Genomic DNA, 144179 nt, shown 5'->3' with positions numbered 1-144179 from the left:
TGGGTATCAATCTGAGGAGTGTTTTTTTTCACAGGTAACACACAGCATTCCTATTTCAGACTGACTGATGCCCAACAGAGAGCTGCAATTTTCTCACCCAGAGTGAAATGCTTTGTATAAATACATCTGGCCTTGCAATTTGCACAGGGCAACTCCTATTGTTTTCATATAAAATTCTTTCATCTACTATTTTAGTATAGGCATTAATCCCTTTCATGTCCCTGTTAAAACAATGGATAATGAAATTTCACATCAACACAACTGACTTCAAGGCCACAGAGAAACTTCTGGTCTCTGTGCTGTGAGCCGGACTGAATCGGGTCCCTCTGCAGGATCGGATCGGGTCTCTGTGCTGTGAGCCGGACCGGATCGGGCCTCTGTGCTGTGAGCCGGACCGGATCGGGTCACTGAGCTACAAGCCGGACCGGATTGTGTCTCTGTGCTGTGAGCCGGACCGGATTGGGCCTCTGTGCTGTGAGCTGGACTGGATTGGGCCTCTGTGCTGTGAGCTGGACCGGATCGGGTCTCTGTGCTGTGAGCCGGACCGGATTGGGCCTCTGTGCTGTGAGCTGGACCGGATTGGGCCTCTGAGCTACAAGCCAGACCGGATCGGGCCTCTGTGCTGTGAGCCGGACCAAATTGGGCCTCTGTGCTACAAGCCGGACCGGATCGGGCCTCTGTGCTGCAAGCTGGACCGGAACAGGCCTCTGTGCTACAAGCCAGACCGGAACAGGCCTCTGTGCTACAAGCCGGACCGGAACAGGCCTCTGTGCTACAAGCCGGACCGGATCGGGCCTCTGTGCTACAAGCCGGACCAGATCGGGCCTCTGTGCTACAAGCCGGACCGGATCGGGCCTCAGGTGCTACAAGCCAGACCGGATCGGGCCTCTGTGCTACAAGCCGGACCGGATCGGGCCTCTGTGCTACAAGCCGGACTGGATCGGGCCTCAGGTGCTACAAGCCGGACCGGATCGGGTCTCTGTGCTACAAGCCAGACCGGATTGGGTCTCTGTGCTACAAGCCAGACTGGATCGGGCCTCAGGTGATACAAGCCGGACTGGATCGGGCCTCTGTGCTATGAGCCGGACTGGATCGGGCCTCCGTTCTGTGAGCCGGACTGGATTGGGCCTCTGTGCTGTGAGCCGGACTGGATCGGGCCTCTGTGCTGTGAGCCGGACCGGATCGGGCCTCTGTGCTGTGAGCCGGACCGGATCGGGCCTCAGGTGCTACAAGCCGGACTGGATCGGGCCTCAGGTGCTACAAGCTGGACCGGATCAGGCCTCTGTGCTACAAGCCAGACTGGATCGGGCCTCTGTGCTGTGAGCCAGACCGGATCAGGTCTCTGTGATACGAGCCGGACCGGATCGGACCTCTGTGCTACAAGCCGGACCGGATCGGGTCTCTGTGCTACAAGCAGGACCGGATCGGGTCTCTGTGCTACAAGCAGGACCGGATTGGGCCTCTGTGCTGTGAGCCGGACCGGATCGGGTCTCTGTGCTACAAGCCGGACCGGATCGGGAATCTGTGCTGTGAACCAGACCGGATCGGGTCTCTGTGCTGCGATCCAGACTAGATCGGGCCTCTGTGCTGTGAAATCTATTTTATTTCCAAACATGAACTTATCCTTTCTTTACTGGTAGAAACAAAAAGCCTATTTTGCAGTGAAACCTTTGGATAAAATCAGTGATATTATGCTTCAAACGGGAGCCTGCCATTGTTCAATTTACCCTATTATTGTATTGTTCACAATCGCTTTTTGTTGTAGTGTGGCCTTGTTGCCTGTTTGTAATCAAGTTGATCTGCAGACAACTTTCTAAGTGGAAACATTAGGTTTATTTACAATTCAGCCAGCAGCAACTACACGCATGCTTTCAACTCCATATCTATCTCTACAGTGACTGTGGAGGTAGTCTGCGCTGTTAATGCATTGGTTTACACAGATCAGGTGATCTTACAACACTATTCTTAAAGGTACAGTCCAACATTTAACAAAACCATAATTACTACATTCCTCCTCCTTTAACTTTGCTGTATTTTTGTACTTACAAATATATTTATCTCATGACATTATAATATTTACATGAAATTTACAAGTTCAGTCTTTCAGGTGGTTACCTGATTCATGTTGAATGTTATAGCTCCACGACTTCAGATTCTTTCTCAGGAACCACATTCTCTGGAACTGCATGAACATCAGGTACCTTGGTGGGCGCTTACAGTTCAGTGTCTTCCACTCTGATAGACACATCAGACATGTCGGTCCTTGGTTGAGCATCTTCAACAGGAAACACTGGTTCAGTAATGGTTACAGGTGGAACCATATCTTGTTGTGGTATCTCTCTTTTTCTTAAATGTTCACATGCTTACAGGTGATCCAGCCTTCCACTTCCACACGGTATGATAGTGGTCCAGTCACTGAACTTACTTTACCCGGCAACCACTTCGGTCCTCCACCAAAACTCTTCACATATTCTGCTTCTCCAACAGTAAATTGTCTCTCATAACTATGCATGTGTAGCCTTTTGGTTTCCTTGACTCTTCTCCACCTTCCCCTCAAAATTTGGAAATATTAACCTTGTCCTAAGATGGTGTCTCATCAACAATTCTACAGGTTTTGCTCCTGTCGTCGTGTTGGGTGGGGGGAGGGTTGTTCTGTAGTGAAAATGAAAGTGTACAAGCTTGGTCTCCAATGAATCACCCATTAACTTCTTCATATTTGTCTACAGCATCTAGAATTCTTTCCAGATAAGGCCTTGGAAATAACTTGTACCGTTTTGAGTTTATCTTCAGCATCATCATCCAGAGAGCCATTGTGAGGGACTGGAATAATGTTAAAGTAGGCACAGTTCGATAATTTGTTTATTGCCTCCTCCGAGTGTTTATAGGTGCTACCAGCCACCATTTTATTGTCCTTTCGGAAACTGCTTCCTTTTTGTCTTCTTCTTTCTACCACTGAGTTTAGTCTCATCCTTCATTTTGACTTCACTGTCGGCCAGACTTCTCTCAGGTGAAATTTCAGCTCATCTTAGTTCAGTAGCTGAGTCTCCCAAAACTTCATTATCTGCTCACCTCTTGGAAAGCTCTCTGATTTTTGTTTTCAAAGCCTCTTTGACTTCATTTAGCTGAATCTTCAGCTGTTCTGTCTCTTTTTTGTATCTGTTGGCTGCCTCCTGGAAACTTGAACATCGGTCTGTCTTCTTTGCCAACTGGTTCTTCAGTTTGTTCAGAGAGGTGCTGAAGTCTTTCTGTTTCTCTTCGTACTGTTCCAGAGGCACAAACTTTGACCTGAGGGAATCTTGTCCTGTGTGAAGGTTCTTCAACAGGTTTTCCTTTTCCTTGTGAAGATTACTCACTTCATCTTGAACTCATTCAGAAGGGTCTCCTTGAGTTTCTTCTGCTGGTTCTTCTGTGTTTTTGTTTGAGATAGACTGCATTTCTTCAGGTTGTTGAGTCCTTACACACTCCTTTTTCATCCTGTTGCAGTCCTTGAACTCTCCAGGCTCTTTCTGCCATACTTTGCCTTGTTCCTTCTTCAAGATATGAACTCTTCCACCTTCCTTTTGAAATCTCACCGACCAATCAAGGTTGATTTCCCTTAACCAGTTTCGCTCTGGAAGACTTTGTCCACTGTCTCTCAGTGCCATCACTGGTAGCTGTGCTGATTGGTTTCTATAATGGACAGTTACTCTGCTGATACCTTTTACTTGGGTTTCTTCGCCTGTGTACATTTTCAACTTGGCAGATGTTTGTTCCAAATTTAATTGATGTTCACCATTATTTATATATCTGAAACTGCGTTCTCCAATTACAGTAGTGGAAGCTCCCTTGTCTACTTCCATTTTTAGTGGTTTACCATTCACTTGTACCGTAACAAATATTGGCTCTGTCTTCCAAGCTTTCCTGTTAAACAATGAACAGATGTCAGAATAGATGTTGCTTCAGGCTCTTCTACACTGTAGATTTCATTCGGCTTCTTCTGCTTGCAAGCCTGTTTAAATCTCTCTTTGTACTGTTTCATTATATGTCCACTACTGTGACAAAAGTAACATTCTACTTTTTTAAACTGCCAATTGCAAAAAGACTGATTGTTTCCATATCGATTAAAGTTGTTCTTCCATTTAATTGCTAAATTATTTCTTCTTATTCTTCCCTCTTTACAACCAAATCTCACTTTTACCTGTCACTTTTGGCTGACTGTTCCCATCCAATTTGGAGTACGGGACCATTTTGTTCCCCTTGTATTGCTTGTGAATCTTTCACAGCACTTTCCATGGCCAGCGCTATTTCTAGCGTCTTCTTAAAATCCAGATTCACTTCAGCCAGCAATCTTCTCTAAATAGTGTCTCCTTTCGCACCACACACTAAACAATCTCTGAGCGTGTCATTTAGAGTCTCACAGTACTCACAATGTTCGCAATTAGTTGCTTCAAATTTGCCACATAGCTAGCAATTGTCTCACCCAGGGCTCTATTTCACAAATTGAATCAGAACATTTGCGTCACGGCTGAGGGCTTGGGTTGAAATTGTCCCTTCACAAGGTCCACCAATTCTCTGAAATTCTTCAAATCTGGGGCTGTCAAACTTCAAATCAAACTGTAGGTCTTGCTCACCACAAGTACTCAAGAGGATCACTCACCTCTTCTCTTGCCCCGTGATTTCATTCGCTTGAAAGAAGTACGCGAGGCACTCTATATACTGAGACCTATCATCTGTGACTGGCTCAAAGGGATTGATTGTACCAAATTGTGGCATTTTGGGTGAGTATATCTTCTGTTATTTTACAAGGACATTAATAATTACAAATGCTGGGTGAGGTACAGTACAGATTCTGATTTGTCTTGATTTATCCTGATTTATCCTCATCACCAATTTGTTGTACTGTGGCCTTGTTGCCTAATAGAGTTGATCTGCAGGCAACTTTCTAAGTGGAAACTTTAGGTTTATTTACAATACAGCCAGCAGCAACTACTCGTCCGCTTTCAACTCCATTTCTATCTCTGCACTGACTGTGGAGGTAGCTCACGCTGCTAATGCATTGGTTTACACAGATCATGTGATCTTACATCCACTGGACTATCCTTAAAGGTACAATCCAACATTTAACAAAACCGTAATTACACAATTTTCTTTTCAAATGTTTTTATACTGGTTTACTCCCCCACCCCCCACCAACTTTTATCTGTAAAACACAAACATAGTTTACAAGTATTATATTGGCCATCAGATAATGCTGGATCATTTTTTGCATAGCTACATTTCTGTGGGCTTTAATGAAACTAAGAGTTCACATTACATCCAACCTCGTTATAATGGATGAGCACACAATGACCAAAAAAAAAGTAATCAAGATGATAACCAAGGCTAGTCCAAATTGTTCCTTCATGGATTTTTGTGTGTGTGCAGGACACAAAAGCTGTAACTTATATTTGGGGATGGTCTAAACCTTTCAATGCTCTTTAAACAAAGCACATGAATCTGGAATATATTTTCAATTAAAAGAAAGAATTTATATTGCACTTTTCATGACCTTAGGATGTCCCAAATATAGCCAAGAAACTACTTTTATGAGGTGCAGACACTGTTGTAATTTGGGAAACGTGCTAGACAAATTGTGCACAGTAGGATTCCACAAACAGCAATGAAATAAATGACCCAATTACCTATTTTTTGGTGCTGGTTGAGAGATTACGATTAGATGAGACACTGGGTAAGTGCTGACTGTCAAGGCTGTCAAGCATCCTCGGGTGACTTCTGTCTATGCAGTCACACCACAGTGAGAGTTACTGGTGTCTGCACAGTAACATTTGAGGGAAGGCAATGACATAGTGGTATTGTCACTGGACTAGTAAGCCAGAGACCCAGGGTATTGCTCTGGGGACCTGGGTTCAAATCCTGTCTTGGCTAGTGGTTAGTGGTGGAATTTGAATTCAATGAAAGGATCTGGAATTGCAAGTCAAATGATGACCATGAAACCATTGTTGTAAAAACCCACCTGGCTCACTAATTCCCTTTAGGGAAGGAAATCTGCTGTTCTCAACTGGCATGCATGTGACTCCAGACCACAGTGGCTGACTCTTAAAAGGCCTAGCAAGCCACTCAGTTGTATCAAACCGCTGCGTCTCAGAAAAGAACAAAACCGACCAACCACCTGACATCAACCTAGGCACTGGAAATGATGATGGTAAACAAGAGAGAATCTAACTATCACCCTTTGATGTTCAATGGCATTACCATCACTGAATCCCCCAGTATCAACATCCTGGGGGTTACCATTGACCAGAAGCTGAACTGAACTAGCCATATAAACACTGTGGCTACAAGAGCAGGTCGGAGGCTAGGAATTCAATGACAAGTAACTTCCTGACTCCCCAAAGCTTGTCCACTACATACAAAGCACAAGTCAGGAGTGTGATAGAATACTCCCCACTTGCCTGGATGAGTGCAGCTTCAACAACACTCAAGAAGCTTGCCATCATTCAGGACAAAGCCGCCCACTTGATTGGCACCACATCCACAAACATTCACTCCCTCCACCACCAACAAACAGTGGCAGCAGTGTGTACCATCTGCAAGATGCACTGCAGGAATTTGCCAAGGGTCCTTAGATAGCACCTTCCAAACCCACACCACTACCATCTAGAAGGACAAGGGCAGTAGATAGATGGGAGCAGCACCACCTGCAAGTTCCCCTCCAAGCCACACACCATCCTGACTTGGAAATATATCGCCGTTCCTTCACTGTCGCTGGGTCAAAATCCTGGAACTCCCTTCCCAATAGCACTGTAGGTGTCTTACCCAATTGGTCTGTAGAAGTTTAAGAGGGGGACTCACCACCTCCCTCTCAAAGGCAACTACTGATGGGCAATAAATGCTGGCCCAGCAAGTGAAGCCCACATCCCATGAATGAATAAAACAAAACCCAGTGAGAGAGTGATTGTTGTCTGTACAGTCACACCCCAGTCAGGGAGAATAGCTGGTGCCTGTACAGTTACATCCCAGTGAAGAATTCAACAACCTCAGGAGAAGAATGAAGGAAACCAGAGAAAAGACAGGGCACAATAATTGCATTTTGAAGTTTATTAAAGCAATGTTATCAAATATAATGCAGTAATTAGCAAAGGAGCAATAAGCTATACACAGCTGCCAGCCCCTTTGAATTGGGACTTAGAGTTTGTAGTAATTATAGTTTGGGTAAACGTGGGGCTGTAGCTTTAAGAATAATCCTGTACTGTAAGATCACATGATCTGTGTAAACCAATGAGTTAGCAATACAGGGAACCTCTAGGAGAGAGTTCTTCTTTAGTTATGGAGTTAGATGCACACGTGTAGCTGCTGCTGCTGTCTTGTAAATAAAGTTAAACATGTCCACCAAGAAATTTTGCCTGAAAAATCAACTCTATAACAGAGCTTTGACAGCAAGTCTTCTGAGGAGGCAGCTTTTCTAACATCTTGGACATTTGAGCCTGAAATGGCAAAGGGGAACATGCATAATACAGTAAAAATTCCTGATAACAAATATTGAATTGAAAAAAATTCAAACTTTAATTCCTTTGAATTTAACAGCATTTTTTTCTGCAATTCTCTTTTTGTCCATTCTTGCTCACCTGCGCAGTCTCATGTCTTCCTTTCTAGTCCCTTACTATCCCTGAATTCTATTCACCTTCCCTCAGCATCAGTCTTTATGCAGTTGCTAACTCCTGTTCACCTACCTACCTTTAGCTATCTGCTTTGTGAAGCTGCACAGTTCCAGACAGGGCAGTGTGTTTACTAATGCTGTGAGACTTTGAACTATGAAAACATCCTTCATTAATGCATGATGAGCAGTAATGCAACATGACGATTGGTGAATAAAATGCACCAAATTACCCATCTATGTCAGAGGATTACAATTATACAAAAGGCCCCAGGTTATTTCTGTGCTGAGTTAGCTGACCTCTGATGGGGGTGGCATTTAGAGCAAAACATCTCTGGCTTTGGGGGTAAAAAAAAAATTGGACAAACCTCTCCCTCCTGATCATTAGCTGGTGACATCTGAAGGGAAAGGCAGAGAATGTGAATGCTATTTGAGGATAGGATTGGGGTCGACTGTTATGCCTTCCATGGTCAAAGAGCATGCCAACATTCATTGGCCAAGTTTACACATGGGTGGCCACATGGCCAAGTTGCCAGCCAACGTCCCTGGGCACATGGCCCCAGAAAAATCATCCCACCTTCAGGGAATTAATGAAGCAACAATGAAAGACGTGGGACAACAAGTGAAGAGTAAAATGTGACATGAGACTATCTGACATGGCACCTTGCCTTCTGTAAAGCAATGCACCCTGTTATGTATCTAGGTATTTGCTTTATCTGACCTTGTAGGATGATGCAGTTTACCTGCGTGAACATTTGTAACGTGTTCTGCAGGAACAAACTGTGGGGCACCTTGACTCAATACTCCAGAGCTAATTTATGCACAGTTGCACATGAATAAATGGAACATAATTTCGGTGGTGGTGAGCCGCAGCCTAGAATCAGGTTTATAAACTAACACAGCCCCTTCCCTTTTTATTAGGTGGTGTAAGAACAGAATGTAATTGTAGTAAGGACAAATGTTTTAACATTAAACCTGGAGGTTGTGGAGAACATAAAATGCCCATGAACGTTTTTAATGGGATGGAAACCAGCAAGCCTCAGGGCTTTCCTATGGCTTTGTGCATGTGCTCTGTAAAGCCTGGTTGACTAATTAACTTTGCAGTTGAGCTATGGTAAGCATACAAGCAACTACCTTGTCTGGGAGAAACTCCATTGACTCAGACATACTGAATGTAAGGTTACCTTTAGTATTCGATACAGTGGTGCTAGTTGCAATGTAAAATTTGTATATGCATCAGATGGTCTGCTCTCTGCTTCTTCTTACTGACAGCTAGTCACTTGAATCAACAAAACTCCAATTTCCTCAATATTGCTGAACCATGTCTCTACCAGATTGCATTCATCACATATGCCTCACTTTGCTACATGACATTTTCAGGCTCCGATTTCAAGAATGAATACATTTCATTCCCCCTCGCCAAAGAGAAATGGGCAGAGTGAAAGGGCAGCTTCGCTAGGATTGCAAGCTTCCCCATGGTGCAGGGACACACATCACCTCCACGATAGAATATGTACATTCTGACAAGTACTGCAACCAGAGGGGGTTCCAGTCCCTCAATGTCAGGCTGGTGTGTGATCATATGGTGTGTATCCTGCAGGCCAATAGCCCATACCCTGGCAGCAGTCATGATGCCTTCATTCTGCAGCAGTCCACTGTACTACCCACTTGGCTTCCCACTGCTCTGTTTCGCCATGTTGTTTCAGTGCCACTCATTAGATTCACGTGCTCCCATATCTTTCACAAGACCTCAACACCAATGTGATCACCCTAGAGCTTTCTCACTTGATGAAAACATGGAACTCAGCTTACATCTCAAATAACGGACATATTTGATTATGCGGCACATCCCATTCCCACTGCACACACATAACCAAGCAAACAAGAGGATGGCTATTGGTAACAAGAGATATCCACTGACCACATGGCTGATGAATCCAGTGCGCAGCCCATACATATGTGGACAGCATGTACAGGAAAATCTTGGTTATGCGGCACGCACTGGGAATAGAATGTGCCGGATAATCAAATATGTCCGTTATTTGAGATGTAAGCTGAGTTCCATGTTTTCATCAAGTGAGAAAGCTCTAAGGTGATCACATGGGCATTGAGATCTTGTGAGAGGTATGGGAGCATGTGAATAAAATGACTGGCACTGAGAGAACATGGTGAAACAGAGCAGTGGGAAGCCAAGTCCAGAGCAAGGACAGATCTCCAATAACTATTACCAGTCAGTTTGACATCCCCAATCAAAAGACAGACCCAACCACAGAATTCTGATTAATGAAGAATTCGGGTTGGTAGAGGGCCAGACATCAGAAGTTTTACTGTACATAATGAAAGCCATGTCATTGAGCAGACCGCTGGAATGTGTAAACAATCCTTCCGCTGCCTGGGCCGCTCTGAAAGAGCCCTGCGCTACTCACCAGAGCAAGTGTCGCAATTTGTCGTGTTCTGCTGACCTGCATGATTCTGCCATCACTAAGGAACAGACTCTGCCAGCAGCAACTGAGGAAAAGGAGGCAGAAGAAGTGGGGGAAGGGGGAGAAGGGATGAGGCAACCACTGCATCCACTTTCTGGCCAGGATCTCAGTGATGAAACCATCCAACCGAGCTACCAGTGAACTGTTCATTCAACACCTGTCACAAGCCTGATCTTGGGTTGAGTTTTCCATGCCCGCTGTTGTGGGGTGTGTTTGACGGTGTGAGCGGACAATATGGCGGGAGGGCCGAAAACTGGTTTCACAACATTGTGAAACCAGTTTGCAATTGTCCGCTCTGCCTGTCAATGACGGGCTGCGTATCCTGCCATTGGATGTCGGGAACCTCATTGTAATACATCTACATATCATTATAAGCTCAGGTTGCCAGAAACATCCCCCCACCATGCTGGACCATCCGAGCACATCGGCGTTCACAACAGTGTATGTTATGCATGCACTTGGTGGGCTGAACTTCAAGGGGAGCTCGGAGGTGAGTGCATGATAAGGTTGCGCAGCACACGCCAGCGTTGCCCTGTTGGACTTCAAGGTTGAACTGACTTTGTTGGGGGCAAGGGCTACACTCCGGTCAAGGCGACTTGTGGGGGGCAAAGGCTGCACTGCAGACGCAGCCTAAGGGGGGGAGGGGGGGAGGGGGGGGCGGAGGGCAAGGGCTGCACCTGCTGTTGAGGCACATTGGTGGGGGGGTGGGGGGCGGAATAAGGGCTGCCCTGCGGTTGATGGCGGAGCACAAGTATGTGTGGTGTGGGGGAAGAGGGGAACAGCCACACATTAGAGAAACCTTGTATAAAGTGACCATTCCTAAGCAGCTGAAACAGGTCAGACACAGCCACATTGACATGTGTGGAGTCGGGTCTCTAGCTGATCTGCCCACTCAAGCAATGCAGAGGCATGAAATTGCCACCAAATGCTCCTGCACTTTTCACCCCTCGGGCACAGACTGCAAACTAATGAGCCTTTTAGTGGACTGCAGAACAGTTGGACGGCTGGGCACATTGTACAATCTCCTTGTTAAAGCTGGCCGTGGAGCAGTCACTGATGGAGGTGCTCACAGCCCGTTGCAATGTCAGCATCCCAGTTTGGACCAGTCTCCCCTATAGTTCAAGCTAAAACTGCAGCCTTGCAGTGCGGGTTAGGAGAATGCCTGTGCCTGAGCTGAGAGCACAGCATGCAGTCCAATGGGCAAAGCTGCTGCCAATTGGTCAGGTGGAGTGGGGCTGAGGTGGGTGGGGTTTTGGGCAGCCATGCAGCACATTAATGTCTGGCCATCCAAGTGGTGGCCAACACTCTCTGGGTTGCGTTGAGGGGCCTTCAGACTTAACCAAGAGTGGTTCTTAGTACACCCAAGCTAACCTACATGCCTCTCTCTTTCACCCTGCAGGAGGAGTACATCAGGAGCACGAAGCCTGGTGACCTAGCTGTATACCTTGTGGTGGACAGAGAGTGGAGACGAAGGAGTAGAGAGTGACAGAGGCCCCTGGTTGCACAGAAGTAGGAGTAGTACCCTCAGAGAGCAGTGACAGCTGGGGCTCCCACACATGCTGCTAAAGAGCCACAGTGAGCCTTTGCTAGTCAGCACTTAGCTAGACCCAGGGTCTATAGACATCACCTTTCATTCCTGCAGGTGGCTGAGAACCAGTGTTGTCGAAAACTGCACATGTCTAGGGAACTGGTTGGTCACATCTGCCAGCTGTTGCAGGATTTGGCAACATCCTTAGAAAATGGCAATTCAGAATTATTTACTTCAACAGAGACATTAGGTTTGTCTATTCTTTGTCAATCTGGCACCTCAGAGGTTGAATTTTTGACTTTGATTCCAGGTGCATTAACTGATTGTTGGAGGGTTTCTCAACTTCTAAAATGATCCATTGTTTTCTAACAATCCTGTTTTTCACTTTGACTTGATAAGATAAAGGTCCTGTTTCAGAGACGATTGAACCAGGGACCCATCTCAGTCCAGTTGCAAAATTTCGTACAAAAACTCTCTCCCACAATAAACTCTTGACCTTTACTGTGAACATCATGATTCACTTTCTGAATGCTCCGGTTTCTCTCTACCTTCCTCTCTAAATTAGGGAATACTCGACTCAAACTCATATGAAGTTGGCGCTTCCTTAAGAATTCTAAAGGTGTTAAACCAGTGGTCACATGAGATGTGAAAGCTGAACAGGAATCTTGAAAATTCCTTCTAATAGCTCCTTCATGCTTGCTTTAAAGGTTTGTACTGCTCGCTCCGCCGAGCCATCAAACGAGGGATGGTAAAATGCTGGTCTGATGTGCTTATCCCATTTAGGTTCACGAAGCTTTGGAATTCAGTGCTAGTGAAAGCCGTACCATTGTCCGACACAATACTTCAGGAAAACCATGAACACTGAAACTCTGGTACAGTCTTTCAATGGTTGCAGACGAAGCGGGTGATCTCAATTCAAACACGTCCATCCATTTGGAATGTGCATCGATAATCATGAGACATGGTACCATGATACCTAGAAATGGACCCGCACAGTCTATATGTAGTCTAACCCAGGATTGACCAGGCCACCCACACAGATGCAGTGGAGCTGAGCATCTTCTGCTGTTGCTGGTACTGGAGACAGTTTTTCACCATTTTTTCTATATCACTGTCTATATCTGGCCACTAGATATAACTTCATGCGTGTATCTTGATTTTTGAAATTCCAGGATGCTCACTATGATGTTCTTCTAATAATGATTCTCTTCCTTGCACAAGGATTATGACTCTTGCTCCGCATAATAAGACACCAGTTTGCCAACTCAGTTCAGATCTACTTACAAAGAACGGTTTCAATTCTTCAGGAACTTGTGTATTTGATCATCGTTGTAAGACTTCCTCACAGACTCTTGCTAAAATTGGATCCCAATTCATTCAATTCTTTATCTGTCTGGCACAGACTGGTGAGGAGTCCAGGAAATTTAATACAAGTACTTCCTCTTGAGGTACTGGAACATGTGTAATACTGTCTGGCAAAGGGAGACAGCTAAGGGTGTCTGCATTTGCTATATGCACACCCAGATGGTGCATAAATGTGTACTCGTATGCTGGCAAAGTTAAAGCCCATCTTTGAATTGTAATAGAAGATATTGGTGGGATTGCCTTATCCTCACTAAACAGCCCTAACAGTGGTTTGTGATCTGGTGAAGTGTCAACCATGTAAATATTGATGGAACTTTTTTAGTCCCTCTTTTTCAATTTGCTTGGCCACAGAAAGGGTTCTGGATACATATCCTATTGGCCTTTCAGATTTTGCTTTTTCTTCTTGTGTTTGCCATAGAGCTTTGTCTCATCCTTCATTTTGATTTCACAGTCGGAAAAGTTTCTCTCTGGTGAGATCTTAACTTGGTTCATTTTGGGGGTTGGTTGAGTTACAAACTCACATCTTGGAAAGTTCCATGACTTTTCCTCCTAATGCATCTTTTGCCACAATCAACTGATTCCTCAGTTCTTCTGTCTCTCTTGGTTCAGAGCGTCACTGTATTCATTTAGCCTCTTTTCATGATTTTCGCTTCTTCTATCTCATTCCAAAAGACGCCATCTTATTCCCTCGTCAACTCAGGGTTTCTTCTTGTCCTGACCTGAAAAATTTCTGACCAATTTAGTTTGATTTCCTTCTTTCAATCACAGCCCAAAAGGCTAGGCCCTTCTCCAGTTACAACAATTATTGGAAGTTATTGAACTGTCTGTTGCCTGTATGATACGGGTACAGAGGTGATGCCTTTCACCTGTATCGTTTCTCCTGTATATGTTTTTAACCGTGCAGTGGTTTTCTCCAAACTCAATGGCTGGTACCTTCTCCAAGCCATTTAGAGATGTGTTCTCCCACCGTTGTGGTTGATGTTCCTGTGTCTACCTCCATGAACAGAGACTTTCCATTTATTTAAACTGTAACAGTGATTGGTTCAGTTTTCCTGGCCTTCAGATTGTAGGGAATAAACATCAGCCTCAGTAACTTCAAGCTCTTTTATATTGTGCGCTTCATTGAACTTGACCTGCTGTCTGAATGGCTGCCTTGATCGAGTCCTGCACTGTTTAACAACATGCCCTTTTTAGCGGCAGTGATGGCATTCTGCCTCTTTAAATCTATAGGCTTCGGGTGCATGACTTACCCCACAATGGTAACACTTTAACTTCTCATTACTGGTTGCTGGTGAGCTGCTTCCAACATTTCTTTTTGTTTTTCTAGCGGTAGGGACTGTGTCCCGCTTCACTGTAGCCTCCCTGATCTCCATGCCACGCTCGGTGGCAGGTTTCCACCCTACCTGCAAAATGGGGCCATGTTGTACACTCTGCAGAGCCTGCAAATCCCTCTCAGCAATCTCCATTGCGAACGCTAGCTCTATGGTGCGCTTCAGGTATATCTCAACTTCTGCAAACAAATGGTGCTGAATGGCTTCGTCGTTTATGTCACAAACCAAATAATCTCGCAACATGTCGTTTAAAGTGTCACTGAAGTCACAGTGCTCCTTTAACTGTTTTAACTTTGTGATGTACTTTGCAATCGACTCACTGGGGACCCTTATCAAGAGTTAAACTTGAACTTGAACTTCACACGATCATCAAGGGTTTAGGCTGAAAATGTCCTTTCACAAGGTTGACTAGCTCAGTGAAGGATCTGGAATTTGGCACATTCGGAGCCGTCAAGCTATGGATTGGGTTACAGGTTTTGTTCCTGCAAACACTTAGGAGAATTGCCTTCTGTTTCTCCTCTGTCGTTATTCCGTTGGCTACAAAGCAGAAACCTATTCACTCATTGTATTGACTCTAGTCCTCGACGGGTGAGTCGTATGGGTCAATTCTGCCAAAGTGAGGCATTACTGGTCAGTATACTTCTTTCCTTTCTTTCCTTAAAATATCGGAAGACTCACAGTCATGAGGCAAGGTTCTGCATCGGCGTGATTTATCCTCGTCACCGGTTGTAATAAACTCAGAGAGTGCAAGACAGGTTTCTTGTAAGAAACAGTGAACTTTACTAACAGACTTCAGAGGAGGCTACATGTTTGTCACGAGACCAGGCTAAAAGCTCCACCCCTAAGATTCCCCACACCCAGGGCTGATTGGTCTATACAGTCACATGATCCCATAGCAATAAGAAATGGTTTAACTTACAATCATTACACTTTTTCCCCACTCTGGCTACAGGCCAATCTTGCACAGTGGCTCAATATTTTCAGGTCCCGGCTCTGAGCTACTCTAAAGTGTGCACAGTGTCAGTATCTGAACTAGTGGCTACAAGTCTGAGATCAAGCAATGGTGCTTCTTCATCATTAGGGTCTTCCTGCTCTCCCACCTCCTTCCCTTCCTGTTCAGGTTGCAGTTCTTGGGTATCTGAAAGAAGATGGGCACAAGAGTAGGATTCTGGTGAGCGATGATAGTTGGGGGAGGAAACTGCACAGACACCATCTCCAGCTTGTAAATCAGAAGAGATAGTGAGATGAGTAGAAAGTGTGATGTTAGAAGGAGGGTTACGTATGAGGATATCTTCATCTTTGATGGTCTCAGTCCTGCTGCTGACCATGGCCTCAATCATGGCCGCTCCAGTGATGGCGAGCACCATCTCCTCCATGTGGGGTTTGGACATGCAAGTGTGCCTCTCTTCTTACTTGTTGCCTCCTGCTGCCTCTGGCACCACCTTGTTCTGCAAGAGAGGGGGACGTATGTCAGTGAATGCAGCGCAATGTCTTTGGCTGATGTAGTTGTCATGGTTGAGGGACTGGCAGTGTGTGCAAGCTGTGAAATGTGCCTCATAGGCTTGTAGCACTGCTAAGCGTGTGAGGTAAAACTATGAATGTTAAGAAAGAGTCCTGACTGATAGAGATTTTTGGCAGGTGAGTGATGGGGCTGTGGTACATTGAACAGTGTGTGAGGCTGATGGTGCAGTTGGTGGGATATGCTTTTGACAATACATTTAATTGACCACTGTGATTCAGTTCCTTGTAGCACTGCATCCAGGTCCTCAGGGCTAGACTTCTGGCATTGACAGTCACAGCTATCTGTTCCCACTGCCCTCAGGGAGTTTACCTGAAGGGCCTCCTAGTCCCCATTGGAAAGGTAACATCTATACCCCTTGCACCTCTTCAATCAAGGCCTCGAATGCAACATTGAAAAATCTTGGAGTCTGCTCTCTGCCATATTGCACCACAATTTGATGTTCTACTTGCTCACATTCTTTTCTACAACCAGTTCCAGCACCTGCTCCAGTCGAAAAGCCCCTCTCCTTTAAGTCGTGAAGGCTAGTTTTCACTCATGTTCAATTCCCATGGTTTTGTATCCCTTGCTAAAGGTGTGCAACCACTAAGTTTAGTGCTGGAGGCAAGCTATAATTATTTAAATGAAGAGACAGCACAAGGGCCTGTGTGTTACCTGCAATGGAAACAATTGACATCAGTTAATCACTCATTGCGATCCCTGTGCCTGTTTGTTGGGCCTCACCAAGTTTTGCGACCAAACTGTTTTAGTGGTGTTGATCAACGGATAGTTATTGGCCAGGACATCGGGGAAAACTCCCCTGCTGTTCTTCAAAACAGTGCCATGGGATCTTTTACATCCACCTGGGAGAGGAGAGGGGACCATGGTTTAATATCTCATCCAAAAGACAGCACTGCCGACAGTGCAGCACTCCCCCAGTGCTTCACTGGAGTTCAGCGAGATATTTGTGCTCATGTCACTGGAGTGGGTTTCGCACCGTTTGGTGCTTTTGGTGCTCACCAACTGAGACACAGCTAACACAGTTAACATACCTAACAGGGCTAAGGTGTTCCATTACTGGGGGAAAATAAGCTTTGCAGCATAATTTTTCAAACATTTCTGGAGAGTGTATGACTTTGCTCATCAATGTCATGAGGAATCAAACATGGCACCACTTTGGGCCCAGGGAATAGAGAGACTCATCCAGTAAGTGACAGCAGTTAGTGTCACTCTTGTCTCTGGGGCAGGCAGTTATAGGTTTGAGCTCCATTTCCAGATAAAATCCAGTGTAGTACTGGTGTTGGAGCTGCCATCCTTCAAATGGGTTTTAAAATCAGACTCCTTTCTCCACATCAAACCTGAAATGATTCATGTTATTATTGGATGAATAGCGAGCACTCTGAATGCCATAGCTACCATTGCACCATCAAACAGTAATACGAAAGAACACATTCCCATTCACCATCAGAAGTTGCTGATGGAGATTGATTGCTGCATTTGCCTATATAATAGACGCTCGTAAATAATTCTGTACACTATGAACAAATGGCCCAGACTCTCTTTATATAAGATCTTCACAACCAGGGTACACACGAGAATATCTTCCCGGCAACCTATACTGGATTTAGACTCAGGTCCCAGAAATAAAAGAATAATTTATTCACTCATTGCCCATTCAGACTTCCCCAACTCAGCTCTCTTCAGTTACAGTTAAGCTTTCCCAAGAGAGCATTATTGATTTGGTTTCCTCAGTGTTCACAGTTGCATATAATTTTCCACCCAGGGTTTAACTCTGTTTAGATATAACTACAGTGACTCCATTGCTTATCTTTGATATGGAAATTTAAGTAGCTTGAAAATTCTACTCATGGAACCTTGGAACGTAGGATCAGGAATAGGCCATTCGGCCCCTCAAACCTACTCCGCTATTTAACTACATCATGGCTGATCTTCTACCTCAAAACCATCTTCTCACACTAACCCCGTATCCCTTAATGTCTATTGGCCTCTGCTTTAAATATACTCAATGGCTGAGCCTTCACAACGTTCTGGGGTAGAGAATTCCAAAGATTCACCACACTCTGAGTGAAGAAATTCCTCCTCATCTCAGTCTTAACTAGCCTAACTCTTATTCTGAGACTGTGCTCCCTGGTTCTCAACCCCACAACCAGGGGAGACATCCTTCCTGTATCCTCCCTGCCAAGCCCTGTAAATATTTTGTACGTTTCAATGAGATCACCGCTCATTCTTCTAAACTAGAGAATATAGGCCCAATCTCCTCAACCTTTCCTCATAGGACAATCCCGCCATTCCCAGGATTAGTCTGGTGAATTCTAGTTGCACTCCCTCTATGTCCTTCCTTAGGCAAGGAGATCAAAACTGCACAAAATACACTAGGTGTGGTCTCACCAATCTATACAACTGCAGCAAGACTTTCTTATTCCTGTAATCAAATCCCTTGCAATAAGGGCTAACATACCAATCCCCTTCCTAATTGCTTGTTGCACCAGGTCACTTTAAACTGCACATTAACTGCCTCATCTTTGGCTCTCCAGTTGCCATGTAACATCTTCAACTGTTGATTTGTTAAACTACATCACCACTTTGATGCCCTTGGCCCCAATAAAATCTTCACTCTTATATCCTGGCTGTTTCCTCAACTGACCAAAGCAGGGGACACACACTTGATCATCTATTGCACACAACCGGCTTAGCTCAATAGCTAGATCTAGCTGCATCACATCAAGTTCAACTTGCATTAGTTATCCCTGCCATACTATGCGCTACTGTAGCATCTTCCTGGAGAACATACCTAGCCCATATTTTCTTTTCTCCACTATCAATTGCCTTCTAAAATCCCTCTTTCCTTCACCCACACTGATAACAATGTATAAGGAGCTTTTGTCGCAAGGTGGAGGCTCCTTTCTGGCTGTTTCTCCTGCTTCCTTCTTTCCTCTTGCCAAACCATTCCTGAGGTTCCCCCTACCCAACACTGAACTTATCTCTTTCTGATTCCTTTTTTGCCACCAACCTCCACCCCATGCCTTTTCTGAGTTCATCTTGCCCATGAAGCCCAACTCCTGACCCCTCAGTTAATTCTGATTGATTAATTCTGATGAAAGGTTGTCCTGACCTGAAATGTCAACCCTGTTCCTCTCTTCACAGATGCTACCTGACCTGCTGAGTATTTCCAGCATTTCTTGTTTTTATTTTAGATTTCCAGCATCCATAGTATTTTGCATTTGTGCCCTCATCCCTCAATTCCATTCTTACTGAAATACTGATCACCCAACTTGCATTCCATATTAGCTAACATTGTAAATGGTTCCTTCCCTGCAGACTTTATACCTTTTCTTTTGAAAACCACTATCTCTACCCCTCCACATATGTCTATGGCTTTCTAGTGAGATGTTAAACCGAGGCCTTGTGTGCCCTCATAGGTGGACATAAAAGATCACTATTTTTCAGGCGAGTTATCCCTGTTGTCCTGGTCAATATTTATCCTTCTATCAATGACACAAAAGCAGATTATCTGGTCATTCCGGCAGTGCCATTTATGAGACCTTCCTGTGTACAAATTGACTGCCGCTATTTCTACATTACCACAGTCACTACACTTCAAAAGAACCTCACTGTGAAGCATTTTGGGACATCCTGAGGTCGTGAAAGGCACTACATAATTGTGAGCCTTTGGTCCTTGCAAGCTGCCACCTTATGTCCAACTTTCCCTTCAAGTCTTTGAACAGGCAGTCATCAGTCAGATTCATGCCAATTTTAGCTCAATTATTTATTGAAGGTGCAGGCTGGGAAGTTCTCAGGTCTGAGTCCGCATCCCTCCCACCTGCTGGTCTGGTGTTCAGTTGGGGTGAGGATAGGGAGCACTGCAAACTGGCCTCAGCGTGGATGGGGAGGGGCAAAATTATCTAGGACCTCACGCTTCTCATCATGATCGAGTGGCTCTTACCTCGAGTATGGGCTTCAAGTAACACATAAGGCAGAACTTTACAGCCCTGTCATGGTGGGGTGGGGCTGGAAAATGCGGTGAGCCGTTCAAGAGTCCATTGACTTCAGCAGGACAGAAGATCCCACCAGTGGGAGGGACCATAAAAATCCACCCATGGGTTCAGCTGTGACAGCTTGCTGGTACTCACACAGATATCACACAATACAGAATGGTCAACTGCACAAGGCTTTGATATCCACTGCCACTGACTTGGTTTAAATTGCATTCTCTAGAGAGGAAGGCAAAGAAAAACTTGGTCCTGAGAAACACAAAAAAAGGTGACAGATTTTGCATAAAAGGACCATGACTAGCACCATTGTACCTCAATTTGAGCCTGTAACCTGAAGAGGAAGTTCACTCAGCAACTAACGTGCAACTCCCATGGGTTGAATCACGTTGCACATTCTAAATGGAAAGAGCAAACAGCTGGTGAAAGTGGCCGTCCACTGGGAAAAAAGATTGCAGAAAATTATCATTTTTTGCGTTTATGGTGTTATATGAACGTGAGAGACATTTTCAATCTAGGCCGGTGTTTATCCAGCTCCCCCAGCCTTTCCATCTCCTGCCCTGCTTTCAAAAGCCATCTCAGAAACCTTCTCTTTGACCCTGCCTTTGCTTCCCCACTTTGGCCCTTCCCCTTTCTCTTGCTCCACGCGCTATCCACTTTTCATGTAAATCCTTATGAAACCCGTTTGCCTTGTGGGAACTTTCTCTACTAAAATTTACATCTGTCTGGCCTTATCCCACAATGGGAATTGTTCAGTGCAACAAAAAAACAAAAGAAAATGCTCAATTTTAACAGAGGTGAACTTAATGGCAAATTCACAAAAGCTCCAAAATCTTAACTTTGAAATTCCAGCTGCCTCGGGGAGCAGATTTCTTGTTTTTTTTCAAGGGGGCTGAAAGATTTGAAATCTGTTTTCTCTGAGAACTCATGAACCGCAAAAAGGGTTAACCTGCAATTTTTTGAGAAGCACAATTGACACCAATCCTTCCTCAAATACACCCCCAGAAACAACCGGGCAACTGGTGTTTTTCACATTCCAATATCCTTGTGATAGAGCTGGGAAAGTGAACATGATCAAAGTGCTTTGGCAGGCCTGCTTTCCTTCTGCATTGATTAGGCGGGCGCCTGTTGCTTTCGAGTGCATCTAGCTGCAATGGGTAATGGATGAGTGAATGCTAATGAAAACTACCCAGAGCAGCTCCCCACAGATAAGGTTTCCTATTAGACTGACCCATTAGTGAATGGCTGATTCTGTAAAATACTGATATGAAAGGAACAAATGGCTTAGTTTCCCAGCGCCCACACCAACCCTGCCACCCCCCACAAACCAAATTACAGTAGCAATTCTTCATCTCCTCTTTTCAGAAAAATACATTTAGCCAAGCTTTATGATAGCGTACTTCAGTCTCTTGAGGAAATATTATTACTAAAAGCAAAAAAATGTGCTTTGTGAAACAATTCTGGGGCAGTCTCACAACCGGTAAGTAATGAGTTTAATTCTTGGAGCTTCCTGTCCCTTGAGTTTACTTAGCTCAGTCAACTGACTATGACTTGGCTAGGCTTACTTGGAGGAAATCTCTATGTGGGGCATGAGGTTAAGAGGAAAGAATAGCATGGTACACACTACCCTCTAGTTGGGCCTACTGTTGCATGGGCAAAGAAAAATAGCACTAATGTCAGAGAGGGAGAGACAGGTTATTAGCATGGACTGAGGATCTCTCAACTGGTGATTAATATCTGATAGTGAGTAGTCACATTTATGTATTGCTTTTAACATAGTTAACTATCCAAAGGCACTTCACAGGAGCATTATCAAACAAAAATTTGGCACAAATAGACAGGTGATGGGGTACAATGGATCAGCGTTCACGTCACGCCCCCGGTCAGTACCCAGGAGTTCCTGGGGAAGAAAATGATCCTACCAGTAGACTGAATTCCAAGAGAAAATTAGAAGACGCTGAAGAGCCCCCTTGCAGAATCCCAGTCTCCCCCACCAACATCCCCACCCCCCCCCACCCCCCACCCCCCCTCCAGAGTCGACAGTCTCAATGCTGAGCAGCCCTCTGGATTTGTGGCTATAGGGCATGCTCTCTGAATCTTACAACTTAATGTTGAGGGTCTATTGGCCACCGAGCGAAACCTCATTAGATGCCTTGCCAGCCAATACTCCATCGACATCATTTGCCCACAAGAGATCCATTTTGGAACTGAAGAAACAGGCCACTATTACATCACAGGCTTTGACCTACTCTGCTACTCCCCTCATGTTAAACACAGCCGCGCCACCTATGTTCGGTCTGACATTGCTGATGTAGCCACATTGTCATCAACCACGTTCTGTGACACAATTCGAGTCAGCAGTTTCCATATAGCAAATGTATACAAGCCTCCAAGTGCCAGCTGGGAACAGCAAAATCTGCCAAGACTGCCTCACCCAGCCACCTACAAGGGAGACTTCAACAGCCACCACACTGACTGGGGCTACTCAGTACCAAACAATGATGGTAAACAACTCCTAGAGTGGGCCTCCAGAAGTGACCTCACCTTGATACAAGGCCCCAAGCAACAGGGAATGTTCCATTCATCTCGAAGGGGCCAGGAACACTCATGTGGCCTTTGCTGGCTCAGTTCCCTTGATGGCCACCCCCAACCAGCACAGCGCCCAGTCCTGGATGACTTCCCACATTGTCAACACAAGCCATTGCTCATCCATATTGCACTTTGGGTTCCAGTCATCAACAGTGCAAGGAACACACGATGGAACTTTCGTAAAGCTGATTGGCAAAAACACAGCGAGACCTTGGGCCGCATCATAGCTGACCATAACATCCCTGTGAAAGATATGTATAAGTGATATTGTGGTGCCATTCACATAGCCATCCCTTGTGGCTACTGACCCATCTACGTCCCATGCCTTGATACAGACTGTGCAGCACTCCTAAAGGAATATGAATCATCTGGCGACGCCAACATGGCAGACTGCCTCATCTAGCCTCTAAATGCTGTTCGCCACACCAGATGGGAGGAAACGACAGCAGGACTCAGTTTTACTCATTGCAGTTGCCAGTGCTGGTGCAGCCCAAAAATCACTGGTATTAAATCGCCCATCAGTCAGTCACCCCAAACCAAGTTGCTCACCATCTGCTCAATGTAGCAAGGGCACTGTTGGTTAAGAAAACGAAACGCACCATCTGTAACGAACTGAAAGAACAACGCCAGCAACATGCAAAGCATGGCAGTCCTGATCCCTTCAAGATCACAGAACTGGAGTCAGCATTAAGGGACTGGAAATGTGGCAAAGTAGCGGGATATGACAACATTGCACCAGAATTCCTGAAACAACTCGGCCCCCGTGCTCGTGCCTGGCTGACTCAGTGCTACTTAAGAATCATCAGCTCAAACCCACTAATGAAGGTGAGGCGTATGGCAAGAATTATTTCCAAACCAAAACCTGGAAAAGATCTCACATTGACGATCAGCTATCGACTGATTACATTACTTTCTGTGTGCTTTAAGATCTTTGAGCATCTTATCCTGCAACGTATATCTCAGGAATTAGAGAACATCATGTTGATACTCAATTGAATGCTACAATGTGCATTATAACTGGAACCCTCCACTCAACGCCCCTCCCCTGGCTTTGTGCCCTCACAAACATCACACCTCCCCCACACATCCGTGGACTGACGTAAACCCACAAGCTGGCTGAACACATCCTTGATGCACCACACTTACTCCTCCACAATGATGTGTGCAGTCCACCTACTGCCTGCCTTCCATCTCGGCACCCCATATGGAGTAATCTCCCTGAGCAAGGTCTATCAGCAGACATTTTCTGGACCAAGGAATGGGAAACACGGGAAGTCATTAATAAGTTGTTGTGACAAACCCCATCTGTTGCACGGCAGCCTTTGATCAACCACGGTGGGAGTGGCCCTTGCTAAACAGATTCAGGGCAAGTCAGGGCTCTTGTGCGTACAAACATACCAAGATGGAGCAGGAGCAGGCCATTCAGCCCCTCGAGCCTTCTCCACCATTTAATAAGATCATGGTTGATCTGATAGTAACCTCAAATCTGCATCCCGCCTACCCCTAATAGCCCATCACCCCCTTGCTTTCCAGGAATCTATCCACCTCTGCCTTAGGTTCTGCTTCCACCAGGAAGAGAGTTCCAAAGACTCACGACCATCTGAGAGAAGCAATTTCTCCTCATCTCTGTTTTAAATGAGCGGCCTCTTATTTTTAAACACTGACCCCTAGTTCTAGATTCTCCCACAAGAGGAAACGTCCTCTCCACATCTGCCCTGTCAAGACTCCTCGGGATCTTATGTGTTTCAATCAAGTTGCCCCTTACTCTATACAGTAAGGCCAGAATTTTCTGTCCCCATTGGCGTCGGGCGTCATGGTGGGTGTGGGCAGGCAATATGGTGAGAGGGCCAAAAATCGGTTTCATGCCATCGTGAAACCAATGTGCAATTGACCGCTCGGACCATCAATGGCGAACCACCATTTCCCACCGCCGTACATTGGGAACGTTATTTTAATACATCTGCTTGTAATTATAAACTCTGCTCGCTGGAATCATCCACCCCCGGGCACACCGGTGTGATTCAATATGTTTCACAATAGCATTTCAAAGGCGTGCACCTGGTGAGCTGAACTTTGAGGGGAACTCGAAGGTTAGCACTCACTACTAATGTTGTGCAGCGCTCACAAGGGTCACCCATTCAACTTCAAGGCGAGGGCACAGGCAAGTCGTTTTTTCCCAGCTGGCTGACAGTGTGGTGCTGGGGCAAGTGCTGCACTGCAGTTGTGGGGAGAGGGTGTTGTCGGGGTGCAAGGCAGCATGGTCTGCTGGTAGTGCACAAGCACTTGCGGTGGGGTTGGTGGGGGGAGGAGTATGCAGTCATGCATGAGGGAAACCTTGTATCGAGTGAGCATTCTTCCACAGCTGAGACAGTTCAGGTGCAGCCACATTGACATACTTGGAGTTGGGTGTCTAGCTTATCTACCTACCCAAGCAATGCAGAGGCATGAAAGTGCCACCAAATGCTCCTGAACTTTTCACCCCTCAGGCACAGACTGAAAACTAATGAGCACTTTAGTGGACTGCAGAACAGTTGGACAACTGGGCACTTTGTACAATCTCCTTGCTAAAGCTGACCATGGAGCAGTCACTGGTGGAGGCGCTCACAGCCCCTTGCAATGTCAGCATCCCGGTTTGGACCAGTCTTCCCCATGGTTCAAGCTAACAGTGCAGCCTTGCAGTGTGGGTTAGGAGAATGCCTGTGCCTGAGCTGAGAGCATAGCATGCAGTCCAAGGGGCAAAGCAGCTGCCAATCAGTCAAGTGAGTGGGGCAGAGGTGGGTGGGGTTTTGGGCAGCCATGCTGTGCACTAAACCGAACCAAGTGGTGTCCAGCACTCTCCAACATGTGTTAAGGGGCCAGCCAACTTAGCCAATATAGGTTCTTAGTACACCCAAGCTAACCCATGCATCTTTCATCCTGCAGGAGGAGTACATCAGGAGCTTGGGGCCCGGTGACCTATTGTACATCTCATGGCTTACAGGGTGTGGAGACGACAGAGGCAACTGGCTGGGCAGAGGAGGGAGCAGAGCCCTCAAGAAGAAGGAGCGGCTGGAGCTCCTGCGCATGCCCTGCTGAAGAGCCAAAGTGAGCCATCGCCTGGCTAGACCCAAGGTCTACAGAAGGCACTTGTCATTAATGCAGATGATCAAGAACCAGTGTCACCGAAGACAGTGAATGTCCAGGGAACCGGTCGGTCACAGCAGCCACCTGTTCCAGGGTTTGGTGCCATGAGGACATGGAGGACATCCACTGCCATTGGCCATGAAAGTGACCATAGTTTTTATGCCAGTGGCTTCTTTCAGGGCTCCACAGGTGACCTCTGCAGGATCTCGCAAGCCTCCACCGACAAATGCACCCAAGAGGTCACAGACGCCATATTCGTGAAGGCACACAACTTTGTGCATTTTGCCAGGGATCAGGAAAGCCAGCAAGCAAGAGCACTGGGATTTGTACAGATCGTGGGCCTCCACAGGTGCTGGGTGCCATTGACTGCACTCATGTGGCACTTAGATTTCCATGGCAACAAGCAGTCAACTACGTCAACCGCAAGTGCTTCCACTTGCTGCATGTTGAGCTGGTGTCCAACCACCACAAGCACATCCCATAGGTCTGTGCATGATTCACAGGCAGTGTCCATGACTCCTACATTCTCAGCAAGTCTCAGATCCCTGACATCTTCCAGGGTCCACAGAGGCTGCAGGGTTGGCTCCTCGGGGACAATGACTACCTGCAGAGGATGTAGCTGATGAGACCCATGCGGTGGCCTCGGAGTGCAGCAGAGAGACGGTTTCACAAGGCTCATGCTGCAACTCGCACTTTGGTGGAGCAAACCATTGGAATGTTGAAAATGAGGTTCCAGTGCCTGGGCTGGTCTGATGGGGAGCCTGCAGTACAGTCCATAGAGGGTATCATGCTTCATTGTCACCTGCTGCACCCTTCACAACCTGGTGCTGCAACAGGGGGAGGAGATAGCTGAGGGGGAGATGGAGGAGCTGCATGTTTCCTCTGATGAGGTGGACATCAATGGGAATGAGGGTGATGAACTCCAAGAAGGTGAGGATGACAGCGATGATGTCATCACATTGTCCAGAAACGGCAGGCGTGCTCGGGAGGCCCTCATAGCTGCTAGGTTCATGGAGGATGATGTCGACATGCAGTGAAGAGACTCCATAAATCCTCACATTGCATCTGTGAGTGTTTGATTCCTGTCTTGCTGATAGCAGCTCACTTGCTCTCTGTGAACAATGTCATATCATGGAGACGTAGCAGGGAAACTTTAACTTCTCCTGATCCTATGGCATCCTTCATGAGCTGAACCTTTCAGGACCACACAGTCACCAGACACAGATGCTGATGAGATGGTGGGGGACCGTTGCACCTTAAATGTGCTTAAGGCACGCAGAGAAAATGAAGGAACTCTGTGCCGCTGGCCCAGGACACTCTATTAGCAATGATAAGCCCTACTGAGGTGCAGGCATGACTGATGTGTCCAGTGACAGTGAAGGCGCACCATCAGTGTGCTGGGAAGGTTGCACAAAGCACAGGGAATAGGCCCTGGACTGAGACACTTGCCTTTATCTTCTGCAGGAACCAGGTTTTCACATCTGAATGATATGAACACTGCTCATCATAACAAGGAGCCATAGGCAAGGAGACATCCTTGGGAATTTATTTACAATAGTGAGCATTATGTACAAGTAATTACCACCCATGCCCAGGCTGTCTAACTTCATCTTCTTCACCCTCTTAATCCTGCCACTATGTCTTGGTGCTCCCCCGACATCCACAGTGAAGGTGGAAGCAGCCTGCTGACTGCTATGCCCTGTCCGTGATGACCTTGATGGGCGTTCTCTGGAGGGCCGAGCCTTGGTGGGCCCCAACCTGCCTTCGGGGTCCTGCTGTGTGGCAGTGGCACCCTCCTTGGCCTGTGGAGCTTGAGCTGCTGGGGTCACAGGAAGAGGTGAGTCAGGAGGGATGGTCACTCCCAGAGTCAGCTGGGTGGATTGTCCCGGGGTGTGCGCCTGCTGATCCTTCTCCCTATGGGCCCTTGGCTGACTCCTTGAGGAGATGGGGTAGCTGGAGTGAGTTCGAGCTTCCCACACCCCTCTCGCGTACACACTGTTGGAGGCCAACTATGGAATCAGCAATGGAGTTCAGCCCGGGCAGCAGTGCAGGAGTGACATCCTGGACTAAGGTCTCCATAGCAGCCACCATCCTACCAGTGTTGACCTCGGTGCATTGGCATGCCGGTGCTATCACCTCAGACTGAAGGCAGATGGGCTCTTCCATTGTGCCTTGCAATCTGAGGAGTACAGCAGACATCCTTTCCTGATGTTCCCGAGTTTGCCTTTGCAGCTCCAGAAACCGAGACATGACCGAGTCCAGAGGTTCCTCATCTTACTTGGACTCCGCAGATTTCTGGCCTCCAGCAGCCCTCCAAGTCCCGGAAACCTGGGAAGGGTAGGCCCTGTCGCCACCTGGTGTGGAACCAACAGTGCTATGTTCTCACTAGACTGTGACCCTGAGGCTACCATGGAACTAGGTCCCACCGAGGTGTGTGTCTCTGTGCTGGTGGAGGGTGTGGGTGAGCACTGTGATGGGTCTTCAATGACAGTGTTATCAGATTCCTCTTCTGATGTGTCTTCAGGGCTTGAGTCAAGGACCTGGGTCATGGACTCCCTCGGCTGCTTCCCAAATGTGCCTGAAAAAGCAAGGAGAGGTAATTAGTACACGGCAGGGGGCTGCAAAACAGGGCACATCTCTCACAGCATGGTTGTCAGATGGATGTTGCACTGCTGGATCCTCACTTGGAAAAGCACTTCACCGTCAGAATAGGACCGATCCAGATCATCATCAGCCAGCTGGATGACACAGTTTTCAAAGTCTGTAAGGACCTTGATGTCAGGCATTCCTCCACCAGCCTGTGACCTCTCCTTTTTGTTATGTGCCAGCTTGTCCTGCATGAATACAGATGGAGAGAGTCTAAGCCAGGCCAGATAGCAAGGATGCCTGGCAAGTGTGTGGGTGGTGAGTGGTGCCATAGACACGATGAGGACATGATCTGCAGGCCAAATGAAGGTGTGAGCGAGAGTGAATGGTGATGTCCCTTGAACTGGCAGTGAGTGAGATCCCTGTGGATGTGTGATGGGTTTGTGAGTTGAGAGTGATGAGAGGAGCCACTTACCCTGGCGGAACGGGGGAAGTCATTCATCCTCTTTTGGCACTGGTCGGCTGTCCTCTTTTGCAGGGCGTTGGCGCTGACCACCACTGCCACCGCCTCCTGTGCTGGATTGGTGACCTTGCTTGCTGGTTTTCCCCCAGATTGGGGATAGCGGACACCGCGGTGGGTCTCCATAGCGTCCAATTGGCACTCGAGGGAGGCTTTGCTAAATTTGGGGGAAACATGTTTCCTCATTTTGGCAGCCATCAGTTCCCAGCAGCTTCCTATCCCTTGAAGAGTGCTAACCCTGTGCAGCAGCAGCCTTTAAGTATGGCCTGAAGGACTGAAGTGATGGTGGGGCAGGTGAATCAGAGGACACATTGCCAGTGACCCGGCATGTTTCCCAGGAATGAATTATTAATGAGGCGTGACATGCCAGGAATGGGATGATATGGCATGAAATGCTGCCATTGTGGCCGGCAGGTTAAAAACATCCTTTTGCATGCCCACTATCACACTTCCTGCAAATGATTCCTCCCTACATGGCAGACTAATCGCCTTAAATTCAGCTAATGAGGAGGTGATCACTTAGTTCCGGGGATTTGCATTCACTAAATTAAATAATAAATAGTTAGGTGACATGAAGTTTAGTCAAAGAGTGATGCTTTACATGGAAACACAGAAATATTGGCCTGAATTTTGCACTCATTGGGCCTGAGAGTGGATGGGAAACCATCCCATGACCGCAATCGGCTTCCGAAATGCACCATGGGAAAGGCTCGGCACTGGCGGTGGGGATGGGAAGAGGGTGGGTGCCTACATCACCGTGGGTGCTGGTGAGCCCTTCCCACTGAGCTCCCTGAAGGCAGACGCTGTCTCAGGGAGCTTCAGACCTCCAAATAATAAAAGAAAGCACAAAAATGCTGCAAAAAAAGCCCATGCTGCACAATCAAGCACCTGAAAGCTTACCTCATTAAAAAACAATCCCCAGGTATTTCTTTTTATTTTAAATCCTAACAGGGATTTCATCCCGCTCTTGGATGAGGCTTCATCAAAGATGTAAAGCCCGCCTGGCCGATTGTCCCTCCCGCTAACTGTAAGGTTGGACGGGCCACAAAAAATCACCAACAGTTGGGCCACTAATGAGCTTAATTGCCCATTTAATTGTTGGTGGGAGCTCTTGAGACTTTTGCACGTGCACGCCGGGTGAAATATCACGCGAGTGCACGATGACATCGGGATGCTCGCCAGACGTCATCTCGTATGATTTTACACCTGTTCAGGGCAGGTGACTGCCCACGGGGCGTAAAATTCTGTCCAAGAAAAGATTATGGCTCAGAAGGAAGTCATTTGGCCATATCCATGCAGGCAGAAAAAGGCTAAATCAGCCATTTCCACCTCGCAGCTCTTGGCCCATAGCCTTGCAGGGTAGGGCACCTCAAGAACATAAGAACATAAGAACTAGGAGCAGGAGTAGGCAATTCAGCCCCTCGAGCCTGCCCCGCCATTCATTACGATCATGGCTGATCTCATTTCGGCCTCAGCTCCAATATCCCGCCCTCTCCCCATAACCGTTCATCCCATTACTAACTAAAAATCTGTCTACCTCCTCCTTAAATTTATTCAGCGTCCCGGCATCCAGTGCACTCTGAGGTAGTGAATTCCATAGATTCACGACCCTTTGAGAAAAGTAATTCCTCCTCATCTCTCAAGTGCATATTGAAGTGTTTTTTTTAATCTATTGAGGGTTTTGGGCTCTACCACCCTTTTAGTCAGTGAGTTCTAGACACCACCATGTTCTGGGTGAAAAAATTGTGCCTCATCTACCCCATGATTCTTCTACCAATTACTTTAAACCTAAGCTCCCTGGTTAATGACCACCCTGCTAACAGATCGGACATTCCTATCCACCCTATCTAGGCCCCTCATTATTTTATACACCTCCATTAAATTTCCGATCAGCCTCCTCGGATCCAAAGAGAAAAACCCCAGCCTAGCCAATCTTCTCTCACCTCAAAATTCTCCATTCCTAGTATCATCCCCATAAATCTCCTCTGTGCCTTCTCTTTCGCATCCTTCCTGTAATATGGTAAGGTGACCATTACTCCAGCTGTGGCCTTGGTAATATTCTACACAGTTATAGTGTAAACTCCATGGACAGAATTTTTCTCTTGTTGGGCGGGCGCATGCCCGACTTGAACGAGAGTAAATTAGCGCGCGATGATGTCGGGCGAGCATTCCGATGTCATCGCGCATTCTCGCAACAGTTCGCTCGGTGGGCAAGTGTGAGAGGTAGCAGCACTCCCACCAACAGTTAAGAGGCCTATTAAGGCCCTTAACCAATTCATTAAATCGGCTTTTTCGCTGCCCGCCCAACCATTCGGTTGGCGGGGTGGGCGAAAAGGCCAAGCGGCCTTTGGATTTTTTATGAAGCCTCATCCACAGGTGGGATGAGGTTTCCAACAGGGATTAAAAATAAATTTAAAATGTTTAAATCTCATTCATAACATGTCCCTGCTCATGTGAGAGTGTCACATGAGAGGACACGTTCACCTTATTTTTTAAATCTTTATCTGTAATGTTATAAATTTTCAGCTCCCTGGGGCAGCTCTGTGCAATTCACACTAGCTGGCCATTAATTGGTCAGCCAGCGTGGAATCGTATTTGGGGCCCAATGGCAGGCGGCAGTCAGTTTCACAACAACCTCTGGGCCCGCTCGATGGGCCCGCCTGATGAGGTAAAAATCCTGCCCCATGCTTTTTTCCTCTATGTTTCACCCAATAAAGGATAGTATCCTATACACTTCTTAATCACCTTGTCTAACTGTCCTGCTACCTTCAAGATGTGTGGAGTTCAAGGTCCCTCGGACCTTCCATATTTCTCAAAATTCTACCATTTATTGTGTGTTCCTTTGCCTTGCTTGTCCTCTCCAAATCCAATGTAGGTTTTGGGAGGAAATCCCAGAACATTAGGGCTTAGGCAGCTGAAGGCATATCCGCCAATGGTGGAACGATGGGAATTGGGGATGTGCATGAGACCAGCATTGGCGTGCGTAGAGCTATCAGAGGGTCTTAAAGCTGGAGAAGGTTCACAAAATGTGTTTCAGGTATCAGTACAAGGTAGTATAGTTCAATAGCCATGAACTGGGAAAAGTCACCAGGGGATTTTAGATGGGAAAGTAGACTGTGAGAAAGGTGCAAAGAGGCTGCAATAAGAATTAGACTGATTAAATAAGTGGCCAAGAAAGTGGCATTTGGAATATTATTTGGAGAAATGTGAAGATGTCCACTTTGGTAGGAAAGATAGAAAATCAGAATATTTGATAAATGGCGGAAGACTGAGGAATATTCGGAAGGATCTCCTTCTCCACAAATCATTTGAAGTTAGCTTGCAGGTACAACAAGCAATTAGGAAAGCAAATGGTATGTTAGCTTTTATTGCAAAGGGCTTGTAGTACATGAGTAAAGAAGTCTTACTGCAATTGTATAAGGCCTGGAAGAGACCATCTGGAGTACTATGTATGTTTTGGTCTCCTTACCTAAGGAAAGCAATACTAGCCTAAAGGGAGTGCAATGAAGGTTCACTGGACTGATCCCTGGTTGTCCTGTGAAGAGCAATTGAGTACACTAGACCCACATTACCTACAGTTTAGAAAAATGAGACATATTGAAACCTATACAAGCCTTAAGGGTATTTAAAACAGCATTGATATTGGGAGGATGGGGAGTCTAGAACTAGGGGTCACAGTCTCAGAATAAGGGACAATCCATTTTGGATTGAGAGCTGTGAACTTTTGGATTTCTTTGCTGCAAAGAACTGTGGATGCTCATTTGTTGAGTCTATTCAAGTCAGAGATTGACAAATGTTTTGATACTTCAAGGATCAAGGGAGATAAGGATAGTGAAAGAAAGTGTAACTGAGGTAAAGGGTCAACAACGATCTTATTAAATCACAGGGCAGGAGCTAGGGGCTGCTCTGATTTCTTATATTCTTACATTCCTGACCAGTATTCAGTGCCACATGCCAGAAAGTGCATGTGTGTGTGTGGAATTCAGGTGAAAACAGGGTTAAATAATGTGTTGATATTTCTGTCCATCTGCATTCATAAAGAATGGCCTCCTGGATTATGTCACTGGCTATACTTCAAGTGTACTTCAACATGTACCATGCCTTTGGGGGAAGAGAGAGGAAAGCATAATTGAGAGAGATTAAAGGAAAGCCTTCTTGTGTGGAAGGTGCCTTCTCAATGTGTTTTTTTCCCATCTTTTAGGCTTCTTTACTCCCATGTCATCCACTGAGTGGTCAAGATCCTCATTTTAATGCTGCTATGTAGTCAGTTGGCATTAATTGGTTTACAAATTACATTATCGTGTCTTCCAGAAACTAACAAGGAGCTGAGCTCCCCTTTTCCTTTTCTCCCTTGTTTCATGAAGACATTGATTCATGCTTGGTTCAATGGGCAGCTGCCTCAGCTTCAATGGCACAGCAGTGCTTTAAGAAGCGAGTACACTTTGCAAATATGAATGTATTTTTAGGTAGCTGTACAAACCATTTCCCTTTCAAATGTTTTTCATTAAAACGTTTAGTGCCTTCTGGAATGCACTTCTAATAGACATATTTATTTTCTGTTCTCTACTGTTTGACATCCGAATATACTGCACTGGGCTAGACAGAAAACCACAGTAATGGTAAAGTAAATCATGTGCATTGTGGGAACATACTGTTGGAGAAATGTTTTGCTCATTTTTTGATGCACCAAACTTGCAGTAAGAGCAATTACTCACCACATACTGCATCTCCAGACATCAAATGCATCAATTACTCACCACATACTGCATCTCCAGACATCAAATGCATCAATTACTCACCACATACTGCATCTCCAGACATCAAATGCATCAATTACTCACCACATACTGCATCTCCAGACATCAAATGCATCAATTACTCACCACATACTGCATCTCCAGACATCAAATGCATCAATTACTCACCACATACTGCATCTCCAGACATCAAATGCATCAATTACTCACCACATACTGCATCTCCAGACATCAAATGCATCAATTACTCACCACATACTGCATCTCCAGACATCAAATGCATCAATTACTCACCACATACTGCATCTCCAGACATCAAATGCATCAATTACTCACCACATACTGCATCTCCAGACATCAAATGCATCAATTACTCACCACATACTGCATCTCCAGACATCAAATGCATCAATTACTCACCACATACTGCATCTCCAGACATCAAATGCATCAATTACTCACCACATACTGCATCTCCAGACATCAAATGCATCAATTACTCACCACATACTGCATCTCCAGACATCAAATGCATCAATTACTCACCACATACTGCATCTCCAGACATCAAATGCATCAATTACTCACCACATACTGCATCTCCAGACATCAAATGCATCAATTACTCACCACAATACTGCATCTCCAGACATCAAATGCATCAATTACTCACCACAATACTGCATCTCCAGACATCAAATGCATCAATTACTCACCACATACTGCATCTCCAGACATCAAATGCATCAATTACTCACCACATACTGCATCTCCAGACATCAAATGCATCAATTACTCACCACAATACTGCATCTCCAGACATCAAATGCATCAATTACTCACCACATACTGCATCTCCAGACATCAAATGCATCAATTACTCACCACATACTGCATCTCCAGACATCAAATGCATCAATTACTCACCACATACTGCATCTCCAGACATCAAATGCATCAATTACTCACCACATACTGCATCTCCAGACATCAAATGCATCAATTACTCACCACATACTGCATCTCCAGACATCAAATGCATCAATTACTCACCACATACTGCATCTCCAGACATCAAATGCATCAATTACTCACCACATACTGCATCTCCAGACATCAAATGCATCAATTACTCACCACATACTGCATCTCCAGACATCAAATGCATCAATTACTCACCACATACTGCATCTCCAGACATCAAATGCATCAATTACTCACCACATACTGCATCTCCAGACATCAAATGCATCAATTACTCACCACATACTGCATCTCCAGACATCAAATGCATCAATTACTCACCACATACTGCATCTCCAGACATCAAATGCATCAATTACTCACCACATACTGCATCTCCAGACATCAAATGCATCAATTACTCACCACAATACTGCATCTCCAGACATCAAATGCATCAATTACTCACCACATACTGCATCTCCAGACATCAAATGCATCAATTACTCACCACATACTGCATCTCCAGACATCAAATGCATCAATTACTCACCACATACTGCATCTCCAGACATCAAATGCATCAATTACTCACCACATACTGCATCTCCAGACATCAAATGCATCAATTACTCACCACATACTGCATCTCCAGACATCAAATGCATCAATTACTCACCACATACTGCATCTCCAGACATCAAATGCATCAATTACTCACCACATACTGCATCTCCAGACATCAAATGCATCAATTACTCACCACATACTGCATCTCCAGACATCAAATGCATCAATTACTCACCACATACTGCATCTCCAGACATCAAATGCATCAATTACTCACCACATACTGCATCTCCAGACATCAAATGCATCAATTACTCACCACATACTGCATCTCCAGACATCAAATGCATCAATTACTCACCACATACTGCATCTCCAGACATCAAATGCATCAATTACTCACCACATACTGCATCTCCAGACATCAAATGCATCAATTACTCACCACATACTGCATCTCCAGACATCAAATGCATCAATTACTCACCACATACTGCATCTCCAGACATCAAATGCATCAATTACTCACCACATACTGCATCTCCAGACATCAAATGCATCAATTACTCACCACATACTGCATCTCCAGACATCAAATGCATCAATTACTCACCACATACTGCATCTCCAGACATCAAATGCATGCAAGCGTTTCTTATGGATGCTCAATCCTCTGGAAGCTTTGAGCTCCAAATGACATCAGAATATCTAGTCGAACTTCAACATGGTGGGGCAATAAACTGAGATTCAGTGTGCAGTTAGTATTGCTATCAAAAGATTGTCTCCCACTAGGTTAATAGACATGTTGAGGAACTGCTCAGGAACAGGGGCCATGGCTGGAGTAGGCACGTTATCTCCTAACGTGATGCCACATAAATTTTATTTAGTTTCTTCTGCTTAAACAATGATAAGAGTGCCAGAAAACTATCAGAACCAGCACACAATCAGACTTGACTGAGCCAGTTGTGGAAGAGAAGAACATAAGAAATAGGAGCAGGAGTAGACCATATAATCCCTCAGGCCTATTCTGGCATTTAGTAAAATTATGGCTGATCTTCTGCCTCAAATTTACTTTACCACCCTAATCCCATGTCCCTTAATTCCCAAGAAAATGACTTGGGAGATTGGGCGAGGCTGCAGTATTCTCTGACTCTGCTGTCCATTTATAGGAAATGTGATGTTTTTTCCCACTCTGGTAAAAATGCTATCTGTCACCTGTTTGATACATCTGTACATTGCAGATTGTTTGACGTCTGTGTGTGGCACCCTAGGCTGAGTTTTATGCTGTCATTCATTAACTGACACTGGTGAAGCTCTCTCTATGGCAAAATCAGTTTCCAGTGTAGGCCATTACTATCTCTTAAATGAGTGTCTACAAAGACACAGCTCCTGGCATAAATCAAAGTAAATACATTGCTGCTTTTCTAGCCAGATTCTATGGTAATGGTAGCTATTGTCCATTTGCCCCTATTATCACCAGCATGGCATCCTTCCTTTGCTTCTCCCTTTCTCCCTCCAAATAGCAAATCTGAAGATATTCCCATAGGACTCTCATGATGGAAATTTGAATTGAAGGAACTGAAAAAAGTACACAAATTCTTGGCACAATATCTATCAAAATGAAGGTCTGTCAAAACCAAACATCCAAAAATAATCATCAACTGCAATGAATAATGAACTGCAGATTCAAATACTGCAGTGAAAACAATCTGGAGTCTCACTTTAAATGCTGACTTCCTGTCAGCATGAGACATTCATATAAATGGCTGAGATGAATGCAGAGTTTACTCCTAGCATGAATCCTGCAAAATATATTTATACTGGAGTATAATATTTTAATTAAGCACTCATCTGTTGTTTGTGAAAGCTTACCTTCTCCACGTCCTGCTGGACTGGGGGCTCCTTCAATCATGGGTGGTGACTGCCCGACTCTAGGAAGCCCCCTACCCACTGCATATATGCTACCAGTGTAAAACACACAAAAATGCCTCTATTGTTTCATCCCAAGTTATGTCTGAGCCTCCAGCAGTTAAACATGGGCTGTTTGGTGTGCACACCCAAATCATCCTTGTATACATGACCAAAAAGTAGGTTTTCCAAAAAGTGTTCTTAACCCCCCTCAAAATAAAAGTTCTTTATCAATGAGTGCCTTTGACCACACCATTTTTCAAGTGCGTACTAAGATAATGAGCATTAGCCAGTCATTTGACTCTCCTTTGATTTAATAGAACTGTTCTCTGAGTTAAGCATGTCACTGACAGCAGCTTAATGACTCTCTTAGTAAATTCCTGGCTCAAAGCATCTTCAAGTTTAGGGGGGTGCAATTAAAGTGACAGTATCGAGAGAGTACACAAACAGATTTACATGGCTTAAAAAGGAGGTAGTTCTTTGATTATTAATATCTTTTCCTTCTTATCAGATTATTCTTTACATTATTAAAGTACCTTAAATTCTGCTTAGAAACTGCTGTGGCATGAAGATGTATTATCTCACCCAGTCATTCACTTGCTCACATTCGACAATTAATAAAAGATTTGATGGACCAAAGGCTCAGAAGATAAATGTGCCATGTGTTATGGTATTAAATGATGGAGAAGTGACCTTATAGAAAGTTACACATAATACTATGGAGCTTTTTGAGAGCTAAGTCTGAAACATTACAAGAGAGTGTAGGATTAAAGTTGTAAAAGGCAAATTTAGGATTGATGTTAGGAAACTCTTCACAGAAAAACTGACCAATACAAGAAATGGACTTGTGATTAGGATTGTGGAGACAATAATCCTGGGACTCCTTAAAAGAGTGGTTGCTAGGGTGGGAAGGAAATTCTATGGTCTTTCGCTTCTTTCCTTGGCTAAGATCAGTCAAATAACTTTTCTTGTAGAATTGTGTGGGCAGTATTTAATGGAGGCAGTGGCTACTGGCTGGAGAGCTACTTCACCTACTTTAGGGAAGGCCCGCTGAATTACGTGCCACTCGGACACTTGGCAGGCCAGCGACGGGCCTTCCCTAGCATCAGGGAACCCCTTGGCGGAGGTCCTGTCTGCTGAGGGCTGCTGGCCAATCAGAGGCTAGGAGCTGTACTGAGTGGCAGTGCCACCGGGGAGGCTGTGGCTGCCAATGTTACAGCACTCGCAAGAGGCCTAGGATTGTGGATGGATCTAAGAACACAGGTGAGCGATGTAAGGAGGGTATTCATGGAGTGGGGGGTCACAGGGTAGTGGGGGGAGGGGTGTTGGCAGCAAGGACAGGAATGGCTCTTAGTGCCCGCCACCACCCCCCTCCCCTTCCTAAGGCTGGGTCCCTAGAACAAGGGACTTCACGCCTCCACCCCGGTCTTCCCACTAGACCCTGCAAACAAAGACAACAGAGTTTGCTTGCTGTGCTCCCCGCATGGCATGCCACCCCTGCCCGCCACAGGGTTAATACCAGTGGCAACAGGACAAAGCCCTAAAGTAGGCATCAATTGCCCCTGCCAACAAACACTCCAGGGGCGGTGGGCGGGGAGGGGTGGGGGGGGGTTTGTGGTGGCGTTAAGTTCAGCAGGACTGAAATTTGTCACTGCCAGTTGTGGAAAAGGGATTAATAGTGAACATTTTACACGTTTTACAGCATGCCCAGTGAAGCCAGTGGAAAGAAGATCAGACATGGTGTAAAGTAATCAGCCCATTTGGAGCTACGGGAATATTACAAGACAAAAACAAGCTATTTAATCCATCAAGTATTCTCCACAATCTAATTTACCCTTTATTATTCCTTGTTCTCAATTAGCTATCTAATTTTCTCCTAAAATAATTCACAGAATCACAGGATTGTTACAACGCAGAAGGAGGCCATTCAGCTCATCATGTCCACGCCAGCCCTACAAATGAGAAATTCACTTATTGCCACTCTCCCACCTTCTCCCCAGTGCACTTCCACCTGCGATCGAGCCCCGAATACAATTTCTCACTGACTGGCCAATTAACAGCCAGCCAGTGTGAAATGCACACTGAGAACGCCTCAGCACTGCCAAGGGGGGAGGGAAGAGGGTGAGCGCCGACGAAAGTGAGGGTGCGGGTGGACGCTTCTGGCGAGCTCCATGAAGGCAGACAGCTGCTGCGGGTCTGCCTCAGAGAGCTGCAGACATGGGCAGATTAAACGGCAAGAAGAAAATGCACCAAATTGTGTCTATGCAGTACAGTTAAGCACCGGATAGCTGAACTCAAAAAACATCAGTCCCCTGACATCTTTTTTTATTACATTTCACTCCGGCCATTTCATCCCGCCCTTGGATGAGGTTTCGTTAAAAATCGCACGGGCAAAGCAAATCGTGGACAATAGGTTTCATGGCTTTAATTGGCCCCTTAATTGTCAGCGGGTGTGGCTCTGACTCCCCGGTGTGCCCGCCGACCTCAATATTGCCCACGTGCGTGATTTCGTGCAATTTCATGTGTGTTTGGGGCAGGCATGTGCCTGCCTGATCAATGTAAAATTCTGACCCTGGTCTTGATTAATCTGTTAAACTGGAATAATCTATCAATGGGCAGGCTATCTAACCCTTCAATTGTTTTATACGTTTCTATCATGTCGCCACAAAGTCTGTGCTGCTCTAAAGCAAATAAACCAACGTCCTTCAGCTTATCTAATTATCAGCTCTACATTTATTTTTCCCTTGTTTATATTGATGATTTCCTTTCCTAGTATCTTGTTTCATTTTAAAATGATATTCAGCGTTTATCTTACCTAAGCAATTTAACATTTTCTATACTTTATCTTGCTCTCTATCTCCATTTAATTGCATTTCCACCAGGCCACAGAGACTCAGCCTGTAGGACTTTCCTTGTAGATTATCTCCCTTATGCTTGGAATTATTCTTGCCTTTCTCTGCATCTTCTTTAATGCTTGCCTATCCCTTTAGTGGTGTGGCAACCAGAGTTGTACACAGTATTCGGAATGTGGTCTGACAAGTGTAATGTCAACATTTACATCACCTCAGCCATTTGTTTGTGAATTTAATTGCCTCATCACATTATCTATACATTGCCAAAGATGGCTCCACATACCTTTGGGCCCTTCTATTACACCTAGGTCCTACTTTAAGGCACTATGTGACAATTCATATGTTTGCATTATAATTGCAGAATGCTGCACATTATTTCATCCTGTATGTAACACTTTGCAATTATCATTACTAAATTTAAGCTGTCAGTTGTATAATGATCAAAATCTATCTGTAAATTACCAGCTGGATCTTTGGGTTTTTGCTGTAGCACAAACTTTGGTGTCTTCTACACAATCTTATAATTGATTTCAAAATCCAAGCTATTTGTGTCATTCCAAACCATTAAAAGGTTCAAGAAGCAAACCATAGCATAGTGCCCAGTCTGACCAGCTACCTCACTCCCACTTCATTTTCTTACTTTTTAATCAACTTCTCAGCCAAGATCTGGATTCCTATGATTATCACTTTGATTATAAGCCTTTCATGCAGCACCAAAGCAAAAGACCTTCTGGAAATCAAAGTAAATTATTAATATACAATTCCACTATTTACTTTATCATAATGTCCACAAAGAAGTCAAGGAAATTTTCCCCTTTGAAAACCATATTAATTATTTCTAATAAGGCTTTCACTTCAATGGCAAGCCTCCAATTCATCCCTCAGTCCCACCTTTTCGTTCTTTTTATTCTCATTACCATGTCCTTTTGCCTTGCACCATCATCCCTTCTGTTATGTAATCCCTCCTGCCTTCCACCCTGTCATAGACCTTCCCTCTTGTTCTTCTCACACCGCCCCCAACCCCCACATTCCCAGTTTCCGGAATTGCTTAAAACCAGTTACACATCAAACTTTTTCCAGTTTTTACAGAAGGTCATTAACCTGAAACGTTGGGCAGTATTTAGTGCACTAGCCCCCCACCCAGGAGTAGGCTGGGAGGTGGGAGGTGGTGGGGTGGACGCTTAACTGAATGGGAAGGCACTGGGTGGTGACCCTGTCACCTTCCTGACACCCTCCCAATTAAGTCCGGGAAGGGGAGGGTCAAGGTCAACCTTCTACCCCCGTCCCCCAAGCCATTTGGGGCCTTTAAATGACCAATTAATGACCTCTACAGTGGCTCATCACACCGCCACTGGTGCTTTATCAGTGGCTGGGTCATCTACGCAACATGGTAGGTATCCTGCAGTCTTTGGGGTGGGAGTGGGGGGATAAGGCCCCCTGCTCATACACCCTGTGCCCAACTGCCAGTGGCAAGGGACTCTCCTTTGGCAAGACACACCTGCCTTCCAACCTAACGCCCCCCCCCACCCCCCCCCCCCCCACCTCCACTCAAACTGAGCCCTTTCTCCCCCACCCTCTCACCAGCAGGCCTGGCTGAAGGCCCCCGGTGAGGCCATCCCACTTAGCTGTACTCTGGGGCCTCCATAGCCACTCCTCATCCTGGGGCTCCTTCAGTCCCAGCAATGGCGGCCGCGCCGGGTGGCGTTCCAGGTACTGAACAACTGCTGGTCTCTGATTGGCCAGCAGCTCTTGGCGGTGAGATCTTTGCCCTGTGGGCCTTGGGGACCCCGGTGGCAGGCAGGTATGTGCCTGATTGGGATTTACTCCCGGAAATGGTGTTGGCATGGGGCCACCAAAATGGTCATTAAATTCAGCCCGTTAACTCTGTTTCCCTCTCTGTAGATGCTACCTGTTCTGCTGAATATTTCCTACATTTTCTGTTTTTATTTCAGATTTTCAATGGAATAAAAATCGCAAAATTGTTACATTGCAGAAGGAAGCCACCTGGCCTATCGTGTCTGCAACTGCAGAATGTTTTTTTAAATCTTAGAATGGTTTTCATTGCTTGGTATATTTAGGTTCAAGGATACTCAACTGTCACTTTAGCCCACTGCATCTGAGTCAGTATTTGGGTGATTCAAGAACCAGTCCAGAGACTTTAGGCAGCAATACATTTTTAGAGGCACAGTCCTTTGGATGAGACATTAAACCGAGGATACACTTCTGTTTTTTGATGAGGTAATGAGACCCTATGGCACTGTTCGAAGAAAAGAAGGGTAGCTCTCCCAGTGTCCTGGCCAGCATTTATTTCTCAATTAACATCTCCAAAAACAGATTAACTTGTCATTTATCTCTTTGACGTTTGAGGAACATTGCTGTTAGTTAATCGATTGCTGTGTTCAATGACAAAATAATGCTGACTGCATATCAAAAGCAATGGATTGGCTGTGAAATTCTATGGGCAGAATTATCCCCCCCCAATGGGGGGGGGAAACGTTTAGGAGTGGGTGTGGAGGCATGCCTCCGATCGGCGCCCCCAATCGGGGGCGTGCCACCATTTCATATGGGCGGGCCAATTAAGGCCTGCCCAGCATGATGTCCGCAAGGAAGCGCTATGAGCTCCCTGTGCAGGCGGTGGGGGGATTTCCTGAGCCGAGAGTGCGCTCTTTTGCGCATGTGCATGATAGAATGCACTGATCTCCCTGAAGCTAAGTGCTGCCGCAGGGAGATCAGCTCCTGTGTGAAAAAATTTTAAAAACAGAACAGATAAATTCCCCTGACATGTCCCCTCATGTGACACTGCCACGTGAGTTGGGACACGTCCATCACTTTCGTTGAAACTTTTAGTAAAAATTTTAAAACCTACATGAAACCTCATCCCGCCCGTGGTTGGGGGTTTCATGCTTTTTCCAATGCCCGCCAGGGCTCCTGGCCTGCCCGCCAACCTTAAGGTTGGGCGGGCAGGTTCATTAATCACTTTAACTACTTTGTCAATGGCCTCAGTTGACCATTGGCAGATCGGCGGGCACACAGCTGATCCTGCTGAGCCCTGCCAACCTGAAAATTGAAATGAGGCTGGGTGACGTTGAGAGTTCCGCCCGATGTCATCCAGCATCATTTTACGCATCAGCGAGCGGGCCCCAGTACCCCACCGCTCGCTGACCGGGAAATCATGGCCGATGGAATGTTTTGTAGATGTATAAAGCTCTATATAAATGGAAGTTTCTCTCATCTGCTTCCGATCCTGTGGGTGCCAAGCCCAATGATATCTCTCCTGAGGTTAGCCCTATAAACCCGTTTCCTCCACTTCCTTCACATTAATATATAAATTCCAATAGGCCCAGGGATAGCTTTATCGTCAGTCCATTTAGCTAGTCTAATGTCTCTGCCAGACTGATCTCAAAATATCTGACAGACCCCCAGAACACCCGTACAACAAATTAGGGCTACTTTTTTTTCCAGTGAATACATTCCAGCAAATAATTGTTTTGTATTTTGACTATTTTCTGCTCTCTTCAACCTCTGCTCCACTTTGTGCACTAATTTCTTGGCTGACAACTGCCTTGATAGTGGAAGATGTTTTATTATTCCTGATTTCTTGAGCTACTCTCTAGGGCTCTTTTTGCACCTCTAATATATCTTTTAAGCTCTTTTTGCATATCCCTGTACTCCTCCCAAAGTTTCCTACTCCTTTTTCCCTGTAGAATTTGTATATTCAATTTTTAAAACTTCCTCATTAGGGATTGCTTGCTTAGCTTGTATTTATTTATCTCTGTTATATATTAACCCTACACCTTCGGTTTCCTTTTCTTTTCCTCAGCTGAGGCATCATTTAGTGGCACTGTTCAGTCAATCTCTTTTGCATTTCCCTGATACAGTTTTGTCTAGGTCCTTACTGATCTCCCCCTTATCTCCACATTATGCTCACTGGTTTCCAAATGTTCTGCTTCTAAATTATCAATGCTGTTCTGATTGCCTCTACTAGAACTGATTCAGATGCAAGTTAACCCTAGTTGAGTTCCTAATGCGCTGGGTCAAAGAACAATTGATGACTTCTGGTTCTGATTCCCTATTAACTTTGGACAGTCCCATCTTATGTTGGATTGATTGAAATCACCCATGATAATCATATTATTGCCACTACATACCCTTCTTATTTCATTGTAGGAAATGTTATCTTCATCTTTATCCTTCCCTGGGGGTCTGTAACAGATCCCTATTGCTCACTCAATCCTCCGCATGCTTCTTAATTCAAGCCAGATTATTTCATTTTGTGACTTTCCTGAGGACATCAATTCAGCTTCCTTTATTTCCAAATGATCCTGAACAAATGAAGTTACCCTCCATCCTTTCCTTCCATTCCCATCCTTCCTGAACATCCTGTGTCGACCAATATCAAATTCACTACTGTCTTCTGGGGTAAGACAGCTTTTAATAATCATAATTTAATCATAATTTCCTGCCACTAAGCATGCTCTCACTTGAGCATCTTATTTTGAATGTTTCTAGCATTCAGCTCCATGGGGGTGGAAATGGTTCACATAGCCCCACTTATATAGGAACTAATGACTTATGAGTTGGCCGTTCAGCCCTTCAAGCCTGCTCTGCTATTCATGGCTGATCTGGTTGTGGTCTCGACTCTTGCTTCTTGCTTCAGTGATATAGAAAACATAGAAAACATAGGAGCAGGAGTAGTCCATTTGGCCCTTCGAGCCTGCTCTGCCATTCATTATGATCATGGCTGATCATCCAATTCAATAGCCTGCTCCCGCTTTCTCCCCACATCCTTTGATCCCTTTTGCCCCAAGAGCTATATCTAACTCTTTCTTGAAAACATACAATGTTTTGGCCTCAACTACTTTCTGTGGTAGTGAATTCCACAGGCTCACCACTCTCTAGGTGAAGAAATTTCTCCTCATCTCAGTCCTAAATGGTCTACCCCATATCCTCAGACCTTTGGTTCCAGACCCCCCACCATTGGGAACATCCTTCCTGCATCTATCCTGTCTAGTCCTGTTAGAATTTTATCGGTTTCTATGAAATCCCCCCTTATTCTTCTGAACTCCAGCGAATATAATCCTAACCGACTCAATCTCTCCTCATATGTCAGTCCCGCCATCCCAGGAATCAGTCTGGTAAACCTTTGCTGCACTCCCTCTATAGCAAGAACATCCTTCCTCAGATAAGGAGACCAAAACTGCACACAATATTCCAGATGTGGTCTCACCAAGGCCCTATATCAATAGAGAACACCATGCAAACGAGCAGATATCAGCCCCTGGCGCTGCATGCCTAGGGGAATTGCATAACACTGCATTTATATTGTAATATATATTAATATATTGTTTTACATTTTTCTTGTTATGTTTAGATTTGTTTAATGTTCATTAAACCTGATTTAATGTTACTGCAACTTTCCTCGATCTCCCTCCCATCTCTATTTCTGCATTGTTAAGATTGGAACATAGGAATTACACAATAAAACAAAGTCCCTGTCATTTGTCTTCTCCTGGCAGTCACATGATACAATCATAATGGAGTTGTTGACTAACTAGCAATCAATCTCTATCAATTAGTCTAGAGCAGATGCAGACATGACATGAGGAAAACCCCTGTGGTTGGAGAGCTTTGGGAATTTCCAAACTAATGTGTTCCTTGCAAACATGCTACATTTGTCATATGTCAGTGTTCCAATTATTTATTTACTGTATCCCACAATGTATTCTTCTGGAAGAAATCTGTCTGTTCCTTGCTAAAAATATCTCATATCCCCTCCCTTTTTATATATTTTTGAACCGAGATTTATTCCTCTATATTTAGAGCCAGACTCTCAGATGCTGCCTGTCTAAGTATGGGACCATGCAGAATTCATCTGATCCTCCCCCCACAAAAAAATTCCAACCGTTCATTGAACCACCTTGTTTTTCTCTGCACCAATTGATGAGCCACTCATCATACTCCCATCATCCTAGATTGGAAGTACTCACCTGTACAAAAAGCCAGAAATTTGGCAAGAATCACAACTTTAGAGCTTTCACCATTCAATTGTAACTATATCCCACTCCTCTCCTGATTGCAGAAAGCAAGGATAAAATCAGAGAATTGTATTTCCGATGCCTCACGCAATGGGAGCTCAGTCAGAGGGAGAGCTAAAACAGTACAATACCATGGAAGAGAAAATCGGCGGGGGGGTGGGTGGGGGGGGGGGGGGGGGGGGGGGGGGGCGCATAAAATGTGTTTCCAGATGTAAAACAAAAGTCGATTCATGATCCCTCATTTTGTGCTCCTGCCCAAGACCAATTTCATCCCTCACCACTGCTTCATGGCTTTCTGTCACTTCATCTAAATAGGCATACTTCATGTACGAACCTTGGACTGTGTCAGGAGACTGATTGGGAGGAGCATCACCGCTAAGCCCATTTCTCCCCTCATCTGAAGTTCAAACATGTGTATACTTGTCACGAGGTCACAATTACAAGGAGGTCCCTAAAAAAATCTCTCTGCTTACCTTAGTAATGTTGAGTCCAGTTATGCTATCTTTGCCATCAGCCTGGCAGAGACCAGCTAACACAAAACAGAGCACCAATCAAAGCTGGGATCTTCTGGGTCTATGTGACTCTGTTTCACATTAGATGGTGCATTTACTAACTGGGTCATCAAGGCAATGTGGGAGTTGGATATACATGGACTCAGTACAAATCATGCTAATCTTCTTATCCAGCATTGTAAGGCATGCGAGTTATGCAGGAAATGCTAAAACACTCAGGGCTTCAAAGTGAGAATGATTCTGGTGCATAAAAAATGTAACCTCGTTATATTTGTAGTGAAATAACACTGCTCCACTCTGTCCTTAGAGGGCTAATGCATCTCTACTTGATTTCCTGTTATTTTTCTGACAACATGCCTGATATCATAGGTGATTTATATTCAGTGCTTGTTTGCTTATTACACGGAATTAATAACATTGGGATTAATTTTGCGAATAATAATGAGGCCCAAGGGCTTGCTTCATCTCCGTTAATATAAGACTTTCTTTCTAACTGTACAGTCTTACAGCTCAGGGCTGCAAACAAGCAACATACATTCATCAGTTATGACATTTTCACTTCAGGCAATAAAAAATACATCAAATACATAGATTCTCCAAGAAAAAAAACTCTTCAATTATATTCATTCTAACTATATAACCTTCCTGTCATGATATTTTATCTGTCAGAAATATCCATTAAAGAATGAGTATGCACATAATATATCAATGCTTTGTATTATGCAGCAGATAAAACTATATAATTAATAAAGGCACTCTTAATAAATCACTGGCTGTTCCATTAATGGTGTCCAATTTATGAACAAACTTAAAATAACAAGAGTATCTTGGATTGATTGTGTTTTCAAATATCCAAAGTTGGATAAGATAGGGTTAGACTGGGACTGTATCCTGAGTTCTGATGCTTGTTTTGCTGCTGATGAAAACACTTTGAAAATGTTTTTTTTTAAATTCATTCATGGGATGTGGGCTTCACTAGCTGGGCCAGCATTTATTGCTCATCCCTAGTTGCCCTTGAGAAGGTAGTTGTGAGCTGCCTTCTTGAACCGCTGCAGTCCATGTGGTATTAGCACACCCACAGTGCTGTTAGGAAGGGAGTTCCAGGGTTTTGACCCAGTGACAGTGAAAGAATGGCGTTATATTTTCAAGTCAGGATGGTGTGTGTCTTGGAGGGGACTTCCAGGTGCTGGTGTTAATACTCAACATCCCCTCATCCTAACATAGATGGAAAATAATACTCTTCTGTTCATAAAAAATGTATACCCACACTCTGGTATCTATGTTTAAAATTTCCAGGTTAAATGCCTCCTACAATAAACTGGTCATGAGGAACCCCAGATTGGCTAGGAAGAACATACAATTTTGGATTAAGAGCATCAAAATTTTGGAGTGCATTAAGAAATTTCAGGGCTAGATTGAACAGTGTAGCCCCCATATTTTAGACGCTATACATCCTAATAAGACTTTAAAATGGGGTCCAACGTATACGGATATACACCCAACACGAAGTGTATAGATTCCATCATGGTACACAGGTTCACATCTCATGGTAACCAGCAACATATGGAGCAGCAAGCTGATGATATATGTATATATATATATATATATATATATATATATATATAACTATATCAGCATGTTGCATTGACACCAATGCTGCCATTTTCAATTTCCCGACTCCAGTCAATGGCCAGTTTTCACCTCACACAGCTAAACACAATGTTAAATGGAAGGGAGCTCCCCCACAAATGATATCTAAAGGGGATCATGAGTCACTTACAGGTTAGTTGCTGCCTTAGTTTTTGTAGCTGCTTTGGTGCAATTGTAATCTTTTTGGAACTATTCTGAGCTGTATTCTATAGAGAGTGGCATAGTTGCTCTGGGAGTAGTTTTCGGTCATTTAAAATCTTGTGCTGAAACAAGTTGCTTTCAAACTTGGCTGGCCTGGAAGGACTTTATCCGGAAACTGGATGACTAGAAGAATGAAGAGACACCATGCAGAGCAGGAGGAGCTTCTAGAAGAGGAGAGTTGGTCAGGGGCTGGTGGGGTTTGCTGGTTGGTGGAGAAAACCACTCAACAGGAAATCATATCCACAGAAAGACTTCAATCTTCTTACCTCCATTTCAGTGAGGACCACTGCATGACACTTCTTGCCTTTACAAAGGAGGTTGTGACAGCCTCAAGGCAGGGGCAATTACAGCATTACCTATGGCTGTTATGAGTGAATAGTTGCCTTTGTGGGTGAGCTAGCTGTGAATTTTGGTTCTCAGGCTTATAACTGTGCTAAGCATAAGAGTGAGGTTAAGCATATGAATTGAAGTGTGGAGGGTGATTGATAGAGATTTTTGATAGATGAGTGGTGGTATGTAGTGAATTGAGCAGAGGGTGCAGCTAGTGATGCAGTTGGTATGACAAGTCACTTTGAAGGTGAACTCACACACCCTGGCAACTTATGTGGGAGTGTTAAACTTATCCCTGCACTGCATCCACATTCTTGGAGCTTCAACCCTGGTATTGATCTCTGCCACTACTTCCTCCCATTGTCTCCTGAATATATAGAGTCATAGGGTCATTGATGTCTACAGCACAGAAGAATGGCCCTTCAGCCCAACGAGTCTGCACCAATCAAACAAGTGCCTAACTATTCTAATCTCATTTTCCAGCACTAGGCCCATAGCCTTGTCTGCCATGGCATTACAAGTGCACATCCAAATACTTCTTAAACATTGAGGGTTTCTGCCTCTACCACCCTTTCAGGCAGTGAGTTCCAGATTCCCACCACCCTCTGGGTGAAAATTTTTTTCCTCACATCCCCTCTAAACCCCCTGCCCCTTACCTTAAATCTATGCCCCCTGGTTATTGATCCCTCCACCAAGGGGGAAAGTTCCTTCCTGTCTACCCTATCTATGCCCCTCATAATTTTATATACCTCAATCATGTCCCCCCTCAATCTCCTCAAACATTCACTTTTCAAAGGACACCCATCGCTTCTTGCTGCCACAGTGTACCTCCCCTTTAAGAGCTGCAGGCTACCTTTAAGTAGTATGAGCCACTTGTGATTATAAGGCTCCCCCCTCGCTGATGCGTGCAGCCATTGGGTGTGGCGATGGGTGTGGGTTAATTGTATACCATGATCCACACACCCATATTTGGGGTTTAATCCAAATTAACCCCAAAATCTGCTGCCAGCTCGGAAAATGAAGGATGCGCCACAATCTTCCATCCATTCCAAACAATTAATGGAAAATCCTAAAGCCTTTCAGTATTAAATTGTTCACTGTCAGGTTGTTGTGTCCTGTGTGGTTGGGTAAATGTGGTTTGGATTAGAAAGAAACACCATCAGAACAAACCTTGATGAACTTGTCTAGGGTATCATTACCTGGAGTCAATCTTGTCCCATTGTTAACAGAACTGCAGAGTGTAGGAGGGGAGGGGAACTTTCATTTTGGAACAAATCAATCCTACTTATTCATTTGGTGAGCTGGACATCTGCCTACATGCAGAAACCCATCCTGCGAAATCTGCATGAGTAGGACCATTACTCTTAGCTTCATTGCTGCGTATCCATTCCCTTCCAGCATAAAAAGATGCCCCATTTGAAATGCTACAGTTGAGCTGGTCCATCCCTATATGGGAAAGGGGAACTTAATTGGTTTCCATTCCTGATTTGCTCACAGCTGGCCAATATCGATCCCTCAACTAATATCACTAATCATATTGCCTGTCATTGTCTTGTTGTTGTTTGTGGGAGCTTGTTGTGTGTAAATCAGCTGCCACATTTCCTACATTACAACCAAGACTACACTTCAAAAGTGCTTAATTTGCTTTAGGACATCCTGAGGTCATGAAAGGTGCTAAATAGAAGTCATTCTTTTACTCTTTACAGTAATGAATGCAACTGCACCATTTAAATATTTTCTGTATATTGGATTTAGAGGAATGTTGGTGCTGCAGCTAAACTTACTGGGTTTGCTAAGACCAGTTGGTAATTGGGATGACCTATTTTTTTTCTCAGAGACCTGTGCGCTGCTTACTAATGGCAGTGGCACCTCACTAATCCTAACATAGAAGCTGCCAAAAGTTGCAATGCTCCACAAGCTGGTCTTTATACAGTGTTGTGAAAGTACCCATTGACCCCCTGCCATTCACGACAAATTGTTTGTTTTGAAACACCTCCAATTTTGAGTCTTAACAAGGTGACTGGCACTGGTGATAGACCAGTGATTTTCCAAATGGAATATTTAAATATATTTTTGTTGTTGTGTCAATTATCGCAAACAGTGCTGGTCTAGTGCTGTGGATTCCTGACCATTGGGAACTGGATCGAGAGGCTAATGCTTACCTCATTCACAAATGGAGACACTGTCAAAGATGCAGATCTTCATTCAATCCGTTTTCATGAATGTAGGTAGAATTAAACCTTTGAGGTATTCCTTCAATGACCAAAGGTCCCGAGGGGATTGGTGGGGTGGGGGGAGGGGGGAGAGGTGGAGAGGGGGGGGTGGGTGTGGCAGGGGACAGGTAGTGGGGGATGGTTCTTGTGGTGATGCTTTGGCATCTAAAGAGTTAAGTGCTTTAAAGGCTAGTTGAAATCCATTGGAGATATACTGCTAAATGTACAGCACTAAACTAAGCAGATCTGAAGAGTCATTTTCAGCCTGTGCTGCTTTTGTTGATTGGAGTTGAGGCTGAGGCATCCCTGAGCTGGATAGGAGAAACGCCTGTTGGATATTCAGTGACTCTAAATGGAAAATTGTGGTGCATTTGAATTTTGGGTGAGGTTGAAATTAGGCTAAGAAATCCAAAAGCAAATGTCCTGTGGAAATAGCCATTTGGGTGAAGTGCCTAAGAATTGCTGGTGCATGTGGAACCTCTTGCAGTAAAGTAGGTTCAATCAAGAGAAGGGGATAAATTAGAAGGTGGAAACAAGCTTGAAAGTCTCTGTATCAGCTCCAAAATCAACTTGGAGACTTTTTCTAAATAAACCTGCAGGAGAGATGTCACAGTCGTTGAAAGTCTAATGTGAGCATTCTCGTGGAGCAGACAGTTCATCAGCATCCACCGTACTGGCTGCTGCTGGCATAAATAGGCCAAATCAAATTAAATCGCTCACAGATTGAAACAGTGTGTTCATTATAAATAATAGCAGATACAAGGAATGACAGCAAGCCTGTAATTGGATCTCAGGGTTCACATTACAGTTGTGAACCACTTAAGCTTCCCTGTTACAGTGTGATATTTGAACCCCTCAATTAGACTTTTGCAATGTTACCTTTCAGTGTTCTTTTTATCATTAGGGAGAAGTCAAAGGCCATATTTCCAAATGAGAGCACTTTGTGTGCAGCAAGAGAGTGTTGCTTGCTGATTCACCAGTTTTTGTCTCTCACAACTGATGCTATATACATAGATTTCAGTACAAATAATAGATCAGCATATACATTAGATGGTGCTGTTGTAGGAATCTAAGTTAGATGCTCCAACAAAGCAATTCACCTTGACACATTCTTAAATTAAGCATTGTTCTTTCCAAAATTCAGCTTGACTTAATCAAATCACTTGGTGTAGCATGAACAATAAACCTTCATTGAAACAATGTATGCATTATGAATTTGAGATGAATCCAAAAGGTAACAATACCTTACAGGTGACCTGGTCTCTTAACATTTGTTCCAGACACCTTGCGATCTACATTCTTCTGGATTCTGGAACAGGTCTCATGTTATTTTCTCTACTGTTGCGTCTATGCTTGTTGGGGTATGGATCATCTAAGCTTGATCATCATTTTATTGATGATGGTAAGATAAGACATTCTGTCTTGTGTTCCACAGATGATGATTTTCTGAATACCCATCCACCTCCTGAGGGAACTTCAGAGGATTGATACAGCTTGTCCTCTTATCACTGCTTGTCCTCTGACCTCTGCTTGTCCTCTGACCTCTGCTTGCTTCCACTTTTTCTCATGAGACATTAACAACTTGTGCCTTCCTCCAAGGTGAAAGAACTTTGCTCACCCTTACATCTGTGATTAATCTCTCAAATTCTTCACTCACTTTTGATTGCTGATACAGAGATGGAGTTCTTCTGTACATTTGCACTGAGCTGTTAAATTGCCCTTGTGTGTTTGAAGCTCTTTGATTATAGCTGAAATTAATGTCAGCTTGACTCCTTTGGTAGCACTCTAGCCTCTGATTCAGCAGTCTGTGGATTCAAAGCCCCTTTCCAGGACTTGACATAATCTCAACTGGCACCTCAGTGCAGTTCTGAAAGTGATACATTATCAGAGGTGCTTCTTTTTTTGGCTGAGGCCCTAAACCAAAGTCTTAATTACCTGGTGCAATTGGTGTAAAAGATCCCAAGGCACTATTTGAAGAAGAGCAGGAGAGTTCCCCTGACCAACATTCTTCCCTCAATGAATATCACCAAACAAAAAGTAGGTTTGATGCCCAATTAGGCTCATTTACTGTTTGTGGGGTCTTACCATACACAAGTTGACTACAGCATTTGGCATCACAGATGATCCTCATTCTGTTCTCATCTGACATTGACACTGCCATATCTAGCAGAGTTCACTGGTCAGCAATCAGGAGCATGGCCCGAGTTGGTACAACCCTAGTTAAAGGATGCTGAGTGCTGTTGCAATGAATCAACAGCTGCCAAGCCTGAAGTCAGCCAACAGTCCAGACAGGGGAAGAAACTTTGGTTTCTCCTGCTCCCTATTCCTCATCACCACATGACACAATGGAACATCAGGGGAGTTATTCCTCTTTTAACTGAGGATTTCCATTTTGGCAAGTCTTGTAAAATATTGGTCAAGGCCGCCTCAGGTTCTACTTCTACAGAATTCTACTGAGGTAATTTATAAATAAATATATGTTTAATCAGTAACTAACAGCACTGCTATGATCGGCTCATCTGCTTCAAGAAATATTCAAAGCTTCCACACAGCACTATCTCTTTGCTCCCCAGATTTTCTAGTCTCCGGATTGTCAGAGACCGGACGTACAACCGGAGCTGCACATCAGGACCCCGTGGAAGAACTGATGTGCTGACCTCCAAGAGAATTACCCAGGAAGTTTGAACTTCCAAAAGGCAACTCCCCTGGTCCCCGGATCCCTCTGATAAAGTCTCCAGCTCTAAGTTAGAGTCGGAGACTATGGACAGTTCCAAGACACCTACCTGAATAGTTACCCAGGAAATGTTAGACAGAAAAATTCTAGTCTAATTCCTGGGTAACTACAGAACTGAGCCCCCAGTCACTTGCACTGACCCCCTGACACCTGCCTTGACCCTCTGGCTACCCAACCAACCCGCCCCCCACCAACTATCAGTCTTCCAAACTGCTCCAACTATCTGCTCAAACCCCCAAACTGCCCATGAGTCCCCAACAATTCCCCAGATCTGACCACCCCACCCCCGGCCAGACCTGACCATCCCCCACCACCCAACTACCCCCTTACCCAACCTGACTAGCCCCCAACCTGACGACCCTTCCTGACCTGACTATCTTTTGACCCACCTGTCACCTCACCCACCTACCACCTACCCAATTACCCACTTAGCTCACCCACTTACCCACCCTACCCATTCACTCATTCATCCACTCACCCTTTCATCTATTCATTAACATTCACACTGGAGGTTTAAACTTACCTTACTTCGCGGGAGTGATATCAGACAAAAATTTGACATCAGGACATGTGGCAACGTTGGAACTGGTGACCAAAAGCTTGGTCAAAGGGAGAGAGATTAGAAGGAGTGGGGTGGGGCCAGGTGTTGGGGTCAGGATGGTGGAGAGAAAGGTGGAAAGAAATTTCAGAACACTACCGCCTAGTAAGCTGAAAATATGGCTGTAATTTTGGGGCAATGGAAATTGTGCATGCTCAAGAGGCCAGATTTGAAGGAACAAAGTAATCTCTCAAAGGGTGGTAGGGCTGGAGGGCGTTACAGAGATAGCGAGGGCTAGATCCTTGGAGGACTTTGAACACAAGGAGGAGAATTTAAAATTGGGCCAGGAGGCAATGTAGCTATTAAAATACTCCTCTTCTTGGATAATTTCTTGCTAAACATATTTTAAACAAATTTTTCACAATTCTAAAAAAAAGTAGTAATTTGACAACTTTTCCAAAGTATTTGAGACAGAAACAGCCAGCAGGGTCGAGGCCCTGACAAGGGCTTCTAGCAATTTTCCCCACAGATGTCAGTGGCAGCTTTTAGCACATCGTGAAGTGGAGTCCGTGAAACAATATAAAAATTAATGTTAGTTGATACACCGCAGGCTCAGCAGGTAAATATAATGCGTGATGTGGGACGCCAGGAAGCTCCAAAGTTCATTTCCTTCATCTGCACTGAGTTAAGGTGAGGCGGTTAACTTGCTGAGATTCTAGTTAGCACTTTGTATTGAATGTACCTGACATTAACACCAACCCCACAGTAATCCCAGACTAGAAAAAGGTAAATTTATCTCTGGCCCTGCTGTTGATCATTGAACCTGCTGGGAAATGCCCAAATGCATGAGTATCAGATGGGGATGGGGTCACTGTGGTTGTGAGACCTCTCTACCATCAATCACATTTGCTGTCTGGTTCCACAGCTGAAGGATGGGCACTTAGGGCTAGTGCAGGATGAATAATACACAAGGAGCCTCCCAGAAAAGAGATATTGGAAGAGTGCAGCATAAAACTCCTACTGACTGATAATTTAACTGAATTCTCCCATAATTAAAAGTGATGATTGGATATCTTAGATGAGTTTTCTAAGAAAATATCTCCTACCTTGATATCTAATGGAAATTCTGAAGCTTAAGTTAAAATAACTGCGTCTTCCAATCACTTCTTAGATGGACAGTTATTTCCCTTAAGACTCTGTCTTGAGCTTTTAACCAGCTCTGTGAATTTTCTACTGACTTGTGTTTGTATTAATACTGTAAAAGACATGTAAAACGAAGATCTTTTGGGAATAACTCATAGACATGCACTTTGTGTTTTACCCCCCTTTTTTCTGAAGGTTTTCATACAAAGTTTTCCCTTTTCAATGAGGGTAGTCTCCTGAAGAAGCTCCTGCTTCAAAGCATTCGTCTCAAGTCTATAAAATTTAAACAGATTTTTAGGCTTGCTGCTAATGCAACATGACAACAAAGGGCCTGATTTCCCTCAGTGAATGAATAGCAGAAAGGGGGATTCCCCATGAACATTGCACCTTGGAAGTTAGTGTAATGAAGTAAAATCCAGTGTCAACTATTTCTGAGCTCCATCGAACCAAAGTTTAGGTTCATGGGTATGAAAATCCTGCAACACCTTCCAAGTTCCATCAATAGATCAGCTGGCCTCAGCACACAGGTCTCATTTACCGGTAGCTCCCTCCAAGCATTCCCATCGTTGTACAAACAGGCCCTTCTTACCAGATGAAAAGCAGGGCTTCAAAGAACTGCTTGTATACAACAAGGGCAGGCCCTTTGGGACTAATGCACATTCTGCAGCTATTTTCAATATGCACGTTGAAGGGCTATCCAGCAATAAAATGCATTTTGAAGGAGACAGGCCTCTGACTAAATGTGAAAACTGATTTGCAGAATGGAACTCAGAAATATTTACGATTAGGTGTCACAAAAATTGTAAAATATGTATTTTTTTGGTTGGCATAAAAATAGTGACGTCTGTACAGTACAAGCCAGGCAGTATAGTCTTTCTTGGCTCAATGAACTACCAAAGCTAGGCTGTAATTTAAAATGAGGAGAAATAAGCATATAATTTACACAAACAACAGTTCCCACAAGGCATTCTACACAGTTTCCTAAATAATTGAAAGATAAACTGTCCTGGTTTCTATCAGGTATGTGCAAAAATCATTTTGTTAGTGTTTCAGGCTGAATGTTATAATACAGAGTTATAAGAATTGCCTGAAATAAAACAAGGAACCTCTTCATTCACATTATTCCTGATTGAAATGTAAAGGCAAATTATAATCCATCTTAATTTGGAAAACCACAGCAATTTGCTTCTTTAACAATGCTGTTAAATTACTCATAATTTAAGATAAAAATTACTGTTGAGATCTTGTGCTGAAGCCTGCTCATCTATTGATGGAACTTGGAAGGTGTTGCAGGATTTTCACAGCCATGAACCTAAACTCTGGTTCAATGGAGCTCAGAAATAGTTGACACTGGATTTCACTTCACTAAACTAACTTCCAAGGTGCAATGTTCATGGGGAATCCCCCTTTCTGCTGTTCGTTCACTGAGGGAAATCAGGCCCTTTGTTGTCATGTTGCATCAGCAACAAGCCTAAAAATCTGTTTAAATTTTATAAACTTGAGATGAATGCTTTGAAGCAGAAGCTTTTCCAGACTACCCTCATTGAAAAGGGCAAACTTTGTATGAAAACCTTCAGAAAAAAGGGGGTAAAACATAAGTGCATGTCTATGAGTTATTCCCAAAAGATCTTCGTTTTACATGTCTTTTATAGATATAATACAAACACAAATCAATGTATTTTCAGTCGAGAATTTGTGTAATAAACTTTACCAGGCTTATACACTGTTTTTTATAGTGGAGAAAATTCAGACTGACACATAGATAAAAGGCAATTATGCAGTTTAAAAAAATGTCTCTACTTAGATTGCCTTCACTAATCAAATTATCTCCCTCTACATGGTTCAGTTTTTACTTCTCTCTGTTTACATCAAGTGGTTCATAAAAAGCTATTGGGGAGAGACCAATGCACACACTGCTTGCCAAAGTTACACAGGTCAAAAGTCAAAGGTTGGAGCTTAGCCAGTTCAATGTCAGGAAATTGCATTGTGAAGTTGATAATTGAAGCCTTTGTAAAAATGGCAATAAGTATGAGGCAAGTTTACAATCAAAAATTAGAACTACTCTGGTAACTGCAACTGTTTTCGGCCTCTGCTGTGTGACTGCATTGCTGATGCTCCTACTATTTCATAAATTCTAGACCATGAGAATTTTCTGCAGCAACAGAGAGCTCAGTCTTCAGATCTCTTATTCATAAATCGCCTCAATCCCTCCTCTTTCCAGAACAGCATCTAATTATCTCTTTGTACAGACACTTCAAAAGTGTTTCCTTGTACCTTGTTCCAGAGCCCATTAGGTGATTTTACACTAAACTCTTCTTCTTGCCCCTTAAAACCCAGAAGTATAAATCTTGCTCCTATGTTTGGCAGAGTGTGAACTTCCTTCCAAAAAAGTAAATGCATGTAGAATCTGGACTGGTGAGCACAGAAGTAGAACTTCAACCTTTTCATTTTTAAACTTGTCCACCCAGTATGTGAACTCTTCCACATAGTTAGCAATTTGTCTGGGTCTGGTTTGTCAATTCCCTTCAGTACTGTGAAAATTTCAGTTACATCAGCTTGAAACCTTCTCATTTCTAAAGAAAACAAGCTCAACTTCCTTAACTTTTCCTCATAGCTTAAAAATTCTGATACTCAGAATCATCTTTGTGGATTGTCTCTGTATCCTGCTGTGGGAAATAATATGCTTCCTGTGATTAAGTGGCCAGAACTTCACACAATACTCCAACTGGAGCCTAACCAATGTCCCCCTACAGCTACAATGAAGCCCCTTTTGAATTGTAATCCATTCCTTCAATGATGATCCAGCCAACAAAAGAGAGGATTTCATCCCATCAGTTTGAGATATACTGAAGCCTAGCTCCCAGAAATGAAAGATGGTTGGGTATAAATTGTTAACAGCTCTTTTTGCACTCTCGATGATTTTCTTTTCCAATTCAATGCATTAACTAGTTATGTGAAGACAAACTAACATAATTTACACACACACACCCACACCCTCATCCACGTCCACAAACTGCACAGACACCCATCACACAGGTCCATCACCACCCTCCTCCTCTCACACATGCACCACCGTCCACACAACACCTCCCCCCACCACAAACACACACACATGGATAGACACATCCATTTCTACTCACACACACACACACACACACACACACACACACACACATTAACACAGTCCAACAAATCAGGCACATACACAATAGACAGACACACCATTCTCTCACTTCCATTCAAATGTTTTTGGAGCACAATCTCAATAGAACGTTGTGAAAATGTTGTCACATTCCATCTTCATTTGTCGTACATTCCTTAAATTGAATGAGCTGTGCATTTTAATCATGGCCTAACTAAGGTTGTTTTTTAAAAAGTGAAGCATATTTTCTTAAGCTGATTTCATTTTTGGCAACATTTTAAAAAAAAATACACTCTTGTCCTGTTGCTGAACTAACTGTATATTAGGAAAGCTGGCAGAAATAGGAATTAGAAATGGCTGGTAATATTAGGAATATTGTGAATAATAAAGAAATCATGCAAATAAGACTTCTGTTCAGACGAGGCTGAGAGTTAAATGCTTCAAATGTTAGCAATATTAATAATGTGTGTAGCTCCTCTAAAAATAATACATTGTGCCTCATTATTATCTTAAAATAGCAGGGTTTTTCTTGAAAAGAAACACTTCAGGTTGAATAATAGATGTCCAGCCTTAAATTACAGAGATGCATTGAGTTCTAAGTGGGTTTAGGGCAGCTTCTATGTGAGGAGAACAACCTCAACCACTCACATCCATAAAAAAGCCAAATGTACCTGGGGATCCAATGTCTGTGAGCATAATTCACCTCCTCAGCACCTTGTAATGTATTTGATCCAAGTGTTTGATGAGTGTTATTGCACATTCAGCCTTAGTAGAAGATGCCTTCACACATGGGATGCTGGCCAACCAGCATCTTCAGCGTGTCGCCTCCAGTAGAAAATGATCTGCAACTGTTTGAACTCATGGCAGCAATCTCTAAAAGCTGCACAGGGCCAGCAAAAAGTGTTAATGGCTTCAAATATTGATAGAAACAGTGTTGGAATACTAATAATGAGCTTAGCTTGGATTGGACCAGGGATTAATGAAAGGCAGGTTAACCTGAAGGACAAGATCATTCATGAGTGCTATAATCAGTCTGCAGACTTCATTTCCTGAGTAGGATACATGTGCACATCCATTATTAATGAGCATTTTTACTCTTGACTCTCCAACTCCCTCCCGCGTGCCCCACTCTTGTTTGCTTAGAAACAAGGTTGGGTTGCCCACTATCATGACTCATGACTTGGCTACACAAGTGTATGGACAGTGAAGGGGGTGTATGATATTATGTGACTCCTGGCAGCAGAATGCAACAATACAGCACAGTATGAAATGTACCCAAATACAGTTGATAGAGTTTCCAAACAGGGTTTAGAGCAAAGTTTACTCATTATAATACCTTTTTTTGTATATATTCCAGATGTATATTAGATGTAGACTTTGACATCCTGGATGACGTCATGATTTAATTTCCTTCGTTTAATTTCCTTCTATTGACGTCACCTGGCACATGACTGTCAGCCCCTGCTTTACCACAGATGTGATGCTCACAAGGAACTAAGAAAATGACACCTCAGGAATGATAACACCAAACACGATTTATAATTTCCTCAACTCCTGTCAGCCTCGTTTGATCACTGCTACTAATGAGGGGAGATGTTTTCATCCACCATCAGGAGAGCCGCAATATGCTAAGGAACAGAAAGACAGTTTCCGACAAGAACATTCTCCACTGCCTTTGGATGCGAGACCATGCGTGGAACATAGTGACGGTTAGATTTAGTGACATAACGGAAAATGTCCAGCATTTGTTTTAAATGTTGACAGAAACAAGCAAGGGATTTTGCAATTAATTCCAAGGTTCCAATGATATTCATAAACCATTTGAGTTCCAGGCTCACGGTTTCTGATTCCAGTTCCGTCCGTTGGAGGTTACTGCTCCCTGCCATCCATAATTTAATCAGTTTAGTCGATGCAAATACTACAGTGTGCCGGACGTATTATCAGAAACAAGCAAAGGTGCCCATTAAGAGCCATTATGAGTTCACATTGTTACAGTGAGAATGATAAAAGGCATCGTACTGTTTGAAATTGGCTGTGACGAATCACAGAGAGCAGGTGACCAGGACAGTGCTCCGGCTCTGGGATTCCGATGTCATAAGCAATGATCACCATGCTCTGCGTTTTACACCCAGGGACCTGGAGGGGAATTTTAACGTGGCTAGGGGCGTAGGTTTGGGTGTGGATAGGGGATAAAATCCTGGGAAAATGCGAGTGCGCCGGAAGCCGGATCGAACTCGCTGACTGCCACATCTCACTGGGCTGAGGAATCCCCACCCAGAGACAGCTGGTCAATCTCAGTGTGTTCATTGCTCAATTGGAGCCATATCTTTGTGGGATTTTCAATTCACTTTTGAGTTTCCTGGACTTCTTGGAAGTCATTGATGAAAATAAGTTGAGAACACAGAGGCAATTGAGGGCGATGAGGGTGTGGTTGGGAAATATGCCAAAAGTTACAGATACCTCACAGTTGCAGTTCTACCTGTTTCTGTGGCTGTGGCTTGTTAGTTCGCATTACTTGTGTAGAGTGTTTTCTTTACACACTTTGTGGAGGTGAAACCTAGGCTTTAGGGGTTTGGAGACACACTTTGGGAGTTTGGAGTCTGATTTGCACAATGGAGCTCTGATCTACCACATTCAGTGTCTCGGTACGGTAACCAAGTCAAATACCATGCGTTGATGGGAGAACTTGAACAATGCTGAAAAGAGGGGCATGTTGCTGAAGCTTTTCGTCTTGTATTCATCAGGACCACTGCAAGAATGTCAAATTTCAGATGATCACAGCAATTTATACCACAAGAGAAAAGGGGTGCTAATTGGTTGGTGAGTTAACTCCAAGTCGACCATACCGTCTATGGCTAAAGACATCATCACATAATTATGTTTCACTCACTGGTGATATGGGTGAGCGTTTTATACCATGTGACTGTTTAATTTGTCACCAGGTAGACCAATTTCCAATGGCCAAGCTCGCCAAGGCTCCACTGATGTCCAATTCCTGTTCTTCAGCATTTATTATCTGAGATATGGTGGGGTAGGAGGTGAGAGTGACTGCCTTTGACATCAAGGCAGCGCTTGACTGAGCATGGCATCAAGGAGTCAAAATTGAAGTCCATAGGAATCAGGGGGAAAAGTCTGCACTGGTTGGAGTCATACCTAGCACAAAGAAAGATGGTTGTGGTTGTTGGAGGTCAATCATTTCAGTCCCAGGTCATCAGTGGAGTTCCACAGGGTAGTGTCCTAGGCCCAACCATCTTCAGCTGAATTATCATTGACCTTCTTTCCATCATAAGTTTAGAAGTGGGGATGTTGGCTGATGATTGCACAATGTTCAGTACCATTAGCAACTCCTCAGATGCTGAAACAGTCTGTTTCCACGTGCAGCAAGACCTGGATAATATTTAGGCTTGGACTGAAAAGTGGCAAGTAACACTTGTGTCACACAAATGCCAGGCAATGACCAAGAAAGAGTGTAGCCATCACTGAATCCCCCACCATCAAGACCCTGGGGGTTACCATTTATCAGAAACTGAACTGGACCAGCTACATAAATACTGTGGCTACAAGAGCAGGTCGGAGACTGGGAACTCTCAGACTCCTCAAAATTTGTCCACCATCTAAAACAACAAGTCAAGAGTGCAAAGGAATACTCTCCACTTGCCTGGAGATTTGACACCATCCAGCCTGCTTGACTGGCACCACATCCAACAACTTAAATATTCACTCCATCCACCACTGATATACAGTGGCAGCTGTGTGTACTACCTACAAGATCCACTGACCAAGGCTTCTTCGACAGCTTCTCCCAAACCCATGACCTCTACCACATAGAAGGCCAAGGACAGCAAATGCATGGGAATACCACTACCTGCAGGTTCCCCTCCAAGCCACACAGCATCCTGACTTGGAACTTTATATCACCATTCCTTCACTGTTGCTGGATCAAAATCCTGGAACTCCCTCACTAACAACATTGCGGGTGTACTTTCACCTGACAGACTGCAGCAATTCAAAAACGTGGCTTGCCACCACCTTCTCAAGGGCAATTAGAGATGGGTAACAAATATTGGTTTTGCCAGCGATGCCCACATTGCATGAAAGAATAAGGAAAAGATGGTTGGAGGACCACTCTAGGGCCACTTGTGATTCTTTGTCTCTTCCTTGTGTTCTGTGCTCTTTTCTGCAAGGAGGAAGAGACCAATAAGTTGAAAAATGACATCCGCTGACAGCTGGATGGAGAGTATTTGTTGTGGGAAGGGACGGCACATTATAGAAGGATGAGGATGAGTGTCAGTGGTGGATGGACAGTTGGGGAGGTGAAGATGTGCATGCAGGGTAAGTTGATGGGAAGAGAGGTGTGACCCCCATGCTGACCTCTTATGACCCCAGCCAGCTTCTTCCCAGCAGCACATCATCCAGGGAATTGTCACTGAAGTGGGACAGGATCTTTGACCTCCTACCTCTCATGACGAGACTTGTTGCTTTAAATAGTGGAGTTGAAATCATGTCTTACAGGTCATCATCACACCCACTGACACTAATTGGTCAGGAATCCCAGAAATTACATGGTCATGGAGTGTTTGTACTTAAAAGCATTTCACATACTTTCAGGTTTCCCATGCATTATTGCTGCCAACACGTTTGAACATTAAAATCCAGGCCCCGAGTCATTTGCTTTCTTCTCATTTTCTGTCCTGAACACATCATTGAATACAACACATGGCGCAACAGCTTCTAACAACTCCTCTTAAACCTCACCCTGAAATGCTTCTTCATACCTGAGTCGAGAAAGTGAAGATCACCTGGCTTTTTGATAGTGCAATGCTTCATAGTTGAGTCTAATACCGTCCTCAAGTCCCCATTAGCCTGTATCCTAGCAAGAATTACTAGCTGGTAATTAAGAACAAAAGTCCCTCCCTTTCCACCACCCTCACCCCACACAACCTGTCTGTGCAGGGGTTGGGATTATTTGTATCAAGTCATTTCAGAATAAATTTCAGGAAAACTGAGTAACTACATACAGTGCTGTTACCATTCTCTAGAGTTTTATTCTTTAGCCTTTTTTCTAAACTAAGAATCTCCTGTAAGAGCTGGCAAGTGTCATATGATGAATTAACTGCTGTCGACATTGTAACAAGGTTTGTCACAGTGATGATGCGAAACCTGCCTTGTGGAACTGTCACATGACATCGTTTATTTTAGGCATTAATAAGCAGGACAACTACTTCAAAACAGGGATGCAACAGCTTAACTGCATCTGGGATTGTTTTGGTGCCCAAAGGGTTTACATTCGCGCCATTTGATACCATTTCCTGTCTGCTGCTCTGTGATTTTACAGTCTAATTTTTCTAATTCTAAACACAAGTGAATGCTGCCAGTGGGGTGGGATGTTTTCCTCACCCCATCCAAATGCACATTTCCCATGATACTTTGCCTATTATGGACACTCTTACCCCTTGATACTGATAGCCATTGTGATACATGGTCCTTTCAACCTAAGTGCGCAGTCAATAAACACTGCCCTCTTCTTGCTTGATACTATCTGTTGAAGCTTAACTCACCACCCTCAAAACTGCCTGCAGTTCTTACAGAGCCTAAATGGTCCTGACCTCTTGAAAATCTAGAGCTCGGAGTGTTGCCTTGCAGTTAACGTGTTATTCCCATCCAAATTACCTTCCTAAGGCAGGCAATTAGACATTTCCATTTCTGCATCAGACAGTCTTGTTTTGGCGACTCTATTACACCTTTACCCTTAATTTTCACAATGTCAATTAATACAAGGCAATCCCCCTTATCATCTTTTATCTCATGACCCTTTCACTTGCCTATGCTCCATTCTAGCTCTGGATACAGCATCTTAGATTCATTAGGACCAAAGATTTCTTCAGGTTTTTTTTAGGTCATGTGTCCCAAAGTCTCCCTTATAAATATTGTTTAACACTGGGTATTCATCAATGTTGTATAAGCACAGTTGACAGTCTCTCTAATTACTGTATGTCCTTGTCTTTGAGCTGTTACAATTCCGAAATGGCTTCTTCTCAACACCAAAATGTGTGCACAGGTACTTTAAAGATTCAGCCTTGATTTAAGCCCCACCCATCAAACCACTGACTCCCATACTTTGGGAAGATTTAAAATATCAGGGTCGAACAGCCAACCTCACTCTTGGTGAATGGTAATATGTACTAAGAAACCTTTGGCCTCACCAGCCCCGATCTCTCACTCTATTCCACCACTCCCAATTGCTGACCTGAGTCATATCCCCCTGGCCATTGATATCTGGCTGCTAATTTCTGTTGCCACCTGCCAGCCAAGCTGTCCAATTATCCAGATGTCAGGCAGAAGTCTGCCTTATACTGTAGCTCCAATCTGGGGGCTTTGTGTTTGTTGCCACAGATATTTTGATGCAATATTAAGGGGATATAAAACTAGTTCACCCACTTGTACGCCAATCTTTTATTTATCCATGTTGTCTTACCATGCTCCCTTTCTGTTGGTATGTAATTCCCACAGATACCCTCCTGCACCTTGCCTGAATGGTGGTTATTTAGCACCTTGGCAGGCTTTTCTTAGACAATACAACCAAAGTCTTCCTATAAAGAAAAAATAAAGGCTTGATTTATGGAGAGTTTTTCACTGGACGTCTTAAAGTGCTCACAGCCAATCAAGTACTTTTGCAGTGTAGGCACTGTCGTAATGTAGGAAAATATAGCCATTGTCATTGGATAGCAATAAAGAGATAGAACCTGACTCTAACTAAGGAATGTGCAGAGCAATCAGTTTCTGTAGTAATTATGGTTTGATTTAATGTGTAATGTACCTTTAAGAATAATACGTGTTAGGAAAGATCACATGACCTGTAGGAACCAATAGGTCAATAGCGTGGGCTACCTCAGTAGTATAGAGATGGAGTTGGAGTTGAAAACACAATTGTAGTTGCTGCTGAGTATATTGTAAATAAACTTAATGTTTCCCCTGAAAAAATGTCTGCAGATCAACTCGATTACTAATCGTACAACTCAGCCACCCTTACAACAATGACCTACTATTGACTTGGTTGATATGACCTAACCAGGCACTGACTGGGGAGTTTTATTGGCATCTTCATGATTGCTATGGGCTACTTGTTTACTGAATACATTTACTGAATCATGGGGTTCAAGTGGGTGAAAAGATCCTTCTGTCTTCAACCAATTCAGTTGTTTTGCTATCTGTTTAAATATGACTCACCTCGTCCACGTATCCAGCATTGACAGTAATTCCCAGTGCTTATACTATCATAGCTTCATCCAAATGCCTTATTAGCTGATGGGATCTGAAGCTTTGCTAAAATCAACGTGGAATAATAAATAGAAAATTCTGGTACTCTTGAGAACTTAAAGATAAGCTTTGGGGCTTGGAATGTGCTCCGAATTTGTTCCTTAGTCTTGAAACCAAGCCTCTACTTCAGATGGTAGTTGATTCTTTTACAACATGACACAGTGAGGGGAATCCAGGACAATTTATGTAATTGACTTTTCTCTTAACCAGTATAATTAATTACTTGCCTGTAATCGGGAAGCAACTACTTGTGTTTCCCAGAATTAAGAACTTGGGATATTTCGCACATCCTGTCCGACCAACCCTGGCTGCGTTTCAGGACTAAGGAATAAATTTGGAGCACAGGTCCAGGCCAAAGCTTTGTCCAAGAAAAGCCTGCCAGGGTTTGAAATACCTATCACTCAAGCAAGGTGCCTTGTGGGATCACATGCCAACAGAAGGAAGAGAAGACAGCAAGATGACAAGGATAAATAAAAAACTGATGTACAATTGGGCGAACTAGTTTTATAACTCATTAATATTACACTCAGCAATAACATGAGTCTGATTAACCATCCCCTCAGTACAATTTCTTTGCTGTTGTCTTTATTCTCATCTCACACAATGCCTGGCTTTTGTTTCTGATTGATAAGTCCTTTCAAATCGTTGAAGATCTTTTTAATTTGACAGAATTTTACTTGTTTCAGCACTCCTTGTATTTTCTTCTGCTTTCCTTTCAGATCAATGACTGGCGAAGGCCACTCAGCCCATCTAGATTGAAACATACATGCAGTCCTCACATCACCTCATTTAATTGCTTCATTGCTCCCAGGATTCACAAAATTTCTGGTTACATGATAAACATAGAAAATAGGAGCAGGAGTAGGCCATTCGGCCCTTCGAGCCTGCTCTGCCATTCATCATGATCATGGCTGATCATCCAACTCAATAGCCTGCTCCCGCTTTCTCCCCATATCCTTTGATTCCTTTCGCCCCAATAGCTATATCAAACTCCTTGAAAACATACAATGTTTTCAACTACTTTCTGTGATAGCGAATTCCACAGGCTCACCACTCTCTGGGTGAAGAAATTTCTCCTCACCTCAGTCCTAAATGGTCTACCTCGTATCCTCAGACTGTGACCCCTGGTTCTGGACTCCCCCACCATCAGGAACATCCTTCCTGCATCTACCCTGTCTAGTCCTGTTAGAATTTTATGGTTTCTATGAGATCCCCTCTCATTCTTCTGAACTCCAGTGAATATAATCCTAACCGACTCAATTTCTCCTCATATGTCAGTCCCGCCATCCCAGGAATCAGTCTGGTAAACCTTTGCTGCACTCCCTCTATAGCAAGAACATCCTTTCTCAGATAAGGAGACCAAAACTGCACACAATATTCCAGGTGTGGTCTCACCAAGGCCCTGTATAATTGCAGCAAGACATCCCTGTTCCTGTACTCGAATCCTCTGGCTATAAAGGCCAACATACCATTTGCCTTCTTTACCGCCTGCTGCACCTGCATGCTTACCTTCAACGACTGATGTATGAGGACACCCAGGTCTTGTTGCAAATTCTCCTCTCTCAATTTATAGCCATTCAGATAATAATCTGCCTTCCTGTTTTTGCCACCAAAGTGGATAACCTCACATTTATCCACTTATACTGTATCTGCCATGCATTTGCCCACTCACTCGGCTTGTCCAAAACACACTGAAGCATCTCTGTACCCTCCTAACAGCTCACCCTCCCACCCAGCCTTGTGTCATCTGCAAATTTGGAGATATTACATTTAGTTCCCTCATCTAAATTATTAATATAAACTGTGAATAGCTGGGGTCCCAGCACCAATCCCTGCAGTACCCCACTAGTCACTGCCTGCCATTCGGACAAAGACCCGTTTATTCCTACTCTTTGTTTCCTGTCTTCTAACCAGTTTTCTATCCATCTCAATACACTACTCCCAATCCCTTGCGCTTTAATTTTACACGCTAATCTCTTATGTGGGACTTTTTCGCAAGCCTTCTGAAAGTCCAAATAAACCACATCCACTGGCTCCCACTCATCAACTCTACTAGTTACACTCTCGAAAAATTCCAGTAGATTTGTCAAGCATGATTTCCCTTTCGTAAATCCATACTGACTCTGTCCGATTCTGCCACTGTTTTCCAGGTGCTCAGCTATTAAATCTTTTATAATGGACTTGAGAATTTTCCCCACTACCAACGTCAGGCTGACTGGTCTATAATTCCCTGTTTTCTCTCTACCTCCCTTTTTAAATAGCGGGGGTTGCATTAGCCACCCTCCAATTTACAGGAACTGTTTCAGTCTATAGAATCTCGGAAGTTGACTACCAATGCATCCACTATTTCTAGGGCCACTTCCTTCCTGAAGTACTCTGGGATGTAGTTGGTTGCACATTACACACAAACCTTTGCTTTTCTTCATGTGATTGCACTCACTTCATTCTCCAAGATGCTATCTTTATTCTCTGTTTAGTTTCTCAGTTCGGGTAGCTAGAGATGTACCAATATTTGCTTTTCCTTCTGCTTTGAATTTAATTTTCTACCTTTCACAATACACATTGATCCTGGCCACACTTTTCCCTGCAGACCCGTGCATTATGATTCGCCCTCATTCCTGCCATCCTCTCCAGGTCGCTCAAAGGGGGTGAAATTCATCTTGGCAGCAGTGTGAAATGGGCAACTAGAGCATTGACATTGAAAAGAACTTTGGGCAGAGGGTAACGTGCTGCTGATGCCTTATTTTCCACCCCCTCACCCTACTGCCCACCCAAATGGTTTCTGCAGTCTTCTGCAATTCTACTGAGTATTTTCACTTTAAACGAATTTAATCCCAGATATTTCAATGCCCAACCATTGTGCCCCAAGCTCATAAAATCCACTTTCCTTTCAGCAAATGACTACACTGTGTGCTGAAGCTCCATAAGGTCTGCTTTGCAATTTACAGCTTGATAAGTCACGTTGCTTTAGTCACCAGTGCAAAATAAACTGCACTTGTTAGTATCAATTAAATGGCTCATTGCCAATTGTTAGGCTATTTAATTCAAATTATTACACCTTGATGCTATAAACAGTAGAAGGTAGCGTGTGATCAGAAATTGTAGGAACACATTGGTTGCCAGATGAAAAAGACCAAGGTCCATCCAGTTTGCCTGCTACCATCTTGGTTGTCACGCCGCATGATACAACAACAATAGGGTTGTCAATTAATCATAGCAATTAAGTTTGATCAATCAGTCTACAGAAGACCCAGACATGAAGTGAGGAAAATCCTCAGAGAGCTTTGGGATTCATAGGCCCAAAGTTACCTGTTCCTCCAAAGTATGCTGCACTTGGCATATGTCATAGGTCAACTTATGCATCCTAAAAGGTTATTCTCTGAACCTATCCCTAAATTTGCATTTGAATGAATCAATACTATCTGCTTCCACCGTCTCCCTAGGGAACGTTTCATAGATCTATTAGTCACTGATGTAATGTTTCCATAGATTAGCTTCAAATTTACCTCCTCCAACTGTAGGTGGTATCCTCTCATCTTCTCATATTCTTGTTCTGGACAAGATAAAACAGGTTGTCATGGTTTATATTATCGAATCTCCTCTAGAACCCTAAGACCAGTAATCATATCACCTGCTGGCCTCTCTATTCCAGTTAGAGTATCCCACTTTTCATCACCCAATCCCACCAGCCTGTCAATCATTCTGGTTGCATTCCTGTTTTCTTTCTATGTTGTGGTGACCAGAACTGCATGCAGCACTCTAAGTGTAGTGATCATCATTAATTTGGTCATGAACCCTGAAATTGCTTCAGCAGTTCCACAAAGTTCAGGATGCAGTTATCTCTTGGAGATATGTTAAACATGCATATGTGCCTGTTTTCCACGCAATAAGTGTATTACGACCAAGTATAAAAGCTAATTATCACTCGCGCATGACTCAGACCTCATCTTAACTTCATAGACTCTTTAACCCTGCAGTGCTCACTGAGTTTCTAGTCCCAGTGAGTGGAATCTGGACACTTGTCCACAGAAACAATGAAAATCAGATCGGTCCTCTCATATGTTACCTTGTGGGTCCAGAAGAAGCGATAGACCATCAGTGTAAGCTGTTAGTCAGGAAGTGTGTGCTCTATTGGCAATGGGGTAACCAGCAAAGGGAGAAAGTGGAGGAGGAGGAGGAGAAGGAGGGAAATCCTCCTATTGAGGATGCACAATCTTAGAAGTGAGGACAGCTCTTCTGTGGATAACAGAAATAATTTGAAAGGGCTGTTATTTTTGTACAGTATGGATATACTGAGTAACATTCAGACTAGCCTGTGAGTCACTCGGATACAAGTAGAGGAATTTATGAATTGAGTACTTAAAGCTCTCGCTTAAAGAATTTCAAAATGGTGGTTGGCCGCTATTGAAGCTTTAGCGCATGATAAACATTCCGCACATTCTGAACCATCTCCATTATAACTCAGTTTAATGGTATTAAAGAAACCAATCATCAGTCACATGTTGTTGTAGAAACACTATCTGTAATGGAGAACAGTACAACACCATAACCACATTTCCCACATTTAAAAGTCAGCTGTCTCACACCAGATGTCAGTTACTAGTGTCGGTTCCAGGATTTTTTTTTACATGGAAACATCCTGCTGCAATTTCAGCAAGATAAAAAAAACTGGGAATAGGCACAGTCCAAGCCAATTCAGTGATACAAATACCGACTGCATTTGATGAGGGGAAATAGAAAATGTTTTTGAGTCTGCATAGAGAAGGAATGCTGCATTACTAAGTACTCTAATGGCAATTAGCTATAATAAGCAGACATCTCTGCTGTGGGGGATCAGGACTGGGTTAAGTATTAAGACCGGGGTTGTCCAGTAATTGGGAATATTACTGTTCTAGTCTGCAATAGCTAGCTTGAATGTTTTGCAGTCACTCATGGGCAAGAAAGGCTGACCAGCATTTGAGAGAAATTGTGGCATTTGAGGTAGAGCGGGGCAACAGAATTACAATTGCAAGGCTGATTTATCAATCATTTTGCTTTCAGTGCCACTGATGAAGTTTGTCCACTTCTGGCCCCTTGCACATCCCTGATTTTAATCCGTTATTGATGGCCATGCCTTCAGCTGCCTGGACCTTTGCTCTGGAATTCCTTTCCTAAATCTCTCTAGCTCACTAGCCATCTGTCCTCCTTTTGGACACTCCTTAAAATCTAGCTCCTTGATCACACCCTCTTCTCAGGTGGCTCAATGTCAAACCTTTGCTTAACAATCCTTTTTTGTGAATTGCGTTCAGGCGTTTTACCACATTCATGAAATGGAAGTTGTTTTTGTTGTTTACCTCCTCATATTATTTTTCTCCCTTTATGTTCAATGTGTGTTCTGAGACTCCAGACTGACTGTGTGGTAAATGGGAGTGGAGCAGGTTACCGATATAAAACACCAACCCTAAAACTGGTACACAAATGAGCTTAGTGGAAGCTGAAAATTCATGAGTATGGATACAGCTCAGTGCCCAAAATTCCCTTTTAACTAATGGAGCTTTCCAACAGGCTTTATCAGAGGAACACATTGTATTTTGCCCCAGACACATTACTCCAGTTTTGATATTTAATCATTCTAAAGAAATAATAAACTCTCTAGAGGGTAGACTGTAAAGTTATTTCAAATTATTGCCTATAAATAGACTTGCTGTTATTCAGGTTTATTAAAATATTCCTCAAAGCAGTTTTCCTGGATGGTTTGCCTCCTTTCAAGAAGGCAAGTATGAACTTTCCATAGGGCTGAGGCGGAATCATCCCAGATTTGCACTAAGTGTGGTAGTGGGCGGGAAAGAGGATGTTTAACCCACCGGCCGCAATGGCGGCTTTTCACACTGTATCGTCCCCTTCCCGCCTCATTAATTATGCAGCCACAGGAAACAAACTGTCTTGCTAGTGGGCGGCCTCCAATTTGTCCGTCACATCGTTACCTTGTTGCTTCCTCATGCAGGGCACCATGTTTAAACTGCAGCTGCACGCACACTTTTCAATGCTTGCAGCCCTGTAAGCTCTGGTGAAGACATGGCCCCAAAAGCCAAGAAGAGTGCAGCACCCACCACCACCCCCCCCCGCCAACCGATTCAGTGATACATCCCTGGGATGCATTCTGGACACCTTGGAGGCCCCCACCACAATGCTCTCTACCTCTGCTCTGGCCACAGGAGGCCCATCAGTGTTACCACTCTGGCTTGGGAGGCAGTGGCAGAGGTGGTCAGTGCCAACACTGCACAGAAGAGGTCAGCCATCCTGTGCAGAAAACCAATGAATGATCTCATCTGCGCTGCCAGGGTAAGGCAGCCATCTCATCACTCTAAACTCACACACTCACAAGCCCATCACACATCCACTGGTACCTCACTCACTGACTGTTCAAGGGACATCACCACTCACCCTCACACCTCCATCTGGTCTCATCTCTGGAGACTGCCTCCTCAGCCCTCACCATTTTGAGGCCACTTGCACAAATCAACATGTGCCCCTGTGCACACCCTGGGATACCCCCCTTCTCCAGTATAGCCCTCACCCTACAGCCTCTTCCCTTTCCTGAGGCCACTTCTGCTCCTTCCCCAAGCAACCCCTAGCCCTGCAGCCATTGGAAGCCTTACAGGTGGTCCAGTAGGTAGAGACCTGCCCCTGAGCTCCCCTAAAAGTGATGTGGTGCTGCCTGATAAGCCTGGCGCTGATGACTGCAAGTGCTGTCTGAAGCAAGGCAGGCAAACAAACCTCCAAGTCCTGGGTGAAGAGCTGCTCACCAGGTGCATGTCGCTCATGTAGAGTTGTGAAACACATCGGTGTGCAATCATGCCAATGTGCCTGGAATAGCGTGAGGGATGATTCCGGTGAGCAGAGCTTATAGTTAGATGCAAATGTATTTAACTGATGTTCCCGATGTCCGGTAGTGGGAACCGCAGCCGGCCATTGACTGGCAGAGCGGGCGATCACAATCAGGTTTCAAGGTGGCATAAAACCAATTTTTGGCCTTTCCTCCATATTGTCTGCTCATGCTCACCATGACACCTGACGCCAATGGCAGCAGAAAATTCCAGCCAAATTGTCTACCAACTATTCAGCTACATGTGACATCACCATTGAATCTGATATAATCTTCACCAAACATCCATATGTACTTAATTTCAGCAGGCTTGCTGATAACAATTTTCGCTGGACTAGTAATTCAGAGAGCCAGGGTAAAGCCCTGGGGACCGGGGTTTGAATCCCACCACAGCAGATGGTGGAATTTGAATTCTGGAATTAAAAGTCCAATGATGACCATGAAACCATTGTCGATTGTTGTTAAAAACCCATCTGGTTCACTAATGTCTTTTTGGGAAAGGAATCTGCTGTCATTACCTGGTCTGGCCTACATGTGACTCCAGACCCACAGCAATGTGGTTGTCTCTTAAATGCCCTCTGAAAGGGCCTAGCAAGCCACTCAGTTGAATCAAACTGCTATGAAGTCTATAAGGAATGAAACTGGAGGGACCTCCTGACATCAGCTTATGCACTGGAAATGACAATGCCAATGTCAGCTCTGTTGACCCTGCAAAGCGCTCCTTCCTAACATGTGGGGGCTTCTGCCAAAATTGGGAGAGCTGTCTCACAGACGAGTCAAGCAACAGCCTGACATCATCATCCCGACAGAATCATACCTTGCAGATCATGTCCCAGACACCACCATCACCATCCCTGGGTATGCCCTGTCCCAAGGGCAGGATAGACACAGCAGAGGTGGCAGCACAGTGGTATACAGTCAGGAGGGAGTTGTCCTGGGAGCTCTCATCAATGACTCCAGACCCCATGAAGTCTCAAGACATCATGTCAAACATGGGCAAAGAAACCTCACCCTTTCAGCCGATGAATCAGTGTTCTCCCATGTTGAACACCACTGGTGGCAATGATGCAGAATGTACTCTGGGTGGGGGACTTCAATATCCATCACCAAGTGTGGATCGGTAGCCCCACTACTGACCGAGCTGGCTGAATCCTAAAAGACATAGTTGCTGCGGCAGGTAGTGAGGGAACCAACAAGAGGGAAAAACAAACTTGACTTCATCCTCACCATCCTGCCTGCTGCAGATGCAAATATCCATGACAGCACTGGCAGGAGCGACCACCACACAGTCCTTGTGGAGACAAAGTTCCAGCTTCAAATTGAAGATGCCCTTCATCATGTTGTGTGGCACTACTACCATGCTAAATGGGTAGATTTCAACCAGATCTAGCACCTCAAGACTGGGCATCCATGAGGTGCTGTGGGCCATCAGCAGCAGCAGAATTGTACTCGAACACAATCTGTAACCTCATGGTCCAGCATATCCCCCACTCTACCATTACCACAAAACCATGGGATCAATCCTCATTCAATGAAGAGTGCAGGAGGGCATGCCAGGATTAGTACTTGGCATACCTAAAAATGAGGTGACAACCTGGTGAAGCTACAACTCATGACTACTTGCATGCCAACCAGCATAAGCAGCATGCTAAGTGGTCCCACAACCAACAGATCAGATCTAAGCTCTGCAGTCCTGCCACATCTAGTCGTGAATGATGGTGGACAATTAAATAACTCATTGGAAGAGGAGGCTCCATAAGTATCCCCATTCTCAATGATAGGGAAGCCCAGCACTTAAGTGCAGAAGATAAGGCTGAAGCATTCGCAACAATCTTCAGCCAGAAGTGCTAAGTGGATGATCCATCTTGGCCTTCTCCGGAGGTCCCCAGCATCACAGATGCCAGTCTTCAGCCAATTTGATTCACTCCACGTGATATCAAGAAACAGCTGAAGGCACTGGATACTGCAAAGGCTATGGGCCCTGACAACGTTCTGGCAACAGTACTAAAAACTTGAACTCCAGAATTGCTGCACCCTTAGCCAAGCTGTTCCAGTACAGCTACAACGCTGAAATGCATCCGGCAATGTGGAAAATTGCCCAGATATGTCCGATCCACAAAAAACAGGACAAATCCAACCAGGCCAATTACTGCCTCATCAGTCTATTCTCGGTCATCTGTAAAGTAATGGAGGGAGTCATCAACAGTGCTATCATGGGCACTTGCTTCACAATAACCTGCTCACTGATGCCCAGTTTCCGCCAGGAACACTCAGCTCCTGACCTCATTTCAGCCTTGGTCCAAATATAGCCAAAAGAGTTAAACTCCAGAATTGAGGTGAGAGTGACTGTGCTTGACATCAAGGCAGCATTTGACCGAGTGTGGCATCAGGGAGCCTCAGCAAAACTGGAGTCAATGGGAATCAGGGGGAAAACTCTCCGCTGGTTGGAGTCATACCTAACACAAAGGAAGATGGTTGTGGTTGTTGGAGGTCAGTCATCTCAGCTCCAGGACATCACTGCAGGAGTTCTTCAGGGTAGTGTCCTAGGTCCAACCATCTTCAGCTGCTTCATCAATGACCTTCCTTCCATCATAAGGTCAGAACTGGGAATTTTTGATGATGATTGCGCAATGTTCAGTACCATTTGCGTCTCCTCAGATACTGAAGTAGTCCATATCTAAATGCAGCAAGATCTGGACAATATCCAGGCTTGGGCTGACAAGTGGCAAGTAACATTCATGCCAGACAAGTGCCAGGCAATGACCATCTCCAACAAGAGATAAGCTAACCTTTGCCCCTTGTCACTCAATGGCATTACTATTGATGAATCCCTCACTATCAGCATGCTGGGAGTTACCATTGACCAGAACCTGAACTGGACTAGCCATATAAATACTGTGGCTACAAGACCATATCAGAGGCTAAGAGTTCTGCGTCAAGTTACTCACCCCCTGACTCCCCAAAGCCTGTCCACCATCTACGAGGCACAAGTCAGGAGTGTGATAGAATACTCTCCACTTCCCTGGATGAGTGCAGTTCCTACAACACTCAAGAAGCTTGACACCATCCAGGAGAAAACAGTCCACTTGATTGGCAACCCTTCCACAAACATTCACTCTCTCCACCACTGACACACAGTAGCAGCAGTGTGTAGCATCTACAAGAAGCACTGCAGGAACTCACCAAGTCTCCTTAGACAGCACCTTCCAAACCCATGAATGCTACCATCTAGAAGGACAAGGGCAGCAGGTAGATGGGAACACAACCACCTGCAAGTTCCCCTCCAAGCCACTCACCATCATGACTGGGAAATATATTGCCGTTCCTTCTCTGTCGCTGGGTCAAAATCCTGGAACTCCCTTCCTAACAGCACTATGGATGTACCTACAACACATGGGCTGCAGCGGTTCAAAAAGGCAGCTCACCACCACCTTCTCAAGGGCAATTAGGGATGAGCAATAAATGCTGGTCCTGCCAGCGATGTACAGATCCCATGAATGAATAATAAAAATAAAATTGGACATTTATTTACTTTTCCTTAATGAGGATGTATTAGCCCATTTGCTGAACTGGTGGGCAATAGGCCAAAGCTGGAATCTCTCTGGTCTACTTGGCTCAATTTCTGACTGACTTTGCTCATAGAACGATTAGGGGCAGAGGCTAATACTCAGAGCAAAATTGTGAGCAAATAAAACTGATTGCCCATTTGCTTCCCTCCACCACTCCACCCACCACACTCCCCACCCCCCAACCCCTGCCTTTTCCACATCCCTCCAATCCCACCCACTCTCTTCTCAGGCAGACCGGTGCACACGCTTACTGTCCACAGGCTGAGTTTGGATCGGCTGAAGACTAAGAATAGGGCACATAACTTTCTCTGTCAGAATGGTCCATGTGTAACACCTACAGAACCAGAAAGCGCTGAAAGGGAGAAAACATGACACCCTCAACAGTGAAGAGCAAAAAAATCTGGAAAAAGGACTCTGAGGAATGAAAAGTGTTGAATAGAAATATAAATATACAAAGGAGACACAAAACAAAGCATAGAAAAGTTTTCACTAAAGGGCCAGTGAGTAAAGGAACCTCATTTTGAATCTGTAAGGTGACAATGCTTTGTGCCTGGTTAAGTCTATTGGTTGTTGTTTCCTTAGTGTAGATTAGTTTGGGAATTTGTTAAGAAGTTATGATAGTGGTAATTTGTAGCCACGTGTATGTATTTAATACCTTGTTGTAAATTCATAAATGTCTCATTTAGTTTGATGTAAAAGCCTCTCGAGAACTGGTGGTCTTATTCCTGGATTTAGAGCTGCAACTCAAAACATACCAATTGAAATTATAAGTTATGACAGTTGTTTAACGTTTCCCTCTGGAATTTTAAATAACTCAGCCTTTAAAAACTGCTCTGTCACAACAATTGGTCCTGAGCCATGGTCACCGGAAAGGTATAATTTAGATTGCTGCTCTATTTCAATGCGATCTCCTAGACCAGTTCCAATCATCTGAGAGTCAGAGAGAAATTTTCCAGATTTCTTTTCTCCTTATTGTCCCTGCTTTCTGCCTACCCCACCTCTTTTATCTGCCTTTCCTTGGAGATCACATACTTGTGGGAAGTTGAAGATGTAGACAGTGTCAAGTCTTAATGCTCCAGGCATCATGTCTGTGGAACAGACTTGTTGGACCAGCTTGTCCTTTCCCGCTCATCATTTTCACATACGTTTGCTGAACTTCACAGAAACATTAGGGGACACTACGATTGGATTTAGTATTCCTTGGCTCAAGAATGGAAAGATGAGCTGATGGTCCCACTGGTCATTCCTGTTCAATCAATCAAGGGTACTTGTGTGGACTTTGCATGTGATGCTCCACATGGTTGGATAGCCTGCTTATGCTCACTGTCTAAGATTCATACACGACAATATGACTATTAAATGGAGGGCTGCTGAATTCCATGCAAATGTACCAGCTCACCATCTTGAGGTTAAGGGGAGAATGGTCAAACAAAATAAGTTGAAGGACCTTTTGTGACCTTGGACCAAACCTTCAGGTTTCTATTTTTATACTTATAGTATTATGTCTCATGAGTATATAGCGTAAGATGGGTGAAGGAAATCTCAAAATACAGGTGAAAGGCTGAGTATATCAAATTAACACAGGAAGCGCTTATCTAGTTGCATTTCATTTGGCCTCTTTATTGACATCTAGGGTATTATAAGAAAGTTGCAATGTGAGTTAATTTAAGAACATTGAAGCATGTAGAAAATATTCTGTTTTCATACAAACATTGTAAAACGTATGGAAATGTTACATGATTGATGTGTACTTACTCCGAATGGTAAAGTACTTGATTCATTTGAATTGACTACATGTACCTATATTCACAAGGCAAGCTGATTAAATAGTTAACTTTTTGTGGATGTGCTCCAGGATGTACGCAGAATATGTTATGCCCCAAGAATAGGGTGGGTACACTCTTATGGTCAAAACATTCCCTTCCAGAACACTTAGGCAATAAGACTTGGCTCATTAGCAGGTAGCTGCTGCCAGAGGTGCATCAGTGCACAGAGCGAGTTGCATAACAGATATACAATGGGCCACTGGGTTAAGAAGAATTTATTCCACAAGAAAATATGGTAATCTGGTCATGGTCATGACAGGGGAACTCTCTTCAGACATCAGTTGTATTTTATGTTCAATTTTTGATTAAAGCAGTTAAAAATCTACCTCTTCTGTTTAGCAGCGAACCTTTCAATTTGTTTACACCTGCATGGAAGTGGACCCAGAGGTTTTGTAATCATTGAGACATCTTCCTGCGGCACACCGGGCCATGCTTGTAGCATGAATTATTATGAATAGCAGAGGCTAATTAACTTTGTGACCATTTTTCCTGATTTACTCTGTGTGAATAATGGTGAACTTTATTGAACCATGTTGCTGAAGCATCTCGCAGTGATCTGATGACAGCTGGATGTCTTATGATATTCATCATTAGCCTGAAACAGCAATCCGGAGGAAAAGAATGTAGGTCTGCTGGTTGCTCCTTGCTTTATCCAAGGAGTACATTTGCTTCATTCCATTGCCATTTTTTCCCTCTCCTGTGTATGTGATTGATGCTGGGGATAAGATTGAAGAAAGGGAATGCTTTGTATCTTACACAGGGCAAATATCAAGCAAGTGCACAATGGCAGAGGCCAGGCCATTTGTTCCTCTCACACTACCCCCCTGCCTTGACTGAGTACAATTTTGTTGCAGCCTGATGCAATGGATTTTTGTAGCTTTCTTGTCCATTTAGCTGGCAAGATGCAAAACTGGCAAGTTTAACATTAAACGTGAAGAATATTCTGCATTTTGGGTTCATGTTTGTCATAAAGCAGATGGTTCTTGCCAAGCCTTGCTTCTTAGACTCTGGCTATATCACTTGTTGGAAATTCAAGCAGCTGTGAAATTGGTTCAACTCCACATTCCAATGTGTAACATGATCACTATGAGTTGTTCTTGAAAGTGGAACAAAGGGAACCGGAGTCCCTCACTGGTTTGTGTTTGATTTGCTTTGAAGTTGGTTTCAGCATATCTGCAAACCAGTTCCTGTCCAGGTTGAAAACTGAAGGAAATAAGTCAGAAAAAATGCACACCCAGAAATGACAGCTGGAGCTACAGAGCCATGTTATCTCCTCACTCTGGAAACATGGGCAAACATCTTACCTTATCATCCACCTCTCAGTAAGTCCTTCACATTTTGGCAACTTTGCAACTTCTTAAACTATTGCATTTTTGGATGAATTAACTTGTTGACAGGAAACAACTGGAAAAAGTTTACACTGCACATTGGCAATCTGCTTTGACATCACCGTAAGTTTGAGTAGTGCCCTTCTACTCCAAATGTGTAGCTAGATTAATTGCCACAATTTGGCCAAACCTGTTCTACCCATCAATGCTTTCTCATGCACTCTCTTACCTTTCCTAATTTCCTTTTTAAGTTGCCTCCTGCACTTGTTATACTCTTCTAGGGACTCTGTCATATTGAGCCCTTGGTACCTTTATGGGAACATATTTGCCCTGTACTCTTGCTATTTCCTCCTTGAATGGCTCTGACACAGTTTTATCTGCAAGTAGCTGCTTCCAGTCCACTTGGGCCAAACTGTATCGCATCATAGTAAAATTAGCCTTTCCTCAGTTTAGAACTTTTATCCCCAGCCCAACCTTATCCTTTTCCATAACTATCCTAAATCCAACTGAGTTATGGTCACTATCTCCAAAATGCTTCCCTACTGATATGCCTTCGACCTGCCCAGACTCCTTTCCGAATATTACGTCCAGAACTGCCCCCTCCCTTGTTAGGCTTTCTATGTGCTGGCTAAAAAAGTTCTCCTGGATTCAACTTAAGAATTTTGCTTCCTCCCTACCTTGCACACTAAAACTATTCCCGTTATTATTTGAGTAGTTAAAATCCCTTACTATTACTACCTTATTATTCTTACACTTCTCTGAAATGTGATTACATATTTGATCCTCTATCTCTCCCTGACTGTTTGGGGGCCTATAATACACACCCAACATGTGTTTGCCCCTTTTATGTTTTTCACTTCTACTAATATGGCTTCATTTGATGATCCTTCCAAGAGATCTTCCCACTATCACTATAATTGGTTCCTTGATCAATATTGTGACCTCTCCCTCCTCTTCTATCCCCCTCTCTACCACATCTGCATACCCTATAACCAGGAATGTTGAGCTGCCAATCCTGCCCTTCTTTTAGCCAAGTCTCGGTCATAGCTGTGATATCTTACTCCCATGTGCCTATCTGTGCCCTCAGCTTGTCTGCCTTATTCCTCAGGCTCCTTGTCTTGCTAAACTCACTTCTTTTTTTATCTCTCCTATGTTTGCTCTGCCTTCCAGGCTCTCTTATTCGTGTTTTAACTTCTAATTCCATCTCAGCTTCTCTCCTCTCTGAACTACTTTTCAGGATCCCATCCCCCTGCCAATTTAGTTTAAATCCACCCCAACAGCATTAGCAAACCTTCCCGCGAGGATGTCGGTCCCGTTCCTGTTCAGATGTAATCTGTCCAACTCGTATAGGTCTCACCTCTTCCAGAAACGATTCCCCCCAGGAATCTAAAGCCCTCCCTCCTGCACCACCTCTCCAGCCACACCTTCACCTGCTCTGTCCTTCTGTTCCAATACTCACTACCGCGTGGCACCAGGAGTAATCCGGAGTCCTTTGAAGTCCTGCCTTTCAATTTCCTAGCTAACTCCCTAAAGTCTGCTTGCAGGACCTAATTTCTCTTTCTTCCTATATCATTGGTCCCAACATGGACCGTGACATCTGGCTGTTCACCCTCCCCCTTTAGAATTCCCTGCAGCCATTCAGTGACATCCTTGACCCTGGCACCCAGAAGGCAACATCACATCCTGCAGTCACGTTGATGGCCACAGGAGCACCTATCTACTCCCCTCACTGATGTATCCCCTACCACTATTGCCTTTCCACACTTCTTCCAATCCCACTGAGCAGCTGGACCACCCACAGTGCCATCGCCTTGGCTCTGGTTGGCTCCCACAGAGGAGCTGTCACTCTCACTGTTTTCCAAGGGCGAAAAATGGTTTGTGAGTGAGATACACTCTGGGGATTCCCTCACTACCGGGCTGGTCCCCTTCTTCTGTCTGGCGGTCATTCCCTCTCTGCTTGCACTTCCTAAAGGTGCGGAGTGACCACGTCCTGAAACGTGCTATCCATGACCCTCTCAGCCTTGTGAGTGCACCGTAGCGCCCCCAGCTGCCGCTCAAGCTCCAAATCCCAGAACTCGAGTTGCTCTATTCAGAGGCACCTCCTGCATACGTGGTCATCCAGACTGCCAGGAACGTCTAGGATTTCCCTCATAGCGCAGGATGTGCAACTCACAGGACTGAGCTCCCCAGACATATCTTAAGTAAATAGAATATGGACCCTTGCTTTTATTTTACCCTTACTCCTGCTTGAGTATAGACTAGATGCTAGGTCCTCTTGATAGACTAGATCCTCTATTATCTGTTTTTATTACATGGAATTCTAGGTCAATTTCTACCAGTGTCTTCGAGATCATATTCCACGATTCCGTCCATTCAATAATTGAGCCCATTTTATGGTAAGCAAGTTTATCAGATTTCATTTTTATCATGAGATTATGGGCTTTTCAAAAATTTCAAATGGTGTGTTAGACTCAATGATTTTGCATGTGCTTCTTTAACTGAAAATCACTGGCTTTGATTGTGATGTGTTTGTGTGTAATTAAAAAGCAAAACAATTATATTTAAGGATATATATTCTTATTGCCTTCACCAATGGGACATACAACACCAGTATTAAGGAGAAGCATCTCTGATAATGATCTGTGCATGTTGTGTTTGAAATTAAATCCCCATTAGCCTCTTTGTACTCTTTGATCTATCCATGGATGTTCACATAACCTTACACAGTTACTGCAAGTAACTCTGGTTTTATCCAGCCCCCTGTTCAAATGCCTGTGGCACTTTTATACATCCTGTCATATACACACAAATAGGGCTTGAGATGAAGACCAGTCTGCTATTCCACCAGAGAATGCTACCTGTGCCTTTGGTGTGATACCATGCATACATGGAACAGATTGCATTAACACACTAGCAGAAAAGCATCCCAGGCCCTTTGCCAGAACATTCTGTGGTCAACTGTCCAGGAGCTATTTTAATAATTTCTATCATTTGAAAGACAATCTACAATTTTGCATATCAAAATGTTGTTTTAGAGCAAGATGTTTCAGAAGTTCTCAATTACATATCTTATACACCACAGATTTAACCTGCTTTGGGGTTTTGTTGTCTTGTCTTGAGAAGATATAACAAAGACTAAAATGGACTTCAGTGAAGGCAAAGGATTGAGTCCAGGTTGGTCTTGGCATAAATTAGGACCTTAAATTATAAATATCCATCAAGAATTGCTCCCTGCACTTTTCAATAATTACCCACTTTGAGATGTGTGTCGAACGATGCAAAGCAAGATTAACACATATGCAAGAAATATCTATTATCTTCCCTTTTTGTAGATGATATTGTAATGTTAGCAAATTCACCTGAGCACCTACTGCACAATATCTTGAATAATAGGCCAATGATTTCATCAAATAGTTTACCTCCATTGGACATGACCTGATTCACCTCATCAAATTACTTCCCCAATTCGGCAACAGATAATTAAGTCTTAATTTCTTTCTTCTAAAAAATTGAAGAAAACTCAAAATCTAATTATTTAGGCTTTGTGCACACATTAAAGTATGTTCATTTATTTAGAATTATATCGTGGAATGTGAACTTTGCTGGCAAAGTCAGCATTTGTTGCCCATCCCTAATTGCCCTTTAGAAGGTGGTGGTGAGTCGCAGCCTTGTACCGCTGCAGTCCATCTTGTGTAGGTATCCCCATACTGCTGTTAAGTTGGGGAGGGGGTGGTGGGGCAGAGAGGCGGAGTTCTGGCCCAGCAACAATGAAAGAGTAGCAATATAGATCCAAGTCAGGATGATGTACGGCTTGGAGGGAAACTTGAATGTGATGGTGTTCCCATTCATCTACTGCCCTTGCTCGTATAGGTGGTAGAAGTTGCAGGTTTGGAAGATGTTGTCAAAGGAGGCTTGGTGAGTTGCTGCAGTGCATCTTGTATATAGTGCACACAGCTTGATACCTATACAGTAAATCCAAATAAGTATGTACTGAGCCGCATATAACATACGTTTCTACTATGTATTAACACAATCTGTTCCATTTGCCTTACAAGCACGGTTTTGCAGCAATAGCCAGGAAATATCCTCTGATGGAATAACAGACTGTCTTCATCTCAAGCCCTGGCCGTCTATACATGAGGGGATGTATAAAAGTGTCACAGCAAGAGACCTGATCCATTTAAGGGCCAGGCCTCATTTAAATGTATCTGGCAAGCTGCCCACCCCAAAGTGGCAACTTTAGGTCAGTCTGCACTTCTTGGTCCCACAAAAATAAACTTTGTTAACTTACATTGGAGGACCTCCATGTCTGGTCTAACAGCTTCCATGGGGCAGGGTGTCGGTGGCAGAATCTCCACCAGTTAACTCTAAAAGCAATAGCTTTGGGCTCCTACCTATATCATGGGACACAGCATAGCATAGGTATACAAGGCTGATGCCTCAGGGCAGTTCCTTTAAGAGAATCATGGGGCAAGAAAAGAGTGGTGAGTTGGCCATTTTAATTTGAACTCTCACGCTGCCGGATTTCCACAGGGGGACAGAATTAAAGTTGCCTCACATTATTTTCTTGTTTAATTTCCAAATGCCCTCAATACTGCCCCCCGACATCAACTGGATATATGGGTCCTGAATTTCCTTTGCAATTACATTATCAGATGGACAGAGGAAAACCAGGTAGGACCCATTCTGCCAGCTCCCTATCACACAATGCGTTGCCTAGTATTTGCGGCCCGCATGGCCTATGCGTGGAGTTCAGCTTTGCTATAGGTCACAGAATGTCTTGAAGTTGAAATGGCTGGCTTTCCCAGTGCAAACTATCACACTAATTTGAACAACTTTAACATTTAAAACTATGCTAAAAATCCTTGGTCAGCATTACCATATCCAATCTACACTGCAAGGAGGCACCATAGCAACTCCCCTAACTGCTCCCTGTATATGCTAATGACCAATTTGGGATGGCTTCAAACAAATTCCCAAAGGCAACAGGATGGTGTTCAATCCAGTCCTTCAATGTCGTTGTATCGTAACATGATTTTCTGAAACTGTTAGTTGGCTGACAATGGCTAAGAGGAAATATTGCTGGAAACTGAGACTCCTCGGCCATTCACTTATTGTTGGAGCTTGTAGAGGAAATGCAGGGTCCACATATCCAGTTAATGTCAGCTGCTCATGTATTGACATTTATTTAGAGAGTTTTTGCTTGTGAATCAAGAGAAGACTGTTTCATTATGCCAGAGCTTTAATCTAGGCCTCTAGTGTCTAGTAACATTAACAACATGCCATCGTTCCCCTTTCTTCATCCTGGGTTGCTGAGCCCAATCATACCATTCCGAACACCAGCTTGGACATTCCCGGGTTGATGACTTTGTTGTAGCTGTACTGGAACAGCTGGCTCGAGCCATGGCTGGTTCTGGAGCACAGTTTTTCAGTACTATCGTTAGAATATTGTCAGGGCCCATAGCCTTTGCAATATTCAGTGCCTTCTGCAATTTCTTGCTATCACGTAGAGTGAATTCAGTTGGCTGAAAGCTGGCATCTGTGATGCTGGGGACCTTAGGAAGAGGCCGAGACAGGTCATCAACCTCTGCACATCCGGCTGAAAACGTTTGTAAATGCCTTGCCTTTTGCACTGATGTGCTGGGCTCCTCCATCATTGAAGATGAGGATATTTGCGGAGCCTCTTCCTCCAGTGAATTGTTTAATTGTCCACCACCATTCACGACTGGATGTGGCAAGACTACAGAACTTTTGGCTGTTTGATGTTAAAAGAAACATCTGCTTCGCTAGTGCTTCTCTAGTCCTTCACTAGTTCTTCTCGAGGGCAAGTAGGGGTGGTCAGTAAATGCTGGTCCAGCCAGCGACACCCACATCCCATGAATGAATAAAAAAAACTAATGCCAATCAGGGAAGGAAATCTGTTGTCCTTACCTGGTCTGGTCTACATTTAACTCTGAAAAGACAGCAATGTGGTTGACTCTTAACTGCCCTCTGAAATAGCCCAGCAAGCCACTCAGTTGAATTAAACCACTACAGTAAAGTTGGCTAGTAACAAAATAGGATGGCCACACCATTATCCAGGCACCGGAAATGACAATGATGCACCAACTCGGTCATTTCTACAAAGTCTTCACTGCCAGTGACACTCGCATCCCACCAACGAATGAGAAAATTTTTAAAAATAATCAACGCAACTTCCCTCTGCTGACCGATTCCTACCGAAAGGTGACCATATGAGTGCACTGGTTTCTGAACAGAGTCAGGCTGGGCAGTGCTACTTTCCTGTTGGTATATAACAGCAGCAAACTGCACTTCTGTAGTGCCAGAACATAGTGAACCCTCCCAAGGTGATTCATCGGAATGTTATCAAACAAAAGCCCTATAAGGAGATATTAAGAAAAAAGCTCAGTCAAAGAGGTAGGTTCTAAGGAGTGCCTGAATGCTGGAGAGAGAAGTTAATAGGAGAGGTTTGGAGAAAGAATTTCAGAGCTTAGGACCTAGGCTGCTGAAAACTCAGCTGGCAGATTGGGGCATGAAAGAGTCCTGAATTGGAGGTGCACAGAGATCTCAGTGCATTGTGGGGCTGGAAGAGATTATGAAGAAAGGATGGGGCAAGGCCATGGAGAGATTTGATTACAAGGATGGGCTTTTTAAAGCTGAGGCATTGCTGGACTGGGAGCCAATGGAAGTATCAAGCAGTATCCCTGACACAAACCAAGTCTAAGCATTAGTCAGGGTCTTGGGAGAAAAGGAGAGAAGGTTGAAGAGGGAGCCGACACAAAAAAAATCATATAACTCAGTATATAAACAAGAATTTGCATTGACATCAGGCCTTTCACATTATCTTCATGACCAATGAAGGGCAGTTAAAGCATAGTCACTGTTGGAGTGTAGGCAAAGATGGCAGGCAACTTACACTAAACAAGGTCCCCCAAACAACAATGAGACAAAACAGGTTGGGGGTATAGCTCAGTGGTAGAGCATTTGACTGCAGATCAATAGGTCCTCAGTTCAAGTCTGGGTGCCCCCTAAATCACTTTGCTTTTTGGGTTCCAGCGGTGGGATCCGAGCAGTTTTGGTTGGGGGGGGAATGGTGCTGAAGAGGTCATCTATGATCCTTAAAGGCAAGAAGAAACCTATCTGGAGGTTCACTCTCAACCTCTCTGACCCAGTGGAAGATGGGATCCTTGACTGCATCAACTTTGAGCAGTTTCTGCGGGAGAAAGTGAAGGTTGGTGGGAAGACCGGAAACCTGGGCAACGTTGTCCAGATCGAGAGAGTGAAAAACAATAACATTGTCACCTTGACCAGAAGGTTCTCCAAAAGATACCTAAAGTACCTGACCAAAAAGTACCTGAAGAAGAACAATCTGCGGGACTGGCTGGGGGTTTTCACCTCCGATAAAGAAAGCTATGAACTCCGCTACTTCCAAATCAGCCAAGCTGAAGAGGAGTCAAACCGAGGATTGAAGGGAGCTTTGCATCTGGGGTCCTAGGACTCATGTACAAAAGAGGTGTGGTTTTCAGAGAACATCTATCTAAAAAGTTATTAACTTATTAATAAATCACTACTTTTACATAGAAAAAAATAATGAGACAAATGTCTGTTTTTGCTGGTGTCAGTTAAGAGAGAAATATTGAACAAAGCGTCACAAAGACTCCCCGACTCTTCTTCAAATAGAGATGTGGGATAGTTTATGGCACATGGGGGCTCGGTTTAACACGTCATCCAAAAAGGTGGCACCTCTGACAGTGCAACACTCTTATATTAGTGCACTGAAGTGTTAACCTTGATTCATTGCTGAAATCTCTAGAATGGAGCTTGAACCTGACAGGGAAGCATGAGTGCTACCATGTACCGAGAAAATGAATATCTATTGTCTTACGTCTATCAAATCAGTTATCAGGTTTGTTTCCAGTCCAATAGTGAGCACACCTCAAGTATAGGAATTGTCAGAGAATGGTCTGTTTCAAGCATAGTATGAAAGGATAAGCAGCCAAGCAAAGGGGCCTATAACAATGCTTTATGTTAGAGCTTTGTGGGTTCATAGGACTTAAGATGATCATATTTAAATATTACTTAAATATTAAATCTATTCAGGACAGATTACATTTCCAAACCGAGCAGCAGACATAGTTTTTTTTTTAATTTCCAGTTTTTACAGAAACTATCAGTAGATTCTAATTTTTCTAGAATAAATAGCTCTAATACTGAAAGCATTTAGACCAAATTTCCAACTCCTTGATAATAAATTATTCTCCTTTGCCGTCTGTCTAAAAGGCAGAATGCCACCAAAAACAATCATCTCGACTCTTTAGAGATTCAGTTACCACGTTTCAAGAAAATTTGAGATGCTGAGGCAGGAACTTGCTTTACATATTGGCTTGGTTGAAGCAGAGTGACCTTTAAAATATGCTGAAAATATTTGAATTTGACAGCCTCAAACTACATTAAGAAAAGGAATACCCTCCTTTCAAAGTTAAAAGAGTTCAAGTACATTTGCTGTTTTCATAGGTTCCTGATGAATATTAATAACAAAAATGCCTTTACTGTGCAGGCACTGGGCCTTTCTCTGGCTTTTCCACAGAAGAGTTTTCAAATTTCCTTTCATCATTTTCATGTAAGTGCTGTCAGATGTCTCCAGGCTCTCACTGACTACAAACCAGGGAAACCGTATATCCCACAGGACAGCTTCATGGACTGAACCTTGCATTAACTAAAGGTGTTGTACGGACTCAACAAAAAGAAGCATTACATCTACTGAACCAAATATCAAACAGAGAGGCAGTGTGGATTGGGCAAAGCATAACACGTTAACAGTGGTAACGATAGGGCAAAGCGCTAAATGCAGGAGCTCAGCAGGGTGAACAGAGTGGAACATGATGCCTTATGAATTGGGCACAGCAATACATGGAGGCGGCCTGTAGACAGCGCAGCATTAGAACGAGCTCCAGGGATCTGATTGAGAACTCGAGGTAAAACTACAGAGTATGCCCAAAATTTTGTGTGGGATTGTGAAAGTTCTATCAGGAACTCAGCAAGTCAAGGTTGAATAATTTAGATGGAATTGATGTCCTGGAGTAATTATTTTCAGAGGGTGGGAGGAAGAAGCGTTGGAGGAATATAATCCTTTATACAACTTGCAATATAAATCTCTTATAGATCCTGAAATAATATTGTGTGTAGTGAATGAATGATTTATGCAGTGGTATGAAATTCCTTTGCCACTATATTTAAATAGGTAGTAACCTTATTTGAATAGTTAGCCTTGGGCAGAATCTTGGCCTTGGCGGGAGCGAGTGGTGGCAGTCAGGGATACAAGCACCGCCCGCGATTGAGGCCGGAAGGTGATTTCACACTAGTGGACCGATTAAGGCCCACCCTTGACCCCGGAGGACCACCATGCTTCTCACGCATCTGCGTCACACCCGTTCTCTCAAGCAGGCACCAGCACAGATACCAGCGGGCATTAAATCGCCGTCTGGTCTCTCGATGCACATTGGTGAAGGCACTTCCCACTGGCTTGAGATGCAGGCGGAGGCAGAGAGTGCCCAGGGCGCCGGCATTCAGAGGACTGCTGATGACCGGGACAATGCTCATTCGAAGACTGATGATGGGCCTCTGGAGCCATCCATTAGGCAACAGATTCTGGAAGTCCAGCGGAGTGTGCGGGAGGATCTGGCAGAAATCCATGAGGATATGTGTGCCATGGTCTTCATTTTGGAGAAGCATGACCACTGCCTTGACCCTCATGGCCAAGTGTGCTGCCTCCTCCATTGAGAGAGTGGTGACTCTCATGGAGAGGCTGGTCCAGGGACAGAATCAGGGGTTCCTGGGGTTGCGCTTGGACCTGCAAGCTCTCACACAGGCAACGACCTCAGCTGATCAATGTCAGTGTGGGAGGTGGATGGGGCACTGAGTATCGCAGCAAAGTGCCCGTCCATCAGTGGTGAGCAGGGAGATCCAGTGCGACCTCACATTGGCGCACAAGCTGCCTGTTTTCTCTGCGGGCTCCTTTCAGGGCGCTCCAGATGATGGCATCAGCTGCTCCGCCCCTCTGTCAGTGACCATGACATCTGATGAGGCTGCAACGACTGGGGAGATTCCAGCTGTGGCATTGGCCACTCTCTCCCAGGCGGGGCCAGCACAGGCTCCACTGGCCAGAGGACAACCGCCAAGGTCATCAAGGCCAATAAGACAGCAGAGGCAGTAGGCTGTTTCCAATGCTGGTGCCAGCGAGGGTGGAGCACCTAGATCCTTTGCTCTCCCATTTTGCTTTTCATTTTTTAATGGTGTGGCTACCAACATCAGTTAATATTCAGTTCAAGACTCTGTGAGTTCCAACATTAAATGGCATTTGATTTTGTGTTATTGGCCTGAGTATGCTTCATTTGTTCTGTAGATGCAGGGTGGGCCAGTATTTAATGATGGACATGGGTCTCTTGAAACTTTATTGCACAAGCACTGAGTGTATCTTGGTGGCCAAGGAAATGCTTCTTTCTGGGATCTAGGGTAGAGGCAGCAACCCTGGCATGAGGTGATAGTTCTTATTTGGCAGCCTAACTGAAGGAGCATTGGATCAATGCGTCCCTGGTGTCCCTGCCTTCCTGGAGGTTACCCAGCTCTGCCTCCACACCCTCAGCGTTCTCCTCATCGTGCTCATCCTCGGACTCACTATTGGACTTATCATCTGTTGCCTGTGGAGCTGTGTCAAAATTCTCTTCCGCCATTGGGTCCCCCCTTGCCAGAGCCAGATGGTAGAGAGTGCAGCATGCAACCACTATCAGCAACACCCACTCTGGGAGGTATTGCAGTGCGCCCCCTGAATGGCCCAAGCATCGGAAGCACATCTTGAGAAGACCGATGGTTCTCTCTACCACCGCCTTTGTGGAGGTGTGGCTCCTGTTGGACCACTGCTCTGCCTCTGTTCTTGGGTGGCAGAGAAACATCATGAGCCACCTTTTGAGTGGATGGCCCTTGTCACCCAGCAGTCATCCATCCAGTCAGGCTGAACACTGAAGAGCCTCGGCACCTGGGAGTCTCTCAGGATGTAAGCGTCACAGGAGCTGCCAGGGTACCTTGCACAGACTTGTAGAATCTGTATCCTGTGATCACACACTATCTGCATGTTCATGGAATGGAATCCCTTCCTGTTGACAAAGGCACCTGGCTGATCCACTGGTGCCTTGCTGACCGTATGTGTGCAATCAATTGCACCCTGGATGCGGAGGAACTCAGCAATGGCTGCAAAGCCTCTGGCTCAGTCTGCGTGGCTGGCCTCGTCCGTACGGTAAAGAATAAAGGTCAGTACCCGCCTGAACAGAGCTTCTGTCACCAGCTTGACACAACTGTGGACAGCTGATTGGGAGACTCCACACAGATTCCCCACTGAGCCCTGGAAAGATCCGGAGGCATAGAAGTTGAGGGCCACTGTGAACTTCAGAGCCACTGGCATGGGGTCTCCACTCACACAGTCGGAGCTGATCTCAGGCCCGTTCATCTGACAAATGAAGTTAATGGTCATCCTGGAGAGGTGGAGCCTCCTTCGGCATTGCACCTCGGACATATTGAAGTAGCTGCATCACCACCTGTAAACCCTGGCAGCAGGGTAGTGGCATGTTCTGCAGCCCCTTCCACCTTGGACTTTCTCCTGGCCCTGCACCCCTTGTGCCTGCGCCTCTCCTCCCACAGGTCCCTCCACTGGAAGCTGCATTGGGACACCCGGCCTCCTCTCCCTTCTGCCCCTCTCTTCCTCCTCAGAGGAGGTGCCTCCAGCGGAGACCACAATCCCCATTACCAGGGTAAGGGAAGGCTGTCTGATACCTGGAAGGGTCCACACAGTCTGAATCCCCAGGGAGCCTGGAAACCACCAATAGGTCCTGAAATGAAGCCTAGAAATGCTCAGAATGAAGCTCTGAACTGAGATGAAGCTGTCCAGTTCAAATAAGCAACCAGCAGCACACAATCTCCAAAACTCCTCAGTCCTCACAATGACAATGCTGCTGACCCTTCTTATCCCGCCCGTGGATGAGCTTTTGCAATTGTAGCCTGCCCGTTTTGCCCGTGTGACGGGAGAAATCGCACAGACGATGTCAAATTGCTGAGAATTGGAGTGTCAAGGGCCTTCACTGGCCTCTTAATTAATGGCGGGTGCAGCTGCTTCTCCCACGTGTGCCAGGCGACTGAAATATCGCACGTTGACATCGGGACGTTTGCCTGACGTCAAAGCGCGTCATTTCACGGTTGAGCAGGTCGGGTCCGCGTCCACACAGCGAGGTGAACATTCTGCCCCTTGTTTTAGTCAGGTACACCATTCAGTTAAAGTAATAAAGTACTTGCGTAGGAATATTTTAAGTGTTTGTTTAATATTATTTAATGTTTGCATGATGTGTTTTCAAGACCTACTAGATTTAAGCAGTTGGGAAAGACCATGGGCAAGAATTACCCTAAAGGGCTTCAGGAGCCTGACATCAGGGTCAACTGGGGGGGTCAGAAGGCTGCACAGTGGGGGACAGTCACCCGACTGTGATTTTTTTCCGAATTGGCCAAGTCCTGGCAAGAAGGCGGGCTTACCACCAAAATAAGGATAGGGGGCAGACTAAGTTGGATGACCAATAGGAGGACCTTCAGCATTGAAAAAGCCTTTCTTCAACTTTTTAAATTTTAAAATAAAAAATACACTCAGCAGCTGGGCCACCATTGCGGAGGTGCAACAGGGTGACCCTGCAACTACAGCTGAAGACAGGCAGGTAGGGGAAGGCCTCAAAGCCTTCATGAAGCAGTGCCCCCCCGACCCAACCCTGGTCTGCAGATGGGAGGCTGCTTCCTGGCAACTGTGCTTTTCTACGATGCCTCCTGGAGGCCGACTAGAAAATTCCAGTTGGCCTCTGACAATAGCCCTTAATAGATGTTCAAACAACTTTAATTGGCTACCCGCCATGTCCAGCCAGCTCCATGCTCTCCCTTATCAGTGTCTAAAAATTCAGTCTCATGACAGGGTGAATTTTATATTATTATGATTGTGTCAGCTGGGGGAGACAGTGCTGGAACTGTTTAGTTTTTAATACACAGTCAGATACTCAATGAGAAAGGAAGCACTGCTGGGTCAGGTCCCTGGGAATAAGGTGGGTCAAGTGGATCAAGTGTCATAGGGGAACATTTAGGGGATGGTAATCATTGTATCATAAGGTTGAGGTTGATTATGAAAAAGAACAAGGAACAAACCAGGGTAAGAATAATTAACTGAAGGAAAGCCATCTTCAGTGGGGTGAGAATGGATCTGACCCAGATTAATTGGACTCAGAGGTTTGCAGGCAAAACAGTTTCTGAATAATGGACTGTCTTTAGCGAGGAGATAGTACGGACAGAGACAAGGTAAGTTCCCACAAAGTAGAAAAGCAGGGCAAGCAAGTTCAAAGTTTGCTGGATGACAAAAGAGATAGAGATTAAGATGAAGAAGAAAAAATCTGCTTATGGCAGATATCAGGTGGGCAAAACAACCATGGATAATGTTGAATATAGAAGGTTCCAAGGGAAAATGTAAAATCATATAAGAGAAGCAAAGAGAGAGTATGAAAAGAGACTGGCAGCTAACATAAAAGGACATACAAAAGTCTTCTGCAGGCATATAAATAGTGAAATAGTGGTAAAAGGTGGCATAGGGCTGATTAGGGACCAAAAAGGGGATTTAAGCATGGTGGCAGGGGGCAGGACTGAGGTATTAAATGAATGCTTCCCATCTGTCTTTACCAAGGAACAAGATACTGCAGCAGGTCATGGTGAAAGAGAGGGTAATTCGGACACTTGAAGGGTTTAAAATTGATAAGGAAGACATATTGGATAGGCTGTCTGTACTTAAAGTTGATAAGGCACCAGGATGGAATGAGATGCATTGAAGGATACTGAGGGAAGTGAGAGGGAAATTTGAAGAGGCACTGGCCATAATTTTCCAGACTTCCTTAGACTCAGGAGTGTTCCCAGGAGATTGGAGAATAGCAAATGTTACAGACTTGTTCAAAAAAGGGTGTAAAGATAAACCGAGCAACTACAGGCCAGTCAGTTTGACACCAGTGGTGGGGAAGCTTCTGGAAAAAATAACTCAGGACAAAATTAACAGTCACTTGGGCAAATGCAGGTTAATTAAGAAAAGCCAGTATGGATTTGTTAAGGACAAATCGTGTTTAACTAAACTGCTGGAGTTTTTTTTGATGAGTTAACAGAGAAGGTTGATGAGGATATCACTGTTGATGTGGTGTATATGGACTCCCAAAAGACATTTGATAAAAGGCATTTGATAACTGTGCCACACACCAGACTTGTAAGCAAAGTTATAGCCCATGGAATAAAAAGGACAATAGTAACATGGATACAAAATTGGCTGAGTAACAGGAAACAGAAAGTAATGGTTAATGGATGTTTTTTGGACTGGAGGATGGTTTGTAGTGGATTTCCTCAGGAGCTGGCGTTGGAAGCCTGGCTCTTCCTGATAGATATTAATGATCTAGACTGTGGTGTAGAAAGCACAAGTTGAAAACTTGTGGATGTTACAAAACTTGGAAGCATTGTGAACTGCGAGGAGGTTAGTATAGGACTTTAAAAGGACATAGACAGGTTGGTGAAATGGGTGGACAAGTGCCAAGTGATTAATCATTGTAAGAACGTAGACATTTCGAATTTTTTAAAAAGGCACAATTCTAAAGGGAGTGCAGGAACAGAGGGACCTGGGGGAACATGTGCATAAATCATTAAAGGTTGAGAGTGCAGTTAATAAAGCATACACCATCTTAGGTTTTAGTAATAGGTACATTGAGTATAAAAGCAAGGAATTTATGTTAGGTGTCGATAGAACACTGGTTTGCCCTCAGTTGGAGTATTGCGTCCAGTTCTGGGCACCACACTTTAGGAAGAACGTGAAGGCATTAGACAGTGCAGAAAAGATTCACAAGAATGGCCCCAGGGAAGAGGAACTTCAGTTACATAGATAGATTGGAAAAGTTGGGACTGATTTCCTTGGAGAAGAAAAGATTAAGTGGTGATTTGATGGAAGTATTCAAAAGCATGAGATGTCTGGACAGAGTAGATAGGGAAAAAATGTTCCCATTGGTGGAAGGATTGAGAACAAGAGGGCACAGATTCAAGGTAATTAGCAAAAGAAGCAATGGCAACATGAGGAAAATCTTATTCACGCAGTAAGTAGTTAGAATCTGGAATGTACTGCCTGAGAATGTAGTGGAAGCAGGTTATGTGCCTAGTCTAAATGAATGGACTCACAATGTGTTTACCCAATCCCTTATGAGTGGAATAGCTTCATCTGTTCCACCTCCCTCAAACAGTTCCCCTCCCTCCACCCCACCCCCACTAGGGCCATCTGTCACTTGCTCATCCTGCTCTCTACTCTTAATGACACCATTAGCCTTAAACCAGAATCACCAGCATCAACAACCCTTCAACATTTGGTTTATGACATCTTTCTCAATCTCTTCTTTGCCTCCATCTATCGCTGGCCTTCTATCCAGCTTCACCTGTCCCACTCCCCCTTAAATAGTATAAATTTCACCACATTTTTATATCTCTTTAGTTCTGAAGAAGAGTCTTACGGACGCGAAACATTAATTCTGTATTTCTCTCCGCAGATGCTGTCAGACCTGTTGAGCTTTTCCAGCAATTTTTGTTTTTGTTTCAGATTTCCAGCATCCGCAGTATTTTGCTTTTACCTTATGAGTGATTGGTGCCTTCATATCATTTGAAAAACACGACATGGTGTGCAGCAATGATCACACAGTCTGGCAGCAAAATTACATACAGGTGTGACATGGTGAACAACCTTAGATTGTGCTACATGTCATAGGACAACCTTGATAGCTTGGTTAAACAGCAACAAGTTCAGAGCATCAGAAGGTGTTGAAATCGCAGCATGATGACTGCACAAAAAAGCTTTGAAGATGCAATACCAGGGTAGTGCTCATGTAAAGAGCTGGTAAGCAGACGGATCCCTCATGTTGCGATAGCATATCCTGTCCATGAGTGGGACAACACGTCAGGAGGACCAGCACCAGGTTAGCTCAGTCGGGAAAGGCAAGTGACCAGGGCATGGGCCGGATCAAGAGACAGTGAAGGAGAGTCAGACGACAAAAACCAAGTTGTCATAAAAGTTGGTCCAGAGAAGGTTGTGATTATAATGGGAGGCTTCTGGAGCTGCTGAACAATAAATTGAATAAAGCAAGGGGCAAAGGGATGATGTCAAAATGTCCATAAAATCCCCCAGTTTGAATTGGGATGCAGCTGATCTGCGATCTGAATTCAAAATGTTTAAACAGCATAGGGAGCTATGGTTTCTTGATTCAGGCGTGTCTGAACCAAACAGGCAATCCATAAATATTTGCCTAGCAATTGGGAATGAAGGTCTACATCTGCTGAACATGTCAGGATTAAAAGCAGAAGAGCTAAAGGATCCCCAAAAGATATGGACTACATTGGAAGACCAGTTCAGAATCAGGTCAAACTTCTGCACTCACTGACTCGAGTTCATGTCATTTCAACAACAGCCTACAGAATCCAGAGACCAGTTCATGAGCAGATGCCAAGAAAAGGGTACGTACTGTGATTTTTCAAACATAGAGCTAGCAGATAAGATTGTTGAGTTGGTGATCGCATTCACTCCCATGGAAGCATTCCAGAATGATTCACTAGACAAGCCCAAAACATATAGCATCAAGGAGCTACTCATGGATGGGTGTAGGTATGAAGCATCTTTGCAAGTTGACAAAGCTAAGTATCACCCACATTGTTGACAAACTTACTAGAACACCTAAACCTAGCAAGATATGTGGAAGGTGTGGCCTTCTGCATGCACCAAGGAAATACCCAGCATTCCTGCAAGGCATGTGGCACAAAGGGCCATTGGCAGCGGCAGTGCACTAGAGCAAAGGCTGATGCAGCTACAAAGAGCCGTGTACTGATCCAAATAGACTGCACACAACAGGTACCTTCAAGCAATAAGAATGACCATCCGGTATCCCATAAGAAATATATATGAGGTGATTGACAAACCAGAAAATGATGATGATGTGCACGACAAGACCATGAGCAGTGAACACGTTTCACACTGTCAGTCTTGTGGAAAACATAGGTACTGTCACACCATCCATGGTGTTTGCCAAAGTTCAAATTACTTCCCTAAGAAAGTTGGTAACTATTCATTATTGGCCAATGAAACAGGGGCAAGTGCCAACATCCTACCTCTATGGATTCTAAAAGACATGTATCCACAGACATGGAAGGCCATTGCAAAACCTACTATTGCACAACTTTCAGCATACAACAGTTCACTTATTCCATGTGCAGTGTCCATAGTCCTGGAGTGCAAGTACAATCAATTCTCCTGGGTGCCAGAGATGTTCTACTTCGTGGAAACTAAAGGCCCGGAGATCACAGGTCTACCGGCATGCCGTGACCTCACACTAGTGACAATCCACGGAATTTGTCAACCTCAGAAACTATTCCTATCACCTCAGTTCAGAGTCTAACATCAAAATATCCAAAATGTTTCCACAAAATTGGCAGTTTCAAGGGAGCTGCAATATTGTACTTGCAGGAAAATGCGAATACATCAATCGATCCACCACATAAGTGCAGCATCCACTTACAAGACAAATTAGGGGTTAAAGTGGACTAAATAGAGAATGATGGATCATTGAGAGCATGCCTTGATCCATGATAGTTAAACACAGCTTTGAAATGTTGTCCTTACAAAACATCCACATTAGAAGAGTTAAACCACAGATTTGCATGTGCAAAATTCTTCTTGAAGCTTGAAACCAAGTATGACTACTAGTCAGTAGATCTCATGGGGAAGTCCTAAGAGCTTATTATGTATCATACTCTATTCGGACAGTACTGGTTTCAATGACTTCCTTTTGGGCTATCTGTAAACCAGAATCTCTTTCAAGCTCACATGGACTGTATTACGTACACTGTATCAGGATGCATCTGTATCACTGATGACATTGCTGTTGTGGGAAAATCAAAGCAAGAACATAATCTGCACTTATTGATGCAAGCAGCATGAAATGAAGGATTGATGTTCATCAGTGAAATGTGCCATCAATGTGCAGCAGTTCAATTTCTTCATTCTATTTATCCCAGTGCTGGCATATATTCCAAACCAAAGAAAACAGAGGACATTAAAGCCATACCAATTCCTCAAGATAAGGTCAATCTTCGAAGATGTCTAGGTCCCTTTAATTTCTTGTCTCCATAAATTCCCAATTTTGAGCAAAAATCATCTTTGCTAAGGGAATTGTTGAGAAAGGATGTGCTATCCCTGTGGCATGAAGATCACCAATACCTCTTCAAAGCTCTGAAACAGTTATTATCAAAAGCATCGACATTGTAATTTTATGATCCTAGGGAGACAACTACTCTGGAGATAGATGCCTCATAGAAAGGCCTGGGAGTATGCATACTATTAAAAGGCAAACCAATTGCATTTGCTTCAAAATCTCTGTCTGCAACACAATCCAACTCCTCCAACACTGAGCGGGAAACATTAGGTTTAGTGTTTAGAATCATGCGTTTTCATATCTATGTATTTGGCAAAAGATTTGTGGTAGAGGCCAACTACAAGCTTGAGATGACTTGGTCAGATGACTACAAAAAGAAACGGCATAAGGTTCTACACTACAGAAACTGTGAAAAATCATCACCAAAGGATGGTCTGATTCAGTTCAGCATGTCTATAAACACGCAAGAAAGTTTGGGCTTACTGGGATAGGCTAGACATCTCCTGGGGAGTCATTTTTAAAGGCAGGTAGGTCATCATACCAGAATCTTTGTGACCTGATATTCTTCAACAATTTCATCACTCACACATGGGCAGAGATCAGATGAGAAGGCTTGCAAGGGAAACAGTATGGACAATAACATTGAAGTCATTCTCAATGCAGAGAGCATGTGCTAATTCAACACTTAGAACTATTCATTCTACATGAAGTTCCTACCAATCCTTGGTCCAAAATCACTTCTAACCTCTTTTGTGTAAATGTCATTGACTTCATCATCATCGTTGACCACTTTACCAGGCACCCCATTATTCAACAATTGCACAATATGTCAAGAACAACTGTTGTGCACACTCTAAGTGCTATTTTCAGTTTATTTGGTGTGCCTAGAGAAATCAATACAGATATCGATCCAGAATTTATCGGTAAGCCATTTCAGGATATGTGTGAGAAGTGGAATATCAATCACACTACTTCTTCTCCTCATTACCCTAGACCTAGTGGCCTAGCTGAATAAATGATTCACAGGGTGAACTCCCTAATTCCCAAATGTAGACAGACCAAGTAAGATATATAAATTGCAATGTTACATCTGAGAGCGACACCTTTAAATGCACCTATTTCATCACCAGCGGAGCTCATGTTTGGCAGACCAGTGCATACCAATTTACCTACTTTTACCATTCCACTTTCTCAGAAACTACACAGCAAGTTTAAAAACTACAAGAGGAAATGACTAATGTGCACGATAAAAATGCAGGTACAGAACTGCCAAGTTTACAATTGGGACAACAAGTTCACATCAAGGATCCCACAGAAGGTGTGTGGAACCGGCCGAGATGACAAGGATTTGTTCAAAACCAAGATCCAATGGAGTCATTACGTACAAAGGTCTAACAGTGAGGTGTAACTGAGGACAAATCAGATCAATTCCAGCTCCTCACCCACCTATTGTATCTAGGACAAGATCCTGAAGAAAACCAGGAACAACAACCAAGAATGACAATCCCACAGATCACTGTGAGCAATTAAAGAAACATTCAGATGGATTACAAGGTCTGGGCATTCAAACAGATTACTTTTACACTTCAGCAATTCATAGATTCAATTGTTCTTTAAGCTTATGTAATGGTAACTAAACATAACCATGTATTGGAAATAGTTATACTTCTTTGGAAGGGAGGAAAATATCTTCAAAAAGAAAGCGGGCTATTGTAATATGCCTTTAAGGGATAGCAGTATGCCATCACCAGAAGGGAAGTGTGTCACGTGATCCAGTATCAGTTTCACTTTGGCCTGTGAGCAGAACACTGCACACAAAGCTCTGCTGCTGATGTCTTCATGATTTCTATCCAGGTATAAATGTTATTATGTGCCTACTCTAAATATATAATCCCACAACGCCTTTAGCCAATCCCTTATGAGTGATTGGTGCCTTTATATCATTATAAAGACATGACACAGGAGTGGCACTAGGCAAATTGCTGGTGCAGACATGACAGGACAAATTTACCACCAGCAAGGTGAGCATTGGGCAGTCCACCCACTCCTGGACTAATTGAGGCCATTGAGTGGACAATTATTGCCCAATTTAGGGGCTTATCCTGCTACCACTAGGATTTAACCAGTCGTGGGAAAGGCCCAAGCCAAGCACCCAGCACGGCAGTATTCCCTGCATAGCCTGGTAGAGGGCCCATCAGAGGGTTCCCCCAAGTTATCACCTTCCCACCTCAGTTCTCCTCCCCGCCCTTGCTTTTCTACCCCAGCCCCCAGCCTCCTCGCTTGGCCCTGGTCAGATTCCTTGCTTGGCCAGACTCACCTGCCATTTCAGATCCAGCACTGCACACCTCCTCACAGCCTCACTGTAATACTAGCTGTAGTCATTGCCCTCGGTGGTGCAAGTACTGGAGAGCTGTCAGCCAATCTGAGGCTTCCTGTGGGGCTGCTATCTGGAGAGAATGATGGGTTTCCACCTGATTAGTCGGAGGGATGGGGCATTGCAGGTGGGTAAGGGGTGCCTGGCACCTGATAAATCCAGCCCAAAGAAACTGCTAGATGAAAAATGGCTAAGGTCCCTTGCCTCCTACCATTCCATGATACACGATAACAGAGATATTGACCCATGACAACCATCAATCTCTGTTTTCAACATATTCTAAAATGAGGCATTAAACCCTAGGGGTGGAAATTCTGAGAACCGTTCGTCCAAAGGCATCTGTTGGTCCTAAGCCTGCAACACTCACCACATGTCATGCCTCAAATTACTAATATACAGTATCCCAAAATGTTATTTACTGAAAGAAATCGATCTAACTTGCATGTGAATGCATCAATATGAGTTACTTCCAACGTCTCCCTTGACAAACTTCTTCCATAGATTTACCACTCTCTGAAATAAAGGGTGAGATCTTAACTTATTCAAAACTCATCCACGATCAGAGAATTAAAATCGGGCCCAGTGTTTCTACAGTTTAGTTATGGATTTATCTCCTTTGAGCATAGGCCCTGTCCTCTGGTCCTATTGTTTTGGACAAGGTGAAATAACTTGTCATGGTCTACATTATCTAGCTTTTATAGAATCCTAACAACAGCAATCTTCTCTTTTGCTATGAGAAGATGCCCAACTGTGGTGATATTAAGAATATTGCATGACAGAACATATCGAACCTGGAGACACTAGTAAAGTGGGTGCAAAAGGGAAATATTTTTGGTCCTTTAGTCTGTGAATCCAATTATCAGTAGGCCATTTAAACAGAACACGCAGTATAGAATGAAGGAAAAACAAAATGGATCTTTGTATTGCAAAAATAGAATATCAAATTAGAAAATAGATGCACAATCAAGCCATGACAAGGCTTGCTTTACTCCGCAAGACAAAGTTAGTCGTGTGAGAACAGGGATTTTTTTATCAGGGAGAAAACAGCCTTATAAATAATAAATGCTGGATGTCTGCACATCCCGTGTTCTTATAAGAGATGGCCTTAAACAGGATGAGTTCCCTGTGAATAACATCTCCATTTTTTTGCATATAATTATTATAATTTCTATTCAGTCTTATCAGGGACGAAAGCTTCGAAATAAAGCCATGCCTCTCATTGTATTACTCATCCTTCTGTCCACTTAGTAGTGTAAATTTTTCCCAGTGTTTCATCTAATGCAAGGACAATTCATATTTAGGTCACCTTGATGGGGATGCCATAATTTTTATGCACAGGTCTTGGAGTAAAATGCCTCAAGGAGTAAAAGCACTATTTGGTAAGAGAATAAATGCTTTAAAATGGGGGCTTCTCCCAGGACTGTGGGACTGGGAACTGTTTAGAGACCCCCTGGGCTGTACAGTTCAAAATGAATGTCTGCAAATGATTGTAATATTCACTGATTGTATTGATACACCTTGTGATACATGTTGTAAAAGTTGAACCTGATTGTACTTTTGTGATGGTGATTTTGAAATGGTTTGGAATGTTCTTGAAGATATTTTATGAATAAAGTATAATTTTGCAAAAAAAAAATGTACTGACTAGAGCTTTTTAGGTCTGATCCCCAGCCTTTTCAGAGGTAGCTATCCTATCTGAGTCTTTACAATTGGCCTGCAGTTCCTGAGCCACAGAAAAGGGATTTTTCTTACTTGACAGCAAACCAGTGACTGCTGTTGCTGAGTATACAGATATAGATTCCAGGCAGGAGTCTAGTGGAGTCAGTTGTAGTGTTCCAACACTCTTGCTATATCCTCATGTGACCACTGGCTACCCCTGCAACACATCCAGCACCCCAGGAATGGGCCCATCATGGGAGGATTGGAGAAAAAGAAAGTAACGGGGTCAGGGCTAATTGAGATAATATATACTCAACTCCTGCATTGAACCCTTGCCCTAAAATAAATGGCTTAACATCTGCCTCAAAATAGCACACAAAGGAAGCGATTACAAGTGTTAAACATTCATACGAGAACCTTTAATGATTGTAGAGTGTACCCTATATTGTATTGAAGCCAGAGCATCAAGCAATCTTCATAGGAATTAATGGAGTATGTGAAATAATGAATGAGTAATTTGCTTACTGGTAGTTGGTAGATCATTAAAGAACAAAGAGCAGGTGTCGCAGAGGTCTGTTATTTTGTCATCAAAATCTCATGGCCCCATGCCTTTTTTTTTTGTCATAAGTCAGCATTAATCATGTTTAGGAATAAGTGAACAGAGGTTTAAACACCTTGTCGTGAAGACATGACCTCGGCTGGGAGTTTAGTTTTTAGTCATAAGTGTGGCGTGAAAGCACTGTCTGCTCAAACTCTGAAGAAAGGAGAGCCTGAACCCCAAAGAAGGTTGATTCTGGGTATGGAGGGATTTTCTTATGAGGAGAGGTTGAGTAGGTTGCACCTGTACTCTTTGGAGTTTAGAAAAGTGAGAGGCGGCCTTATTGAAACATATAAGATTCTTAGGGGGCTTGATAGGTTAGATTAGAGGGAGGCGATGGCGTAGTCACTGGGCTAGTAATCCAGAGACCAAGGGTAATGCTCTGGGGACCTGGGTTTGAATCCCACCACTGCAGATGGTGGATTTGAACTCAGAAAAAATCTGGAATTAAAAGTCTAATGATGACCATGAAACCATTGTCGATTATTGTAAAAAACCATCTGGTTCACTAATGTCCTTTAAGGAAGGAAATCTTACCTGGAATTCTTAGCCGTCCTTACCTACACGTTACTCCAGACCCACAGCAATGTGGTTGACTCTTAACTGCCCTCTGAACAAGGGCAATTAGGGATGGGCAATAAATGCTGGCATTGTCAGCGATGCCCACATCCCATGAATGAATGGATAAAAAGATGCTGAGAGGTTGTGGCCCCTTGTGGGAGAGTCTAGGCCCAGAGGGCATAATCTCAGAGTAAGGGGTCACCCACTTAAGACAGAGGTGAGGAGGAATTTCTTCTCTCAGAGGGTAGTGAATCTGTTGAATTCTTTACCGCAGAGGGCTGTAGAGGCTGGGTCATTAATTATATTCAAAGCTGAGATAGACAGATTTTTAATCAGTAAGGGAATCAAAGATTATGAGGAAAAGGCAGGAAAATGGGATTGAGGATTATCAGATCAGCCATGATCTCATTGAATGGTGGAGCAGACTTCATGGGCTGAATGGCCTACCTCTGCTCCTAAGTCTTATATATATTGAAAAAAGTTGCTTTATTCTTGACCTTTAAAAGAAATCTTTGCTTTGAATCATATCTTATTTTTGAATATTTAATCCTTCATCCTGATGTCCTTCTAAACATCTCCGCTCACCGAATTCTTTCCAACTGGAGGATATGGGGGGAGGGGCACGGGGGAAGGAAATGTCACAAATATCTGCCGATTCGGTTTGCCACTTGCCTGGATGTGGACTGTTCAGTCTGGTTTTCAAGTGAAGTGCTTATGAATTTCTAAGTAGTAAATTGCATAAGTCCAATTCTTAAAACAGAAGTCCACTTTTTTCCACTTGTTTCTGGATCTGTCGCCACACTAGGTATTAAGGCTTTCAGCAAGTTAATGTTATCAGAGTGACTAGCCGTAGAGCTGAAGCCACAATCATGCTATTGATAAAACTGGAATTGATCAAAGCAGATTGGCAAAGATTGAGAGGAACGGGGGGAGGTGTGGGGGTTAAAGACAGCTAAATGTTATAGGTGTTGAAAAAATTGGTGGAATTTTATGGCCCTGTCACTGCAAGAAAATACGGCAAGCCGTTCAAAAGTCCATTGACTTCGGCGGGTATAGAAGATCCCAGCAGCGGAAGTCCACCCAATATTTCCCATTACAACATGCTACACCAGCAAATCAGTCAATTGTGATGAGTCACAGCCAAAGCTACCAGTTCCAAAACTTCTGACAGTCCAGGAGTTTCACAATAGCTGCCTTGGGTAACATAATGCTCCTCCCACCATTATACTAATGACACTGTAAAAGTCAGTTCCATTATCAAATTGGCTGTCAAGGGTAAAGAGCTGAGCTCAGTCTTTGAGATCTTGTACAAGGAAAGAATACATTGGGCACAAATTGTTGGATTACTCAGAACCAGATCAAAGAGTGAAAAGTAATACTGAGTCACATTTCTACCTGGAAAAACAGTGGCCAGAGTAGTTCCAATTCTTTCCAATTACTGGTATTCTTTATGCATTTTCTTCCCATTGTTCACCAGGACTGGTCACAAAGACATGCCCCACTCCAAATAAATCACCTCCTGAATCAAAAGGAAATCTCCAGAAATATACCTTGCCTCACTCCGCCCTCCTGATGTCTGCTGAGACAGCATTTGTGCTTCTGCTAATGGACCTAACTGCATTTAAACCTTTGAAGGAGTCTTGTTCAGTAAACACTCGGGTTTACACTTAACTTTTCATCGTAAAATCTAGGGGAAAGGGAGGCAATGATTGAACCTAGAGAAATGCATTAACCCTTTGTTAGACTGAACGCCTTGGCTGAGCTGAATAGTTAGAGAGTAATAATTAAGGATATTAATGCAATAAGGAGATCAGTTGATATAGTATTGTACTTTAAGAAAGAAATTGCATTTAGACAGTGCTTTTCATGACCTCAGGACATTTCAAAGTATTTTACAACCAATGAAACACTTTTTCTAAGTACAGCATTGTCAGTGTTGTAATATCGGAAACCGCAACATTACAAACAGCAAAGAGATAAATGATGCGATAATTTGGATTTTAGTGATGTTTGTTGTGAGATAAATGTTGGCCGGGACAATGGAAGGAATTTCTTGTTCTTCTTCAAATAGTGTTTTGGGATTTTGTATATCTACGTGGGTGAAGGGGCCTTGATTTAATATCTCATTGAAAAGACAGCTTCCCTAACTGTAAAACACTTTCTCAGAGCTGCCCTGAAGTGTAACTCAAGATAATCTGCTCAAGTCACTGGAGTTAGGCCTGAACCCATGACTCAAGAAGTAAATATGCTCCTTCTGAGCCAAGGCTGAAATGTTCATCCTCTTACTTTTGTTCTAGTCCAGCCTAGCCTGTTAGAGAGGAGTCTATTCACTGTCATGATCCTAAGTAGGCTTGAGTATTATGAATAGGATAGCTAAAGGGGAAAAGCCTTCCACCCATTGAGTTTAATATTTATCACATCTAGCTCTTTTAAAGAACAATAAACAAAAACAAATGATCAGTAAAGCAAACTAATCAAAGAGTGGGTGACATCCCCTGGTGGGACACTGTAACTAAAACAAAATGTGAAAGGAAACTCAAAAAGTCAAATCAAAGTTGATCACCTCTTTGTGCACAAGAAAAATTGCCAAAGAAAAATAATTAATAATAATATTATAACAAATATTATAGAAACTATATAAATATTCAGGTTATTCAAGACATGATTGAGTGGAGTAATAGGTAAGTTAGGGGGCTAGGCTGGACAGATGAGATTCAACAGGATCTCTTGTTAATTGTATCAATTGGGGTTAAGTACATGCAGGTGGAGGGGAGGGCATTTATTAGCTAGTTACTAGAGCACATGTAAAGTGACACTTATTGACACAAGAATAAAGTGGAGTCAGCCAATATATGCTTGTAGTATTTCACTCTGTGACTAAATCTATTCCAAGTAAAGACTGGCTCTGCTTTCTGCCTTTACCAACTGGCTATCAGGAGTATTACACCAATGGTTCTTTTGCAGTCCTACTTTTCTGCTATTCTTATAAACAGCACAAATAACAAAATATCTCAAGACTTTTTTTAAAAGTATGTGAGAAGTCAAACAGAAACTAGGGGAGGGGTCTAAAGGCATAACCAAAGAGGTAGGCTTTGTGAAGTATTTTGACTGGGGGAGGAGTAATAAAATGATAAGGTTTCGAATCTCAGAAGGTGTTGGTGGCTGAAATGTTCCATTCATAATGCAGTTGGTTGGATTGCATAAAATCTACAGAAACAGGGCATTCAGCCAAGCTAGTCAATGCTATCAACAATAGGGCATTGATCATAGGTTCCTGATATGCTGTAATTTCTATCATTGCATTTGGATTTTGTTAACCATTTTTCCAGAGAAAAGAGTTGCAAAAAGTTACTTTAAGCACTGGTCTTTTAAAGGCAACATCCATTTTTCTCAGTTTAAAAAAGAAACACCTAGATAAAAGATGGTCAAAATGCCAAATGAATGTTGTATCTCCCAGAAACTAAACAATATGCAACCCATTAGTTTGGGGCATTTGAAAGGCATTCAAATTTGACCATTATTGGCCTGTGAGAGGGGCAGCTCTATTGATATGGAGAGTAGAAACATTGGAAAAGGAAAATCTTATACATCTATAAAAGGCACTCTGGTGTTAACTCTGTCTGCCTTCAGAGGGATTGTTGAAATTCAGGTAGATCACAAGGGGCGCGGTTGTAACATCTCTGAGTTATACAATTGTAAGAGGAGATGTAGGACAGTGTGAATCGATTCCCATTAAAGCTCAGATTACTTAAGGGAGCAACGGATACAGCAGAACCTGAGCTGGTATCTATGGCAGACCTGATTTTATACCAAAAGCTATTTGATCCACTGCACTTGTGTAAGTGCCAGCTCTTCAGATCAAGCCGTCTGTTCTATTCCCAATTCCCTGCTCTTTCACAAACTCTGAAAGAGGAAGGTTCGGAGATTTTTTTCTTTTGGCACTGTGAGCTTTTAGGGCACGGAATTCCTCATCAGGACCAACAGGACCAATGGTGAAAACAGAATCAATGGCCATGGTCTTCCAGTCCTGCCAAGAGTCAACGGGCTTTTAGCTGGCCTATCGCATTCCTCGTCGCTGGTCCTGCCATGGTGAGGCCAGAAAATCCTGGACCATAGTGGATAAATTTGTGAACTTCAGTAAAAAGCACATGGGGTTTTGGGGTGGTTCCTAATGGGGGTGGTGGGGGGTGATGGAGGGTGGGGGTGGGCGTGCAGGGCAAGGAAATGGGATTAAGCAGAAAAAAATCTTTCTTTCACAAAACCCTTCAAAGATGTGAAAACCTCTGTTAAATCTCTGGCTTAGTGAAGAAACAATAATTTGAGCCAATATTATTAGTGCAACCTTATTTAAATGAACCATCTTTATAAATAGTGACTGGATAATCAAAAATAATTAAAGTGAGGAATTGTTTTAATTTTATGATAATGCAATACACATCAATCCCCTTTTGAAATTGTTTTGAATATTGTCAAAACAAAAAATAAAATCCAGTGAACTCCCATTCCTGCCACCAAATTTTCTTGGACTTAATTAATACCATGGCAACAGTTAAAGCTGCTCCAATGATCCTTGAATAAATGTATTATGAATAGTAAGTTATAGAACAAGGATAATAAGAATTAGTAACAAACAACAGTTCCATCTTCTAAAAGTGAGGAGGAGAGGCTGAAGTATGGTAAATGTTTTGTTTAAGAAGATTATTTGCATCTCTTAAAGTGCTTTTAATGACTCCAAGACACTACAAATTGCTCTACTATCAATGAAGTATTTTCTGGAATTGCTGTTGTAGAAAATGCTGTAGACAATTTCTGCATACCAAGCTCCAATAAATAGTAATATCACCACATCATCCATTTTTTAGGTGTTGGTTGAGGGGTAAATGTTGGCCAGGTTATCGGGAGAACTTCCTTACTGTTCTTTAACTAATGCCATGAGATCTTTCCATTCAAGTGAGAGGGCAGATGAGACCTTGGTTTTAATGTCTCTTGTTCATAAACATTTATTGCTCTGTGTCTGTGAGATATTAACATCAGCATTTATAGAAAACAAAAACAGAATTACCTGGAAAAACTCAGCAGGTCTGGCAGCATTGGCGGAGAAGAAAAGAGTTGACGTTTCGAGTCCTCATGACCCTTCAACAGAACTGAGTGAATATAAGGAGAGGGGTGAAATATAAGCTGGTTTAAGGTGGGGGGTGGTTGGGGGGAGAGAAGTTGGGGGGGTGTGGTTGTAGGGACAAGCAAGCATTGATAGGAGCAGATAATCAAAAGATGTCACAGACAAAAGAACAAAAGAACATAGAGGTGTTGAAGGTGATGATTTTATCTAAACGAATGTGCTAATTAAGAATGGATAGTAGGGCACTCAAGGTACAGCTCTAGTAGGGGTGGGGTGGAAAGACTAGCAGGGCATAAACTATTTAAAAATAATGGAAATAGGTGGGAAAAGAAAAATCTATATAAATTATTGGAAAAAACAAAAGGAAGGGGGAAGAAACAGAAAGGGGGTGGGGATGGAGGAGGCAGTTCAAGATTTAAAGTTCTTGAATTCAATATTCAGTCTGGAAGGCTGTAAAGTGCCTAGTCAGAAGATGAGGTGCTGTTCCTCCAGTTAGCGTTGGGCTTCACTGGAGTTTAACGCACTCTCATGTGGCAAGTTTGGAGGTGGGGGGTATTTAATCAGGTGGGAGTGTGCCGGATGGGGACCCTGCCGCTTTCCCACCTCTGTCCCAATTAAGTCTGGGGTGGGAAAACTTGTGGATGGCCTTCTCACCCTGCCACCAATTGAGGCCCTTAAGTGGGCAATTAATGTATTTAACCAGTGCTGGGTGGGCAGTCACCACATGAGATGCCCAAAGAGCAAACCCTAGCGTGTTGGGTTGGGGGTTGGGGTGGGGTGGTGTAGGGTTGGGTTGGGAGTGTGGGGGGTACTGCTGGTGGGGAGATCCCCTGCTGTCAGACACTCAGTGCCTGATCAAGGGATCTGGCATCAGGTAGAGGGTGTGGGCCTGCTGAAAGCCACCACCTTACCCTCATTCCCCATTAACTTGACCCCACAACACTCATTCTGTCCTCAATCACCTGTGGTGTGGGGCCCTCGGCGATCTGAGATCTCTGGTAGGTGCATTTCCTGAAACTACGACTGCTCCCCCAGCACTACTGTCTACAATGCACAGTTACCAGCCTCTGGTTGGCCAGAAGCTCTTGGTTGAGGGGGGAGGGGAGGGGGGGAGGGGCAGGATTTCTGCACCCGGGGTCCTTGATCCTGATGGGGATCCTGAGCGGCAGAGTCCTGAGAAGCATTTAACACAGCAGGCCTTCCCCAAAGAAAGCAATATGAGGCTCTCCAGCCAGCAGGCGAGATCCTTATTGCCTGTATTAAATACCACCCAAAAAGTGCAGTCATAAATAATAATAGTAACATGCAAGCTGAAATAATTTGATGTCACACACTCTTACGGCTCACAACATTTGGAATGGGCACTTAGAGGGTTACCGTACCCCAATAAGAGGCAGCACTTTCAGGAGTAGATTGGGTGTAAATAAACAAATAAATTATCAAGGAAGGGATAGATAATTCCAAAATTACCTTTGCAATAATGTTCCCCTTCAGGCTGTGGTGAGCTGACTATCAGAATTAGATTTTTGAGCCAGTCAAAATGGTAATATAGCACGATGATGTTATCTGATGGATTAGGTTTTCTGCTGATCTGAGATTACAACCTAGTGCCATCTGTTTATAGTCAATTTAGATGGAGGAAAGCTACTCACAGTAAAAAAAATTCTACCTCCCAATTCCTTACAACTGAATGCAGTAAGCTGCTGTTGCAACCAGTGTTTATAGTGTTTATAGTGACAATGTTTATAGTGACAACCTGAGCAAAAATCTTCAATTATTTTGTCCCTAACAAGCAATGGAATGTGATTCACAGATCAATGGCCAGGCAATGCTCCCAGTCATGGAATCATTGCTTCTCTGTCTGCTCACTGATTCTCTTAATTACATTTCTTAAAAATTTTCATCTGAGTTCAGCTGCAGGAAATAGTCTGTCTCAGGATCATAATCCTTCTTGCAAAGTATTCAGTACAAGGTCATAACCTGGAGAATCAGAAGCTGCAGCATCTTCCTTGGATTTGTGTGTCTTTGGCTGCAGTGTTCGGCCATGTAGCAACACTGGTGTTGGCAGTATGGAGGCTGAGAAACATTAAAATGATGGTCAAATAGCTACCCAGCCACTTCTGCGTGGCCCTCAGGGCACCCAAGCCTGTAAGGGTGTTAGTGTGTGTATGTTGTATGTGTGCAAAAAGCAGGCAGCCTAGGCAGATTGTCATATCATTTACTGCCGCTGAATTGGCATGCATTATGGCATTTTGGGCCTCGCTTGTCCTGTTAATGCCCTATCTTCAGCACCCCAGCTGAAAGAGCATTCAGCTGCACAAGGGGCCCCCACCAATACTATTTAAAGACATCAGCAAGGGACTTCAGGTGAGATGCTTTTGGCTTCCTATTGTTGTTGTGGAGTGAGTTTAAGTACTGCATTTAGTATTCCGTATTGGTGCCTTGGGACACTTTACTACATGAAAGCCACTTTATAAATATAAGTCATTGTTGAATGAAAACTTGTTGGGAGCGGTGCTAGACTTTTACAAGGAGCGCAGAGAGCTTTAAAAGTCTGCTACCACGAGTGGAGGCTTTGGTTAAAGTCCCTCTTGAACTTTACATGACAGGGACAGGCAGCACAATGGGAGAGAGGCTGGAGGAGCGGGAACATGACTTCATCATGATAGCGGGATTCCAAATGGTGCAGGGAGCCATCGGCTGCTTGCACATAGTTCCACGGGCTCCGCTTATTAATGGGGAGATGTTCTGGAACCGCAAAGGCTATTACTCCATGAATGTGCGGTTGGTATGAGACCACGAACAGAGCATCATGCAGTGAACGCTATTACCCTGGTAATCACCACCCTTTTATTCTACTCCAGTCAGCTATTCAACCATATCTGTGCGCCCACAATGAACCAGAGGCTAGCTGTTTGGTGACAAGGTTTAGCTGTTCAACACATGCTTCATGACTTCCCACCCCTACCCGACCACATGTGAACAGTGCACGTACAATCAGAGCCAGGAATATCATGGAGCAAACCATTGGCTTACTAAAACAATGGTTCTGCTGCTTGAACTGCTCGGGAGTCCTCCAATATTCACTAAAATATGATGATCTGCTGCATCCTTCCTAACATTGTTCTCATGAGGGCACAGCCCTTGCCACCAGGCCTTTGGCATGGATTTCAGGAAGACAAAGGGAAGGGTGAGCAGGAAGGGAGGAGGCATCTGGGACCCTTTTGCTCCAGATGAGCTGTCAGCGAGCAGAGTTCTCTAAAATCGCTTCAGTCCTGCTTCATAATGCATTACCTAACCATTCCTCAACTGAAGCACCACAGTGCCCTTTTGGCCAAAATCCTGAAATGGAAGACAACATCAAAAACCCTTTCCATAATAACTTTATCCAACAATGCTTCCAATAAGATGTACAAAATTGGAATATTTAACCTTGCTCATTCCCTTAATGCCTGACTTTTATGTACCTTTGTTTGGTCTCATCTCCTGTGCAGTGCTGCCCCTTTGGCTGCCACATGGTTGGTGGAAGGATGCTGACTGTTTTGGAGGAAACTGCAGATGGCCTCGCAGACAACCTCAAGCAGCCCTGGGCCTTGAGGGCCCTGTTTGGACTGCACCAGGCATGGGCGGCAGCAGTCTGGGCTGTCTGGTTGACAGGCAGTAGCAAGAGAACTGGCAGAGTGGCAGTGGTGGGAGTATGAATGCTGTCATCCTAAGAGTTGAGGACAGCAGGTTTGTGCATGTAGATGCACTGCCGCTCTCCCGTGGACAGGAGGTGCTGTGACAGACCTGCACTGCACCAAGCATTTCTATGTCTATATCCAATCTACTGTATGCTGCCCCATCAAAGTCCTCATCTGAGTTCCCTGTAGCAGACTTGTCTGTGACCTCATCTTCTGGAGAGATTGTACATGAGCAAGTCCATTACCCCTGGCCTGGCTACAGCCCCCTCGTGCCCGGGATTCACCAAGTCCTGATCCTATTGCTGTGCTATCCTCTAAAGTACAGTCAGTACTAATATCTGAGCTGGTGACTGCAAGTTTCAGATCAAGTGACAGTGGTTCTTCATCAGATGCCTGCTCCTGCTCATACTCTTTATCATGAGGCTGCATTAACTGGCCAGGTAACAGGTCTTGTATATCAGAATGCAGGAGGGTAGGTAGGTATGAGTGAAGGGGTGTGGGGTGAAAAGCAAGAAGTCTCTGTTCACACCATCTGCAGCTTAGATTTCATGCCAGATAGCAGAATGAGGGTGAACTGGATGCTGAGAAAGTGCATAAGGCAGGGACCTAGCATCATCCTTAATGTTGCCAGTAATGCCAGATGTAATGGTCTCAGTCACTACTGGCCCTATAATGTGGAGCACTGTCTCCTCCAAATGATTTCAGAGTTGCTGGCTTGTCTGGACCCCATCAGTTCTCCACTGCTGCCTCCCATTATGTACAATCTTGCCCTGCAACAGAGAGGAAAGAGTGTCAGTGATCATGTCACAATAAGTTTGAGTGATGTGCTATCACAGCTGAATAGCTGGAAATGTGTGGAATCTGCAAGTATGGGTGTGAGGCTTGCAGTGAGGGTGAAGTGGAGCCTATGAATGTTAGGCATGTGAGTTTATTGTGAGAGATTGTTGCTGGGTGAGTGATGAGGAGATGAAGCATTAAAGCAACGCGTGAGTTTGGTGGTGCAGTGGCGTGAAAATTGAATCTGAAGATGCACTTGCTGACCTTGGCCACTCATGATGTCATTGCACATTTTGTGGCACTGCAGCCGGACCTTTTGGGACCGACTCATGGGGTCTACCTTTTGTGGTCAACTGCTCCTATTCCTCTTTTCAGGGGAGAATCTTCATGAGGACCTTCTGGCCCACTGCAGAAACATCGCCTCTCTCCTCCTGTTGACCGCTTGGTGAGTTAACATTTCAAGGTCATTATGACTCTTCTTCCAAAGAAGTCACATTCAACTCAAAACATTAAATCTGTTTCTGTCTCCACAGATGCTGTCAGGCCTGCTGAGTTTTTCCAGCACTTTCTGTTTTTATTTCAGGTTTCCAGCATCTGCAGTATTTTGCTTTTATAGCCATTTCAGAGAACTTGGGAGCCCACTCTTTGGCCCGTTGTTCCATTGGTGATCTGATTCCTTTCCTCATAGACCTGCACACACACACTCCTTGGACCCCTGCTGAGCATCCAGCCAATCAGCAGCACGTCCCACAGTGGATTCCACACCGCAATCATTGAGATGAGCAGCTGCATGAAGTTTGCATATTGCCTGCATCATCTTGACTGGGCTTAGAGTAATCGCTCATCATGATCCCCGCACCCACTAACGGGCCAAATAGAATTTTTAGCACTTCAGTTGTGTTGAATATTCAGCAATTTCAAACAGAGTTGGATTAGTGATGAATCTGAGTTCGAACTTGTTTTATGCATTTAAAGGGGTGATGCCTTCACAAAAGGAAGATATTAGCTGGTGTGTAACTGGGCTCTAACCCTTCAAAAGGCTTAATATTAACCTAATCTCAACTATCTCTGCAAACTGAAGCCCCACTTTGTACCCTCCACCCTTTCACCTGCTCTACCGTGGATCCGCACTCTGTCCTCGCTCCTGGAGCATTCAGCCACCTTAACTCTTCATTCTGGAATTCTGTTCATAAAGCTCTCCACTTTGCCACTTTCGAAAATCTCTGATCAAGTTTTCCTCATCTGTGCTTATCATTATCCCTCCTCTCTTTTACGAAGCTGTTTTTGAGTTCCCGCGTGGACACCTTTGACCAACAATGTTTCAATGAAAAATGTACGGGAAATACATCAGATTGGAAATTTGCTGGATCTTCCCCCAGCCTCTTAAAGTCCAAGCTAATCATTTGTTCCACTCTATCATTGTCTGGTTGTTCACAAATGTCCAAACGGGATGGTGTAAATCACATGGACATTCATCACTGATGACATTATTTACAAGGGATGGGAATGATGCCTAGCTGTTTTCCCATCCAAAACAGGAAACGATTGGAGGGCTTTTTCTAGGAAGACATTCTTTCCCCTTTATGGAATATGTTCTTAGAATTGCTCAGTTAACTGGCTGCTGATGTAATGAAACTTCTAACTTAATGAAGTTTCGTGCTGCAAAGTAGATTTGATCAGCAAACGTTTTAGCAGCACGAGTACAGATAACTTGAGCATTTGTCGGTAGAATGGAATTCTCTTAAAGGAGGATGTGAAGGGGATTTTTGTGACCTCCACACTAAATAGAGAAGAAAATGTCTCCGTTTGGTTTACTAATGAGACAATGTCAGAATAGTAAGATTCAGCTTGACTCACCATACACGGACTATTGGCCCACTTCCACATTTCAGAATCAACTTGAATTATGGTGACGTGGCAATCTGTTTATACAGTTAAAAGACTCCTCTGTAGAAACTGGAAAAGTTATTTATCACTGAGTGCCTGACCCACTCGAGCGTAAAAAGTGTGCATGATGACATTGGGTGAGTGTCCTGATGTCATTGCGCACTCGCGCGACATTTCAGTCGGCAGGCGCATGTGGGAGTTGGCTCTGCGCCCGCCATCAGTTACGAGGCCAGTTAAGGCCATTAAAAAGACAATTAAGCTGGATTTTATGATACCCTTGTGATTTCGTACTCGTTGCACAGGGAAAATACCTGTGTGCATCACCAGTGTGAGTAGTATGGGGTTTTGGAGATAGTTTGCTGCTGGTTGCTTATTGGTACTTTACAGCTTCATCTCTGTTCAGAGCTTCAGTGTTAGCATTTCCAGGCTTCATTTCAGGACTCATTGGTGTCTCCAAGGCCCCTGGAGGATTCAGACAATGTGGACACTTCCAGGTATCAGACAGCTTTCCCTTACCCTGGTAATGGGGATTTTGCTCTCGGTTGGAGGCCTCTCCTCTGAGGAGGACCAGAGAGTCAGAAGGGAGAGGAAGCCAGGTGTCCCCATGCAGCTTTGAAGGGAGGGGCTTGTGGGAAGAGAGGGGCAGGCACAAGGGCCCCTGGGCCAGGAGGAAGTCAAAGGCGGAAGGTGCCGCAGAAGATGCCACTATTCTGCTGCCAGGGTTTACAGGCAGCGATGCAGCTACCTCAATATGTCCGAGGTGCAATGCCGAAGAGGTCCATCTCCCCAGGAAGACCATGGCCTCCATTTGTCAGATGATTGGGCCTGAGATCAGCTCTGACTGTGTGAGTGGACACCCCATGCCAGTGGCTCTGAAGGTCACAGTTGCCCTCAATTTCTATGCCTCCGGCTCTTTCCAGGGGTCAGTGGGGCATCTGTGTGGAACATTCCAATCAGCTGTCCACAGTTGCGTCAAGCGAGTGACAGCTCTGTTCAGGCAGGCACTGACCTTTATTCTTTACTGTACAGACGAGGCCAGCCACGCAGACCGAGCCAGAGGCTTTGCAATGATTGCTGGGTTCCCCCATGTCCAGGGTGCCATCGACCACACACATGGAAGGGATTTCACTCGATGAACGTTCAGGTAGTGTGTGACCACAGGATGCAGATTCTGCAAGTCTGTGCAAGGTACCCTGGAAGCTCGCATGACCCTTACATCCTGAGACACTCCCAAGTGTCGAGGCTATTCAGTGCTCCAGCCTGAATGGATGGGTGGCTGCTGGGTGACAAGAGCTATCCCTTGAAAAGGTGGCTTATGACACCTCTCCACCACCCTAAGAACAGAGGCGGAGCAGCGATGCCATAGGAGCCACGCCTCCACAAGGGCGGTGATAGAGAGAACCATAGGTCTTCTCAAGTTGTACTTCCGATGCCTGGAATGTTCAGGGGGAGCACTACAGATAGGGTGTCACTGATAGTGGTTGTATGCTGTGCTCTCCACAATCTGGCACTGGCAAGGGGGACCTACTGGAGGAAGAGGATATGGACGCAGTTCCACAGGCCACAGAGGATGAATCCAGTGGTGAGTCAGAAAAGGAGCCCAGTGAGGAGAACATGAGGAGAACATAAGGTAACCTCCAGGGAGGCAGGGCACCAGGGACGCCTTGATCCCTGCTTCCACCTCATGCCAGGGCTGCCACCTCCATCCTGGATGTCTGAAATGACCCTTTCATTTGCCTGTGCAATAAATTATCCAGCCACTCATGTCCAGCATTACAATCTGGTGTACCCTGCACCAGAAAGAAAAAAGGTGAAGCATACTCAAGCCATCAGAATCAAAGCAAATTTAATGTTGTTGTCACATTGAAAGTATAATGACATTATCAATACTGGTGTTGATGTCCACACCAGCAGACATAGAAGCCAAACATAACTGAACAAAAATCACCCATGAACTAATCCTTCTTGAGCTCATGGTGCCTTTAACTTACCTTTCCGAGTGCTGGGTCTTGGTGCCCACGCTCTTGCTGGCACCAGCATTGGAGGCAGCCTGCTGACTCTGCTGCCTTGTTGGCCTTGATGACCTTGGTGTTCATCTTCTTGCCAGTGGAGCCTGTGCTGGTTATGTCTGGGAGGGAGCGGCCAGTGCCACAGCTGGCATCTCCCCAGTCGCCGCAGCCTCATCAGATGCGATGGTCACTGGCAGAGGGGTGGAGGAGCTGCTGCCATCATCCAAGAGTGCCCTGAGAGGAGCCCACAGAGACAACAAGCAGCTCATGAGCCAACGTGGGGTTGCTCTGGAAGTCCCTGCTCGCCATTGATGGACGGGCACCTAGCTGGGATACTGGATGCCTCATCCATCTCCCACACTGACACAGACCAGCTGAGGTCATTGCCTTATGAGGGCTTGCAGGTCCGAGCGTAACCCCAGGAACCCCTAATTCTATCCCTGGAGCTGCCTCTCCATGAGAGTCACCACTCTCTCTCAATGGAGGAGGCAATGCACTCGGCCATGAGGGTCAATACAGCGATCACGCTCCTCATGGACTCCTCCACAACGGAGACCATGGCACACAGACCTTCATGGATCTCCCATAGATCCTCCAGCACATCCCGCTGGACATCCAGCATCTGCCGCCTAATGGATGACTCCAGAGGCTCATCATCTGCTCTCGACTGAACATTGTCCCGGTCCCCAGCAGTCCTCTGACTGCCGGTGCCCTAGGTACTCTCTGCCTCCGCCTTCACCTCAAGTGAGTGTGAAGTGCCCTCACCGATGTGCACCAACATTCTTGCTGCCGATCTAATGCCCATCGAGGTGCTATTATCTGCTCTGGTGCCTGGTTCAGAGAACGGGTGTGACGAGTGTAAATGAAGCCCGATGGTCGTCCGGTGTCAGGGGTGGCCCTTTGGGGTCCAGGGAGCGAGTGTATGCTGGTGAAACTAAGGGAGAACAACGACATGTCATTAGTTAAAGTCATCACACTGTGCATACCAAGCACCCTGGTGAGACAATGGAGATCTGCATCATGGTGCCCCTGCCTTTCAATGATCAATGGGGGCTCCAGTTTGAAGCTCTCATCAATGAATGTTTGCACCATCCAAAACTCACCTCTGTACACTGAGCTCTTACCTTCATCTGGCACCTCCGCCTCTCCACGTCGAGCGTGCCAGCTCTCCAGCTCAAGAGCATCCTGCTCAAACCTGGTCAGCATTAGCAGGTTGGTTGGGTCTCATCCTGTCCATGCCCTCTCTAATTGGTTATGGCTCATCTTCTCCTGAAAGTACAAAGGAACATTGACTAATCCGCTCTCTACCCGCAGCGCCATTGCAGCCTGGCCAACCCCAGCTGAGGAACACCTCGCAGGACACATCCGAGTTGTGGGCCTCGAGCCACAAGGCACTCAGTCCAAGCAGCCAGAGCTCACCCAGCGTCACCACTGGACCTGGCGTCTGACAGGCCCCTGCCCCTGTTCGGCCCTTCCTGACCAGCGGGGAACCGGTTTCATGCAGGTCCAGCCTTAATTGGCCTGACAGCGTGAAATTGCGGTCTGGCCAATCGCAGGCAGCGGCCCATGTCCCGGCTGATCCTGGCCCCGCTGACCGCTCCCACCGCCAAACTCAAAAACCTGTCCAAAGAGCAGAAAGATAAAAATTCTGCTAAATACAAAGAGACAGGAATAATTAAAAAATTAAATTGTTGCTACAGAAATGTATGTAGTATCCAAAGATGGACACACTCTAGACCATAATTTACAGAAGGTCCAAATATAGTCAGGTTGACTGAAACAATGGCTGTGTGGAGGTCAAGGTTGGTGGCTAAATATTGCAGCATATAACACATTTGGAAGGGAAAGAGAAGGAAGGACAGGAGTTGGAATATCATAATGGCAGAAGAGAAAAAAGAATGTAACTAGCATTAAAATAGATACAGAGTGCATATGGTTGAAATACATTGAACATACAAAAGAAAGAGACCATTGGGTTAACTGGTATTTATATTCTACATGAGTGTTCTCCCATTCCACTGATTTCATTTCAGCCTTTCAGTATAACTTTCTATTCCCCTTTCTCTCATGTAGTTTCATTCTGAAATTGTCTAAGCTACTTGGTTCAATCGCTCCCTGTGGTAGTGAGTTCCGCATTCTAACTGCTCTCTGAATAAAGAAACTTCTCCTTATTTTCTATTGGATTTTTTGTAACTATCTTGTACTTACGGCCCCTGGGGGATGGGCTGGTGGTAGGGGCAGGGGGGCGGTGGGGGGAGATGGGGTGGGGCGGAAATGGTATTTTATGGAGCATGCCAGAGCAGGAGCCATGTTGTGTGGAGTAACTGAATTACTCCAGGAGCCAAACTTTCAATATCCTGGTGGCGCATTGAGGTGCAGAGATTATGTCAGCGACATATTTATGGCAGCTGGGGCCTTGCGCCTCACCCTGGTGGCTTCCTACTTGTAATATGTTTGAATGCCATGAATACGCGTTAGTGTAAAACTTTAAAAAATTATGTCCTACCTTCAAGATAAAGTCAGCAGCACACGAGGATCTTATAGCAACCATCTTTAACCATTTGTTTAAAGGTGGCATTCCGTGGTTTTCCTTGTTGAATTTTGTGGCACAAGGGAGGGGAGCAGGAGAATAGCAGTTTGCATGGAGGCTCGGCACTGACAAGGATGAGTCAGTGGTGAAGGGGGTTGGGGGCATAGGTAAGTGGGAGAGGGATCCAACAGAGTGTGGGATTGGGGCCGTGGAGGAGTGAAGTGGGAAGGGGCTGGTTTCCTGGGTGTGGTGGCGAAGTGATGGGAACAGTCAATCAAGCTAAGAAAATGGGGGGGGGGGTTTAAAGGGTGGTGTCACTGTCACTACTGTCCAAATGTGGGTCCATCTCAGGGTGTTAGCTGGCAGAGTCCTTACAGGGCTTTGAGCTCACCTACAACATTTCAATTATCCCGACTGAGTGTGAAATAGTGCTTGATGACATCGGGCGAGCCTCCCAACGTCATTGCACACTCACGCAATATTTTAGCTGTCGGGCGCGCTGCCGACAATTAAGAGGCCTATTAAGGCCCTTAAGCTGGTAATTATGTTTGAACTTTCTGCTGCCCGTCTGACCCCATGGTTGGCGGGTGGGCTAATAGACCAGGCGGCCTTTGCATTTATTTTGCAAAAGCTCACCCACGATCGGGATGAGGCTTCCAACAGCGAATAACAAAACAATTTTAAAAATTTAAACTCATTTTCAGCATGTCCCTGTTCATGTGACAGAGTCACATGTGGGGGACATGGTCCCTTTATTTTTCAAATCTTTATTTTTCGTTTTTAAACCCTTTGGCTCCCGGAGGCAGCTCTGCTCCTTCAGGGAGCCTTCGGTGAGCGCACCCGCTGCGCAAGCACAAGCTTCAGCGCTCGCGCTCCTCCCGCCCCCCCCCCCCCACCCCGGCAGCGCTGAGGCTGTCAGCAATTGGCCAGCCGGCGTGAAATCGCGGTCAGGGCCCGATCGCGGGTGGTGGACCATTTTGCGGCCGCTCCCTGGCCCACCCGCCATGCCCACCCAACGAGGAGAAAATCCTCCCCTTTGTTCTGGGACCATCCCTGTAAATTGTGTTTTCACTTTCTCCAGTGTTTCTGACTTTATCTGTAGCGGGAGACTGGAATTGTGCACAGTACGCTGAAGTGTTTCCTGACCAGAGTCCTATCCAAGTTTAACATAACTTCAATAATTTTGAATTGAATACCCCTAGAAATAAACCCCAGTGATTTCGGAACATTTTTGATTTGCTTTTCTGACCTGCAATGCTGCTTTTATTGATCAGAAACTGAAATGGACTAGCCACATAAATACTCTGGCTACAAGAGCAGGTCAGAGGCTGGGAATTCTGCAGCGAGTAGCATTTGGGTAATTAGGGCTGGCCTGGCCAGCGATGCCCACATCCCGTGGAACAATAAATAATTTCTTTTTAAATGAACCTATAATTGATTGCAATGTGTGCCTATATAAAGCAATTTCCCAGAGTATACTTTGTGCACTCATGAGACACACACCTTAGCACTAAAACATTCCACAATGCTCCAGGTTCCACATCAACCAATCGATGAACAGAGATAAGGTGACAAAAAGGAGGAAAAAAATCATTCAAGAAGCCTTGCACTCACAGAAAAAGAGAAACAGAAGAAAAGACATGTAAAAAGGGTGAATTGAACAAAATACGCATAATACAGTCACCTGAACAAATTAAGGCACAACTCCTGGGGCTGGATTTTCATGTAGCTGCAGGAAAACATGACTTGTGCATTCTTGTGGCTTCCAAGCTGCATGCCTGACCCCTGTGTGACTTGCCCGGGATGTTTTGTTTTTTGTCACAGAGTTCAGGTTTGCATTACAGTTTACGAGCCACAATGGAGAGCAAGAGGAAACAATTTTCCAACACAGCAGCCCAGCATTCCAGATTGTTGAACGGCCCCCTAAACCTCACCCCTCAAGCCCCTCAAATCCCACCCACCCCCATGCCTCCTTTGTGCCCGCATAGCCCCATGCCACCCCTTGTCCCCTCATATCCTCCATGCCTCCATGATGTCCCCCGAGAGATCCCTACATCAACCCATGTTCCCTCACATCCCTAAACCACCTTTAGGCCCCCTTCATGCCCCCTGAGACCCCATGCCACCGCAAATCCCCCATGTCCCCTCCATGCCCCCTCAAGTCACCCATGGCCCCTCCATGCACCCTCCCTACCCCCCAACCAAATACTCTCCATAGCCACTCACCCAATCACCACTCTGGATAGTTCTCAGGAGGCATACAATAGCAATGAGATTTATTTAAAATGCAACTGTAAAAGAATTAAACGTGACAATGTAATAAAACTCTCATTCAAAGATCTGTCATGGATACTGCAAAGAAAGCTTCTTCATTGAAAAAAAAGTTAATTCTTTTATTGGCTCTTCAGTTATGTAAACAGGCAATCATGTACCCTAAAACAACATCAAAGGCTATGTTATTACAACTTTGTAAAAACAATTGTCAATCATTCCCCTGAACAGATGAGTCAGCAGACTACAGATTTTGGAACTCAACCAAGCATTCATAATATCCACAGTTATCATAACATTATTACAGCTCTCAGAGCTTTTATTTGAAAGAATAGGTGGAGTCTTTTCTATTTCAAAGCAGATTGCCTGTTGATCAATGGAGAGGAAAATGCGCACAGACTTTTCCTCACCTTTCAAAATTGTGGGGTGTTTTTCTCACAGTCAGGGCTGTCTATACATTTAAACACAAGTGCCTAACATGACAAGGGCTGTTTTCTAGCATATTTTTCTACATTTTTGAATGCATAATGGTACTTTCTCCAATGGAAGTAGTATAGTAATGCATGTCAGCACTTACACAATGGTGGTCAATGTAATGGTTGACCTACCTTTGCAGGATAGAACCCTATGATCAATCACAGCATTAAAAACACACACACACATATATATATATATATATTACAGTACAGCTTCTAATAGTGACACTTGAATGTGTGGAAAGATTTTACACAAACATTTCAGAATGTTCCTGACTCCTCAGCAGGCCTCCCCAGTGGTCACTGTTACAACATGCCTTTAAGGGATAGCAGCATGATATCACTAGAAAGGAAGTGTGTCATGCGATCCAATCTTAGTTTCATTTTATCCTTTGGTCAGAGCATACCCACACATCTCTGTTGCTAATGTCTTCAATCTTTCTACCTATGTATAGAAGTTCTTATATACTTATTCTAAATAAATGAATCCAATGAGTTGACACAATCCCTTATGAGCGATTGGTGTTTATATCAGTATAACAACATAGCATGGTGCACAATGGAATGGCAGCAAGATTAAGTGCTGGTACAACATGGTGAACAGCCTTACATTGTGTTATGTGGCATAAAAGACCCTTGACATTTTGGTCAGTGAGCAATGAAGTTGCAGCACTGGAAAGTGTTGAAACCACAAAGGGTGACTGTGTGGAAAAGCTTTGAAGACACATGGTGGAGACAGTGCTCAAATAAAGAAGTGGTAAGAAGACAGATTCCTCGTGGTGAGATGGCAGCATAAAGCTTGTCAGTTCAGTGAGCATGACAGTGCATCGAGAGGTCCAGCACTGGGCTAGCTCGTTCAGGGAAGGTGAGTGACCAGGGTGCAGGCTGGATCAAACTCGATCAAGAGAGAGTCAGATAATAACAAAAAAAAATTATAAAAATCGGGCTGTAGAAGGTTATGATTATAATGGACAGAGCTTCAGAAAACCTGAAAACAGCTACAGTGACTCTCATTCCAGATATTATAGGAGAAGGAAGATCAAAGGGATACTGTCAGAATGTCCACAAAATTCCCTAGTTTGAATTGGGATGCAGCAGACCTACTAACAGAGCCATGGTTTCTTGATTCCAATGTGTCTGAACCAGGCAACAGCCATAGAAATTCAGCTAGTAATTAGCAATGAAGGTCTACATAGGCAGAATACATCAGGATTAACAGCAGAAGAATGAAAGAATCCCCAAAAGATATAGACAACATTGGAAAACCGATTCAGAATCAAGTTAAACTTCCGTACTCATCGACTAGAGTTCACATCATTTTGACAATAGCCTACAAAAGCCATAGATCATTTCATCAGCAGATGCCGAGAAAAGGGTACATACTGTGATTTTTCAAACGCAGAGCTGGCAGACAGATTTGTTAAGTTGGGGATCACATACATTCCCATGCAAGAATTCCAGAAAGATCTGCTAGACAAGTACAAAATTTATACCATCCAAGAGCTAGTCAAGAATGGATGTAAGTACAAAGCAATCCCAGCAGGTCAACAAAGCTTACTGGTCCTAAGTACAACACCAATTGTTGATGCACTTATTAGAACACCAAACCTAGCAAGACATGTGGAAGTTGTGGTCTTCTGGATGCGCTAAGGAAATGCCCAGCTTTTAATCAATTGTGTAAGGCGTATGGCAGAAAGGGCCATTGGTAGTGGCAGTGCACTAGAGCAAAGGCTGATGCAGCTACAAAGAGCAATATGTACATTCAAGCAATAAGAATGACCATCCAGTATTCTGTCACAAGCATATACATTAGGTCGTTTCACACTATCAATCTCATGGAAAACACAGAAACTATCAGATGATCTTAAGTGTTTGCCAAAATCCAAATTATCTGCCCAAGATAGTTGGTAAATACTCATTGTTGGCCAAAATTAACACAGGGGCAAGTTACAACGTACTACCTCTACGATTTCTAAAAGACATGTATCAACAGACATGGAAGCTATGGCAAAACCTAATATTGCAAAACTTTCACCATAGAATGATCCACTAATTCTATGTGCAGATCCATAGACCTGCAGTACAAGTGCAATCAATCCTCCTGGATGACACAGATATTCTACATCATGGAGTCTAAAGGCCCAGCGATTATAGGTCTATCAGCATGTTGTGAACTCACACTAGCTATAATCCATGGAATTAGTTGGACATCACATGGCAGGTCAACCTCAAAAGTGAATCCTATCAACTCAGTTCAAGAACTAATACCAAAATATCCAGAATGTTTCAACAAAAATGGCAATTTCAAGGGAGCTGCAACATTACACTTGTAGGGGAATGTAAGTCCATCAATTGATCTGGTACATGTTGTGCAATGCAGCTATAAGAAGAAACAGTGAAAGATGCCACACTAGAGAAATTGTGGAAAACCATCATTGAAGGATGGCCTGATTCAATTCAGCATGTCCATGAAGACTTGAGACCATTTTGGCCTTATTGGGACAAGCTAGGCATCACCCGGGGTGAGGAGTCATTTTTAAAGGCAGCCAGGTCATCATACCAGAATCTGGTACCCTTCAACAACTTCATCATTCACACATGAACATTGATCAGATGAGAAGACTTGCAAGAGAGACAGCCTATTAGCCGGGTTTGAACAATGACATCTAAGTTGTCATCAAAACATGTGAGACATATACCAAGTCAGCACAAAGCACCACGAACTCCACACGAAGTTCCTACCCAACCTTTGTCTAAAGTCATGTCCATGACACTGACTTCATCGTCATCGTTGACTACTTTACCAAGTACCTCATTATCAAGCAGTTGCACAATACATCAAGCACAATTGTCACGTGTACTCTTAAGTGTTATTTTCAGTTTGCTGGTGTGCCCAAGGGGATCATTATGGATAATGGTCCGCAATTTATTGGTAATTTCAGGATATGTGTGAGAAGTGGAACATCGAACACACTACTTCTTCTCTACATTTCCCTAGATCTAATGGTCCAGATGAATGAATGATTCACATGGTGAAATTCCTAAATCTCAAATGCAGACAGACCAAGCAAGATCTATAGATTGCAATGTTACGTCTGAGAGTGACACTCTTAATGCAACCTTTTCCTCACCAGCAGAGCTCATATTTGGCAGACCAGTGCATACCAATTGACCTACTCTTAGCTATTCTACACACACAGAAATTAGAGAGCAACTTTTAAAACTGCAAGAGAAGGTGACCAACATGCACAATAAAAATGCAGATGCAGAATTGCCAAGTTTACAGTTAGGACAACAAGTTTGCATCCAGGATCCCACAGAAGGTACGTGGAACCAGCCGAGGTGCATCCTAGACTGGGTATTGTGTAATGAGAAAGGAATAATTGGCAATCTAGTTGTGCGAGGTCCCTTGGGGATGAGCGACCATAATATGATAGAATTCTTCATCAAGATGGAGAGTGACGTAGTTGATTCTGAGACTAGAGTCCTGAATCTTAATAAAGGAAACTACGATGGTATGAGGAGTGGGTTGGCTATGATGGATTGGGAAACATTACTTAAAGAGATACTTAAAGGTGGATAGGCAATGTCAAACATTCAAAGAGCGCATGGGTGAACTGCAACAATTGTTTATTCCTGTCTGGCGCAAAAGAAAAACAGGAAAGGTGGCCAAACCATGGCTTACAAGGGAAATTAGAGATTGTATTAGATCCAAGGAAGAGGCATACAAATTGGCCAGAAAAAACAACAGACCTGAGGATTGAGAGCAGTTTAGAATTCAGCAAAGGAGGACCAAGGGATTGATTAAGAAGGAGAAACTAGAGTAAGAGCGTAAGTTTGTGGGAGCATAAAAACTGACCGTAAAAGTTTCTCTAGGTATACGAAGAGAAAAAGATTGGTGAGGACAAATTAGGTCCCTTACAGTCAGAAACAGGGGAATTTATAATGGGGAACAAATAAATGGCTGACCAACTAAATACATACTTTGGTCTGTCTTCACAAAGGAGGACACAAATGACATACCAGAAATGTTGGGGAACACAGGGTTTAGTGAGAGGGAGGAACTGAAAGAAATCAGTATTAGTAGGGAAACGGTGTTGGAGAAATTGATCGGATGTAAGGCCGACAAATCTCCAGAGTCTGACAATCTATATCCCAGAGTACTTAAGGAAGTGGCCCTAGAAATAATGAATGCAACGGTGGTCATCTTAGAAAAGAACATATCTTCCGAGATTCTATAGACCCTGGAACAGTTCCTACTGATTGGAGGGTAGCTAATGTAACCCCACTACTTAAAAAGGGAGGTTGAGAGAAAACAGGGAATTATAGACCAGTCAGCTTGACGTCAGTAGTGGGGAATGGTCTAGAGTCCATTAAAAAAGATTTAATAGCTGAGCACTTGGAAAACAGTGGCAGAATCGGACAGAGTCAGTATGGATTTACAAAAGGGAAATCATGCTTGACAAATCTACTGGAAATTTTTGAGGATGTAACTAGTAGAGCTGATGAGGGGGAACCAGTGGATGTGGTTTATTTAGACTTTCAGAAGGCTTTCAACAAAGTCCCACATAAGAGATTAGCATGTAAAATTAAAGCGTACGGTATTGGTGTAGTATATTGAGATGGATAGAAAACTGGTTGGCAGACAGGAAACAAAGAGTAGGAATAAACGGGTCTTTTTCCGATTGGCAGGCAGTGACTAGTGGGGTACCGTAGGGATTGGTGGTGGGACCCCAACTATTCACAATATATATTAATGATTTAGATGAGGGAAGTAAATGTAATATCTCCAAATTTGCAGATGACACAAAGCTGGGTGGGAGGGTGAGCTGTGAGGAGGATGCAGAGATGCTTCAGTGTGATTTGGACAAGCTGAGTGAGTGGGCAAATGCATGGCAGATGCAGTATAATATGGATAAATGTGAGTTTATCCACTTTGGTAGCTAAAACAGGAAGGCAGATTATTATCTGAATGGCTATAAATTGAGAGAGGCAAATGTGCAACGAGATCTGGGTGTCCTCATACACCAGTCACTGAAGGTAAGCATGCAGGTGCAGCAGGCGGTAAAGAAGGCAAATGGTATGTTGGCTTTCATAACGAGAGGATTCGAGTACAGGAACAGGGATGTCTTACTGCAATTATACAGGGCCTTGGTGAGACCATGCCTGGAATATTGTGTGCAGTTTTGGTCTCCTTATCTGAGGAAGGATGTTCTTGCTATAGAGGGAGTGTAGCAAATGTTTAGCAGACTGATTCCTGGGATGGCGGGACTGACATATGAGGAGAGATTGAGTCGATTAGGATTATATTCACTGGAGTTCAGAAGAATGAGGGGGATCTCATAGACACCTATAAAATTCTAACAGGACTAGACAGGGTAGATGCAGGAAGGCTGTTCCCATTGGTGGGGGAGTCCAGAACCAGGGGTCACAGTCTGAGGATACGGGGTAAACCATTTAAGATTGAAGTGAGGAGAAATTTCTTCACCCAGAGAGTGGTGAGCCTGTGGAATTTGCTACCACAGAAGGTAGTTGAGGCCAAAACATTGTATATTTTCAAACTGGAGTTAGATATAGCTCTTGGGGCAAAAGGGATCAAAAGGGAGAATGTGGGAGCAGGCTATTGAGTTGGATGATCAGCCATGATCATAATGAATGGCAGAACTGGCTTGAAGGGCTGAATGGCCTACTCCTGCTCCTATTTTCTATGTTTCCATGTTTCTATGACAAGGATTTGTTCAGAATCAAGATCCTATTAAGTCATTACACATAAAGGTGCAACTGTGAAGCATAACCGAGGACAAATCAAATGTATTCCAGCTCCTCAACCATTGTACAATTCTACTGCATTCAGGACAAGATCCAAAATGCAACCATGAACAACATCCAAGAATGACAATCCCACAGGTCATTCCAGGTAAGATTATCATCACGAGATCTGGGTGTACCAGTTGATTTCCTCTATGCTTCAGAGACTCATAGATTCATCAGTTCTAAACAGTTATGTAATGGTGACTAAACATGAAAATGTATTGTAAATAGTTATACTTCTTTGGAAGGAGGGAAAGCATCTTTAAAAAGAAAGGGGCCTGTTGTAATGTGCCTTTAACGGAACTGAAACATGAACCGGCAGCATGACATCACTAGAAGGGAAGTGTGCCATGCAATTCAGTCTTAGCTTCACTTTTGCCTTTGAGCAGAGCACGCACACACACACACACACACACGCACACGCACACACACACACGCACGCACACACACACACACACACACACACACACGCACACGCACAGAGCTCTGCTGCTGATGTCTTCAAGCTTTCTGCCTATGTATAAATGTTTAAATAAATGCAGCCACAATGTGTTACATAATCCCTTGTGAGCGATTGGTGTTTATGTTATATAATGACACGACTGTCACAATCTTTCCAAGGAGGCATGTTTTTTTTAGGGCTTCCAAAACCCACGCCAGTGCATGACAATAGGTCATAGGAGAATTTTTCTTTGGTCCTTACAAAGGGGACCCAATGCTCAGAAGAAGTGCCTGTGTGTTTTGCACCCAAGACCTTCTTGCCCTGTAAAAAGGCAACATGACTATGGTCTCAGGTCAGGAAGGCAGCGGAAAATTATTTTCCAGTTCAGCGTTTCGTGACCTGATTCACACCTCATTTTGCAGATGAAAACCCGGCCCCTGGTTTCCAGTTTAATCAAATCTGAGATGGTTTATTTTATGCCAATTGATTCAGAGTGAATCTGCCTGCATTTGGCTGCTGTTAAGTTTGAGTATTGCATTTAGCATCGTGGGTTTCTATGAAATGTGAGTCTAAATGGACCGAATGGCCCCTTGTGCTCTCATGTCACAGAACAGCAACAAGATAGCAATGAATTAAATTGCACCCCCTAAAGGCTTGTTCTGCTCTGCATAAAAATTATTTTATAAAGGTTGTGAACGAGTGATGTCATTGCTGGCACCCATGTTGCTATGGTGCTCTCCTGGTGCAACAGGGTTTTAATTACTGTGCACAACATGCTGCTGTCATAGCGAGAAAGTCCTCAGTGCTTTCAAACTGGTTGAACTAATATTTTCATTGCATTAACCAGCTGGCAGGATAGAGATTTTAAATGTTCAAATATCTCAGTTAAAAAAAAAATCACACAGTGAATTTAGATCTTCACACAAACCAAAGTGAATAGTGGGGGGCATCCTGCAGCATTCAGCAGGAGTTCCTTTCTGGAATCTAAGTTAAAATTGTGTCACCAGCTTCTAAAAACATAGAAACAAAGAAAATTTACAGTGCAGAAGGAAGCCATTCAGCCCATCATGTCTGTTTCAGCTGAAAAAATGCAATGTCACTTTTCAGCTATTGGTGCAGAGCTCTGTAAATTACAGCACTTCAACTGCATATCCAAGGTTCTATCTATGATATACACTAAGTTATCCAATGGAGGTGCCACAATTGGTCTCAGAACTCCCAGGCTTGATGAGTGGAATATCCACCAAGATTCCTGCTATTGGTCGTTGTCTAGTGATTGGTGCTAGAAACACTGCAGGTACTGTTGTAGGAAGGAAAGGATAGGGCTTGGTAATGATTGCTTCTCATTGTGCTTGTCAAAACTGGGATAGCAAGACGGTGAAGGGTAGAATACTGGAGCCTAATCTTTATTCATTTACAAATACTTACAGAGATACACATTGCATACCAGGCACCTCCAAAAACAAAACCTTCTTCCAGCCTGCTTCTAGAGTCATGAAAGCAGAAGGGGGCTATTCAGCCCATCAAGTTCTTGTCAGCTCCTATGTACATAAGACACGTGAATCTTGAATTAATACCTAACCCATGAACACAATTAGCAACCAATTATCCAAATAACACTCCATCCTGCCACATTGCAGAATTGCCTGCAGATCTCACTGTCTCAGCTCACATGTAGCCAGTTAAGTGAGGAGTGAAGGACTGCTGGAACCTGTGGAACACATTCAGTTGGAGACTCCAACTTCAGGAAAAGAAGCTAGTAAATGGAAAGCAGACTTCATAAATAAACTAATAAAAATGAAATATTGTGCTTGATGCACATTATCAAAATGTGATGTGATCAAAATGGAACTAGGTAAACTCAGCTGTAGAGATTCTTGGCTTAGCAGCCTCTAGTGCCCATTAAGGTTAGCACCTTGTGGGTGATCCTTACATTACTCACAAAGTCTTCATCTATAAATAACATAGGGTCAAATGCTTAACCTCAGGATCACTAATGTTACACAGTTCAGTCAGTGCGTCACTGGAGGATAGGTTACCTTAGGAGTCCTAGTGCACTTTTATTTTAAACTTTATGATGACTCTTAATAGTTGTAATGTATAACATATCCAAACATTTGTTTAGAACTGTACACACAAGAATACTGCACTGAAGGAAATAAATAAATGAAAGGTTAAGCACTAACCACTAAGTCTTTTGATGCCTGGACCAACCTTTTTTTTAAGAAGATGGTCTTAAGTAGTAGAATAGTAAACTTTAACCTCTGATTCATCTGGAAATCTGGAGTAAGGACTTGCATCAGGCTTGGATTAATAGCCTGGATCCTATGTTTATGAAGTGACTCTGTATGAAATCTGACAGATTGTGTCCTGTTTGGTTCATTTTCTGTGCTTGTTGTGCCCATTTGAATGTTTTTTTTTCTCCTCTCCTATTGATATTATATGAGAGGATATCAATGCAAGAGCTTGAGTAGCCCCCAGGTCATGACAAATGCTGCTGCATTTCAAAGAACAGTTCAGGAGAAGTGACGATTGTGTATTTGCTTTCTATCTGGTAGGAAGGAAATGCCTAGCAATGTCTACCTCAAATATAAAGATTAGAACCCGAGGCCCTACCTGATATTTATCTCAGGATCGTGAAGAGAGGCTTGGGAGGGATGGAGGGGAAGATTTCTGAATGGGAAACTGAGAAGTTATTTGCTGCAGGATGTCTTTCAGAATTTTTCAGTAAGTTTCCCACCAGACGCCAGCCTGACTGCCTTACCCAGCTGTGGACATAGTTTTCATCATTTACCCCATCTGAACTCTTCTCTATTTTGAGCACGGTGTCAGATTTCCTTTCAACATTTTTTCTTCTGGTGAAAGGAGTTTAGTCTTTGCTCACAACTAAAGCCTGTTGTCTTTGCCATCATCTCCGAGAATTTCTTCTCTATTCCTTTGACATTCTTCCTATAGTAGGTGCCCAATGGGCAGACTTTTATCAACTTAGTCCCTGCCAGAATGACGGATCCACTTCTGGGTCGGTAACCCGAATGATGAAGGAGTTTTTCCGAGACCCTTTCCCAGCATTAGCACCCTAGCCTTGAGCTGCACAACCATTTAGGGAGGCCAGATGGGATGATGTGTCCATTCCATCAAAGGAAGGATTTCTAAATAAAAGGACCACAGCGCGGGGTAGAATGACTCACCAGCACTTGGATTTTTGAGGCTGCAGCAACCACAGCAACAGACAGGAAGCCTCAGGATGGCTGCTCCCCAGGTCTCTCACTTTTACCTGGAGTTCCTGCCAAGGGATCCAAGAGGCTGCAGTGAGTTGAGTTTTCCCAAGGATGGAAGTAAGAGGAAAGTTTCTCAAAACATGCAGGCATGGATGGAAGTGACTGAGGAAGTTTGGTGCCTCCAAACTGGAAACAGTGCACCAAGAGGATCCAGGACGTCAAGGGGGCAGGAGAGATGAACATTTCCAAGTGCCATGCCCCACACCCTGACTGCATTCTCCTGCACAACACTCCTTGGAACAACACACATTTCAACTGCACTCATTTCTTTTTCTCCAGGCAACTCCATCCCCATCTAACCTGCCAGCACTCAACTTAAGGCTATTGCCTTCTCGAAACCAAGCCTCAAAGTGACCCTTCACAAATGTCGCTTTTCCCTTCTCTGCACATAAGCCATTACAAACATTCACACCTCTTTACTTTCTTTCCATGCAGGAAGGAGAAGAAGGCAGACAACTTGGTGAGAGGAAAAGACCTGGGTGGGTGCTAGCCCTCCACTAACAGGTACCTTATTAGCCACTGGAAATGCATTCCCACCTACTCCTCTGGGAAGGAGGTTTGGTTCCAGGAGACTGCAGATATTGGCAGTGACCTGCCTTGAGAACCTGATCCTTCTCAGACGTGTGGAGAGAGCTGATCCACTGCCTGTAGAGAATGTGATTGGGTTCTTGCACCCTTCCTGCTAGATTTTGGTATCCATCCCTTCTGCCCTGAGAAGAAGACAGCCAGAGAAGGTGTTGAGAGTGATGCTGCTCATCGTGCTTTTGGCAGTTGCTTCTCCTAGTGCCACTTAAAAGAGTGGTGCAAGGTGGAGCTGCAGAAGCTGCTCCCATGCTGTGGTGAAGGCTGACAGGGGAAAGTGCAGCTCAAGGTGAGTGAAGTGCAAGACATTTGAAGTGGCTTCCAAGCAGTTGGCAATCATCTGTCAAGCAACGATATACTCTCTGAGAGAAGAAGTGCTTTGAAGGACAGCCTCTCACGAATGTGCGTACGTGTGTGTTTGCCTGCATGTGTTTGTACACATGTGTGTGTGCATGTTTGTGTGCATGTATTTGTGTGTGCGTGTGTTTGTTTGTCTGTGTGTGTGTCTGTGTTTGTGTGTATGCTTGTGTGTATGTGTTTGGGTGTGCGTGTTTGTTTGTCTGTGTGTGTATTTGTGTGTTTGTTTGTGTGTATGTGTTTGTTTGTGTGTATGCGTGTGTGAGTGAACGGGTCTAATTGGATAATCACCCGAAGATCTGTCATGGACATGGCGGGCTGTATGGTTTCCTTCTGTGCTATGTCATTATCTAATTTTCTGATTCTATGATGACAGAATCATGGAGCCATCGAGTTATACAGCACAGAAACAGGCCCTTTGGCCCATTGTGTCCATGCTAGCCATCAAGCACCTATCTATTCTAATTCCATTTTCCAGCACTTGGCCCATAACCCTGTATGCGATGGCATTTCAAGTGCTCATCTAAATACTGCTTAAATGTTGTGAGGGTTCCTGCCTCTACCACCCCCTCAGGCAGTGTGTTCCAGATTCCAACCACCCTCTGGGTGAAAAAATATTTTTTCCTCAAATCCCCCCTAAACCTTCGACCCCTTAACTTAAATCAATGTCCCCTGGTTATTGATGCCTCTGCTAAGGGGAAAGGTTTCTTCCTATCTACCCTATCTATGCCCCACATAATTTTGTATACCTCTATCAGGTCCCTCCTCAGCCTTCTCTGCTTTAAGGAAAACAACCTCAGCCTATCCAGTCTCTCTTCATAGCTGAAAATCTCCAGCCCAGGCAACATCCTGGCGAATCTCCTCTGCATCCTCTCTGGTGCAATCTCATCTTTCCTATGCGTGGTGATCAGAACTGCACACAGTTCTCCAGCTGTGGCCTAACTACTGTTTTATACAGCTCCAAAATAACCTCCCTGCTCTTATATTCTATGCCTCAGCTAATAAAGGCAAGTATCCCACACACCGTCTTAACCACTTTATCTACCTGTGCTGCTGCCTTTAGGGGTCTATGGACATGTACACCAAGGTCCCTCTGATCCTCTGTACTTCCTAGGGTCCTACCATTCATTGTGTATTCTCTTGCAGTGTTAGTCCTCCTAAAATGCATCACCTCACACTTCTCAGGATTAAACTCCATTTGCCACTGCTCTGCCCATCTTACCAGCCCATCTATATCGTCCTGTAATCTAAGGCTTTCTTCCTCACTATTTACAAACCACCAATTTTTGTGACATCTGCGAAATTACTGATCATACCTCCTAAAGTCATGTCTAAATCATTAATGTACACTGCAAACAGCAAGGGTCCCTGCACCGATTCCTGCGGTATGCCACTTGTCTAATCACAAAAACAATCTTCAACCATCACCGTCTGCCTCCTGTCATGAAGCCAATTTTGGATTCAATTTGCCAAATTGCCCTGGATCCCATAGGCTCTTACCTTCTTGACCATTCTCCCAAAAGGCTTACCGAAGTCAATGTAGACTACATCAACTGCACTACCTCTTCTACACAACTAGTCACCTCCTCGAAAAATTCAATCAAATTTGTTAGACATGATCTCCTCCTGACAAAGCCATGCTGACTATCCCTGATTAATCCCTGCCTCTCCAAGTGGAGATGAATCCTGTCCCTCAGAATTTTTTCCAATAGCTTCCCTACCACTGATGTTAGACTCACTGGCCTGTAATCATCTGGTTTATCCCTACTACCTTTCTTGAATAATGGCACCACATACGCTGTCCTCCAGTCCTCTGGCACCTCTCTGCAATCTCCTCCCTTGCCTCACATAGCAGCCTGGGATACATCTCACCTGGGCCTGGGGATTTATCCACTTTTAAAGCCGCTAAAACCGTTAATACCTCCTCCCTTTCAATGCTAATTTATTCAAATGTAACAGTCCCCCTCCCTGAGTCCCCCTCCCACCTACATTGTTCTTCTCCATAGTGAACACAGATGAAAAGCAATCTTTGAAAACCTCACCTATGTCCTCCGGTTTCACACACAGATTGCCACTTTGGTCCCTAATGGGCCCTACTCTTTCCCTGGTTATCCTCATGCCCTTAATATATTTAGAAAATACCTTGGGATTTTCCTTTATCTTGCACGCCAGTGTTTTTCATGCACCATCTTTGCTCTCCAAATTACTTTTTTAAGTACCCCCTACACTTTCTAAGCTCCTCTAAGGCTCCTGCTGTATTCAGCCCTTGGTATCTACCACAAGCCTCCTTTGTTTTCCTTATCCAAACCTCTATATCCCTTGACATCTAGGGTTCCCTGGACTTGTTGGTCCTACCCTTCACCTTTTTGGGAACATGTTGGCCCTGAAGTCTCACTATTTCCTTTTTGAATGACTCCCACTGGTCTGATGTAGTCTTTCCTACAAGTAGCTGCTCCTAGTCCACTTTGGCCAGGTCCTATCTTATCATATTGAAATTGGCCTTCCCCCAATTCAGGACATTTATTTCCAGTCCATCTTTGTCCTTTTCCACAACAGTTATGGTCACTATTCCTGAAATGCTCCCCGACTGACACTTCTACCACTAGCCCGGCTTCATTGCCTAAGATTGGGTCCAGTACCACCCCTTCTCTTGTAGGACTTTCTATGTGCTGGCTCAAAAAGCTCTTCTGGATGCACTTTAAGAATTCTGCCCCCTCTAAGACTTTCACACTAAGACTATCCCAGTTAATATTGGGAAAGTTGAAATCTCCGACTATCATTACCCTATTATTTTTACACTTCTCTGAGATTTGCCTGCATATCTGCTCCTCGATCTCTCCTTGACTGTTTGGAAGCCTATAGTACACTCCCAGCAAAGTGAGTGCCCCCTTCTTGTTTTTAAGTTCACTTGTGGAATCTTCTAAGCCCTCCTTACTGCAGTAATTGACCCCATGATCAATGGTGCAATGCCATGTCAACTCCTCTTTTATACCCACCCCTCCCCCCACCACCACACTCTCTCCCACCGCCACCTCACCGCCCCTGCCACCCCCCCCCCCCCCCCACCCACCATTCATACCTGAAGATTCTATACTCTGGAATATTGAGCTGCCTGTCCTGCCCTTCCCTCAACCATGTCTCTGTGATAACAACAATATCACATTCCCATGTGTTAATCAACACCCTCAATTCATCTGCCTCAATTGTAGTACTCCTTGTGTTAAAGTAAATGCAATCCAGCCTTGCATTATTCTCTTGAGCCTTAGCAGGTCTTTATTTGCTCTGCCTTCCAGACTGACTTAGTTTGTCTTCTATATTTGGCTGTGCATCACCCCCTATTGTACCTCCACTCTGTATCCCACCCCCCTGCCAAATTAGCTTAAACCGCAGCGCCCCCCCCCCATCCCCCCACCCCCCAATAGCACTAGCAAACCTCCCCGCAAGGATGTTGGTCCCGTTCCAGTTCAGGTGCGACCCGTCTGGCTTCCACAGGCCCCACCTTCACCAAAAACAGTGATCCAGGAAATTAAAGCCCTCCCTCCTGCACCATCTCTTCAGCAATGCATTCATCCTTTCTATCTTCTTATTTCTATACTCACTAGCATGTGGCACAGGGAGTAATCCAGAGATTACAAACTTTGAGGTCCTGCTTTTTAATCTGCTACTTAGCTCCCTAAATTCTTGTTGCAGGACCTCATCCCTCTTTCTAACTATGTCGTTGGTACCAATGTGAACCATGACCTCTGATTGTTTACCCTCCCCCTTCAGAATGCCCTGCAGCCATTCTATTACATCCTTGACCCTGGGACCAGGGAGGCAACACACCACCCTGGAGTCATGTCTATCGCCCCAGAAGCGCCTGTCTGCACCCCTCACTATTGAGCCTCCAACTACTATTGCTCTAGCACTCTTACTCCTCCCCACTGTGCAGCTGAGCCATCCACAGCGCTGTGAACTTGGCTCTGGGCTGCACATCCAGAGGAAACTTCACCCTCACCGTTTTCCAACACAGAAAAACAGTTCTTGAGTGAGATGCACTCTGGGGATTTCCTGAGTACCTGCCTCCCTTCTTCTGATGGTCACCCATTCCCTTTCTGACTGCACTTCCTTAAGCTGTGGAGTGACCACATCTAAAAACATGCTATCCACATAACCCTTAGCCTCGCGGATGCACCACTGTGTCTCCAGCTGAGGCTAAGGCTCTGAAACCCGTTGCTCAGGCAGGTAAAGCCGATGGTACTTCCTGCACCTGTGGTCATCCAGACTGTAGAGAGTGTCTAAGAATTCCGACATGCTACAGGCTGTACAGCACACGGAACTGAGCACCCTTGCCATACTTTTTGTTTGTTTTTAATCAAAAAACAATTTCCTTCAAGTTAAGCCAAGCTCTGCTCACTGAAGTCCTGCTCTTTACAGCCCCGCTCTGCTCACTGAAGACTCGCTCTTTACAACCCCGCTCTGCTCACTGGAGTCTCGCTCTTAACAGCCCCGCTCTGCTCACTGAAGTCTCGCTCTTTACAGCCCCGCTCTGCTCAGAGAAGTCTCGCTCTTTACAGCCCCACTCTGCTCAATGGAGTCTCGCCCTTTACAGAACCGCTCTGCACACTGAAGTCTCGCTCTTTACAGCCCCAGTCTGCTCACTGAAGTCTCGCTCTTTACAGGCCCACTCTGCTCACTGAAGTCTCGCTCTTTACAGCCCCACTCTGCTCACTGAAGTCTCGCTCTTTACAGCCCCGCTCTGCTCAGAGAAGTCTCGCTCTTTACAGCCCCACTCTGCTCACTGGAGTCTCGCTCTTAACAGCCCCGCTCTGCTCACTGAAGTCTCGCTCTTTACAGCCCCGCTCTGCTCAGAGAAGTCTCGCTCTTTACAGCCCCACTCTGCTCACTGGAGTCTCGCTCTTTACAGAACCGCTCTGCACACTGGAGTCTCGCCCTTTACAGTCCCGCTCTGCACACTGAAGTCTCGCTCTTTACAGCCCCAGTCTGCTCACTGAAGTCTCGCTCTTTACATTCCCACTCTGCTCACGGGAGTCTCGCACTTTACAGCCCCTCTCTGCTCACTGAAGTCTCGCTCTTTACAGCCCCACTCTGCACAGTAATGTCTCGATTGTTACAGCTGTGCTCTGCTCACTGAAGCCACGAAATTTACAGCACCGCTCTGCCGACTGAAGTCTCACTCTTTACAGACCCGCTATGCTCACTGGTGTCTTGCTATTTACAGACCCGCTCTGCTCACTGGAGTCTCGCTATTTACAGACCCGCTCTGCTCACTGAACTCTCACTCTTTACAGCTCCTCTCTGCTCACTGAAGTCTCGCTCTTTACAGCCCCGCTCTGCTCACTGAAGTCTCGCTCTTTACAGCCCCGCTATGCTCAGTGAAGTCTCGCACTTTACAGCCCCTCTCTGCTCAGTGAATTCTCGATCTTTACATCCCCGGTCTGCTCACTGAATTCTCGCTCTTTACAGCCCCGCTCTGCTCAGTGAACACTCGCTCTTTACAGCCCCGCTCTGCTCAATGAAGTCTCGCGCTTGACAGCATAGCTCTGCTTACTGGAGTCTCGCTCTTACCAGCCCTGCTCTGCTCACTTAAGTCTCGCTCTTTACAGCCCCGCTCTGCTCACTGAAGTCTCGCTCTTTACAGCCCCGCTCTGCTCAGTGAAGTCTCGCTCTTTACAGCACCTGCTCTTCTCACTGAAGTCTCGCTCTTTACAGGCCCCGTTCTGCTGACTGAAGTCTTGCTCTTTACAGGCCCAATCTGCTCACTGAAGTCTCGTTCTTTACAGCCACATTCTGCTTACTGCTGTCTCACACTTTACAGCCCTACTCTGCTCACTGATATCTCGCTCTTTACAGCCCCACTCTGCTCACTGGAGTCTCGCACTTGACAGCACAGCTCTGCTCACTGGAGTCTTGGTCTTTAGAGCCCCGCTCTGCTCAGTGAAGTCTCGCGCTTTTAAGCCCTGCTCTGCTCAGATAAGTCTCGATCTTTAATGATCCGCTCTGCTTAGTGAAGTCTCGCTCTTTACAGCCCCGCTCTGCTCACTGAAGTCTCGCTCTTTACAACCCCACTCTGCTCACTGAAGTCTCGCTCTTTACAGCCCCGCTCTGCTCACTGAAGTCTCACTTTTTACAGCCCCGCTCTGCTCACTGGAGTCTCGCTCTTTACAGCCCCGATCTGCTCACTGATTTCTCGAATTTTACAGGCCCGCTCTGCTCACTGAAGTCTCGCACATTACAGCCCAACTCTGCACACTGAAGTCTCGCTCTTTACAACGCCACTCTGCTCACTGAAGTCTCGCTCTTTACAGCCCCGCTCTGCTCACTGGAGTCTCGCTCTTTACAGCCCCAATCTGGTCACTGATTTCTCGAATATTACAGCCCCGCTCTGCTCACTGAAGACTCGCAAATTACAGCCCAGCTCTGCTCACTGAAATCTCGCTCTTTACAGCCCCGCTCTGCTCACTGAAGTCTCGCTCTTTACAGCCCTGCTCTGCTCACTGAAGTATCGTTCTTTACAGCCCCGCTCTGCTCAGTGGAGTCTCGCTCATTACAGCTCTGCTCTGCTCAGTGAAGCCTCGCTCTTGACAGCACCCGCTCTGCTGACTGAAGTCTTGCTCTTTACAGCCCCACTCTGCTCAGTGAAGCCTCGCTCTTTACAGCCCCGCTCTGTTCACTGAAGTCTCGCTCTTTACAGCCCCATTCTGGTCACTGATTTCTCAAATATTACAGCCCCGCTCTGCTCACTGAATACTCACAAATTACAGCCCAGCTCTGCTCACTGAAATCTCTCTTTTTATATCCCAGCTCTGCTCACTGGAGTCTCGCTCTTAACAGACCCGCTCTCCTCACTGAGGTCTCACTCTTTACAACGCTGCTCTGCTCACTGAAGTCTCGCTCTTGAAAGCCGTGTACTGCTCTGAGAAGTCTCGATCTTTACAGCCCCGCTCTGCTCACTGAAGTTTCGCTCTTTACAGCCCCGCTCTGCTTACTGAAGTCTCGCTCTTTACAGCCCCGATCTGCTCACTGATTTCTCGAATTTTAAAGCCCGCTCTGCTCACTGAAGTCTCGCACATTAGAGCCCCGCTCTGCTCACTGAAGTCTCGCTATTTAAAACCCCGCTCAACTCACTGAAGTCTCGCACTTTAGAGCCCCGCTCTGCTCACTGAAGTCTCGCTCTTTACAGCCCCGCTCTGCTCACTGAAGTCTCGCTCTTTACGGCCCCAATCTGGTCACTGATTTCTCGAATATTACAGCCCCGCTCTGCTCACTGAAGACTCGCAAATTACAGCCCAGCTCTGCTCACTGAAATCTCGCTCTTTACAGCCCCGCTCTGCTCACTGAAGTCTCGCTCTTTACAGCCCTGCTCTGCTCACTGAAGTATCGTTCTTTACAGCCCCACTCTGCTCAGTGGAGTCTCGCTCATTACAGCTCTGCTCTGCTCAGTGAAGCCTCGCTCTTGACAGCACCCGCTCTGCTGACTGAAGTCTTGCTCTTTACAGCCCCACTCTGCTCAGTGAAGCCTCGCTCTTTACAGCCCCGCTCTGTTCACTGAAGTCTCGATCTTTACAACCCCACTCTGCAATTTGAAATCTCACCCTTAACAACACCGCTCTGCTCACTGAACACTCGCGCTTTACAGCCCCGCTCTGCTCACTGGAGTCTCGCTCTTTACAGCGCCGCTTTGCTCACTGAAGTCTCGCTCTTTGCCGCCCCATTCTTCTCACTGAAGTCTCGCTCTCAACAGACACGCTCTAATCACTGAAGTCTCGCTCTTTACAGCCCCGCTCTGCACACTGAAGTTTCGCTCTTTACAGCCCTGCTCTGCCCATTGAAGTCTCGCTCTTTACAGCCCTGCTCTGCTCACTGAAGTCTCGCTGTTTAAAGCCCCTCTCTGCTCACTGAAGTCTCGCTCTTGACAGCACAGCTCTGCTCACTGGAGTCTCGCTCTCAACAGACACGCTCTGCTCACTTAAGTCTCGCTCTTTACAGCCCTGCTCTGCTCAGTGAAGTATCGTGCTTTAAAGCCCTGCTCTGCTCAGATATGTCTCAATCATTACAGCCCCGTTCTGCTCACTGAAGTCTCGCTCTTTAATGATCCGCTCTGCTTAGTGAGGTCTCGCTCTTTACAGCCCCGCTCTGCTCACTGAAGTCTCGCTCTTTACAGCCCCGCTCTGCTCACTGAAGTCTCGCTCTTTACAGCCCCGCTCTGCTGACTGAAGTCTTGCTCTTTACAGCCACACTCTGCTCAGTGAAGCCTCGCTCTTTACAGCCCCGCTCTGCTCACTGAAGTCTCGCACTTTACAGCCCCGCTCTGCTCTCTGAAATCTCGCTCTTTACAGCCCCGCTCTGCACACTGAAGTCTCGATCTTTACAAACCCACTCGGCAATTTGAAATCTCGCTCTTAACAACACCGCTCTGCTCACTGAACACTTGCGCTTTACAGCCCTGCTCTGCTCACTGGAGTCTCGCTCTTAACAGCCCCGCTCTGCTCACTGAAGTCTCACTCTTTACAGCGCCACTTTGCTCACTGAAGTCTCGCTCTTTGCCGCCCCATTCTTCTCACTGAAGTCTCGCTCTTTACAGCCCTGCTCTGCACACTGAATTTTCTCTCTTTACAGCCCCGCTCTGCTCACTGAAGTCTCGCACTTTACAGCCCCGCTCTGCCCATTGAAGTCTCGCTGTATAAAGCCCCTCTCTGCTCACTGAAGTCTCGCTCTTTACAGCCCCGCTCTGCTCACTGAAGTCTCGCTCATTAAAGCCCCACTCTGCTCACTGAGGTCTCGCTCTTTAGAGCCCTGCTCTGCTCACTGGAGTCTCGCTCTTTACAGCCCCTATCTGCATAGGGAAGTCTCGATCTGTACAGCCCCACTCTGCTCACGGAAGTCTCGATCTTAACAGCACCGCTCTGCTCACTGAAGTCTCACACTTTACAGCCCTGCTATGCTCACTGAAGTATTTGTCTTTACAGCCCTGCGCTGCTCAGTGGAGTCTTGATCTTTACAGCTCTGCTCTGCTCAGTGAAGCCTCGTGCTTTACAGCCCCACTCTGCTCACTGCTGTCTCGCTATTTACAGCCCTGCTCTGCTCACTGATATCTCGCTGTTTAGAGCCCCGCTCTGCTCACTGAAGTCTCGCTCTTTACAACCCCGCTCTGCTCAATGAAGTATCGCTCTTCAAAGCTCCGCTCTGCTCACTGAAGTTTCGCTCTTTACAGCCCCGCTCTGCTCACTGAAGTCTCGCTCTTTACAACCCTGCTCTGCTCACTGAAGTCTCGCTCTTTACAGCCCCGCTCTGCATAGTGAAATCTCGCTCTTTACAGCCCTACTCTGCACACTGAGCTCTCACTGTTTACAGCCCCTCCTGGCTGACTGAAATCTCGCTCTTTACTGCCCCACTCTTCTCACTGCTGTCGTGCTCTTTACAGTCCCGCTCTGCTCAGTGAAGTCTCGGTCTTTACAACCCTGCTCTGCTCACTGATATCTCACTGTTTACAGCCCGCTCTGCTCACTGGATTTTCGCTCTTTACAGCCCCACTCTGCTCACTAATGTCTCAATCTTTACAGCCCCACTCTTCTAACTGAAATCTCGCTCTTTAGAGCCCCGCTCTGCTCACTGGAGTCTCGCTCTTTACAGCCACGCTCTGCATAGGGAAGTCTCGATCTTTACAGCCCCACTCTGCTCACGGAAGTCTCGATCTTAACAGCCCCGCTCTGCTCACTGGAGTCTCGCTCTTTACAGCCCCGCTCTGCATAGGGAAGTCTCGATCTTTACAGCCCCACTCTGCTCACGGAAGTCTCGATCTTAACAGCACCGCTCTGCTCACTGAAGTCTCACTCTTTACAGACCTGCTCTGCTCACTGAAGTATTTTTCTTTACAGCCCCGCTCTGCTCAGTGGAGTCTTGATCTTTACAGCTCTGCTGTGCTCAGTGAAGCTTCGCTCTTTACAGCCGCGCTCTGCTCACTGAAGTCTCGTGCTTTACAGCCCCGCTCTGCTCACTGAAGTCTCGATCTTTACAACCCAGCTCTGCTCAATGAAGTCTCGCTCTTCAAAGCTCTGCTCTGCTCACTGAAGTCTCACTCTTTACAGCCCTGCTCTGCTCACTGAAGTCTCACTCTTTACAGCCCCACTCTGCTCACTGAAGTCTCAATATTTCCAGCCCCGCTCTGCTCACTGAAGTCTCGGTCTTAAAAGACATGCTCTGCATAGTAAAGTCTCGCTCTTTACAGCCCTACTCTGCACACTGAAGTCTCACTGTTTACAGCCCCGCCCGGCTGACTGAAATCTCGCTCTTTACTGCCCCACTCTTCTCACTGCTGTCTCGCTCTTTACAGCCCCTCTCTGCTCACTGATATCTTGCTGTTTACAGCCCGCTCTGCTCACTAGATTCTCGCTCTTTACAGCCCCGCTCTGCTCACTAATGTCTCGATCTTTACAGCCCCACTCTTCTAACTGAAATCTCGCTCTTAATAGCCCCGCTCTGTTCAGAGAAGTCTCACTCTTTACCACCCCGCTCTGCTCACTGAAGTCTCGCTATTAACAGCCCCGCTCTGCTTAGTGAAGTCTCGATCCTTACAGCCCCGCTCTGCTCACTAAAATCGCACTCTTTACCGCCCTGCTCTGCTCACTGAAACTCGCTCTTTACAGACCCACTCTGCTCACTGAAGTCTCGCTCATAACAGCCCCGCTCTGCTAACTGAAGTCTCGCTCTTGACAGCCCTGCTCTGCTCACTGAAGTCTCACTCTTTACAGCCCCGTTCTGCTCACTGAAGTCTCGCTCTTAACAGCCCCGCTCTGCTAACTGAAGTCTCGCTCTTTACAGCCCAGCTCTGCTCACTGAAGTCTCGCTCTTAACAGCCCCGCTCTGCTCAGTGAAGTCTCGCTCTTTACAGTCCCGCTCTGCTAACTGAAGTCTCGCTCTTAACAGCCCCGCTCTGCTCACTGGAGTCTCACTCTTAACAGACCCGCTCTGCTCACTGAAGTCTCACTCTTTAAAGCCCTGTTCTGCTCAGTGAAGTCTCGAACTTTACAGCTCCGCTCTGCTCACTGAAGTCTCGCTCTTTACAACCCCGCTCTGCTCACTGAAGACTCGCTCTTTACAATCCCGCTCTGCTCACTGAAGTCTCGTTCATTCCAACCACATTCTGCTCACAGCTGTCTCGAACTTTACAACCCTGCTCTGCTGACTGAAGTCTCGCTCTTTACAGCCCTGCTCGGCTCACTGGAGTCTCGCTCTTTACAGCACTGCTCTGCTCACTGGAGTTTCGCTCTATACAGCCCCGCTCTGTTCACCGAAGTCTCGTTCTTTACAGCCCAGCTCTGCTCACCGGAGTCTCGTTTTTAACAGACCCTCCCCGCTCACTGAAGTCTCGCTCTTTACAGCCCTGCTCTGCTCAGTGAAGTCTCGCTCTTTAAAGCGCTGCTCTGCTCAGATAAGTCTCGATCTTTACAGCCCCGCTCTGTTCACTGAAGTCTCGATCTTTACAACCCCACTCTGCAATTTGAAATCTCGCTCTTAACAACACCGCTCTGCTCACTGAAAACTCGCGCTTGATAGCCCCGTTCTGCTCACTGGAGTCTCGCTCTTTACAGCGCCGCTCTGCTCACTGAAGTCTCGCACTTTACAACTCTGCTCTGCTCACTGAAGACTCGCTCTTTACAATCCCGCTCTGCTCACTGAAGTCTCGTTCATTCCATCCACATTCTGCTCACAGCTGTCTCGAACTTTACAACCCTGCTCTGCTGACTGAAGTCTCGCTCTTTACAGCCCTGCTCTGCTCACTGAAGTCTCGCTGTTTAAAGCCCCTCTCTGCTCACTGAAGTCTCGCTCTTTACAGCCCCGCTCTGCTCACTGAAGTCTCGCTCATTAAAGCCCCACTCTGCTCACTGAGGTCTCGCTCTTTAGAGCCCCGCTCTGCTCACTGGAGACTCGCTCTTTAGAGCCCCGCTCTGTATAGGGAAGTCTCGATCTTTACAGCCCCACACTGCTCACGGAAGTCTCGATCTTAACAGCACCGCTCTGCTCACTGAAGTCTCACACTTTACAGCCCTGCTCTGCTCACTGAAGTATTTGTCTTTATAGCCCTGCACTGCTCAGTGGAGTCTTGATCTTTACAGCTCTGCTCTGCTCAGTGAAGCCTCGTGCTTTACAGCCCCACTCTGCTCACTGCTGTCTCGCTCTTTACAGCTCTGCTCTGCTCACTGATATCTCGCTGTTTAGAGCCCCGCTCTGCTCACTGAAGTCTCGCTCTTTACAGCCCCGCTCTGCTCAATGAAGTATTGCTCTTTACAGCCCCGCTCTGCTCACTGAAGTCTTGCTCTTAACAGACACGCTCTGCTCACTGAAGTCTCGCTCTTAACAGCGCC

At 44.7% G+C, this 144179-nt stretch overlaps 1 protein-coding gene and 1 non-coding gene across 2 annotated transcripts; both read left to right on the top strand.

The window, feature by feature from the left end:
* Positions 1–86077: 86077 nt before the first annotated feature.
* trnac-gca lies at positions 86078–86149 on the top strand. Its single transcript has one exon. It is a non-coding gene; the product is annotated as a tRNA-Cys (tRNA).
* Positions 86150–86209: 60 nt separating this feature from the next.
* LOC121268966 (60S ribosomal protein L22-like 1) lies at positions 86210–86614 on the top strand. Its single transcript, XM_041173267.1, has one exon. The coding sequence runs from the start codon at positions 86210–86212 to the stop codon at positions 86612–86614; it is 405 nt and encodes a 134-aa protein (XP_041029201.1).
* The last annotated feature ends 57565 nt before the right edge of the window (positions 86615–144179 follow it).

The sequence above is a fragment of the Carcharodon carcharias genome, chromosome 23, assembly GCF_017639515.1.
Source record: "Carcharodon carcharias isolate sCarCar2 chromosome 23, sCarCar2.pri, whole genome shotgun sequence".
Taxonomy (NCBI): domain Eukaryota; kingdom Metazoa; phylum Chordata; class Chondrichthyes; order Lamniformes; family Lamnidae; genus Carcharodon; species Carcharodon carcharias.
The sequence above is the reverse complement of the archived record's forward strand: the minus strand, read 5'-3'. Positions and strand labels throughout refer to the sequence as shown.

Bases quoted from the DNA above. Each gene is read 5' to 3' on its own strand.
- LOC121268966 (XM_041173267.1), top strand. From the start codon at position 86,210: ATGGTGCTGAAGAGGTCATCTATGATCCTTAAAGGCAAGAAGAAACCT.